This window comes from Mustela erminea, chromosome X (assembly GCF_009829155.1).
Source record: "Mustela erminea isolate mMusErm1 chromosome X, mMusErm1.Pri, whole genome shotgun sequence".
In the NCBI taxonomy this organism is placed as follows: Eukaryota; Metazoa; Chordata; class Mammalia; order Carnivora; family Mustelidae; genus Mustela; species Mustela erminea.
The window spans coordinates 33,807,151-33,951,329 of record NC_045635.1 but is presented as its reverse complement, the minus strand read 5'-3'; the positions used below and the strand labels follow the sequence as shown (position 1 = coordinate 33,951,329).

General features: G+C 39.0%; 2 protein-coding genes across 2 annotated transcripts; one reads left to right on the top strand and one right to left on the bottom strand.

Annotated features, from left to right (window-relative positions):
* The first annotated feature begins 8,872 nt into the window (after positions 1-8,872).
* On the top strand, positions 8,873-10,565 carry LOC116583674 (ferritin light chain-like). Its single transcript, XM_032331779.1, has one exon. It carries the CDS (start codon positions 9,051-9,053, stop codon positions 9,603-9,605), a length of 555 nt encoding a protein of 184 aa, XP_032187670.1. The 5' UTR covers positions 8,873-9,050; the 3' UTR covers positions 9,606-10,565.
* Positions 10,566-79,388: 68,823 nt separating this feature from the next.
* On the bottom strand, positions 79,389-143,652 carry OTC (ornithine carbamoyltransferase). The gene is made up of 10 exons (XM_032331441.1): positions 143,416-143,652; positions 130,590-130,728; positions 129,193-129,274; positions 119,723-119,810; positions 101,560-101,713; positions 99,523-99,645; positions 92,952-93,005; positions 92,722-92,871; positions 90,096-90,233; positions 79,389-79,752 (listed from the first exon to the last, which is right to left on the bottom strand). Exons 1-10 carry the CDS (start codon positions 143,490-143,492, stop codon positions 79,693-79,695), a joined length of 1,065 nt encoding a protein of 354 aa, XP_032187332.1. The 5' UTR covers positions 143,493-143,652; the 3' UTR covers positions 79,389-79,692.
* Between the last annotated feature and the right edge of the window lie 527 nt (positions 143,653-144,179).

Below are 144,179 nucleotides of genomic sequence, written 5' to 3'. Positions count from 1 at the left end.
AGGGTGTCCAGAATGAAACACAAGTCAGATGGGGGTGAGACTTGGAAGTTCATGCAGTCTGTTGGGACGCAGGGGGAAAATAATGACAACTATCCTTTATTAAATTAGTATGTGGATCAGGGACCTCGCTGTATACTCTACACACATCATCTCATTTCTGGCTTTTAATTCCTTGTGGCAGGCATTATTATCTCCATTTTCACGGGCAAACAAACCAATTCAGAGAGGAACTTACTCAAAATTATACAGTTGGTAAATGGCAGACATTCTGAAGACAGGCTTTCTGGGCTCAAATTCTGACTGTTACTAGATGTGTGACCTGGGGCAAATCCTTAACCTCTTTATTGCTCAGGCTGTTCCTTTTTAAAAAGGCGATATTAAGAGGCACCTGGCTCAGTCAGCTGAGGATCCAACTCTTGTTTTTGGCTCAGGTCATGATCTCAGGGTCATGAGATCAAGCCCCGTGTCAGGCTTCATTATCAGCTGGAAGTCGGCTTGTGATTCTCTCTGTCCCTCTGCTCCTTGCACCCTTTTATACCTCTCTTTCAAATAAATAAATCTTTTTTAAAAAGGGAATAATAATAATAATACCTACTCCTTATAGCTATTATGAGCATTAAGTGCATTTATACTAAAGTGCCAAGAGTTGGGTGCCTGGGTGGCTCAAAGGTTGGGCATCTGACTTTGGCTCTGCTCATGGTCCCAGGGTCCTGGGTTTGAGCACTGTGTCAGGCTCCCTGCTCAGCGGGGAGTCTGCTTCTCCTTCTGTCTCTGCTCCTGCCCCCACTCATGTTCTCTCTCTCAAATAAATAAATAAATAAAAATCCTAAAATAATAAAGTGCCAAGAGCAATGCCTGACACTGCTTAAGAGCTATGTAATTGTGCATAAACTAAGTGAGTCAGTCAGCCTAACTCCAAAGCCTATGTTCTTGACTATTATGCTGCCCTCGCAGGACTCTGATTCTCAGGATGTGAAGGGTGAGAGCTAGGCAGTATAAATACTAACAAGTAGTTAAGATATTAGGAGAGCAATCATTCATCCATTGATTCATAAATATTTACCAAACAAAAAAAAAAATACAAATATTTACCCTTTCTGTAAGTGCTAGGCATTTTTTCTAGGTAGTAGGGATTTAAAAAAAATGAACCAAACAGCCAAAGTCCCAGCCATCATTCTATTCTAGTGGGGAGACAGGTGATAAGCAAAATAATAAATAAATACCTAAATAATGTCAGGTAGTGGTAAGAGTTATGAAGAAAACAAAAGCATGACAAGGGCACAGGAAGCAATGAAGAAGGCCCTAGAGGGAAGGGGGGAGTGTGCACTACTTCAGGAAATATGGTCAGGAGAAGACTTTCTGATGAAGTGACATTTGAGCAGAGACCTGAATGAAGTGGGAGGAGTCAGGCAACTATCAGGAAGATGGGGGCGCCTGGGAGGCTCAGTCGGTGTAGCATCCAACTTTTGATTTCGGCTCAGGTCATGATCTCGGGGTCCTGGGATGGAGCCCCATGTTGGACTCCCTGGCTCAGTGGGGGTCTGCTTCTCCCTCTCCCTCTGCCCTCCCCCTGCTTGTGCGCGTGCTCTTTCTCTCAAATAAATAAAATCATTAATAAAAATATATATATAATCTGGAAAACAAGCCCGAACAGAGAAAAGAGAGGACAAAGCAGGCTTGTCAGAGTTGTCCTCCATCGGAATACGTGGGCTACCCTCAGAATGAGATGAGATCTTGGGTGAGGCAGTTTTCTTCAACAGAAGCCATCTCCGAAGTGGGCTGACAGCTAAGGACCACCGTCCGGCAGCCCTCCAGGCGACTGGGGGAATGAGTGTTTCATTCCTGAAGGGCCCTCTGGATGGTGGTACATGCCGGCTTCTACCACCTTCATTTGCTTGTTCCGTTTGGCTTAAACATAGGGAAACAGATCCTTGCCACCAAAGAATGGACACTAAACAGCTTGAAAATGTCATTAAACTTCTTTTGCTGAAGGAGAAAGGTTGAAGTGAGACTTTAGGTGTCAGTAGGTAAAAAGACAATATAAATATTGGAACCTTGATTCCTGCATAACATGGGGCGGGGTGGGAGGAAGAGCAGAAGTTGAAATCTGAAAGTTCTTTGGAAGGGAGTACTTGGCAGATGGGGGATTTTAAAATGTGATACCATAGTTTCTTCTGCAACTGGATAACACATCAGCACTGTCCACATGCTCTAGAAACCACGTGAATGAAGAAGGCTGTCATTAGAGCTGGAAATTGCTTTGTGATTTTGGCAGTGGTTTGTGCTTAGGCCAGGCTCAGATGCCCCATTTCTGAATTCTAACCAGTAGTGGCCATTACAGTGTGTTTTGGGAGATGGTTGCTGGAGATTGTGGGGAGAAGATAGAATTCCCTGCCTTCTAAGGCATCTTAATCACGATTTTGGCAACCTAGGAGCCTTCAACTTAGTAAACTGAGCACCCATTTCCATAGCAGAGAAGTAAGCTACTGTTTGACCCAGAGAGGGAGTTTTCAGCTGTTGTTTGTTGACCGAAGCCAAGGAAAACAAGATGACAGATTGGACAACCAGCACACCATGCAATTTATGCCCTTCACGGACTGTCAAACATTAATTTAATTTCATTTTAATCATTACCATCTGGTGCTTATATAGAGAGTCAGGCCCAGATAGATATTTCGTTATCTCGAACTGGTGAGCAGTGCTGTGTTTTGGCCTGCAGCCATGGGCATCCACCCTGAGGAGGGGGCGGGGGGACCACGGGAGAGGAGGCTTGTACTGATGCCAAACATGCAGCCATCACGGGTTCCAGAAGCTGTAAATGGGACCTGTTGTCGGTGTGGCTCCCACCATGGGTCAGAGGCCCCTTCTCCTGTCACACTCACGGAGGCATAAATGCCCAGTCGTGTCTCTGTATTCCTGGAACACTGGCAGAGGGGACTTGCCGGGGATGGTGTCTGAGTGAACAGGGACATCTGACTCTGTGGCTCAAATCTCTTGAGCAACTAAAGTGACCAGTAGCCACATTTCATTTGTTCATCAGGTAATTATTAAACATTGACTATAAGGCTAAGGACTGGGATCAAATGACCTTTGTCATTTCATCATCCCTGAGAATCTGTGATTCTTTCTGTCAGTCGTATTGCCAGGCCCAGCAGGGAATAAGGAAGAAATAAAAGGCAGCATCCCTGCCCTATGTGCGAACTCAGTCCCAGGAGGGATTTTGCTTTCTTCCCAGTCCTCAGGCTGCACCTCGAATTATTGGTGGCAAGTAGGGGGTGGAAGGATTGCTCATGAAGTCCCAAGAAAGTAGTGGAGGGGGCATGGACAGAGAAGCCATTCATTCTCTTGAATTTTAGTTTCTCGCTTGTAAAATACCATGGTGCCCAGCAGGCTGGAGGTTGCTACTCATCAAGCCAGCTCTGGCTTCACAGACAACACTGAGTCCCGTTCATTGCTTTGTGGACCAAGATCATATGATATATACTTGAGACAGGAGAGCAAGTTTTTCCTTTTCTTTGAAGATAGAAATGTCTTTTTTTTTAACGTTTCTGCAGTGATTTTAAGTATATGCTCAGTGCCCCCCAAATCAGATGATATAGAAAATTGCAAAGTAAATTGGTCACCCAAACATACAGACCACTGTTAACATGTTGGTATGTGTCTTTACACACACACGTACACATGCACACATATATTTACAAAAATGAGATCGTGTTATAGGTAATGAAAAGCAAAATCTCTTGCTGGGTGACTCCGTTCTCCAGCCAGATGTCAGCAGGACCAGAAGGAACATTGAGGGGCTTCAAGCAGGGAAAGGGAGGGTAGCATTGCAAAAGTTGCCACTTCAGATTTCAAGGCTGGATGTTCTTTCCAGCTCAAGCTGGGTCTGTCCAACCCACCTCTTGGCAACCACTAAGGGCAGATTTGCCAGCCCTCCTGAAATATGACACCACCTCCATTTGGAATGTGAATCTTGTTTCTTTCTATGAAACATTACAATTTCACTTTTAAAAAGTAACAAAAAGTACTTTTCTTTAGGGAGGGCTAAAGGCCTCCCTAAAGTAAAGGGTAAAATGGAGCATGATAAGTAAAGACAAAATCATTTCCTGCCTCACTTTCCTGACTAGACATATTTTGTTCTTTATGTTAAAAGGAACGCTATTCCATAAAGAACTCATTTTGATCCACATGCATCAAAATTAAAAGGATGTGTTCTTCAAGTATATTTCATTCCAGGTAAGGATGTGGTTGAAGTTGTCTCCTGGGGGAACTCTACTTCCTTTTGGAAAGTGACCAGGGAGTAGAGCCCCATGGAGTCAGGCCATAAGGAGAAGTGGAAGAAGCCAGGCCCATTTTGGTGGAGAAGGGGAGTCTTAGGTTAGTGGAAAGGTGGGATGAACTAATCTTATATTCTTTCGGAAGTTATAACCTGAGTGAAAGGATCAGATTTCTGGTGAGACAGAAAGCTGACATAAAAGATTTGAGAGGATGGAGAGGGAAAAGGAGTAAAGGCAGCTAATGTTTATTTAGCAGCTACCTATGTGTCAGAGGTGGTATTAAATTCCTTATATTCTCTTATGTAATCTTTAGAGTAATCTTAAGAGGTAGATGATATTACTGTTATTTTATAGTTAAAGGGATTAAGACTCAGAGAGGTTAAATAATTTGCCCAAAGTTACACAGCCATTATTAAGTAGAAGAGGCTCCTCCCTCTACTTATGACAATCAAAATGTCTCCAGACATTGTCTTCAGACATTGTCTCCAGACCTTGTTCTCCAGACATGTCTTCCGGGGAACAAAAATCATCCCTCGTTGAGAATCAGTGCTTGTTTGAGGTTCCCATGGGAAGCACAGGGAGGGTAGGTTTTGCACGGTGGACCTGCGGGACTAGGCTGTAGACAAGCTTCTCAGTGTGCTTCAGAGTTTCCTGGGGTTGCAAGTGGAATGAGAAGGAGGGGGTGGGGGTGAGTGTGTGTGTGTGTGTGTGTGTGTGTGTGTGTGTGTGTGTGTTGTGGGAGAGAAAAATGATGAACTCTTTCTGTTTTACTACTGTGCCTCGTGTCAAGCTGTCCCTTGTCTACAGTAGATGAACAGCCCAGAACTAAATTGTACCCCTTACTGGTCCTTTTTTAAAAAAAAATGACAAGCACACAGAGACCATTTTGCTGTTTGTATAACATCAGTTTTCAGGTGAGTTCAGTTTGGATGACAGGTTCTTAAGCAGCCATTTCACAGCCTGTCAGTTTCTGGGTTGTTAGGGACATTTTCACTTGTAAGTACTTCTGTGCAGCTATTAAACAAATCAATATGTGGTTCCAATAGAAGGAGTGCTGTCAGTTACAGCAGAGGATCTGATAAAACATGCAAATACTTTCTTAGCTGGAGCTTTGGGTCTGCTTTGGCCTTGAATATGTGGGCCCTGGAAGGGAAATGAGACCCCTGAAAAGAGTTCCAGATTTTTAGTGATGGCAGAAGAGATTTCAGATGTAGACTCCAAAACCCCTGTATTCCCTATAAATAGAAGTAGCAAAGAGATATACGTATAGGTTAATACCTATGGTCATCTCTTCATTTCATTAGTTGGATTCATCATAAAAATCTATTAATTGGGATTTCTCATTTCCACTGTCCCTTCCAAAGTCAAAGCAATTATCTTTTTTTTTTTTTTTAAGATTTTATTTATTTATTTGACAGGGAGAAATCACAAGTAGATGGAGAGGCAGGCAGAGAGAGAGAGAGAGAGGGAAGCAGGCTCCCTGCCAAGCAGAGAGCCCGATGCGGGACTCGATCCCAGGACCCTGAGATCATGACCTGAGCCGAAGGCAGCGGCTTAACCCACTGAGCCACCCAGGCGCCCCTGTCCCTTCCAAAGTCAAGTAGGGAAGCAGGCTGGTGTGGATACTATACAGACCCTGCCAGAACCCTGTCTGATCGCTTTAACTAGTTTGGTGTGCTCAGCACCCAGTTCCGGTGTTCTTTTCTGCTAATGACTACCACCTGGACAGAGCTTTGACCATTGGCGTTCCCTTGGGCTACTGGAGTTTCCTCACCTGTATAAAGACCATGGGAATTTATATTTCCCTGGGGATACCCATAGCCAATGGACAGGACTATGGAAATCCAGTTCCCTTGAAATAAACACTGGTTGTAATTTACACTCCAAAGCTAAACCTGAAGATTATTAGGAAGCTCAGACTTTTCCTGAAATTGCAGCCTTGCTCCTTGGCTATCCTTTCTTTCTCTGTGCTACTCTCCCCACTCTCTTTTGGTCTCCCCCAGGAGCACTTTCCCAATAAACCACTTGCATAGATATCTTCATTTCAAGGTCTGCTTCTGGGGAATCTGACCCAAGACATAAGCATTCCAAAGTCTACATTTAAGTGGGAGAGGAGATGAATTTATTATTCACATGGGATGTTCCATAATCACCTATAAAGTAGGTGTTCACTAGATGTTTCTTGCTGTAGTGGATGGTAACCCTGGGCTGGAGAAATGAGAAAACAAATAGACCTCTGCTGCCTAGGCACTGCTCCCCTTGCCTCCACAGCCGAGAAAGCCACAGAGGACCTCAGGAGCTGTTGTCTAATCTAAGTCAGGCAAGGGAAAGAAGAAAAGCTTCTTTTCCTCAACTTTTAAATGAATTAAATCGTTGGCACCCAAGGTTATGCCTCGGTGCTTTCATACTTGAAAGGACATTGCCGTTGAGAATAGTAATTCAACCAAACAAGTTGGTGGTGAGGAAACTTGGATCAAAAACCTATTAGGGTATGTTGGCTAATTGATTTTCTTTTAAAAAAAAAAAAAACCTGTTGGGATGAATCTGATACTAGGGTTTGAGACGATTCCCACAATTTTATTGCAAAATTCATTGACGACACGGCACTATTTTTGAATGCTTTCTACTTGTTTGGCAGTGTTTTCTCCTGTGTATCATTTAATCCTTGTGGTATACTTATGAGATAGTAAGAGTCCCATTTTACAGGCAAGAAAGCTGAGGCTCGAAGAGCTTATGCTACCTACCTCAGGTAAGACTCACAGGAAGTGGCAAAGCTGGGATTTGAGCCCACATTGGTCTGATTCTGACAGTTACGTGCTTAACCACACATCAGAGTACATTGACTCTCTTCTCTCTAAAGCGATGAGGGAAGGGTTTGTTAACATTTTCACAAAGCAGAAAACTATCTCATCTGAGAAGGTGTATATAGACATTTTTCACTTCCTAGAAAAATAAATAAATATATAGGAAATTGAAATATATTCAATGAGCCCGACATGCTATAATACAGATAATATGTTATATGGTGAAGTTTTCTCTAAGCTTAGCATTTTCTTATTACAAGGTCAGTATGATGATTAATGGTTTATGCACAAGGTAGAAAATGAACATTCTCTTTGCAATCATTTGGAGGATATTCCATCTTGTATAATTTATTTCCTATGTGAGTAGGTGCGGGGATTGTTCTTGGGTTTGAGTTTTTGTTTTTCCCCCTAATCTTCACTCCCAGCCTCTTTTTTGCCCTAGAACCAAGGCCAGAAAGGCTGCAGAACTACTGCTGTTTTACCCAGTTCCCTCCAGGATTGAAAAATGTGCTATTCCAGAATTCTAACAGTTTTTGCAAACTTCAAATGCAACATGAGAACATTTTTGGACAACAACCCTCCATGAAAAAAATTTACAATGTATCCTGTATGTAGATACAGGATATGTGCTCATATTTTAGCTTAAGCAGTGAACAGGGACTGCAGAACTCTTTTTGAAATTTTAAAATCTTAGTTTCTGGCAACATAGAAAATAAAATTTGAAAGTAACTTCAAAAGAATGAGTTTTTATTTTCATTTAGAAGTGGGTCCAAGATTTAGAGCAAAACTCTCCTCTCTGGGTTCAAATATTGTTTACTCTGAGCAGAATATGCCTTCCTGTTTGATAGAAAACACATGAAAGTGTTCTAATAGTGAAACAGCCTTAGGCAAGTGGTATTTAGGAAAATAAAATGCTAAGCATGAAATCACAAAACTGGAAGAGACCCTATGAGAACATCTAGTTCTGCCTTCATCTTCTGACTGAGAATAGCTAACTCTTTCTATATGGGTTATTTTCTATTCCGGTAGGATTCATAAGTCTACATTTTCACCTTTAGTGCTCTTTCACATGACATGTTTCAGTTAATGGTGGAATATCTGGGTAATCACAAGAAGCCCCAGTACCCAACAAGACACCCAGCACATAAATAGTATTCAGCTGAACTTCTATTCAAAGGAGCAAATGCATCAACACATGAAAAATAATGAGCGCTGAATAGTAGAAAATTTAATGGGATTCTTAGTGTGTGATCAATTAATAGAATAGAAATGAATCATGTCCCAACTCTTGTCTTGCAAGCTCTCTCCATTTCTCATTCTACAGTTGTGGATCTTGAACTTCTTAATAAGTAAGATGACCATGTAATGTGTATTCCAAACAGGGACGCTTTTGAGTGTGAAAGGGGGCACTATTTATTTTTTTATTAGGTAACACTACTAATTCCACAAGGACAAGACTGCTCAGGGCAAACTGGAACTAACAGTCACCCTCTCAATGAGGGATTAGTAACAGGAAACAATATATTCTTTTAGATTCTAAAATAAGAAACAAAGGAGTTTCAAATCACAAATGAAGAAATGAATTTTGGAGGAGCTTCACTATCAATATTTAATGTTCTTACCATGGACCTTCTTACCTCATCTTGGAATTATGGGAAGAACTGGGGCAAAATGAGAGATAAAGACTTGTTTCTCATAATTAGGAAAGAAATAAGAATTCAATTCTTATCAAAAGCTAAACTCAGAGTGCACACAGCGGCCCCCTAGAACTGTGTCTTAGGTTGAACAGACTGGGTGCTCCCGCCCCTTCTCCACCTCCTCGTATCCCTGCCGACTTCTCACCACCCTTAAGCCCCTCCCCTTCCATGAGCAACTTCTGGTGGAATCATCTTGTTGGCTATCCCAGACTTCGATTTCTGGGACCAGCAAACATCAGGTTCTGTGCTTAGCTCCTCACTGCACACCAACCATGAGCGACCGTATCTGCCAGAATTTTTCTGCCAAGGTGGAGGCCGCACTCCAGCACCTCATCAACCTGCATCTGCAGGCCTCCTCCACCTACCTCTATCTGCACTTTTATTTTGAAGGTAACGATGTAGCTCTGAAGGGCATGGGCCGCTTCTTCCAAGAGTTGGCTGAGGAGAAGCAGAAAGGTGCCCGGTGTTTCTTGAAGATGCAAAGCCAGTGGAGCGACTTCCCCGTTCTCCCGGATGAGCAGAAGCTGTCCGAAGATGAGTGGCTTAGCAGCGTGGATGCTATGGAAGCTGCGATGGTCTTGGAGAAGAGCCTGAACCAGGCCCTTCTGGATCTGCATGCCCTGGGTGCTGCCAACGCAGATCCTCATCTTTGTGATTTTCTGGAGAGCCACTTCCTGGAAGAGGAGATGAAGCTCATCAAGAGGATGGGTGACCACCTAACTAACCTCCGCAGGCTGGCCAACCCACAAGGGGGGCTGAGTGAGTATCTCTTCGGAAAGTTCACCCTGAAGTCTGATGAGGAGACTCCTGCGCCCAGCAGTCTTTGAGCAACCCATCCGCCTGCCTTCCCTGGTGTGGAGATTTCTGCTGGAGCCTCTTTCTCCAGCCAGGAGGCAACTTTTTAACCATGATGAAACCCTTGTCCAAGTTGTGAGATCAAATAGAAACAAAAAAGGTTCTTTGTGCTGAGGGGGAAAAAAAGCTAGGCTGCAGGGGGTGGGAGGGATATGCAGAATAGGATGGAGGATTTGTAATATGTTTAATTCTCTAGATTTTCAAAAGAAAATGTACCTAACTTTTGTGAATTTTCTGTATATGTTGAGGATCTATGTTTTCTGTGTCAAGAAAAATGAACTTACCTATTCATAAGATGCATACAATTTTAGAGGTTTTAGAATTTCTCTGAAACCATTCTCGGTATTAGACTAAGCTTCATTGTTTTAAAATTTACCTTTGATTTCTGCCTAGCAGAGGAGATAGCTGAGTACCTTGACCATATCATTGTGCCCTCCCCCCAACCTTCAAACTCATGATAAAATCAATTTTCCTGGTTTTTAAGTTGCTGTGATGCCATCTGGTATATTGAATATAATAAGAAAAAGCCCTGCGAAATTCATCTTTGTGTCTCCAATTAGGTTGCTACTAAGAACACTGATTATTACATCATGCACTGACCTCTTTAGGAAGCCTCTCAGGAGAAATTTCTTTCTGGTCTTAGTATTAGGAATAAGAGTTCTTCGCTTGGGTAATTGGTTTGTTTTTGTTTTATGGACACTGTAAATGATGTAACTAATTAAGTTTCCTTTTCTGACTGCCTGTGAGAAAGCTTAGAGCGAAATTTGTGGTCCACCCAGAATAAAAAAGTAGGATTGTATAAGCATTTTTACACAGGCTTCATTTCTGATTCTGCTGTTACTAATTTTTTGGTGTATGTTATGGATCCTTTTAAGCCATCTTAAGCCCTTTCTAGAACAAGGTTGTGTATAAATAGATAAATAAACTTTAAATATGCTGATTTAAAAATGGCTCTGCAGTTCATTTCAGAGAAAAGAGAAGATAACTTTCAGGAAGCGCTAACAGAGCCCAAGCGATTAGAATGGAGGTGGGTCAGATGGAGGTTAAATTCCAGAAGCCAAGAGAAAGAGAAGCAGTAAAATGTGGCATTCTTTTAAAAACGTTCTTCATTTTTCTGGTGAGTTCTTTTCTGTGAAATGCACACGTTTGTGTCCCACAGATACCAATATAATAATTGTGTATTATTTTCCTTGCACTTTGCAAACCTGGAATTATAGCTTGTTCTCAAACCACAGAAGTGAAAAAAAAAATCAATTCTTTTCCTACAGCACCTTTCCTTCCTGGAGCAGGAAGACCAAAGGCATACTATCATTTCTTTTATCTTAGAAGGGTCAGAGGCATATGAAGAATATTTTACAGAGATTGGGACAATTTTTCTGCTCAGTTAAGGAGAAAACCTTATCTTCCTGTTTTCATGCAAAGTTTTTTGATAATAAAAAAGAATATACTGGAAAAGTTATTCCTGAAGAAAAGAATTTTGCCCATTTGCTTGTAGTTGGCAGTAAGAGATATAAGGAAGCAGTTAACGATTTTCAGATTTGAACTAAAGCTTGGATCTCTGTACTTAAAATATGCACTTAAAATTATTTTCAAATTAGTGATCAAACTAAACACATTAATCAGAATGAAAAAAACCACCTAATATTGTGAAATCAATTGAAAGAGTGTAATCTGAGGTAGATTATTTAGGTAGAAGTATACAAACATTTATTTCCAAATAATCACATCATATTTGTCATTACTTATTAGTGTCCTTCAATGTCAAGAATGAGACCGTTAAGAGGAAGCTTTATGAAGTCTCCCAAATAGGCTGAAATTATCTTTGGTCATCACATAATTCTTGGAAAATAGCAACTTGCAGGGCAGACAATAAATGATTCAAAGACATATGGACAACATATTAGTTTTGCTTTTAAAAATGACAAGGTTCTTGGCAAGTTTATTTGTGGAAAAATGAGGAGTTGATAACATTAAAACTCTAGAGATTAATTTGGAAACAGGTCCCACAGTGATTTCCTTTATGGCTAACCGCACAGTGTGTGTGTGTGTGTGTGTGTGTGTGTGCGCACGCGCGCACGCACGCGTGCAGACTTGCACAGAGTTATAATAAATGATTCCTATAGGCTATGACAAAATTCCTTATATTAGGGAGTTGTGGGTGGCTCAGTTGGTTAAGCGTCTGCCTTTGGCTCAGGTCATGATCTCAGGGGAGAGTTTGCTTCTCCTTCTCCCTCTGCCCCTTCTCCCCCCACCCCACTTATGCCCCCCCTCAAATAAATAAATAAAATCTTTAAGAAGAAGAAGAAGAAGTATGAGGCCTAGGAGATAAAAGTCTTCTGAGAATGGCTGCAGGCACACTCTGCCAGATCTAAAGTGTTCAGTTTCTTGTCTCAGTACTTATAGTTTTCATGTAGCTCCCCTTCCCTGGTAGGCCCTTCATAACCCTCTTCACCAAATCAAACTCAGTCTACCTTTCAGCCTTGTTTAACTTTGCCTTCTGTGAAATCTTTCCTGATGAACCTGATCCACTCCTTTGGCAAGGATTCATCTTCTCTTAGTTGTGTTATGACACCCACTAGATTATAGGCAAGTTGGCGTCTGAAATACAGCATGGTGGTTGACCAGTGGGCTCTGGGCCAGACTGCCGGGGTTCAGATCCTGCCTCTACTCTGACTCATCATAGTCTAGTCTCTTCACCTTTCTTGGTCCCAGCTTCCTCATCTGACAAACTGGACAGGATTATGATAAAGACAGTACTACCCAACTCATAGATTTTAGGGAAGATTAAGAAACAGAGAATAAAAACTCTATGATATGGCCTAGCACATTCTAAATACACAATAATCATTAGCTATCCTTATCCGCTGACTTTGTAAACCAACAAGCTTCATAAAGAGCTATGATAGCAACATCTCAAGTTTGCTTCTCAGTTTTAGAAAGATAGACAACTGTAGATTCTAGAATCTTCCTTAATGTCATTCCTCTCTCTAAGTAGGCCCTATGTGTAGAAGTAAAATGTAGGAACTTTCTCACTTCTTGGATGTGCTGTTCAGTGAGTAGGAAGGGGGAAAAAATGAAGGATGACCATTCTCTCTTCAGCCCGATAAGCGAAGCCACCTTATTGAGGACCTGGGATTCATTGTTTTAATTACCATGCTGCTAAAAACAGGCATGACAGCATTTGAACCTTTCTCTCAGGAAGGACAAGCCACACAAAGGGGTCATTTCAGAGCTGAAGCTAATTAGCTGCTGGCTGCTACACTTTGCATAGTTTCCAATTCTTGGGAGTCTTCTCTGCCCACTCTTCACCCACACATCTTCCTCCTTCCACTTCTTGGTCGCCTTGGATATTCAGCATGAGGGAGCAGAGGCTGAATAGGCACAGTCAAAACCCCAGGCATCGCTGAGGCCTTGAACTTCTTTATTCTAGGGCCTGTTGAAAACTCTAGTTTTGGGCGAAACTGTGCAGTTGACTGTTTCTCTCCACAGAGATGTATACTCTTAAAGGGTTGGGCTAAAAATGCTACTTCTTTTGAAGAGGAATACATGTTTACTACATTCGTGTCATGTCATTTATCTCCCTAAGCCATTTATCCACCTTGATGAATAATTTAATCCTCACAGTAATAATGAAGCAGGCACTAATACATGGGGAATTTGATGGGGGCAGGGGGCAACACATTAGGAAAGAGTTTTGAATTAATAAAAGGTTTCAGCTAAGTGTAAATTCTTTAGAAGCAGACATCTTCCTCAGGATCTTAACAATTCTGATGGTTAAATTAGGGATCATAAGAAGAAACAGAGATAAGTCTACATTTCACCAGGAGACCTCAGAGACTGCCACCTGCACAAGGTGTCCAGTTGAAGTGTGGGAGATGTGGGTAGAGGTGATTATGCTGGGATTTAGAATCAAGCACAGACACCTGCTAAAAATTCATACCTTGAGTCTAATAATGAGAGAACATCAGACAGATCCGAATGGAGGGGTGTTCTACAAAACAACTTATTTGTAATCTCAAAAGCGTGAAGGTCAAGAAAGGCAGAGAAAGACTGAGGAATTGTCCCCAGTTAAAGAACTACAAAGCATTAACAACGAAATGCATGAGCCTGGGTTGGATCTGTGTAGGTGAGAAAAAAAAAAAACAAACCAATGAATAGTATTTTCATTTGATATGGTATTATACCAACATTAAATTTCCCAATTTGAGTAATTGCATGGTAGTTAAGAGGCAGAATGTTTTTCCTTGTAGAAAACACACACTATAAAGTATTTAGGGGTGGCTGGGTCCACTTTATCCATGTTGCATATAGTTAAGAAAGAAATCTCAGACTCTGTATGAAGGGTAAACTGATGTTACAATGTTTCTGTAAGTTTGAAATTGTATCTAATTAAATTGTCCCACAAAAGTCAATCACAGATAAGTTAGTCCTTTAACTACTGCATATGGCATAGTACCTAACTTATACTAAGTGCTCAAAAGTAATTTGTTGAATAAATCTGTAATAGCTTTCAGATGACCCTGGTGAACTTAAATTTCTAGTCACAGGGCTTCATAAACAATTTAACTACCGGAACATTCCATTCATTTTTCTTCCTGAATATAAATTATATACTTACATATTTCTTATCTCTCATCCCCAAAAAGGATGTCAACAACTATTTTTTTTTTTAAAGAGTGGCCAGAACAGAGAGACGAGGAAAAGGAAATCTTATCATTTTATCACTACACGAATGATAGTGCTGCTGGATTGAGTATTTTAATTTTTTCAGACCTTATGGTTTTTTTTTTTTTTTATCTTCCAAGGAGAATCTGGGCTACTTGCTTTTCCAGTGAAAAAAAATTCTTTCTTGCTGCTATTATATGCCTTTAGTACTACGCAGAACTTCAGGATTTAAAACTCCCATCAGTATGAAATGTCATAGAGCAGGATGGAAGATTCAGTTTGATTTTCTTTTTTATTCCCTTCTTTTCAATTCTCATTCCACACTTGTGAATATTAACAACACCTGTATTTAGAACCTTTCTTTTGGGCCTTCCTTTCCACTCATTACAAAGAGCATTCTCTGATGTTCTAAACTTACCGGAGGTTTATAACTAGTCCCCAGTATTATTATAAGCCTGTCAAATGATGTTCATAGCCAGGCCATTTTGTTCTGTGGAACATCAACAATCTCACAGAATACTGAACTCAGATACAATTACTCTGCAATCATGATAAAATGAAACAAAATGAGGAGGTCATTTCATAATTTTGTCTAAGCACAGACAAAATCAGTGACCATACTTTCACAAAATACCTAGTCATAGCATTGCCCATGCTTTCTGACAGCATCTAATCTAGAGAAAATCTCTGCTTCCTTTGTCCCTCCCAAAATCATCTATCAAAAGCCCAAATCTTATCATAGTCTCTTTCAAACATACACTTGTTGAGATACCCCAAAGTCCCTCATGATGTGTGTTCTCTTTCTGCAATGAGTAAAATTCTGCTTTGTTTAATTATGGGTGTGTTTTTTGATTTTTTAACATTTATTTTTAAATTATAGTTGATATACAATGTCGTATTTGATTCAGGTGCACTAGTGATTCAATAATTCTGTAAGTTATGAAGTGCTCACCACAATAGGTATAGTTACCATCCGTCACGATACAACACTGTTATTAAATTATTGACTATATCCCCTATGCTGTACTTTTCACTCCTGTGACTTACTTATTTTATAACTGCAAGTTTGTACCTCTTAATCCCCTTGACCTATTTTGCCCATCCCTCTCCTCCTTCTCCTTTGGCAACCCTCAGTTTCTTCTCTATTTATGGGTCTGTTTCTGTTTTTGTTTTGTTTTTTAAGTTCAACAGTGAAATCCTATGGTATTTGTCTTCTCTGTCTGACTTATTTCACTTAGGATAATGCCCTCTAGGTTCACCTATTGTTCGAAATGGCAAGATCTTGCTCTTTTTATGAATAAGATTTCAGTGTGTGGGGGAAGGTATACACCACATCTTTTTCCATCCATCTGTAGGTGGGCTCTTAGGTTGTTTCCATATCTTGGCAATTGTAAACAGTGCTGCAATGAACCTAACAGTGCATATAGCTTTTCAAACTAGTGTTTCCGTGGTCTTTCTATTCTTAATGTTTTGAGGAACTTCCATACTGTCTTCCCCAATGGTTGTACCAACTTGCATTGTGCATGGGGGTTCACAACAGTCAACAGGGGTTCTTTTCTTTCCACATCCTTGCCAACACTTACATCCTGTCTTTTTGAGTCTCATCATTCTGACAGGTGTAAAGTGATATTTTATTGTATTTCTGATTTATAGTCATTTCCCTGATGACTGTGAGCAACTTTTCATGTGTCTGTTGGCCATCTGGATGTCTTCTCTGGAAAAACGTCCATTCAGGTCTTCTGCACATTTTTAAGCTGGATTATTTTCTTTTTTTGGTGTTGAATTGTTTAAGTTCTTTATATATTTTCAATTTTAACCCATTAGCAGATCTATCATTTGCAGTCACCTTCCCTCATTCAGTAGACTGACTTGTCGTTTTGCTGATAGTTTCCTTTGCTGTGCAAAAGCCTTTTATTTTGGTGTTGTCCCAGTAGTTTATTTTTGCTTTTGTTCTCTCTTGTCTCAGGAGACATATCCACGAATATGTTGCCAAGGCCAACATCAAAGAGACTACTGTTTATATTTTCTTTCGGGAGTTTTAAGTTTCAGGTCTCACATTTAGGTCTTCAGTTCATTTTGAATTTATTTTTGTGTATGGTTTAAAAAAGTGGCCCAGTTTCATTCTTTTACATGTAGCTGTCCAGTTTTCCCAGCACCATTTATTGAAGAGACTGTCTTTTCCCTGTTGCATATTCTTGCCTCCTGTCATAGATTAATTGACCATGTAAGTGTCAGTTTATTTCTGGGTTCTCTGTGCTGTTCCACTGACCTATGTGTCTATTTTTGTGCAAGCACTATAGATATGTTTTTGGTCATCTTTGCCTGAAGGACAATGACACCCTATTCTGGGGGAATATGCTCTACTCAAACTATAAGTATTTGAGCGGTATTATCAGAAGTGTCCAAAGCAGGTATGTCCAACCTCTTGTTTCACATAATCAGGAAGTATTTATTGGTCATGTTCATTTACTCATTCAAAAAATATCTGTTAAGCATTTGCTCTATACCAGGCACTGAACTAAGTGCGGCAGATAAAGAAATGTATGATATGGTTTATTTTCTCAGTGAGCTCACATTCTGGTAGTCAAGACTAACACATAAAAATATAGCTTCAGTACAATGTGATAAATTGTGTAGTAGAGGTGAGAGTCAGGTAGTGGTTTGCAAAAGAGGACAAGATTACTCTACTTGGGTGGAACATGGAACACTTTTATGAAAGAAGAGTTACTTAGCTCATCTTGAAAGATGATAGGTGTTGACAAGGGAATAAAAGATATTCTAGGCACTTGAGGTAAATGGAATAACTGAAGTGCCTGAAATGAAAAAGTGGGCCACAGAGAGAAGTCTGGAGAGAACATCTGGGCAAGGCCTAGGTCATCATGGTGGACTTAGTGGATTTAATCTTGCAGTAGCAAGGAGCTGGCCAGAATTTATGGAGGAAGCAATACAAATACAAGCTTTGTCCCGTGCATTCAGAGTTTCTGTTCCTGTTAGTGAATGAAACTGACACATAAAAAACAATCACAAGCAATATAGAATAAGAGCACCCACGTCCTCTTCATGTACCCTGGAAATTGTTTGTAAATCGTTCCCATACAACCCCTTGCCAAAGGGCACTCTGGCCGTGGGAGTACACTTGGCCTGTATGTGGGAGAGTGGAGAAGTGCCCAGTGTTAACTCTCATCCCTTTCCTCACAGTGACCTTGAACTGATAAGGGATGGAAGTTAGCATATAAATATCTCAGTGTCCTCAGCTCTCAGTAGGACAATTCTGAAGCATGTTTTACAAAGTATCTCAGGAAGTACTCAGTGAGATGGAGACTGGGTTGCCCACAGCAGTAACCCCTTCCTTCCTTCCTTTGCTTTGCTTCCAGAGATCACACTTCTTCTCCCAATAAACTACTTGTACCCAAACCTTTGCTCAGGGTCTGCATTTTCACAACCACAAACTAAGACAAAAATGAAGGAATAACTCATGTGTTATAGTCTCTATTGGCTCTAGGAAGTTCTGGAAAACCCCATTATTTTCTACTTTACCCTCTAACCAGTATGCCTCCCTCTTCTGCCCATCCCCCACCTTGCCCCTAGATAACAGTCTACCCTTATGGTATTGATGGCTCTGGGGGAAAGCTCTGACTCCCATGCAAAACTGCTTCTTTTACTCTGCTCTCAGCCAGGCAAGTGAGTTGGCTGCATTTCAACTTTCAAATAAATTGTCACATTTAGGGTGGCCACTGAGACCATTACCAGCCTCTGTAACTTCTAAATATTCATAAGTACAACAGCTGGGGCTTGGTAAACACATTTTTCCAGATGGTGGTCACTTGGAATTCTCTGAGTAATGACAGCCTTATATTGGAATCAACTACGGATTTATTCATCTAAACATCCAGGTCATGGACACACTGAGACTTGAGAAAAACATTTGCGCCTATTTCTCTGAAGCAAATATTAATGAACCGGATTTCTATTCTTGAGTCAGCTCACATTCTAATTATTATTAGCTGCTTACATCAGTAAACTTGTATTTAGCATGACACCTGTTGCAAAGAGGATCATGTTTCTTTATGCCTGTAAAAACAATTTAAATCTCCATGAGCAGTCAAAATTTGACATTAAATCTGTTCCTATAACAGCATTGACTGGAAAATCTTTTGTGGCATGATGAGATAGAGTGTGAAGTAAAACCAAAAAAACAAATTGGAATATGATGCCTTTTGAAATGACTGGCCAAAAACTAGTAAGAACTTTTAAAGTATTTATTTAAAAAGCAATTTAGTAAAATAGCAGATTATAAAATCATATTAAAAATCAATATTTTGGGGGCACCTGGGTAGCTCAGTGGGTTGAGCCTCTGCCTTTGGCTCGGGTCGTGGTCTCAGAGTCCTGGGATTGAGCCCCACGTCAGGCTCTCTGCTCAGCGGGGAGCCTGCTTCCCCACCCCCCATGCCTGCCTCTCTGCCTACTTGTGCTCTCTCTCTCTCTCTCTCTGTCAAATAAATAAATAAAATCTTTAAAAAAAATCAATATTTTGATTGGTGGTAAATGGATACACACTCTTCTTTAAATGAGTATATATTTTATTAAAACTCATTGAACTATACACTTAAAATCTGTGCATTTTGTTGCATATAAGTTATACCTTAATAAAGTTGATTAAAATTAATAAACTTGAAATATACCAATGATAGTGTGTTAGAAAATATAATGGAAGTGGAGACCCATTTAAAACAGCAAAGAATAACTGGAAGCCTACATCACCTGAAATTAATGTAATGTGTATTAACTACTCAAATAAAAAAAGAGAAATAAATTAAAAGAGCAGAGAATAATCCAAAATAAATAAAATATAATTCCTAGGTGAAAACTTATTTTTAAAAGTCTAAAACCTATATGGGAAAAATTATAAGACACTTCTGAAATACACAAAAACACATATGAAAAAATAAAAAGACATACTATGTTCTGCATTAGGAAAACTTATTGTCACTAAGGTATCAATTCCTCTTAAGTTAACTTCTAAGTTAACTTGACTATACTGACTGAATATTTAATAGTATTCAAAAATTATTGTTAATTTTTAGTGATATTGCAATTATATTAAAAAGAATTCTTACTTTTTAGAGATCCATTTTGAGATATTTATGAATAAAATAATATGATTATCTGAGATTTGCTTAAAAAAAAAAAAACTCTGGGGGCGCCTGGGTGGCTCAGTGGGTTAAAGCCTCTGCCTTCAGCTCAGGTCATGATCTCAGGGTCCTGGGATCGAGCCCCGCATCGTGCTCTCTGCTCAGCAGGGCGCCTGCTTCCTCCTCTCTCTCTGCCTGCCTCTCTGCCTACTTGTGATCTCTGTCAAATAAATAAATAAAATCTTAAAAAAAAAAAAACTCTGGTGGTGGAGAGAGGGGAGAAGTGGTTTAGAATATACGTGAATCACGATGGCCATGTGTTGATAACTGTTGAAACGTTGTAATGGTGTAAGGAAGTTCATTATACTACTGTTCTTACTTTCCTGTATGTTTTTAAATTTTCATATTAAAGAGTTAAATAACATGTAATGTAATCTGTTTTTAAATAAATCAAGTTCAATTTACAGATATTAAAATTTTCCATTTTCTCCTTTTAGAATAATTGATCAAACAAAACCTCAAAATATAAACTAGTGTTTCCCAAGACCAAAATGGAAAGAAAGAGAGAAAGGAAAAAGAAAGGCAGGCAGGGGGAGAAGGAGGGACAGAAGGAGGCAGAGAGAGGTAAGAAAGAACATAGGTATATAACTGTGTGTGTGTGTGTGTGTGTGTGTGTGTGTGTGTGTGTGTGTGTGATTAAATAAAGGTGGAATATAGTGCAGATTTTTTTCTGTTTTTATTTATTGTCATTTTTATTTTCATTGAAGTATAGTTGACACACAGTGTTACATTAGTTTCAGGTGTACAATATAGTGGTTCAACAACTCTGTATGTTACGCTATGCTCTCCGTGAGTGTAGTTACATCTGTCACCATTACTGTCACTATTACTTATGCTGTACCCTTTATCCCCATGACTTTCTTATTCCATAACTGGAAGCCTATTCCCCCCACTCCTCTTTACCTATTTTGTTTATCTCCCTACCCCCGACCCCTCTGGCAACCAGCAGTCTGTTCTCTATATTTAAGAGTCTATTTCTGCTTTTTTGTTTGTTTGTTCATTTGTTTTTTAGATTCCACATATAAGTGAAATCATATGAAATCTTTCTCTAACTTATTTCACTTAGCATAGTACTCTAGCTTCATCTGTGTTGTTGTAAATGGCAAATCTCTTCCTTTTTTATGGCCAAGTAATATTTAATTATATATTAATATATATGTATAATTTATATATATTATATATATAGATATATGTGTGTGTGTGTATATATATATCACATTTTCTGTATTCACTCATCTATCAATGGACATTTGTATTAATTCCATATCTTCTTAATTATGAACAGTACTATAATAAACAGAGGTTCATAAAGCTTTTCAAATTAGTGTTTTTGTTTTCTTTGGATACATGCCCAGTAGTAGAATTACTGGATCACATGGTATTTCTATTTTTAATTTTTAGAAGAACCTCCATACTGTTTTCTATGATGGCTGCGCCAATTTCCATTCCCACCAACAGTGCACGAGGGTTCCCTTTTCTCCACATCCTTGCCAGCACTTGATATTTCTTGTCTTTTTGATTCTAGCAATTCTGACAGGTGTAAGGTGAGATCTCATTATGGTTTTGATTTGCATTTCTCTGATAATGAGTGATGTTGAGCAGTTTTCTTGTGTCTGTTGGCCATCTGTATGTCTTCTTTGGAAAAATGTCTATTCAGGTCCTCTCCCCATTTTTAATCAGATTATTTGTTTTTCTTGGTGTTGAACTATAAGTTCTTTATATATTTTTGATATTAATCTCTTATCATAAATATCATTTTCAAATATCTTCTTCCAGTCAGTAGATTTCCTTTTCATTTTGTTGGTGGTTTCCTCTGCTGCGCAAAAGCTTTTTATTTTGGTATAGTGCCAATAGTCTATTTTTGCTTTTGTTTCCCTTGCCTGAGGAGATGTGGCTAGAAAACTGTTGTGACAGCCGATATTGCACATATTTTCTTACTCTTGTAGATGCACAGTATGCATTAGCCACTGATTCTTAATCAGGCGAACATCAGAACTATCCAGAGAGTGATTTTTTTTTTCTTCTTATTCTCTACGTCTGGATGGGACCGAATCATCTGTGGTTTTTAAAAGTTCCCCAGGTGATTCTAGTGTGTGTGTGTGTGTGTGTGTGTGTGTATAGTGCCTAGAAAACTTCTGCCGTCAAGAAACTTGTTTGATATTGCTTACCTTGATATTTCCTTAAGTTACATGACCAAGGAACCCTTTGATCATATAACACCTGTTTAGATCTACCCAAACCAGTGTTAGTAACAGACTGCCCGATGCAAGTTGAGGCTTCCCTGAAGGCTATCTAAACAGTCGCATTTTTAATTGCACTATTTCTGAAACATCTGACTGTAAAATTTGCCATTTGTAATGCACATGTTTCTAGGGATGAAAAGTGATTACCAACTTAATTAAGTTGTGCCTTTGTATCCATGCAAATGATTCCATCAATTAGTAATATACTGATAATTTAAATGTGTTCTTAGTCCATATTTTTGGCAGTTTTCTCTCTCCCAAACCCACTCCCCTATCTCACCCCCGCCTTTCAGCTCCAATACTTCACCTGAGTGAGATCAGTAAAATCTTTCCATCATCTTTATCACTCTTTAGTGGAAGACATAGATTTTGTGGAACCACCTTAAAAAATAGGCTCTGCCAATAGAATATTTATAGCTTTTACAGAGAAAGTTGAAGAAAATTGCTTTATATTGACCCCCCTCCCAATTAAAAGGCAAATGTCAATGGGAACAGAGCCCTTTGGGAATTAATGGTTGTTGCTAGGGGTGACCAGCCATTCTGGCTTGCCAGTAACTGAGCTGTTTCCTGGGACACAGGACATTCAGTGCTAAAATGAGAACAATCTCAGACAAATCAGGACAGTTGTTGTCAGCCACTTAAAGGATAAAGAAAAAGATGGAAAAGGTGTGTATTTTTCCCCGTGGGTCATTATGCAATTGCCTTTATGTTCTGGACTATTTCTACTGCTACTATCATTGTGGCTGGCTGTGCCTAAATGTTGTCCGTTCCATTGTATTACCTCTTCTTGCTGTGAAGGTTGGAGGGCTGCATTTTTTTTTAAAGATTCTGTTTATTTATTTGACAGAGAAATAGAGATCACAAGTAGGCAGAGAGACAGGCGGGGCGGGGGGAGCAGGCTCCCTGCTGAGCAGAGAGCCCGATGTGGGGCTCTATCCCAGGACCCTGAGATCATGACCTGAGCTGAAAGCAGAGGCTTAACCCACTGAGCCATCCAGGCGCCCCAAGGGCTGCATATTTTTAAATTTTACTTCTATCTTTTCTGCATTTTAATCTGTCATCCCATGGCAACAAGAGGAATAACGAGTTGGAGAAAGCATCCTTGGCTAATATCCATTTCCATGACAGCTGTGCTATATGTGGGTGGAGATGCAGGGGCAGAGACAGGCACATGTTGGGAAACATGATGTTGACTGGGAGACGCCGAACATATCTTTGCTTATCATTGTGCAATAAGCCAGCTGGTGCCTGATTTGCATTGCCCCTTATTGATGGATTAGTTGATCGAAGCAAGCACCAAACCACTTATTCTGGATGCGTTAAAAAATTCTTTACCCAATCCTCAGTCATAATTTATTTGCTGTTCACTTGGTTCTAAGGATACCAAGTACCAATCACCCTGGAAATGTAATGCTTTTCAGGCAGTTTATTGCCACTGCCCTAAGCTTTGCCCCATAGCTAAGTTTATTGGACTATCAAATCACCTGACATGATAGATTATTGGTTAGCATTTCCTTTGGTGAGTTGCTGAGTGGGGAGTTGCAAATGTTACACAGAATAGTAAGACTGACTCCTTTTCTGCTTTCCGGGCATCAGGTTTTTAAAACATTTTTCCCAGTTTCTGGGAGTCACAAATCCAGGCACAGCTTAGCTGAGTCCTCTAGCTCAGGATCTCTCATGAACTGCAATCAAGATGTAGACTGCCGGGGCACCTGGGTGGCTCAGTCCTTAAGTGTCTGCCTTTGGCTCAGGTCATGATCCCAGGGTCCTGGGATCGAGTCCTGCATCAGGCTCCCTGCTTGGCAGGAAGCCTGCTTCTCCCTCTCCCACTCCCTCTGCTTGTGTTCCCTCTCTCGCTGTGTCTCTCTCTATCAAATAAATAAAATCTTAAAAAAAAAAAAAAAGATGTAGACTGTCGCTGTAGTCTCACTGGAAAACGATTCACTTCCAAGCTCACTCTTGTGCTTGTCAGCAAGATGCAGTTTCTTACAGGGGTTTGGACAGAAGGCCTCAGTTCTTGCTGGCTCTTGATGGAGGCCATCCTGAATTCCTTGCCACACGGGCCTCCCCAGCATGAAAGCATGCTTCATCAAAGCCAGGAAGAAGTTCTGTTAGCAAATGGGAAGTCATAGTCTAAAATAACTAATCATGGAAGTATCATCTCATCACTTATGCCATATTGTATTTATTAGAGGTAAATCACTAGGTCCTGTGCACACTGAAGGAGAAGGGATTGATATGTGTGTGAATACTAGGAGGGAGGAATCATGGGGATCCACTTTAGATATGTACCTTCTATTTAGCAGTTTTGGAAGGAGCATAGCAAAATGATTGACTGAGCTGCTTCTGAATCCTTATTTGTATTTCTGATACTGTCACGGGCTAGCCATATAGCCTTGAAAAAGTAACTTCTTGAACTTTAGTTTCCTCACCTGTTAATTCAGAAGAATAATAGTACTTAAATCTCGGAGTGGTTGTGAGGGTTAAATTGAAATGAAATTATTTACAGGCACATTTAGCATGGTTCCTGGCATGTGGTAGGTACTCGAAAATGTGCTTCCTGGCAGCACCCTAAAAGATGGGCCAATGGGTTAGGGAGCAGGGAAGGAAAAGAAGGCAAACAAGATAGGATCTCAGCAAAGATCACACAAGGACCACCTTCAGCCTGATGCTGCAGGGGATTCTTAGTGTGAGCTAGCTTTCTAAGTTGTATCATTTTGAGGTCTGGCAGCTGTAATTTCATGATCCTAGAATCTATATCCACTGGTTAACAACTACCCACCTCAGGGTAGAGGGGGAGGATGGCGACTCCCAGCACTAGCTGTCTGACCTGGTGGGCAAAGCAGCTCTAATAGCCAGAAGGCAACTCTCTGACAAAGAGAGTTGGAATTGCCAGGTGCTGGCCTGATGTTGGTGGAAGAAGGGTACATAATAGTAAAAAGGCCAAAAATGTTATCTGTGGAGCATAAATATATTGTCCAATATATTACCCAAGTAAAAAATGGAGGTTCCAAAAAAAATGGAGGTTCCAGTCTGAGTAGGGGGATAAAACAAGTTCATAGAAAACTGTAATTAGATACAAGATATAACAATGGACATAATTGAATTTTCAGATTGGGTCTTGGAAAAAGTTTCAAACCAAGTCTTTATAAGAGAAGCTAGAAGAGAAGGCATCCTAAATGATATTGAATATTGGTTAGGATTTTTTTCCCTTTTTTTTTAAATTTAATTTTTTATTTTTTATAAACATATAAATATTGGTTAGGATTTTACAAGTAGAGGTGAGGGAAGTGGTATGAGCAAAGGCATAGAGAATCTAAGGACAAGTATAGGGAGCAACAAGTATTTCAGTTTTCTTGTTTATAGTAGGAGTAGAGGGGGGGAAAGCCAAGCATAGATAGGTTGGGAATGTATCACAAAGATGCTTGAATGTAGGGATAATAAATTTGCATTTAATTGAGAAGGAACTAGGGAGCTATTGGAGGCTTCTGAACAAGCAAATGACCATTGCTCTAGTTTTGGAAATTAACTTGACCTTGCTGAATATGATGGATTAGAATAAGAAAAGAAGGATAGGGGAAGAGAAATTAAAAGCATATTACAAAAGACAACATGAGTGATTGTGAGGATTGGGAGTAAGGACAGTAGAGTATAGGGTGTTAGAAAGTAGTCCAATTTCATTCTTTTATATATAACTGTCCAGTTTTCCTACCACCACTTACTGAAAAGGCTGTCTTTTCCCCATTGTACATACTTTGTCCAGGTTAATTGACCTTATAAGTGTAAGTTTATTTTTGGGCTCTCTGTTCTCTTCTGTTGATCTATGTGAGGTTTTTTGTTTTGTTTTGTTTTGTTTTTGTGCCTGGATTATACTGTTTTGAATACTACAGCTTTGGAACCTAAAAAAAAAAAAAATAAAGGAAAAGCAGGATCAGAATCAGACCTATAAATACAGAGAACACACTGATGTTGCCAGAGGGGAGTGGGTGGGGAGTTGGGTGGAGGGGAGTGGGAGATACAGGCCTCCAGTTATGGAATGAATAAGTCATGGGAAAAAAGGCACAGCATGAGGAATACAGTCAATGATGTTGTAATAGCGATATAATGGGACAGATGGTAGCTACACTTGTGAGCATAGCCATAATATATAAACTTGTCAAATTACTAATATGTACACATGAAATTAATGTAACATTGTGTGTCAGCTATACTCAAATTTTTAAAAAAGCAAATGGAGAAGAAGTAAAAAATAAATGGAATATTAGGGATGGATGCAAATGTGGCAAAAGCAGAAAGCCACAGATTTCCTGATTGATTGGATATGGTGAGGAACAAAGAACAGGCTTCCAGCCTTTGGGAAAGTAGATAATTCACGAGAGAACATAATGAATTTACCTTTGGATCTGTTGAGTTTGAGATGTTGTTGAATTATCCCAGGAGTGAGGTCCATCCGGAAGTTGTGAACAGAGGAATAGAGCTTCAGGAAATAAATGAATTGAGGCTTAGGCTTGGTAAGATGAAACCACAGACATTGATGAACTGATCAAGGTGCAGGAGTGAGAATGACAAGTCTTAGAAAGTCTTTAAGAGCAAAAAGAGGAATAAAATCAGTGCAGAAGACAGAGAAGGAGGATCCAGAAGTGGAACAAAGAGGCTCTGTATCATAAAAGTCAGGGGAAGAGAGAGACCGAAAGAAAACAAGATGAAAAGATAGAGAGAGAAGCAGAAGCATGGGGAAAGGAGACAGCAGTGAGATTGACAATTAGCAAATCGTCTGTGACTTTGGTGAGCAGTTTGTGTGGGGCTGCAAAATGGGAATCCACATGTGAAGGGGATAAACAATGAGCAGGTTATAAGAATAGTTTTTTTCAAGAAGTTTGATTGTAATGATTTTGGCAGCTTATGGGAGGTAGGATATAAATATTTTTAATACCGGGTAGAACTAAAAATGTAAGCAAAGGGAAGGAAGAGTAAAACGGAAGTAATTAAAAACTTAAACTGATGGGGCTAGTTCTAAAGTGTCACCGGAAGAGATTGAGGTCAAGAGAACGTAAGTATTCTTCCTGTCTCCGCAGGCACTGATCAGGTAAATAAACTCATTCATTACAGCTTTCTGTGGTTGATGTAGAGATCATCCTCCCCCACTCTCTTTAAGCTTAGAATCTTTCAGTTTGTTACTTAAATAATGTCTCTAGTAAAGTGTCTAATTGCAGATGAAGCTTGCCAGTTGGAAGAGCAATTTGCAAAAGATGACTATATCAGGGTGAGGAATAGCGGTGCCTGACTAGCAGTGAGAGCTCACAGGTCCACCCACCACACTCATCATTCCGCAGGAGAGCAATCATCCTAAAACAAAATGCAATTTCCACATCTAATTTTTGGTTTCTGTGCTAACTAAAGGTTATACTCCACACAGATAAAATATCTTTCAACGAACTTTACGTGCTAGTCACTCCAGAAACTTTTTTTTTAAAAAAAGATTTTATTTATTTGACAGAGATCACAAGCAGGTAGAGAGAGAGAGGAAGGGAAGCAGATTCCCCGCAGAGCAGAGAGCCCGATGCGGGGCTCGATCCCAGGACCCCAGGACCATGACCTGAGCCAAAGGCAGAGGCCTTAACCCACTGAGCCACCCAGGCGCCCCGCTCCAGAAATTTTTAAAGGTAAGGATTTGGAGAAAATTTTTTAGTCAAAAGCTGTAAATAGAACAAGAAAGGAAAGACTCTTAAAACTAGTCACTATATGATTTTTTACCTTTACTATATTTTGCGTTTTATTGTTTGGATTTCTTTTCTCAGACCCCAGGAAAAGGGATTCGTGGTTCTAAAATGGGCTGGGAATGAGGAAAGTAAGACTATGTCTGTGACATTATGAGAATTTTCCCAGAGTGTCATCCTGGATTACAAACAAGAAATTCAGCTTCTTCGAAGCAGCAAGGCCCTATGCTGTGCAGATAGGGACAATGGCACCTGTGTTTCCCTGTTAAGGGCTTAGCATTTGTGGTGACGGTGGTGGTGACCTCAAAAGGTGTGCAAAGCCATGGTGCACTGTGTAGCCACTTTCCATATCCTGCTAGATTTACACATGCTATGCATAACAAACTGGGAATTAATTTAGCCATACAGTATGTGCATGACGTGGTTTCTTTGCGCCAATCTGTAGCCCACAAGAAGAAAACCTAAGGAACAAATAGTGGAATGGGAAAAAAAGATCACAAATACAAATTAAGAAAACGTTGCTGAAACAAAAGGAGCTTTGTATATACAGAGGGGAATGGCATATTGTATCCCGGGAAAATTGACATGTAATGAGCATGCCGGTTATTAGTCCCTCCTCTCCAAACATTCCCTTCTCTATTCCACTTCGGTGATGCTGGGCCCGAGACTCTGCAAATTACATTTTTCATTTGCCAGCTTGTTCCTTCTTAGACTCTGTCAATAGGGGGCAGGACTAGGGAACATCTTTCCTTTTGTTTGCCAGATAAAGACCCAACAAATGTACTTTGCTGGTTCGTGTTTCCAGATTCTTTTGGCATTCCCATAACTGACGGATCTAGCTCCTTCAAGATAACAGCAGCAGTCAGAAGTGCATAATCTTCAGAGGTCTGAGTTTCAGCTCTGCCTGATCTCTTCAAACTCCTTAAGTGACAGAACCAGCCAGACAGCTGCCTTTCCTTGGGGATTGGAGTCCCCTTCTCTAAGGTTCTAGGTTCAGATCATCACTTCCCTTTGTTTTCCTAGTCTTCCAAAGGATAGCTATTTCCTGCAGATATTATCTCTGGGTCCCCCCTCCCCGTGGTTCTCCATTTGCTCTTTCAGTTCACTCACATCTGTGAAGATTTATTTCCCTCTATTAAATTCCCTCTTTTGAAATACTTAGCATGAAGTCTCTTTTTTTTTTTAAGATTTTATTTATTTATTTGACAGAGAGAAATCACAAGTAGATGGAGAGGCAGGCAGAGAGAGAGAGAGGGAAGCAGGCTCCCTGCTGAGCAGAGAGCCCAATGCGGGACTCGATCCCAGGACCCTGAGATCATGACCTGAGCCGAAGGCAGCGGCTTAACCCACTGAGCCACCCAGGCGCCCAGCAAGAAGTCTCTTTTAATGACTGGACCTTAGCTGATAGAGTGAGCAAGAACAAAATCTATCTCAGCAAATATTTTTAGACCTCAAAAATAAAGAAGGTGTCCTTTTGGCCTTAAAACAGTCGGTTGGGCCTCTGACTCTTGATTTCAGCTCAGGTCATGATCTTAGGGTCATGGGATCAAGTCCCACATTGTGCTCTGTGCTCTGCAGGGAGTCTGCTTGAGATTCTTTCTCTCTCTCTGCCCCTTCCCCTGCTCCCCTGTGTTACCTCTCTCTGTCCTAAATAAATCTTAAAAAAAAAAAGATAAACCCATCTACAAGGGGAAAATTCGGGTTGACTTCTGATTCTTACACAATAATATTCAACCCTAGAAAACAGTAAGTACAGTAATGCTTATAAACTTCTAAGGAAAAAAGAATCCTAAGACTATTACAAACATCTAAAATGTTGTTCAAGTATAGAACCAACAGATTAATATTTTCAGATACACACAAGAATTCAGGACATACATTCCTTTAAAATCTTCCTGATGAAACTAAAATCTGTTTTCTCAAAAGTGAATGGAGACTCCATGGCAAGTGAACGGGAAGTAGGCAGTAACTTCACACTAAAGTAAACGGTAGACTGCAAATCTAAAATATGGAAATGAAGCAATAAAATTACTAATAAAACGCAAGCAGAGGAGATAGGTTTTCTAACAGATTGCTGATTGTTTGTAAAAGTGCAATAGACTCTTATACTTTTTTTTTTAAATTCAGGAAACCTGCTAAACTCTTCTTAACTCTAATAAGTTATAAATTCTGTTAGATTTTCTATACAGATAATCACATCAGCTACCATAATAACAGCTTTTCCTTCTTTTTACTTCTTATACATTAAATTTTTTTCTTGTTTTTCTTGCACTGACTACAATGTCCCATACAATGTTGACTAGAAGTGGTAATAGAAGTCTTCCTTATCTTTTTTTCTGATCTTAATGGTAATCCTTTCATTTTGTCACCATTAAGTATAATGATTGTTATCAATATTCATAGATGTCCTTTATCAGGTTCGAGAAAGTCCCTTTTATCTTTAGTTTTCTGTTACGATCATGATCATGACTGTATGTTGACTACATCTGTGGCACCAAACGAACTCCTCTTTCTCAGTTTCCTTATGTGCTTAAGTATTAAATATTATTATCTGTATATAATAATATACACTTGTTATATTATTTCATATACTTAATTGGATTTTATTCATTATCTTTCCTTCTTGCATTTTAGATCTTACATTTGAGATTATTTTTTGCTCGAATGACAATCTTTTTTTTTTTTTTTTTAAAGATTTTATTTATTTATTTGACAGAGAGAGAAATCACAAGTAGGCGGAGAGTCAGGCAGAGAGAGAGAGAGAGAAGCAGGCTCCTGCTGAGCAAAGAGCCCGATGCGGGGCTCGATCCCAGGACCCTGAGATCATGACCTGAGCCGAAGGCAGCGGCTTAATCCACTGAGCCACCCAGGCGCCCCGCTTGAATGACAATCTTTTAGAATTTACTTTAATAAGGATTTATTGATAAAGATCTTGTAATTTTTTCCTAAAAAAAGTTTTCTACTTTATTTTCAACCTTGAAATATAGTTTCTGTGGGCACAAAATTCTAAGTTGACAGTTATGTAATCTCAGAATATTAAATATATTGTTCTACCATCTTCTGGCTTCAATTGTGGCTAATGATCTAATAGCCATTTTTTATTAGTTATTATTAGTCTTTTCTCTTTTCAATAGTCTGATTTTGATATTTTCTCTTTGTTAATCCATAGTTTCATTAAGATATATGAAGATGTGAATTTTTTCTTGTTTATCCTGTTTGGAATTTATTAAGATTTCATAATGAGATTTAGTGTCTGTCAACAATTTTGGAAAAATCTCGTCTATGGGGTGACTGAGGGGCTCAATGGGTTAAAGCCTCTGCCTTTGGCTCAGGTCATGATCTCAGGGTCCTGGGATTGAGCCCCACATCAGGCTCTCTGCTTAGCAGGGAGCCCGCTTTCCTCTCTCTCTCTGCCTGCCTCTCTGCCTACTTGTGATCTGTCTGTCAAATAAATAAATAAAATCTTAAAAAAAAATCTCATCCATGATCTCTTTAAATGGTTATTTTCCCCCTTGTCTTTTAATCTTTCTTTTATAGATTTTATCTCTTGTCTCTGGGCTACATTCTAGATTCTTCTTAGATCTTCAAGTTGGTACTGCCACAACACATTCTTCTGATGGCTAAGCCTCTCTCCTCCCATGCTGTAGTTGTAGAGCAGGATTAGAATTCCCAGTTGCATCTTCTTTCCATCCATGAGGAATGCATCTTTTATACCTCTCAGGAAACAAGAACATAAATGGGGTTTTCTCCTTCTTGATAGTCTCTATTTGGTAGTCCTCCCCCTTGCCATCTCCCGATTCTTGTTTCCCTCCCCCCATAGTACAGGGACAGTTTAACAAGTCTTCTGACTAGAGAGACATCCAAGGAGAGTGTGAAAACATCCATAACTTTATGAGTCTCTTAAAGCCTCCATCTTTGAAAAACGAATGCAGGAAGCATGCTCCCCCAACCCAGAGAAAGGGTGTATGGTAATGGTGAAGGGTCAAAACAGCTTACTTTACTAAAAGCCCATGGGCTCTTCCTCCAGTTTTCTTTTTATATTGCCTAGGAAAGGTATGAGGTAGAGTGGGTAATGTAGTGTCTGGTTTTTTTTTTAATCTCTGGTTTATATTTCTTGCAGGGGTGTGGCTAGCCCCAACCACAGATGGCTTAATGAACTTAGACTGAGGGTACTAAATAGTCTTCTGTCATCAAACTTGGGCCTTAGCTGTAATGCAAGTGTAGCAGGAAAATCCCACTCAACATCTGGTTACACATCAAAGCATTATTTTTGAGAAGGGTTGATCAAGCATTGGGTTACTCAACTATTACTTTCAATTGTATTCCCAACTGTTCTCAGTGTACTGGGCTTAACTCAAATAACTAAACAAACATGTGTTTAGAAGAATCACAAAATATTTTCAATATCTTAGTTCTGATGTAGCAATTTATCTTTTAATTTCTAAAATTACACATGCTTTGAAAAATACTTTGTTAAACACTTTAGGATCTATAAAATTTACACAACTCAATATACCCTAGCCTCATACTGGGTAGTCCCCAACACAAGAGCAAACAAAGAAAAACATCAACTTCTGGTTAGCTTTCCAAATTAGAGTGAGTACAAGCACGATCTATTGATTGTCTGGGATGAACACACACTGGCATCATCCATTAACAACTCTAATTAGGGGACCCATCAATTAAAGTAAAGCAGGCCTTGGGCTGAGAATAAACATGACAGAAAACAGTCACGATCTGCTAATTATCTAATCACTAATGGACGTTAGTAAGTTAAGGGACATTACAACTCTCATAAAAATAGTGAAATTTTAGAATAAGAGGAAATATGGTTATTATAAAACAAGTTGAACAAGACAGAACATAAAAATCTCCACAGTTCCTTCCACCTCAACATAAATGCTATTCATATTTTGGTAAACATCCTTGTAGACATATAGGTAATGTTCTTTCAAAAGAATCACCTTTACCTACTTTTCCAATATCTGTAATATACATTACTATTCTAAATGTTTCTCAATATTCTCCATATTCCCTTCATATTATTTCATTTTATAGAAAATAAATAATTAGCTAGTGCCCGTTTATAGATGAGGGGTGGTGATAACAGCAATCTTCAGAAAACTGGAAAGTGAAGGAGTTATGAAGAATATTGAGAAGCATCCAGAAAACTCAAGAGTTGTCATAATTTTAGGGAAACTCTCCAACTTTGATAAGGAAGATTATATTTGAAGGCACGATGTTAGCAAATTTGTTGTGCCCTCTTGATCCCATGCTGGTGTTACATCATAACTTCTTTTGAGTTTTCTTCTGTGTGGAGCATTGTAATTGTCTTAATGGCGTCTCCTTTAATTGCCTAAGCAGGACTGCCACCTAGCTTCAGTCGCTAAACTTTCAGAATGTCAGAGCTTCCATCAAATAATGAGTGGCCAACTTGAAGGTCCCTTCAAATGATTTTGTCACTTATTATTTCAAGAGGCTTTATCTCAGGGCAAAACAGCTCTTCACTTGGGCTTATACAATTCAAGCTTTGTTGTACTGCCACTATGGGCATTGAAAATTTCAGAGGAAAAAGTGGAATGATTTATTCTTGTATTCACAGAGAATAACAAGAATGAGCAGGACCTTTGGCCGCCCAGAGTACGGAGCCAAGGGGAGTAAGCTATGGTCCTTGGTTAAGGGTGGTAGGCAGGGTTATCCTTCTTCCCCAAGGAGTCAGTAAGTTTCAAACATCACTCAGATTACGAGGTGCCTTATTGTATAACAATACAAATAATTGCTTGATATCTGTTAGAATTAGTGGTTCTCAACCCTGGTTGCACATTAGAATTATCGGGGAAGCTTTGAGATGGTATCAGTGACTAGGCCCAACCTCTAGCAACACTGATTTAGTTGTATTGAGATGTTTCTAAGGCATCAGTATTTTGAATAATTCTAACAAGCCCACAGGGCTGCAAATCAATGGCGGAAATGAATAAGAGGAGAGGAAGTCTCATTGTATCTGTAATTTAGGTCATGCAAGATGTTAGTTTGAGCATCTTTTGGGGAAGGAGAAATAGAAAACATGTAGGAAATGCCCCCACTTTTGGTCATTTGTGCTTAGCACCATTTTTTTCATGGATAGGATAACTATAGAATTTATTATCCAAATCAGGACACTTGTGAAAGTGAAAGAGGGTGCTAGAAACAGTTATGCCAGGGCAATGGTTGATGGTTGTTAACTGTAACTATCCAGTCAAAGTGGAACCAATTGTTAGTCTGCTCTCCTATGGCCTGCCTCTTCTCTTGGTCACAGTAATGGCCCAAAGTTAAGCCATGCTCTTGTGGATCTTTTCATATTTGCCCGTTGAAAGACTTTAAAGTCACTTTTTAGTATATGTGCTGCCGAAGCGAGCACTAAAGTCACTTTTAAAAAAAAAAATGTCTTTATCATGTCAAATTTTGGCAATTGGTTTTTGGAATGTCATTTTTGAGGGTTTAAAAATTTCTGCTTTCCCAAGATTCTTATTTCATTTCTCCACCATCACACTCCTGTGGGAGAGACAGGAAATGAAACCCACACACATTGCCCTTTTTTTTTTTTTTTTTTGAGGAGGGGATGGATACTGTGGATACTTTTTAGGACTTCCAGGCAAAGTTTAATGAGAAAGAAGTTAGAAACTACTTGTTCTAATTAAGTTTTTAGTTTGTGTGTGGATTTTGCATGCACATACAGGGTTCATTTCTTATTAACAAGGATAATTAAATGTTAACTGGACTTAACACATTTGTGAATGTGTACTCTTAATTGATTGCCTTTATTGATTAACTTTGTTCTTCTAGCCAAATGCAATGTGTGTGAGAAGTCTTTAAAGAAGTAGAAGTATCACATAAGTGGAAGGCATTATTATATTACTGAAAGTTTGTATTTTAAAATAGAATCCTCATTTTCTTAGGATGATTTGGTTTCAGTGGGTTTTCATTTTTTTTTTTTAACCTGAGAATCATTTTAGCAAATGAAATCTTACATGGAAATTCAATAGATAAAACAAGTTAAAGGCCAGCTTGAAGTTAGAAGAGGTGGTTGGGTGGAGGATGAGGGGAAGGGAGCCATGCCTTACCTTTTCAGTCTGCTCCTCCATCCTTTTCAGGATAATGTACCAGGTGAAATAAAATGGAGTCACTTACGTCAACAGTGTTTTAAAAAAAAGCCAGGAGGCCATTAAGGTGGTGGGCCTTCTGCTCATTCTCAGTAGGTGGAACCATGAACTTCAGCACTGGGTCAAACTGCAGCTATTCCAAGGACTCTGCATAAACATCAGCAACTTGCTATAGTAACAGATATTTGCTTAGTGATAGCCTTAGCAACCAATTATGTTTAGCTGAGATTAGTTTAGTGCCACCAACACCATTCACAATTCTTTGTAAGCAGCATATACAAGCATTTCCTTTTGTCTTTAAAAACTGACTTTGGGGGCTCCTGGGTGGCTCAGTCAGTCAAGTATCTGCCTTCGGCTCAGGTCATGATCCCGGGGTCCTGGGATTGAGCCTCGTATCGGGCTTCCTGCTTGGTGGGAAGCCTGCTTCACCCTCTCCCACTCCCCCTGCCTGTGTTTCTTCTCTTGCTGTCTCTCTCTCTCTCTGTGTCAAATAAGCAAATAAAATCTTTAAAAACAACTGATTTTGTTCCCTAGTGGGACACAATTTAGGGTGCCATGCAAATCTGTGCTCCTGATTATAATTATGAGAACCCAAATAAATGTTTTTGTTTCATTTCCATTCTGCCTCTTTTCTCAGCTGACATTTCAGGTGTGGGAAGAGAGTAGTAGAGTAATTTGGGGCTTGGGAACTTGGTATTTTGTTCCTGGTTTTGATCCCAAGTTTCTGCCACAGTCCCAAATACTTACTTCCAGAAGGCTCCTTTTCAATAGAGGGAGGATCATAGATTCTGCCATCTGCCTGCCATTCAGGGATGGTATGTGAGCCAAAGTTGATCAATATGGCATGCTTTGATTTCTACCAATGACAATTTACATAAGTCTAAAGTATTTTAGGTTTGTACAATAACATTATTACTAATTATTAGAAAAGCAACCGGCCCAGAGAAAGAAAAGGAGGCAGAAGTTTAGCTGTTGAGTTAAAGAATATTTTAGCAAGAATCCTACTTTCTTTGTATCTTCTGTTATTCATAAAGCCAAAGTGACAGGTCTATGGTCTTGTTTTGCTTGTTTATTTCATATTAGTCCATTAGTCCATCAACCAGTGAATTATTAAACAAATTGTATATCCACACAACAGAACATTACTCAGTAATAAAAAGAAATAGACTTTTGATAACACACAAGTCTGGCTGAATCTCAGTAATACTATGCTGAAGGAAAGAAGCCCAACATAAAAGAACATATATTCTATGATTTAGTTCATATGACATTTTAGAAAAGAAAAATCTAATCCATACTAACAGAAAGCAGATTAATAGTTGCCCAGGGCTGGAGGTGGGGAGGCTCTCTAGAAAGGGGTACATGGGAACATTGTTTAGGGGTTTTAGAAATGTTTGCATATTACTCGTGGTAGTATTTATACCAGTTTGTAAATTTGTCAAATCTCATCAAAATATACACTTAAAATAGGTACATTTTAGTGTATGTAAACAACATGTCAATTTAGTTGATTGAAAGTTTCATTTTCTTAGGACAAACAGTTTGTTCTTGGCACTGATGCCAGTAGCAAAAGATGAAATATTACATGGAACTAGTCTCATGCAAGATATAGATCAGTTGGCTTGCTTTTATCTCTTGGACACTATTGTATCCGATTTTAGAAACTTAAACTCTAGATGTGAATATTAGTATGGTATCTACTTCTGCATTTATTCCCAGTTTCACTTTATCCTCTGATTTTTTTTTCACCTCATTTTTAAGGCCTGCTATTTTTTTATGTTGAGATGTGTGAAATAATTTCTAGTACAAGGTAGAGTATTAAAATTTTTCAAATTAAAAGTAAATTAAGTTAATTTATTTGGACTTTTTAAAATTATAGACAAGGTTAATACATACTTTTCACTTTACTATACTTACACACATATTAGTTCATATGCACACAAAATTACTAACCATTAATAGATTTAGAAGTCCAATAAAGTTGGTGGATTTGAGAGGATAACTTTTAGCTGTGATAAGACTAATAAATGAAATGTTTGCTGTTTTCTATGTATCCTCTTCTAAAATAGAAACTTTACCAAATGTGACTAATGTGGATAAATGTGGATACCCTGTAATTGAGAAAGCTGGCAAAAAATAATGCTAGACGGGGCGCCTGGGTGGCTTGGTGGGTTAAAGCCTCTGCCTTCGGCTCAGGTCATGATCCCAGGGTCCTGGGATTGAGCCCTGCATCGGGCTCTCTGCTCAGCAGGGAGCCTGCTTCCTCCTCTCTCTCTGCCTGCCTCTCTGCCAACTTGTGATCTCTGTCTGTCAAATAAATAAATAAAATCTTTAAAAAAATAATGCTAGACAACTCATTGGAGAAGTATGGTGTGGGTTTTGATATTGTTTATCATGTTAATGACAGCAATGGAGTTTAATAACAAGAAACCCTGCTGCTATGGTATTTAGGAATTCTCAAATTCAGCTTTTATTTCCTGGAATCAAAGCTGTTTCATGGCATTGATGAAGTGTATTGTACAAAGCTGATTTGCCATTGGGAAGTGTACCCAAAGAAAAGTAAATCAATCAAGTTTTTTAGGTAGGAATTTGAAGAAATAAGTCTAGGAGTAATCCTTATTAAACACTTTCCTGTCTTATATGTGAAATATATAAGATTTATAAAGAAATATGTCCCTGTAAAGTAAGAATAAGGAAATAAGTTTAAAAACACACAACTCCAGTAGAAGGTACATATACTGCCTGAATGTGGTTGTGATGGGGATGGGCAATACAGAATTGTTAATGAAATTAAAATTATCTAAAAATACCATGTTCAAAATTTTTTCAAAATCCAAAAAAAGAACTAAATAGAAGGTGACTAGTGTAATACAAAAAGTAGAGTAACAACCATCATCTATAATTTTCTTATCAATTAAAATTTGCTTAGTTATAAGTTGAATACCCTTCCTTTAAACTGTTTTTCATAAACCCACTGTACTATGGGCAAGTAAATTAATTTCTTTCTCTTTACTACAAATACTCATAAAGAAATAATATTATCACATGAAGACTTTTCTTTCATTTAGTTAAAAGCAGAGATGAACTAATATTAAATTTCAAATGTTGGAGATTTGTAGCAAGACCTTAGCATCAGTATTATGCTTGCCCTTGACCCTAGCCTCAGTGTGGTCCATGGGTAGACCAGTAGCATCAGCATCACCTGGGAACTAGAAATGCAGCCTTATAAACCCCACCCCAGACATCTTGAATCAGAATCAGTGTGTTAACAAGATCCAGAGAATTTGGATGCACTTTAGTTTGAGAAGCCCAGTCCTACACCATTAATGTAACCAAAATTATTCAAGAAATTGCTAGGATAACCAAGTATCCCAGTCTGCCCTGTACTAAGGGATTACTCTGGATTTAGGACTTTCAGTGCTAGAACAAGACAGTCCAGGAAAATTGAGACAAATTGGCTCACCCTAAAATTTGCTTATGTTCAACTTTAGAGCTGAGGAGGAAAAAATGTGAATATGGGGAAATTACGCTCTGGGTCAATGTCTATGTTTCCACTCACTAATTTTAAGCTTTAAGAAAATAGTTGAAATTAGGAACTGCTCTCTGCTCTCCAGCTCTTTAGATCCTCTTGTGAATCAAAACATGGAGTCCAGGGTCAAAGGCCTAATAGGTAAAATCGGTTGCTTTTCCAGTAAAATTCTTGCCACAGGTTAATACACTAGATAGTGTCAAGCAAGGCATTTTGTTTTATTCCTTTCCTGGTTGCTCATTCAGGATTGTTGAACTGTACCTCTGGCCTGCATGTGATTATCTTACAGTTGCAAAACCTCTAAGGAAGGCCACCTGGGATAGAGCTGTTTGTTCTCATTAGCTGGGAAAACAAGGTTCTGTTTATTTCTCATGCTAGTGTCAGGGGGACCCTGTTTTAATTCCAACATACGTCTAAGTGTTGATTTCACACAAAGGGATTAGCTTAGGTGTCTGTGGAAGTTCTAAGGCAGCCTCACAGGAGCCATCTGACTCAACATTGTGTGACTTGGGAAAACTGGATGTACAAAATACACCATATTTTTCTTTTAACACATGTTATTAGCAAACATTATGGAATCAAATCAAGTACATAAAATGCCAATGGTGCTTTCTCATTTATCATAGACAGCAGTGTTGATTTTGAAATCATGTCTGATAAATGTCTTTTTTTTAATTTTTTATTTTTTATAAACATATATTTTTATCCCCAGGGGTACAGGTCTGTGAATCGCCAGGTTTACACACTTCACAGCACTCACCAAAGCACATACCCTCCCCAATGTCCATAACCCCATACCCCTTCTCCCAACCCCCCTCCCCCCAGCAACCCTCAGTTTGTTTTGTGAGATTAAGAGTCACTTATGGTTTGTCTCCCTCCCAATCCCATCTTGTTTCATTGATTCTTCCTACCCACTTAAGGCCCCATGTTGCATCACCACTTCCTCATATCAGGGAGATCATATGATAGTTGTCTTTCTCTGCTTGACTTATTTCGCTAAGCATGATACACTCTAGTTCCATCCATGTTGTCGCAAATGGCAAGATTTCATTTCTTTTGATGGCTGCATAGTATTCCATTGTGTATATATACCACGTCTTCTTGATCCATTCATCTGTTGATGGACATCTAGGTTCTTTCCATAGTTTGGCTATTGTGGACATTGCTGCTATAAACATTCGGGTGCACGTGCCCCTTTGGATCACTACGTTTGTATCTTTAGGGTAAATACCCAGTAGTGCAATTGCTGGGTCATAGGGCAGTTCTATTTTCAACATTTTGAGGAACCTCCATGCTGTTTTCCAGAGTGGTTGCACCAGCTTGCATTCCCACCAACAGTGTAGGAGGGTTCCCCTTTCTCCGCATCCTCGCCAGCATCTGTCATTTCCTGACTTGTTGATTTTAGCCATTCTGACTGGTGTGAGGTGATATCTCATTGTGGTTTTGATTTGTATTTCCCTGATGCCGAGTGATATGGAGCACTTTTTCATGTGTCTGTTGGCCATCTGGAGTCTTCTTTGCAGAAATGTCTGTTCATGTCCTCTGCCCATTTCTTGATTGGATTATTTGTTCTTTGGGTGTTGAGTTTGCTAAGTTCTTTATAGATTTTGGACACTAGTCCTTTATCTGATATGTCGTTTGCAAATATCTTCTCCCATTCTGTCAGTTGTCTTTTGATTTTGTTAACTCTTTCCTTTGCTGTGCAAAAGTTTTGATCTTGATGAAATCCCAATAGTTCATTTTTGCCCTTGCTTCCCTTGCCTTTGGCGATGTTCCTAGAAAGATGTTGCTGCGGCTGAGGTCGAAGACGTTGCTGCCTGTGTTCTCTTCAAGGATTTTGATGGATTCCTTTCTCACATTGAGGTCCTTCATCCATTTTGAGTCTATTTTTGTGTGTGGTGTAAGGAAATGGTCCAATTTCATTTTTCTGCATGTGGCTGTCCAGTTTTCCCAACACCATTTATTGAAGAGGCTGTCTTTTTTCCATTGGACATTCTTTCCTGCTTTTTCAAAGATTAGTTGACCATAGAGTTGAAGGTCTATTTCTGGGCTCTCTATTCTGTTCCATTGATCTATGTGTCTGTTTTGTGCCAGTACCATGCTGTCTTGATGATGACAGCTTTCTAATAGAGCTTGAAGTCCGGAATTGTGATGCCACCAACTTTGGCTTTCTTTTTCAATATCCCTTTGGCTATTCGAGGTCTTTTCTGGTTCCATATAAATTTTAGAATTATTTGTTCCATTTCTTTGAAAAAGATGGATGGCACTTTGATAGGAGTTGCATTAAATGTGTAGATTGCTTTAGGTAGCATAGACATTTTCACAATATTTATTCTTCCAATCCAGGAGCATGGAACATTTTTCCATTTCTTTGTGTCTTCCTCAATTTCTTTCATGAGTACTATATAGTTTTCTGAGTATAGATTCTGTGCCTCTTTGGTTAGGTTTATTTCTAGGTATCTTATGGTTTGGGGTACAATTGTAAATGGGATGGACTCCTTAATTTCTCTTTCTTCTGTCTTGCTGTTGGTGTAGAGAAATGCAACTGATTTCTGTGTATTGATTTTATATCCTGACACTTTACTGAATTCCTGTACAAGTTCTAGCAGTTTTGGAGTGGAGTCTTTTGGGTTTTCCACATATAGTATCATATCATCTGCAAAGAGTGATAATTTGACTTCTTCTTTGCCGATTTGGATGCCTTTAATTTCCTTTTGTTGTCTGATTGCTGAGGCTAGGACTTCTAGTACTATGTTGAATATCAGTGGTGATAATGGACATCCCTGCTGTGTTCCGGACCTTACCGGAAAAGCTTTCAGTTTTTCTCCATTGAGAATGATATTTGCGGTGGGTTTTTCATAGATGGCTTTGATGATATTGAGGTATGTGCCCTCTATCCCTACACTTTGAAGAGTTTTTATCAGGAAGGGATGCTGTACTTTGTCAAATGCTTTTTCAGCATCTATTGAGAGTATCATATGGTTCTTGTTCTTTCTTTTATTGATGTGTTGTATCACATTGACTGATTTGCGGATGTTGAACCAACCTTGCAGCCCTGGAATAAATCCCACTTGGTCGTGGTGAATAATCCTTTTAATGTACTGTTGAATCCTATTGGCTAGTATTTTGGTGAGAATTTTCGCATCTGTGTTCATCAAGGATATTGGTCTATAGCTCTCTTTTTTGATGGGATCCTTGTCTGGTTTTGGGATCAAGGTGATGCTGGCCTCATAAAATGAGTTTGGAAGTTTTCCTTCCATTTCTATTTTTTGGAACAGTTTCAGGAGAATAGGAATTAGTTCTTCTTTAAATGTTTGGTAGAATTCCCCTGGGAAGCCGTCTGGCCCTGGGCTTTTGTTTGTTTGGAGATTTTTAATGACTGTTTCAATCTCCTTACTGGTTATGGGTCTGTTCAGGCTTTCTATTTCTTCCTGGTTCAGTTGCGGTAGTTTATATGTTTCTAGGAATGCATCCATTTCTTCCAGATTCTCAAATTTGTTGGCGTAGGGTTGCTCATAGTATGTTCTTATAATAGTTTGTATTTCTTTGGTGTTAGTTGTGATCTCTCCTCTTTCATTCATGATTTTATTTATTTGGGTCCTTTCTCTTTTCTTTTTGATAAGTCTGGCCAGGGGCTTATCAATTTTATTAATTCTTTCAAAGAACCAGCTCCTAGTTTCGTTGATTTGCTCTATTGTTTTTTTGGTTTCTATTTCATTGATTTCTGCTCTGATCTTTATGATTTCTCTTCTCCTTCTGGGCTTAGGGTTTCTTTCTTGTTCTTTCTCCAGCTCCTTTAGGTGTAGGGTTAGGTTGTGTACCTGAGACCTTTCTTGTTTCTTGAGAAAGGCTTGTACCGCTATATATTTTCCTCTCAGGACTGCCTTTGTTGTGTCCCACAGATTTTGAACTGTTGTATTTTCATTATCATTTGTTTCCATGATTTTTTTCAATTCTTCTTTAATTTCCCGGTTGACCCATTCATTCTTTAGAAGGATGCTGTTTAGTCTCCATGTATTTGGGTTCTTTCCAAACTTCCTCTTGTGGTTGAGTTCTAGCTTCAGAGCATTGTGGTCTGAACATATGCAGGGAATGATCCCAATCTTTTGATACCGGTTGAGTCCTGATTTAGGACCGAGGATGTGATCTATTCTGAAGAATGTTCCATGTGCACTAGAGAAGAATGTGTATTCTGTTGCTTTGGGATGAAATGTTCTGAATATATCTGTGATGTCCATCTGGTCCAGTGTGTCATTTAAGGTTTTTATTTCCTTGCTGATCTTTTGCTTGGATGATCTGTCCATTTCAGTGAGGGAAGTGTTAAAGTCCCCTACTATTATTGCATTATTTTTGATGTGTTTCTTTGATTTTGTTATTGATTGGTTTAGATAGTTGGCTGCTCCCATGTTAGGGGCATAGATATTTAAAATTGTTAGATCTTCTTGTTGGACAGACCCTTTGAGTATGATATAGTGTCCTTCCTCATCTCTTATTATAGTCTTTGGCTTAAAATCTAATTGGTCTGATATAAGGATTGCCACTCCTGCTTTCTTCTGATGTCCATTAGCATGGTAAATTCTTTTCCACCCCCTCACTTTAAATCTGGAGGTGTCTTCGGGCTTAAAATGAGTTTCTTGGAGGCAACATATAGATGGGTTTTGTTTTTTTATCCATTCTGATACCCTGTATCTTTTGATTGGGGCATTTAGCCCATTAACATTCAGGGTAACTATTGAGAGATATGAATTTAGTGCCATTGTATTGCCTGTAAGGTGACTGTTACTGTATATTGTCTCTGTTCCTTACTGATCTACCACTTGTAGGCTCTCTTTTTGCTTAGAGGACCCCTTTCAATATTTCCTGTAGAGCTGGTTTGGTGTTTGCAAATTCTTTCAGTTTTTGTTTGTCCTGGAAGCTTTTAATCTCTCCTTCTATTTTCAGTGATAACCTAGCTGGATATAGTATTCTTGGCTGCATGTTTTTCTCGTTTAGTGCTCTGAAAATATCATGCCAGCTCTTTCTGGCCTGCCAGGTCTCTGTGGATAAGTCAGCTGCCAATCTAATATTTTTACCATTGTATGTTACAGACTTCTTTTCCCGGGCTGCTTTCAGGATTTTCTCGTTGTCACTGAGACTTGTAAATTTTACTATTAGGTGACGGGGTGTGGGCCTATTCTTATTGATTTTGAGGGACGTTCTCTGAACCTCCTGAATTTTGATGCTCGTTCCCTTTGCCATATTGGGGAAATTCTCCCCAATAATTCTCTCCAGTATACCTTCTGCTCCCTTCTCTCTTTCTTCTTCTTCTGGAATCCCAATTATTCTAATGTTGTTTCGTCTTATGGTGTCACTTATCTCTCGAATCCTCCCCTCGTGGTCCAGTAGCTGTTTGTCCCTCTTTTGCTCAGCTTCTTTATTCTCTGTCATTTGGTCTTCTATGTCACTAATTCTTTCTTCTGCCTCATTTATCCTAGCAGTGAGAGCCTCCATTTTTGATTGTACCTCATTAATAGCTTTTTTGATTTCAACTTGGTTAGATTTTATTTCTTTTATTTCTCCAGAAAGGGCTTTTAGATCTCCCGAGAGGGTTTCTCTAATATCTTCCATGCCTTTTTCGAGCCCGGCTAGAACCTTGAGAATTGTCATTCTGAACTCAAGATCTGACATATTACCAATGTCTGTATTGATTAGGTCCCTAGTCTTCGGTACTGCCTCTTGTTCTTTTTTTTGTGGTGAATTTTTCCGCCTTGTCATTTTGTCCTGATAAGAGTATATGAAGGAGCAAGTAAAATACTAAAAGGGGGGGCGCCTGGGTGGCTCAGTGGGTTAAGCCGCTGCCTTCAGCTCAGGTCATGATCTCAGGGTCCTGGGATCGAGTCCCGCATTGGGCTCTCTGCTCAGCAGGGAGCCTGCTTCCTCCTCTCTCTCTCTCTCTCTGCCTGCCTCTCTGCCTGCTTGTGATCTCTCTCTGTCAAATAAATAAATAAAATCTTTAAAAAAATAAATAAAAAAAATACTAAAAGGGTGGCAACAACCCCAGGAAAATATGCTTTAACCAAATCAGAAGAGATCCCAAATAATGAGGGGGGAGAAAGGGGATAAAAAGAGGTTCAAAAAGAAAGAAGGAAAAAAAAAGAAAAAAGAAAAGAAAAGAATTTTTAAAAAAAGAAAACGAATAAAGAAAAATATAAAAAAGAAAAAAATATATTAGATAAACTAGTTAAAAAACGTTAAAAAAGAAAAGGGTAAAAGTTAAAAAAAATTTTAGCAGAAGAAGAGAAAAAAAAATGAAAATGAAAAAAATTAAATTAACTGCAAGACTAAAAAAATCACAGGGAGAAAGCCATGAGTTCCGTGCTTTGCTTTCTCCTCCTCTGGAATTCTGCTGCTCTCCTTGGTATTGAAACCACACTCCTTGGTAGGTGAACTTGGTCTTGGCTGGGTTTCTTGTTGATCTTCTGGGGGAGGGGCCTGATGTAGTGATTCTCAAGTGTCTTTGCCCCAGGCGGAATTGCACCGCCCTTACCAGGGGCTGAGTAATCCGCTTGGGTTTGCTTTCAGGAGCTTTTGTTCCCTGAGCGCTTTCCGTAGAGTTCTGGAGGACGGGAATACAAATGGTGGCCTTCTGGTCTCTGGCCCGGAGGAGCCAAGAGCCCGGGGCCCCACTCCTCAGTGCGCCCTCAGATAACAGCACCCAGTTACTCTCCTCTGCCTGACCTCCGGCAGCGCTCCGAGCTCACCGAGCCTGCGACCGGTTCAAGGTAACCCCGAGTTGTGAGCTTACTGTCGGCTCTGTCTCTGTAGCTGGCTTTCCCGTTCCAATACCCGCAAGCTTTGCGACACTCAGACACCCCCGATCCTTCTGTGACCCTGCGGGACCTGAGGCCACGCTGACCCCATGTGGGCTTTGCCCTGGTTTAGCCTCTGGAGCGATGTCCCTCAGCAGAACAGACTTTTAAAAGTCCTGATTTAGTGCTCCGTTGCTCCGCCGCTTGCCGGGAGCCGGCACCTCCCCCCGGGGTCTATCTTCCTGTCGCTGTGGATTCACGTCTCCGCCAGTCCTACCTTTCAGAAAGTGGTTGTTTTTTTTGTTTCCAGAATTGCTGTTCTTCTTCTCTTCCATCATCCGATGGATTTGCAGGTGTTTGCAATCTTTAGATAAGCTATCTAGCTGATCTCCTGCTAGCTGAAGTAGTCTCAGCCTGCTACTTCTCCGCCATCTTGACTCCTCCCCTCTGATAAATGTCTCTTGTACAGTGCTCACCTCTCATGATTATGGGATGGGTAGTTATTCATTGAAGCAGATGCTGCCATGCTCTACCCTGACTCCTCCAATCCCTTTATGTTCTCATGCTTTCTTTTTTTTTTTTTTTTTAAAGATTTTATTTATTTATTTTGACAGAGAGAAATCACAAGTAGATGGAGAGGCAGGAGAGAGAGAGAGAGGGAAGCGGGCTCCCTGCCGAGCAGAGAGCCCGATGCGGGACTCGATCCCAGGACCCTGAGATCATGACCTGAGCCACCCAGGCGCCCTGTTCTCATGCTTTCTGTCCTGATTCAGGCTTTCACTCCCAGTAGTCAGCACCTAAATCTCTTAGCTGGCTGACTACCTTCAGGCAACTGAACCTTGATATGCCTGGAGACATGGAAGCCTGGAAGTACCTGGGAATTGATATTCCCTAAGAACAACACCTAAACAGTGATGGACAGTGAAGAGAATTAATATTATAGCTCCCTTTCCCTCTAATGAGGACAATTCTTAGATGTGTTTTACATTGTCTCTGTAACACCCCTATGACACTGACCCAAAGTAAGATTCCTTGAATTTTGCTTGCTATTCCACCCCAGCTTGGCCTCTTTTCCTTCCTTGTCCTATTTCTCCATTTGCCTAATGGAAATACCTCCTAATAATTCACTGACACATGAATCCTTGTCTCAAGGTCTGCTTCTTAGCAACCTAACAGAACACATTCATATTACATAATTTGAAGAGTATCCAAATCTCTCCTCTAGTAAAAAGACAGAGGTACATACAAATAGATATGCAAATGCTCTCAAGTGTATGCAAAGATAAATCAAATTATTAATTATGTTAACTTAATTAGGAGCAAAGAGTTTCACTGTCAGAGAAAAGGGATACAAAAATAAAATCAAATAAGAACACTCTAACTTTAAATTTGACTTGGAAATATCAGTATAAACTCGTGATTTGTTTTTTACTTTCTAAAAATGCATATGTTTCCTAATTCTGATTTTATGATTTTTGAAAAAAAAATGAATTTGTTTGGGAGTTACTAGAGCATCAAGTCACTGTTTTAAAAATTGATTAATAAAGGGGTATCTGGGTGGCTCAGATGATTAAGCATCTGCCTTCAGCTCAGGTCATAATCTCCAGGTCCTGGGATGGAGCCCTGTGTCAGGCTCCCCACTCAGCAGGGAATCTACTTCTCTCTCTGCCTCTCCTGCTGCTCACCATTGTGTGCTCTCTCTCTCAAATGAATAAATAAAAAGTTTTAAATAAAAATTGATTAATAAAGAGAAAGAATCAAATACTTATTCTGTTTCTTGTACAAGCTATATTTTAGACTAACTATATAGTTGAAGAATCCTAGCAGCAATCATCAAAAGTTGTAAAAATCATTAGATGGACATCAGTAGGGAACTTTATAATGAAAGGATCGGGCTGACAGCACTTGAACCCACTGTCATCAGTTGAGTCACAGAAGGAAACATTATGACCCTATTGTCATGCAAGCCAAAAAAGATAATAAGGCAGTTTAGTGAAAAGACTATTTACCAAAGTGTAGGCATGGTTAAGGAAAATCAACACGGAAACATGAAGTACTCCAGAATTCATATGGGAAGGGACCATTAACCCTAGGCTTGGAGGGCTAAAGAGAGCACTCCTGGAATCTAAAAAGAGAGCTGTAGCTGCAAGAGAAGGCCACCCAATGGCAGCCATGTCGTATGGTAAAGAGATGTAACCACTACTCATTTGGGCAACCCAGCAGGGAAGCAATCAGAGGAATGAATACCTTGTCTTTACTCTCTTACCATTCTGTGATTTATGGATGTCTATCATTGGATAACCAGGAGCCAGAGAACAAAGAAGTTTGTTGATACAGTCTATAAAAGCTGGCTCCTAGGGCAGGTAGCAAGATGGAGAAAAATGGAGAATAAAACCAGAGGCATAAATAGGGAATATCTAATGCACAAGTGATAAACACTTTCAGCACAAGTATAATTCTTTAATAGACCTGAACACAAGATCAGACTTCATAAGGATGCTCCCAAAATTCTGGATTTCTCAATTTGTCCCTCATTTTGAAAACCAATAAGAAGCAGACTGGTATTGCAATAAATTCCAATAAAGTCCTCAGGATGAAGGTAGTGACCCTGTTGTTCATCCCATTTGCCAACTAGCAGACTAAAACATCTATAGTAAGAGTCTAGATTTGATTAGAATTCTGATCTCCTGGGGCTCTAGAAAACGATAAAGCCTGTAACAAATCTAATTTGTCTGGCCTCTTGCAATTTCTTTAAGTTGATTTTTAAACAATCTTCTTCAACAACATCTTACCCAGATTCCAAATCTTTTCTCCTCTCCAAATAACACTTCCAGCACTCCTATTCTTTCTATCCATGAAAAGACTTAATTACTTTTGTCACTTCATAATTAGGGTGACCATAATAGATAGTTGATCTTCATGATTCACAAATGGATTCATGATTCTTTATTTATGAATCTGCCTACTAACTAAAATTTATTTGTAACACCCAAATGAATGCTAGTGGTGCTTTTGCTGTCATTCACAGACATGTGCAGAGCAGTGAAAAATTTTGAGTTGCTTCCTCAGTGTGCATGTTCCTAGCCGAGATTGAACATGGCAGTGCTCTGCCTTCTTGCTTCAGATCTCATGCTATAAATAAGTGTCCTTATTGCAGCCTATGTAGTGCCATGTTTCCCCCATTTCCATGCTTCTGCTAGTGATTTTGCTGTTTAAAATGGCAGCCAAGCAAAGTGCTGAAGTTCTGGCCAGTGTTCCTAAGTGCAAGAAGGCTGTGATGTGCTTTATAAGGAAAATATGTGTGTTGGATGTTTCATTCAGACATAATATTTTGGCTACTAGTTCAGTGTTAATGAACTAACAATGTGTACGAAATCAGGTACCATTAAATAGAAACACAGATAAAACAAAGTTTTGTGCTGATCAGTTGATGAAAATGTTGTGACTAAAGACTTTCAGGAACCTAATCCTGTATTTTCCTTAGGAGCACTGGCTCAGTATTTGCTAATTCAATGTTTGCAGTGACTTTGTAGAACATTACTATGAATAACAAGAATAATAAAATATTTGGGGAAGTGAAAGATGGAATGCCTAGACAGTGAGTGAAAACTGGGACTAGGACCACTATACCTAGTGTGTTTTAGCCAGCTCCCACTAGCCTACAGACCTGATCATGTGCCTCTCTTCCCAACTCCACCATTTATTGATTCCACAATGAAATTGGCCATTGTGGCATAGTATTTACACCATGGAAATGGACACACCCTACAAATAAGACAGGCAGGTGTTAAACATTTGCCAGCATACCCCTGACTATAACTCCTCCTTTGCATAATTTTCCCCTCAAATTCCTTTTGTTGAAGTACAGGGAGCACAGCAAAGCCGCCACCAATTATTTCAGCTGCCTGTAGCCCTGGAGAGAACAACTCTCAGGTGGATGACTCTCTCACAACTCTCAGTGTGGCAAAACACTACGCTTACTGCTTGCATCCATTGATCCCCCTGTACCTGCCAGTAGGGAATAATAGCTCCTTCTTCCTTCTGCCAGAGCAAAATCTTACTGGAACCTTGATGACAAAGGAATCTGGAAAATACAGTTTCCAGGCTTTCAGTCCTTGTGGTACAAGGGATAACATGAAAGATGCAAATAATACCCAATATCAGTAAACCCTATATGACATGGAAGGAAAATAACTCGATATGAGTAAACATCAGTGAACTGTTCAATAATTGTTTTCTATGTGCCATCTTTGTGCCAGGCACATGCTACAGGATTTCAAGCAGTGATTTTTTTAAATTATGGATAAAAATCTATGATAGGTTGTAATTTTGATTTATTATGTATGTCCAGTGTTTTTTAAATAAAATAGAGCAAAGCAGAGTAGAATACAAATATGAGTGCATTGAATGTAGAGTGAGTAAATATTGTTTGTAAAACTTTTGTCTCAGACACATAGATATATCTGTGTCTACTTGTTTCTAGAGTAAAATGTACTTCTCACTATGGATTACAGTCAAATATAGTCCAAAAAAATCCACATAGCTTTAGAGCAAGGATCAGTAAAACTTTTCTTTAGAGGATCCTGTAGTAAATATGTTAAGCTTTGAGGGCCATGTGTCTGTGCTACAACTACTCAACTCTGTCTCTGTAGGGTGGAAGCAGCATAGATAATAAGAAAATGAATGGACAAGGCTTGCTCCACTAAAACTTATACAAAACCAGATAGATGACCAGTAGCTTTAGTCTCACAGACTGTAGTTTGACAACTACATTTTTAGAGCAGTGCTTCTCAAACTCTCTATGGTAAAAACAAACAAACAAACAAAAAACCCCAGCTTTTTGTTTTTGTTTATTACTGTCCAGCACAAGTACACAGCTCCTACTACATACAACTCATCTGAGCAAGCTTAACACTCAATCCAGTCTATGCCTTGCTTAGCAAGATGACCACAATGATCATTCACTTAAACAATATGGAAATCTTAAATTTCTAGAAAAGATTGTGAATACATACCCTCAGTTTGTGTACTTGTTGCAGACGGGTAACAAAGAGTTCATAGGCCAGGGACCAGTTCTCAACCATAAACCACATTTTGAGTAGCACTGCTCTCTCTCTCTCTCTCTCTATATATATATATATATATATATATACACACACACACACAATATTGGTATTTTTGATCCATGAACATGGAACATCTTTCCTTTTGTTTGTGTCATCTTCAATTTCTTTCATCAGTGCTTTTTAATTTTCAGAGTACAAGTCCTTCACCTCCTTGATTAAGTTTAATCTTACATATTTTACTCTTTTTGGTAAAATTGTAAATGAAATTGTTTTCCTAAATTCTCTTTCTGCTACTTTATTATTCATGCATAGAAATGAAAGAGATTTCTGTATATTAATTTTGTATCCTGAAATTTTACTGAACTCATTTATCAGTTCTAGTAGTTTTTGGTGAGGTGTTTAAGATTTTCTAAATATAGTATCATGTCATCTGCAAATAGTGAAAATTCTATTTCTTCCTTACCAATTTAGATGCCTTTTATTTCTTTTTTGTTGTCTGACTTCTGTGGCTAGGACTTCCAGTACTATGTTGAATAAAAGGGTGAGAGAGTGGACACACCTGTCTTGTTTCTGATCTTAGAAGAAAAGCTCTTCTTTTTCCATCATTGAGTATGATGTTAGCTGTGGGTTTTTCATATATGGCCTTTATTATGTTGAGGTATGTGTCCTCTGAACCTGACTTGTTCAGAGTTTTTTTGTTTTTTTTTTTTATTATCATGAATGGATGTTTTACTTTGTCAAATGCTTTTTCAGCATCTATTGAAGTGATCATGTGGTTTTTATCCTTTTTCTTGTTGATGTGTTGGATCATGGTGATTGATTTGTAAATACTGAAACTCACTTGTATCCCAGAAATAAATCCCACTTGATCATGGTGAATGATTTTTTTAATGTACTATTTGATTTGGTTTGCTAATATTTTGTTAAGGATTTTTGCATCTATGTTTATCAGGAATATTGGCCTGTAGTTCTCTTTCTAGTGGTGTCTTTATCAGGTTTTGGTATCAGAGTAATCCTGCCCTCACTGAATTTGGAACTTTTCCTTCCTCTCTCTTATTTTTTGAAATATTTTGAGAAGAACATGTATTTACTCTTCTTTAAATGTTTGATAGGATTCACCTGTGACACCATCTGATTTTATTTGAGTCTCTGTCTCTCTCTCTTTCTCTTATAGTCTGGCTAATGAATTATCAATTGTGTTTGTTGAGAGTTTTTTTTTAAAGTACTGATTCAATATCATTGCTTCTAATTGGTCTGTTCAGATTTTCTGTTTCTTCTTGATTCAGTTTTGGAAGGTTGTATGTCTCTAGGAATTTATCCATTTTCTAGGTTGTCCAATTTATTGGCATATAATTTTTTTATAATATTCTCTTTGTAGAGAGATTGCAGATCTCTCTCAGTGATTATAAATAATTATAGATTTTTATTTCACAATAATCCTTTGTATTTCTGTAGTGTTGTTTGTTATTTCTCCTCTTTAATTTCTGGTTTTATTTGAGTCTCTGTCTCTCTTTTTCTTTTCTTATGAGTCTGACTAGTGAATTACCAATTTTATTATTCTTTCAAAGAACCAGCTCTTGGTTTCATTGATCTATTCTATTTTTAAAGTCTCTATTTCATTTATTTCTGCTCTGATTTTTATTCCCTCCTTCTATTGGCTTTGGGCTTTGAGTGTTCTTTTTCAAGCTTCTTTAGGTGTAAGGTTAGGCTGTTACTTTGAGATTCTTCTTCCTTCCTGAGGTAGGTCTGTATTGCTATAATCTTTCCTCCTTTTAGCTTTTGTTGTATCACAAAGATTTAGGACATTTGTGTTTTCATTTTTATTTGTCTCCCTGTATTTTTTTATTTTTCTCTTTGATTTCTTGATTGGCCTATTCATTGTTTATTTAACCTCCATGCATTTATGTTCTTTTCAGATTTTTTTCTTATAATTGACTTCTAGTTTTATCCATTATAGTTGAAAAAGATAAATGATAATGACTTCAGTCTTTTTTAATTTGTTGAGACTTGTTTTATGGCTGAACATGTTATCTGTTCTGGACAATGTTCCATGTGTACTTTGGAAGACTGTGTATTCTACTGTTCTTGGATGTAATGTTCTGAATATACCTATTATATCCATCTAGTCCAATGTATCATTAATTCCACTGGTTTCTTTTTTTTTTGTCAATTTTCTGTCTGGAATATCTATCCATTGATACAAGTGTTGTATTAAAGTCCCATAGTATTATTGAATTACTATCAATTTCTTCCTTTATTTCTGTTAGTAGTTGCTTAATGTATTTGAGTGTGCCCATGTTTGGTGCATATATATTTGTAATTATTACATCTTTTTATTGGATTGTTCCCTTTATCATTTGTGTAACACTGTTCTAGAGAATACAAAGAAAAGGTTCTGCTGTTGTATTTATGAGATTTATGGGCAAATGGAGACACATCTGTTAACAACAATAATACAAGGTAGAATACAATACGTGCTCTAATATAAGAACTAGTTACTAGCACATGAATATATTTTCCCCAAACTTGACCTACCTATCTGAAATGGCCAATTATCTCACACACACACACGCCATATCCAAAGAAATTATTTAATGTATACCATCTATTATTAAAATTTTTTTCTTTGATAATAATCACCTCTCTAGATAGATAGATAGATAGATACAAAATTTCTCTCTCTCTCTCTCTCTCTCTCTCTCTCTCTTTGTTTTCAAAGGGGTTGTGAAATTTAGAAGAAGAAATTCCTTTCCTGGACATCATTATGAACGATTCTTAGTGAATGAAGCCTTGGAAAACATTCAACTCAATTACTAGTGTAGCTGCAGCTGGCCAACTAGAGACAGAGGCTATTGTTATTTCCATGTCAAATGCTCGTTTCTCCCTCCAGTGAGAAGCATTACTCTTTATATGCTAGTAGCAAAAACCATTCAGGAAATATTTTAATATTTTTAAATATGTAATGTGGTAGGTGCAAGCCAGATTATAGTGCAATAGAATAAAAATTCCTGACATTTGAGAGTTTATGGCCATCACCCTCCCAGTGTCTTTTAAAATGAATTCTTTTCTTGTTCACTCCTTTTTCTGCCTTCCAACGAAGGACTTCTAATGACAAATAGGTTTGAGAGTTTCTGTGCTGCAGTAAGAAAGAAATGGTGAAGCAGAGTATATAGATAAGAGTTTTGTGGAATCATGAGTTGCTAGACTTGGACCGTCATCCATGTAGACATTGGTTGCTAATGTCGAAATGTTGGTTGGAAGGAGAGAGATAAGGGAGCACCTGTGATGTGTGATGGGAGTGTATGGGAAAGGAATACAAAAAGGAATTTTAAGACATTGCTGAGAACTATGTGTTTCTCTTCATGGAGTTGCTGAAATATAAGCAAAAATATTTTAAGCCATTTAAAATTTACCTTCAGTTGCATGAAATATGCTCTTTTGAGAACAGCATCATGTGGGGAATAGTTTTATAACACTAACATTGTTGTCTTTAAACTAGTAATAATTAGAAGCACCTGGGTGGCTCCGTCGTTAAATGTCTGCCTTCCGCTCAGGTCATGATCCCAGGGTCCTGGGATCCAGCCTGGTGAGCCCTGCATCTGGCTCACTGCTCAGCGGGAATCCTGCTTCTCCCTCTCCCACTCCCCCTGCTTGTATTCCATCTTCTGCTGTGTCTCTCTCTGTCAAATAAATAAATAAAATATTTAAAAAAAATAAACTAGTAATAACTAAGTAGCAACATCTTATTTTGTCCCTTTCCCTGCTCAAGGTTCTCAAAGAACGTTTCAAGCTACATCTTTTAAGTCTGTCAGAGCTACCAATTATTTTGATTATTTTATAACTGGAAATTTGCACCTCTTAGTCCCCTTTACCTATTTCAGCCATCCCCCTACCCTGTTCCCCTCTGGCAACCACCAGTTTGTTCTCTGTATTTATGAGTCTATTTCTGTTCGTGTTTTGTTTGTTTGTTTTCTTAGATTCCACATATAAGTAAAGTCATATGGTATTTGTCTCTATCTGTCTGACTTAATTCATTTAGCAGAATACCTTCTGGGTCCATTCATGTTGTCACAAATGGCAAGATTTCATTCTCTTTTATGACTGAGTGATGTGTGTGTACACATTTGCTTTATTAATTTATCTATCAGTAGACACTTAGCTTACTTCTGTATCTTGACTATTATAAATAGCGCTGCAGTGAACATAGGGGTACAGATATCTTTTTGAATTAGTGTGAATTAGTGGAATTACTGGATAATATGTCATTTCTATTTCTCAGTTTTGGGCGAACCTCTATACGGTTTTCCTTAGTGGCTGCACCAATTTACATTCCCACCGGCAGTGTACAAGGTTCCCTATTTTCCATATCCTTGCCGACAGTTGTTATTTTTTGTCTTTTGGTACTAGTCATTCTGACAGGTGTGAGGTCGTAGCTCATTGTGGTTCTGATTTGCGTTTCCCTGATGATGAGTGATGCTGAGCATCTTTTCATGTGTCTGTCGACCGTCTGTATGTCTTTGGAAAAATATCTTTTCAGGTCCCCTGCCCATGTTGAAGTTAGATTATTAGGGTTTTTTGGGGTTGAGTTGCATTAGCTCTTTATATATTTTGGATGTTAATGCCTTATCAGATGTATCATTTGCAAATGTCTTCTCCCGTTCAGTAGGTTGCCTCTTTGTTTTGTTGAATGTTTCCTTTGCTGTGCCAAAGCTTTTTACTTTGGTGTAGTCCCAGTAGTTTATTTTTGCTTTTGTTCCCCTTGCTTGAAGAGACATAACAAAAAAACGGTTGCTAAGGCTGATATCAAAAAGACTACTGCCTACATTTTCTTTTAGGAGTCTTATGGTTTCAGGTTTCACGTTTAGATCTTTAATTCATTTTGAGTTTATTTTTGTGTGTGTTGTAAGAGAATGGTCCAGTTTTCTTCTTTTGCAGGTAGCTGCCCAGTTTTCCCAACACTGTTTATTGAGGAGACTGTCTTTCCCCCCATTGTACATTCTAACCTCCTCTGTCACAGATTAATTGACATTATAAGTGTGAGATTGTTTCTGGGTTCTCTATCCTGTTCCATTGATCTATGCACCTATTTTAGTGCCAATATCATACTATTTTGATTACTGTAGCCTTGTAATCTAGTTTTAAATCTGAGATTGTATTACCTCCAGTTTTATTCCTCTTTCTTAAGATTGCTTTTGCTATTTGGGGTCTTTTGTGATTTCGTACAAATTTTAGGAGTATTCTAATTCTGTGACAAAAACTATTGGCATTTTGATGAGGGTACTAAGTTTTCTTTTGGTAAAAACAAAACCAACGTGGTTAACATTGAAAGATTCCTGTGAATCATATTTTGATACTTTATTTTGGTCATTATAACCTGATTAAATTAAAATCAAGGTATCTTTCCCCGTCTTAAGAACCTATGGAGTAAGGAAGAGATAAGTAACATTACCTCAGTTCCACAAATGGAGAAGTTTAGGTGCAAGAAATTAAATGCTCCCACTAGGGTCACTTGGTGAATTGGGTCTCCTGATTAATTAAATTGCAGAGCTGGCATGTACCTCCAGCATTTGTGTGTGTGGGTCCCTAAGAGAATGCCCAGATGGTTTTGGCAACTAGATCAGCTATGGATGTAAAAACGAGGAAAAGATCCAATCATCCAATCAATCTACAGTTTTGTCATATCCTGCTGTTTACACCAGGATGCTCCCCCAGAGACATCACTTTAGAGGAAAGGTCATTTGGGACTTTTTTGTGCTTTGAAAAAGGCTTCACTCGACCTATATCCTGGACCCCAACTTCAGCCTCTCCTCTCCCCTCACATTACCCTAGATGTGTCATACCCTCAGCTACTTTAAGTTGGGCTGACATCTTGAGGAGATTTCAGACACTAAAATTCTTAGAAAAAAAAAAGAAAAGTTTTTATTTTGCTCTTTTGAGGAGGAAAGACCCAGGAAATTTTACCAGAATAAGAGTAGGACAGAAAGCAGACGGAGTACGAATTTTACTTGAGTCCATTTGTTTTGTATTATGCTGTGAAAGAGAAAGCTTAAGATTATACTTGATAACATACCCATGAATAAATGGGTCGAGGAAGAGTACTCTGAATCAGTCTTGTCATTAAGAAGAGGAGGATGTTGCCAGCCTCTGAGACTCTCCCCTGTGGGTAATAGAGCTATTAGGTAGATATTGTCCCTCTCCCTGACAGCAAAACACAATTAATGTCATGGAGAAAGCTCAAGTGTGGTTGGGGAGTGCACATTTTATAAAAAAGCTAACTGTCTAAAACCTAAAATGTATGTATTTAATTTTCTCCAGAAGTGGTTTGCAATCATCTTCCCTTATCACTGCATTTTTCAGGATGAAGAAAGCCATTGGTTTGTGGTATACTTCAAGTTCTTGGAGTGACAGATAGCATTGCAACTTGGATGATTTGGGAAGGATTTTTATTCTCTTTAATATATTATTTTAATAAAAATTTAAAACAGACAATTTCTCTAGCTTAATTGCTTTTGTGACATTCCACTGAATTCCCATAATTTATAAAATAAGGCTGACTCTGTTGGAAGGGTGACCTGTCTGGCCAGAGAGAAGAGAAATCACTGTTGGCCTAAACTTATTCCCAATGTTGACTCATCTTCCCAGATGCATCAGCACAATCTTATTCACCTTGACATAGCAAGAATGAGACCATTGATCTGAGTCAGGGACTCTTCAAATTTCTGTTCCTTGTTCTTCCAAGACAAGAATGCAAACTCAGCATCTGGCATCTGGGTCGTAACCTGTTTTAGGTCACAGAACTTTTGAGTATCTGTGAAAGCTGTGTTGAGTCAAGTCCTCTAAAATGGGATTAGTTGTGCAAGAGATTTGAGAGAAAGGCTTCTGAGGGAATATGAGGGAGGAGGGCAGAACAGGAAAGGCTAGGAGAGCTGTCAGACTGCGGATATCTGATCTGACCCCTGTAGAGGAGAAAGGAAGGGAAGGAAGGTTAGGTGGAAGTGTCTTAGATTTCACTGAAGATTTCAGAGAGTTCAACAAGGTCCTTCAGGAGTCCTTGAGCCAAAGTTGGCCTGGCTTAGGAATCCTTCATCTGCTAGGAACATGCCTGCCTTAGTGTTCCTACTATACTCACTCACTGTCTGGGAGCCAACGGGCTATGTATCACTTCTACTCCCTATAGTCAGAGATTTAAAAAGGGGATTCTTATTCTATTTCTTGTGCTGCACAGAACTACCTCACACAAATTCAGAGAACAGTCCTCCACCATGGGCCTCTTTTCCTGAGGGGGAATCTCAGAAAAGGAGGGCTAGTGAGGCAAATTGTAACCCCTGTTGCTACAGTTGGTCTTAGAGCTACAGTTAGAATTCATCATCTCTTTCCTCTACTATCCATTCTAAAGTTCTCTCACCTTCACGTATCATCTCTGTAGGTCTTACTGGTTTTACCTGATGGTATAACCAAAAATTTCACTCCTGAGATATCTAAGCCTTTGGGAATCATACTCTTCTGAAGCTAGAATTGTTACAGTTGCCCATTCATAGTCATAATTGGGTAAAAGCATGCCAAGAGGTACCCAGTTGTATCACCCAGTTAACACACATATTCCTCCCTACTGTCATTATGTAAAAGCAGCCCTACTTCTTCCTGATAATCGATGTCACTTACTCTTGCCATGACTGTGACTCCTCTTCTTGCCTTCTGCTCTTTGGACACAAGAAGTCCAAGATGTCCTGGGAGTAGCCATAGCTTAGAGTTCAGTGGGACCCTTTCTGTATCCTCTGGCAAGACTGTACCCTTGCTAAAGACCATGACCACCAATCCTGTCATGCCCAGAGTCCATGGGACTGAAAGCAGAGTTCTTCAGTGGTAAGCAGAGCCACTCATACTTCCACCCCTTAGTCCCTGGATCCATGTATTCTTTTTAAAAATTATTAATTTTTTTTTATTTTTAGAGAGTGGGGGAGGGGCAGAGGGAGAATAGAGGAACTCTAAGTAGATTCTGTGCGCTGAGGGTGGAACCTGACACAGGGCTTGATCTCACCATCCTGAGATCACAGACTGAGCCAAAACCAAGTCAGTTGCTTAACCAAATACACAGCTCAAGTGCCATTGGATCCATGTATTCTTCCTACTGGGGACATAGTGCCAGATAGAGGTCTCTGATTTAATGTGCACAATATGATCTGAAGGTCTCCCTTCTTTTAGAGTGTTGCCTCAAAACTGGTACTTTAGTTACTCCTTTCCAAATCCATTTCAGTGTTCTTTGAGGCTGGCTGTTTTTGGATAACATGGTGCATGATATGAGCAGTGGATCCCATGGTCATGGTCTCACTTCAACCCCACCTTCACTGTAAAATGAGTCCCCTGGTCAGATGCTATGTTGCATGCTTGTGGATCAGGCCTTCCAAAATCCCCTGAATAGTGCTAGTGGCTGAGGCTCTATAGGCAGGAATGATGAACCCATACTGACCCTTCCAGGATGGGTTGACTTAACACCAAATGACCAAGAGAAGTGCCATATTTGGGAGTTCAGTATGGGTTTCTGTTGCCAACAGGTTGAACATTCAGAGGCAGCAGTAACTAGATCAACTTTGATAAGTTGGAATCCATGTTACTGGCCTATATCTTGGTCACGATGACCACTTCATGAATATGCCTATCATGCCATTTCTGAAGTGGCTGATGATAGAGGCTAGCTGATGTCAACTAGCTGAGTCATTTTGCCTCCTTGGTTGTTTGGTGTCTCTTTTGTGGTATATGCTTTCTGGTGGACATTTACATGTGATACAGATATCTTCACATTTTGTATCCACTCCTATGTTTCCATCCACATTGCTCTATCCCAGAACTTCTTGTATCTGATCTTTGAGTCTTTCTTCCCAGGCCATTGGTCACTGCCCTTGTATCTAAATATTCTCATCTCAGACCATCATTCCTTCCACACAAAGTGGATGACCAGATGCACCATTTATTTTCCACTCATTGGGAAGATTTTTCCTCTTATTATTCTTCAGGGATACTCCTAAATGTAGTGTAATATAGCCAACATCCCTTTTCAGCTTTCACTCACATGCTGAAACAAACTATAAACCAAGCAAGAGCTTTATTCTCTTCCTTCAGCAGGTCATATGAGAACTCTCCTCCATATAATTATAGGTTCAAGCCTTAGTGGGGCACTAGTACAACTCCTTCGAGTGACATGGGCATCTAGGGTGTCTGCTCATGCAGTCTAGTTGTTTCCTCTCATCTTGCCCAGGTCCCATTCAGGATGCATCATTTCCATATTATTGTGGATGGATACTAGGCCTTTATAATTTGTAAGTTATTTGGTTATAAGTTAGGTCTTTATAATATGTAACTTATTTTCTTATAAAGTCTATCTTTATAATTTGACAGCTCAGAAAAACTCAACTCAATGGGTAGCTCCAGCTGCATGGTCACTCAGTGCCTGTAATCAAACATTTTATCTCTCCTGGGGCCCAGTAGCATATCAGAACTCATTTCTCAAAAGGCATATCATTTTCTGCTGTGGATGTTCCTTTCTTCTGATTCCCAGGGCCTGCATTGCTTTTCTCCTGCTGGAGCTTGCCATAAGTTCCATACCGTATCATTTTCCACTGCTGATATTTGTAATACCATAAAGTCTTTCCACTTGGGATGTACAATCCAGCAGACTATATGGTGTTACAAACCCTGGACCTGTTGCAGAACCTTTTCCTGCTCTGGACCCTACTGAAAGGTGGCAGCTTTCTATGTTGGAGGAATATTCCTAGAAGTGTAATGTGCTACCTCCAGAACCCAAAGAGGCCTCCCAGATGCTGTGCTTTTCTGTGATAGGAGATATAAGATACAGCACTATTTTATACTTTGAGAAAAGTATTCCAGCATGCCTGTGACCACTGGACTCCTCTGCTGGGATAACCACCTGTGAAATCTTTAACAATTAAGTCACAACTTTGTGCCAGGGACAGTCTGTGCCCCACCTACCAAGCAGGACAATGTGATGTTCACCTGCAGGGCAGTGAATGACCATGTTTTAATTGTATATCTTAGTGCCTATATTCTCAGACCCCTGGTACTATTTATGTAGTCCAGGCCTCATGAGAAGAAGATGCCATAATGGAACTAGCCATATGAGACTTATTGGGGTCTGTGACTATGAGAGGAAATAGCAAGCAAACCCATAGGGGCTGGAGCCCTCAAAGTAGATCTGACTCTGGGTGAAAGAGATAGAAGGAGAAAGGAAAGTAGGAAGGTTGGGTCTAAGGCTGTAATGCAGTTCTGAAGGCATTCTGCAAAGCTGTCAGGGATTCCTTGAACTAGAGGTGCCACCAGAGAAGTCCCACATTATTGGCTTGGAGCAGGCTGTGGGAAGCATGGCCTTGGCATCAACACAGTGATGGATTTCGGAGTGCAGCAGGTGGGATCATTAGTCACTTATGGTCCTTGCAGTGGATTTGAAACGTCCATTTTCATGGCTACCACAAAAGCTTTTTTACCTTCATAGAAAAATACAAATATACACATGGAAAAATGTGTGTAATTTCATGGGATTCATGGACCCCTTCAAGTCCATTCATGGGACCATATGGATGGTTAAGAACACCAGTTAACGGAATTTATTGCTGATCTCATTTAACGAGAGACTTCTGTGGGCTTTTATCTGAAAGGTAAGCAACACATCTTCTAAAGACACTAACTTTCTTAAGGATGTATTATAGCCTCTTCATTAAAAAGGGAGGAGCCTATATCCTCTTAATATAAGATACGGTACCAAATACATTATAGATAATACAAATATGTTGGATGGGTAACCAATAAGATCCCAGCCAAAATAGTCCCATTCTGGGGATAGTTTCAGCACTAGGATTGGGAAACAGCAGTGGCTTTTCAATCTTCACGCCCTCTCTTGTTTCATAGTTTGGAAGAGCAGAAAGTTGGTCAATCTACCAATTGCAGAAGGTTCAGACTTTCATTCTAATAAAGAAGATGCCCAGTTTTGATAATCAAATGAAATGTTTTCAAAATGTAATTTCACTTTTGTAAGCAGTATAGTCAAAGCAATGCTGTGGAATACATATCCAAATCCAGACAAAGGATCATCTTGGGCAACTCATTTAACTCCTGTGCTTTGGATCCCCCTACCTTTTTTAATGTTCAACAATATAAATACATTTTTTTATTAATTTATAATTATAATTGAGATAAAGTTTATATGTTTCAAAGGGCACAAATGTTAAAAGAATGGTTCAATGAAATTTTGCATACACCTATGGAACCACCAATCAGATTAAAATATAGATCACTTCAAAAAACCCCAAGACTCCCTCATGCTCCTTTCCAGTCAGTACCCATTCATGTAAAAGTAACCACTCTTCTGACTTCTATAACCATGTATTAACTTTGCCTGTCTTTTAGTTTCATGAGCTCCTTTGTGCCTGGGATGACTCTGCATTATGTTCATGAGTTTCATTTATTTTCATTGCTGTTTAGTATTACATTGCATGAATATACTATCATTTACTGACCCATTTTATTATTGATGTGTATTAGGGTTGTTGCCAGTTTGGGGTTATTATGAAAAAAGCTGCTATGCATTCTTGAACATGTCTTTTGATAGACATGAACACTCATTTCTCTTGAGTGCATATCCAGAAGTGAAATTCCTGGGTCATGGGATGTACATATGTTTGGTTTTGCTAGATATTGTCAAATAGTTCTGTAATGTGGTTGCATCAGTTCACCCTCCCATCAGCAAGAGGTGAGAGTTTCAGCTATTTCTTATTCCTTATGCTATTCTAGCCTTAAGGACAATAGGTATTGTAATTCCTTTAAATTTTAGCCATTCTGGTGGAAATTCTCCACTTTCAAGTAAGACTAAATGGGCTATTATCTGGCAAGAAGAAGCCATGTCCATGCTCTCAGAACTTCTTAGAGAGCTTGGCATGGTTTTGCCATGCTAGATAAACAGGGTTTTGATGTGGGCTTATTTTATTGACTACTTATTAGAGTAGTCTTGATTCTTTGGAAGCAGACCTCTAGAAGTAACAGATTTACAATTCCAAAGGCCCTTAGAAAAGCCACTGAAAAGTATTCCTGGAAACTGAAAGACAAGTCTCTGGCCCAAATTGTAGTGGGATGAAGGGAGAAATGGTCACCTCAGGGGTCAGAGAAGGAGTCATCTTCAGGGAATGGACCCTGTATTTTATTGCTGAGAATAACTGTCCACTTTTACTTAAATATGTATAACTTCTTCTCAATGGCAATTAAAGGATTAATAATTTAATTATGAAAGAGCTTGGACTTTGTTAGATCAGAGAAACAGATGTTTACATCTATGAGGTTCCACTGTTTCAAGCTTTTACTTATGAAAGACAAAGATGGGGAAACAATTAATAATTATAACTAAGTAGTTTCCCTGCTTTATTTTAATCCTAGGCCCATGAGCAGGAAATATGTTTGTTTAATCTATTAATGTGTAAATCAGGATTTGAAGTCAAGAAATATAGATCCAGAACCTCCTTTAATCCTTACCTTGATCTAGTGTCTTTGATTTGAATGTGAGGCTCTATTTCCAAGGTATCAAAATAATTAAAAATTAACAAGTGTTTATTCATTGCTTTCCCTGTGCTTGGTAAAGGGCTAGGGGTCCTTGCATGTATTATCATAGTCATGCTTCACACTGAGTATCTTGTTTATGTTCTTTTCATCCCTGTGTAGCTGAGAGATTATATGTTATTAACACTGCTTTAAAGATAGAATTACAGAGGCAAAGAGGCAAAGTGACCTGCTTTTATATGTTTTGTAATGATTTTAAGTTCAAAGTGTTTATTCTTCTCCTTAACTTTTAGATTCAATTGTCAAATCCCATCCGATTTCTCCTGGATCAAATCTTCTGTTTCCCCCAACCGCTACCCCATTCCAGCAGTAATATAGTAATATATACTATATACTATATATATATATAGTAATATAAAAACCAAAATCCTCTTCTGTTTCCCCCAACTGCTACCCCATTCCAGCAGTAATATAGTAATATATATAGTATATATAGTAATATATATACAGTAATATAGTAATATATACTATATATATAGTATATATAGTAATATATATATAGTAATATAGTAATATATATACAGTAATATAGTAATATATACTATATATATATATATATATAGTAATATAGTAATATAAAAACCAAAATCCTTGTGTTGGCCTCAAAGACCCACATAGGCTAACCCCTGTTGAACTTTCCAGACTTGTCTTGTGCTCCTCTCTCCCTTACTCATGACACTCTAGCTATAACCATCTTCTTCCAGTTCTTTGAAGAAGCCAAGCCCTTTTTCTCCTCAGGGCCGAACCTGTATACTATTCCCTCTAGCTGAAATACTCTTATCCTCCATTTTTCACTTAATTATATGAGAATCAGAAATTAAATACCTTAATTTCTTTTCCTGATTTTAGTTAAAGGAATGTAATTTTTACAATTATATTTAATGAAAAGCCTTGAGGGGAGCTAATCTTATTAGCATAAGCACTTTGAGAATTAATTCAAATTGTCATGATGACTGTACAAGTCTCAGGAAGATAACAAAGAGAAGTCAGAGGACATTTACATTCCAGTGACCATGTAAAAAGGCACTGTTGGAAAGTAGCCAGTAGGGACATAAATTTTTAAAAATAAAGGTATGTGCTATGTCCTTTGTTAATGGGATAAGATCTTCAGAGATATGTTCTATGACAAGGCTTATAAATACAAAATGTCTATGGTAACCACTTATGCTCATAAAACTATGTTATAGAAACTTGTAGTTCACTAAAGAGACAAAATATTTTTGTAATAAGTTACGGAATGGGCTCACTTAAGCAATAAATGAACTTACCAGCCCTAAAGCTTGGCCTACAGCTGTGGAAGAATTAGCATCACCTCTGACAAATATGACCCAAATCCACTGAAAATGCACCATTTCCACCTCCCCAATTATTCTTATCAGTCAGGACTCAGTTTTACAATCATCTTCTCTGAGAGGCTTCCTCTGGGCACTGTATTTAAAGCAGCACTGCTCAAATTTTAGAAAATCACTTGGTAAAACTACAGAGGCCCAGGACCTCCCTACTTCAATAAGTCAGGGCCTCTGTATTTTGTATTAGCTCTACAGGTCATTCTCATATTCACCAAAGCTTGAGAACTACTGATCTGAATGTGTATGCATCCTTTCATACCTTTTTTTTTTCTCTATTAGAGCATCCCATTTGTTTCCTTTAGCTCTCTTGCAATATCTAATTGCACGTGGTTGGTTGTCTGTGTCTCCTGCTAGACTCTAAGCACCATGTGGTCAGGGACCATGGCCTTCTTGTCAGTTACTATATCTCCAGTACCCAAAACAGTACGTGGTACAAAGCTGGCACTCAAAACAATATATGGCTTGCTATGCACAGGATAAATAAAAAAATTTTTCAATGTGGATTTTATCCATAGTTAGTTCAGCCAAGACTTGCTTTATAGAAGTGAGTCATAAACTTTTTATTTTCCACCAGAATCTTTTTAGGGATGCTACTAATTACAGATAAAATCAGAGTACAGGCAGCTGCTGTGATTTAATCAGGAATAAGCGTTCCAGAGTTCTTCCCACATGACTCCCTTGGATCCCTGAGCACAGTATAGGAACTTACTTCACAATGGTTGGTCTCTGGACCAGCAGTATCAATTGATGGTACAAAAGGAATGGTGGGTAAAACTGCTGACAGCTTAGCACAAATCAAAGCAGTAGAACCAAAAGTCATTTTCTTCTTCACTAGCACATTCAGGCAGTATTCTTAAAAGCCAGATTCATTTATGAATATCCTTGATGAAGCAGTAAATATCATTAATATTAAATTTCAACCCTTGAATACACATCTTTAATATTCTGTGTAATGACTGAGACATAAACATTGCAAAATACTATAATTGTCTTGGAGAAAAGCACCTGTGCAATTCCTTGAGCTGTGTGTTGAACTAGCTGCCCTTTTGCATGGTACACCCATTTTAATTGGGGGAAAAAAAACCCAGCAACTGACAAACTATGGTCATTAGGTCTTGGGTATTTGGCAGATATCTTGAAAATGAATGAGGTAAACCTGTCACTTCAAGGAAACAAACTGACAATATTTATTGCCAAAGATAAAATTTGAGTTTCCAAGAGAAAATTAGATTTGTGTGTATATCTTGTGTCTGCTTTGCAATACTTAAACATTTTTCTAATGCGTGAGGGGGTTATCTTAGTCCATTTGGACTGCTGTAACAAACCACTACACACTGGGTAGCTTATAAACAGTAGGAATTTACTTCTAACAATCCTGGAGCTTGGGATGTACAGGATTAAGGTGCTGGCCAATTCAATGTGTGGTGAGGGCCCAATGCCCAATTCATAGATCGCTGACTTCTAGCTGTGCCCTAATGGTAGAAAAGGCGAGGGGGCTCTGTAGGGTCTCTTTATATATATATATAAAAAAAGACACTAATTCCATTCATGAATGGAGAACCCTCATGACTGAAACACCTCCCAAAGTCCCCACCTCCTAATACCATAATCTTTGAGGGTTAGGATTTCAATATATGAAATTTGGGGGGACACATTCAGACCATAGCAGTGGTGATATTAACAAATGTGATATTTAAAATTTTATGTAATGTAATATGCCATCATTTGGGAAGATCTGCATAGTTCAGTGAACTAATATTTTCCAAATGACCAATGCAGAATCATGCATGGATAAAAATCTATTCAAAGTGCAATACAGGCATGAAGCTTAATGTAACAGTGTAGACAAGTTCATTAAAGTGGTTTCAGATTCCAAATTGCAATTAATCTTCATGGAGTTATCACTTGAGGAGTTTCAGTGTAGCATCAAAGAATATCAATGATTATTTGAAAATGCTGTTAAAATAGCCCTCCCTTTTCAACTACTTATCTGTGTGGGGCTGGATGTTCCTCCTATACTTCAAACCAACATAGCACCACTAATGGAATGCAGAAGCAGATATGAGAATTCAGCTGTCTTCTAGTAAGGTGGGCATCAAAAACATGTGCAGAGGTATAATATAGAGTCAGCCAATCTATTCATTAACTTTTTTTGGGAAAACATAGTAATTTTTAAAATAAAAATATATTATTTATGTTAACCTATAATGGGTTTACTATTGTTATTTTTAAATGAATCAATAAATAATTATTTCTAAACTTTCTGTTTTAATTTCTACTGTGTATATGAGATACATATTATCCCACATAAACAAAAGCTCTTTGAGATCTTCATAATTTATGAGAGTGTGAAGAGGTCTGAGACTAAAATGTTCAAGAACTGCTGCCTTAACAATTTGAAAACGTCTTTCTTTGAGGAGTTCTAGCCTCAGAGATAGATAAATCCTGAAGAGTTCTTCCCAATCCCTTTCTCCTTTTATCAACAAGACCCCAAGCCCAACAATTGCCAGAGGCCTTTAGTTTATTTCACACAAACGTACATTCCCATCATGCTTTCCTAAGCAAAGAATTTAGTCACTTTGATTAGATTTTTGAACTTTTTGGCATCAATGATTTGACATGGTAAAGAGCCAGGTCACTCACCAGGGTTAACATATTCACAACCCACCTCCTAGAGAGACATAGCTCAACTGAAACATCATCTGGGTTCTGCCAACTTCAGAAGGCAAGCTCATTCCTTGCATTTTGTTGTTTTGTTTTGTTTTGTTTTGTTTTTGAATACCAGCTATTCTACTCAATATATTTCTGATGGTGGAATATAATTTTGTGATGAAGAGACAAAGACAAATATAAAGCATTAGAAATAATAGACCAAGTAAAAAGGGGTTAATATTTATTTAACACTTGCTCTAAGTCAAATACTCTTATATATGTCACTTCATTTAATCCTCCCAACATACAATGAGATGGGCATCATTATTCTCATTTTACAGATAAGAAGAGCAGGGAGATAGCTGTTACATAGCAGCTGAGATATGAAATCCAGGCTTCAGTAGCTCCAAAGACAGATTAATAGAGTATCTGGGTTGTTTCAAATGCTTTATGGTTCTATGGATAAAAATGGTTATGGTTACTTATGGATGTAGGGATAAAAATAGGGATAAAAATACTTCAACTAAGTCTTTAGAATCGTCTCAGACCAATGACTCTCAAAGTGTGGTCCTTGGACCAGCAGCATCAGCATTTCTGGGAACTCATTAAAAACATGGATTCTCAGGTCCCAATCCAGACCTGCTGAATAAGAAGCCTTGGGGGAAGTCAAGAAGCAAACACAGAGGGCAGGCTAACTAAACTAAGTCTATAAAGATACTAAAATGTTACAGAAATATACCAGAAATATTGTACCAGTTAGCTCTACTCTACTGTGGGGAAAGCAAATTGGTCTCCTATTCCATATGGCTAATAAATTCCTTATTAGGAATTTGTACATGGGGCAGGAAAATATTATTTGCTATGTATAATGTTCTGCTTCCTTCTAAGAAAGCCTGATCCTGGTAACCAGAGAAGTTTTTGCTTGCTAAGCACAAGCTCTTCACCATTTTCTTTCCCTTTTTTTTTTTTTTTTAAGATTTTATTTTTTGACAGACAGAGATCACAAGCAGGCAGAGAGGCAGGCAGAGAGAGAGGGGGAAGCAGGCTCCCCACTGAGCAGGGAGTCCAATGTGGGGCTCAATCCCAGGACCCTGAGACCATGACCTGAGCTGAAGGCAGAGGCTCAACCTACTGAGCCACCCAGGCACCTCTCTTTACCATTTTCTAATGGCTTCTTAACTCCCTGCTCCTCCCTTGATGTTTGAGGGATGATCAGTATAGTATAGACCTCTAAAAAAAATCTTATTTAGGGATTATCTTAGATCAGATTCCCTACAAGCAGAGCCCAAGATGGGGATTCTTTTGCAAGTAATCTATTGACAAAGCATTCTCAGAAGAAAGGACGCAGGTTAAGCAGTAGGGGAACGCTAACCAAGGACTTCTTCTTCTTTTTTTTTAAAGGACATATTCTTTTTTTTTTTTTTTTTTTTTTAAAGATTTTATTTATTTATTTGACAGAGAGAGATCATGAGTAGGCAGAGAGGCAGGCAGAGAGAGAGAGAGGAGGAAGCAGGCTCCTGCTGAGCAGAGAGCCCGATGCGGGACTCGATCCCAGGACCCCGAGATCATGACCTGAGCCGAAGGCAGCGGCTTAACCCACTGAGCCACCCAGGCGCCCTTAAAGGACATATTCTTAAACAGATCCTAACTTCAACCTGATCCTATGCGGAGGTCTGGAGCATGAGTTTTACCACAGTTGATCCTACCTGGAGGGAAGGGAGCCAAGTCTTTATATACCCCTCTTCCAGTCTCTTATTGACTGTGGGCTACTGGTAGTGGGATGAGGGTGAGAGTCTAATCTCTTGGGCCAAGTGGTTCCTGATAGCTGAGGGTAGCACTTCAGGGCAGCTCTGAGCCATTAGCAGACAACCCCGACAGCATATGGGGGATGGGCAAACCTAGATAAAAGGGATCTGGATGGGGCACCAACAGTATCTACTACCTCAATATTTTTTGGATCTCTGTTCATATCATTGGGTATCTATATCCATGCTTGCCTCTGGTATGATTTCTCCTCTCTATCCCTTGGCCTCACAGAACAATAATCTTGGACTAGCCAGCTTTCTGTTCTCCACTCAGTCTATAAGATAAATCAGCTCAAGTGGATACATTTATAGAATCCCAGATAGTTTGCAGAGGGTATTGAACATAGGCATTATCCCTTCTTATAGAATATATTTCTATCCCAGGAACATTTTGTTCTTATTTCCTATTTCCTGTTTCTGCAAAATGAAAGGATAGTCTGGCTTATTTCTAAACTTCATTCCAATTTAAAAATTCATTTGGCTAATGATTTTGCTCCACAAGGCAGTTGTTATGCTTGTATTCTTCGGGAACAAGCTTTACAAAAGCATTGATTAGAAATTAAGTCTGGTGTCATTGATAGACCTCAGGCATTATTGAAACTGAAAAGATTTCAACCATATCAGGAATTCATTTCCATTTGCTCTGATCAAGATTCATTTTTAAATTTTTTTTATTTTTTATTAAGATATAATGTATTATTAGCCCCAGGGGTACAGGTCTGTGAATCGTCAGGTTTATACACTTTATAGCACTCACCATAGCACATACCTGCCCCAGTGTCCTTAACCCCACCACCTTCTCCCTACCCCCCTCCCCCCAGCAACCCTCAGTTTGTTTTGTGAGATTAAGAGTCTCTTATGGTTTGTCTCCCTCCTGATCCCATCTTGTTTCATTTATTCTTTTCCTACCCCCAAGCCCCCTATATTGCCTCTCACTTCCTCAAATCAGGGAGATCATATGATAATTGTCTTTCTCTGGTTGAGTTGTTTTACTAAGCATAATATCCCCTAGTTCCATCCACATCATCACAAATGGCAAGATTTCGTTTCTTTTGATGGCTGCATAGTATTTCATTTTATATATACATATATATATATATATATATATATATATATATATATATATATAAAACATCTTCTTTATCCATTCATCTGTTGATGGACATCAAGATTCTTTTTTTAAAGAAGATTTTATTTACTTGATTTTATTTATTTGAGAGAGAAAGAGAGCATGAGTGGGGCAGGTGTCAGAGGGAAAGGGAGAAGCAGACTCCTTGCTAAGCAGGACCCTGGGATCATGACTTGAGCTGAAGGCAGATGCTTAAACGACTGAGCTACCCAGGTACCCTTCTTTTTTTAAAATTTGAGTTAACATACAGTGCAATATTGGTTCCTGGTGTAGAATTCACTTACATACACTACCCAGTGCTCCTCACAAGCGCCCTCTTTAATACCCATCACCCATCTAGCCCATCCCGTACCCATCAACCCTCAGTTTGCTCTCTACCATTAAGAGTCTCTTATGGTTTGTTTCCCTCTCTCCTTTTTTTCTTTTCCCCCTTCCCATATATTCACCTGTCTTCTTTCTTAAATTCCACAAATGTGTGAGATCATATGGTATTTGTCTTTCCCTGACTGACTTATTTCACCTAGCATAATACACTCTAGTTCCATTGCAAATAACAAGATTTCATTCTTCCTTGATAGCTGAGTAATATGACATTATATATATATACATATTATATACATATTATATATACATATATATGCACACATACTATATCTACACATATTATACACACACAGACACACCCTCATTTTCTTTACCCATTCATCAATCCATGGACATTTGGGCTCTCTCCATGGTTTAGCTATTGTTGATAATGTTGCATTAAACATCAGGATGCATGTATACACTTTGAATCTGTATTTTTGTCTCCTTTGGGTAAATACCTAGCAGTGAAATTGCTGGATCATAGGGTAGTTCTGTTTTTAACTTTTTGAGGAACTTCCAAACTTTTCTCCGAAGTGGCTGCAGCATTTTGCGCTCCTGCCAACAGTGCAAGAGTGTTTCCGTTTCTCTGCATCCTCACCAACACATGTTGTTGCTTGTGAAGTTAATTTTAGCCATTTTGACAGGTGTGAAGTAGTCTCTCATTGTGGCTTTGATTTGTATTTTCCTGATGATGAGTGATGTTGAGCATCTTTTCATCAGTCTGTTGGCCATCAGGATGTCTTCTTTGGAAAGTGTCTATTCATGTCTTTTACCCATTTCTTAACTGGGTTATTTGTTTTTTGGGTGATGTTTGATAAGTTCTTTAGAGATTTTAGATACTTTATCAGATATGTCATTTGCAAATATCTTCTCCCATTCTACAGGCTGACTTTTAGTTTTGTTGATTGTTTCCTTCACTGTGCAGATTTTTATCTTGATGAAGTCCCAATAGTTCATTTTTGCTTTTGTTTCTCTTGTAAGAAGTTGTTATGGCTGAGGTCAAAGAGGTTACTACCTGCATTCTCCTCTAGGATTTTGATGGTTTCCTATCTCATGTGTAGCTCTTTCATCCATTTTGAATTTATTGTTGTGTTTGATGTAAGAAAGGGATCCAGTTTCATTCTTCATGTTGCTGTCCAGTTTTCCCAATATCATTTGTTGAAGAGACTGTCTTTTTTCCATTAGATATTCTTTCCTTCCTTGTCAAAGATTAGTTGACCATATAGTTGTAGGTCCATTTCTGTGTTCTCTATTCTGTTGCATTGATCTATGTGTCTGTTTTTGTGCTAGTACCATGCTGTCTTGATGACTACAGCTTTGTAATATAAACCATAATATAGCTTGAAATCTGGAATCACTGTGCCTCCAGTTTTGTTCTTCTCTTTCAGAATTGCTTTGGCTATTCAGGGTCTTTTGTGGTTCATTTCTAAATTTCTAAATTTCATTTCTAAATTTCATTTCTAAATTTCTAAATTTAGAAATTTTAGGATTGTTTGTTCTAGCTCTGTGAAAAATGCTGGTGGTATTTTCATTGGGATTGCATTAAATGTGTAGATTGTTTTGGGCAGAATAGACATTTCAACCGTGTTTGTTCTTCTAATCTATGGGCATGGAATGCTTTTCTGTTTCTTTGTGTCCTTTTCAATTTCTTTCATAAGTGTTCTATAGTATAGATATTTTACCTCTTTAGTTCATTCCTAGGTTTATTCCTAGATATCTTATTTTTTTTTAAAGATTTTATTTATTTATTTGACAGACAGAGATCACAAGTAGGCAGAGAGGCAGGCTGAAAGAGAGAGAGGAAGAAGCAGGCTCCCCGCTGAGCAGAGAGCCTGATGTGGGACTCGATCCCAGGATCCTGGGATCATGACCTGAGCTGAAGGCAGAGGCTTAACCCACTGAGCCACCCAGGTGCCCCCTTATTGTTTTTGGTGCAATTGCAAATAGGATTGATTCCTTGATTTCTTCTGCTGCTGCTCTGTTATTGGTGTATAGAAATGCAACAGATATCTGCACATTGATTTTATATCCTTCAACTTACCTGAATTTGTGTGAGTTCTAGCAATTTTTTGGTGGAGTCTTTTGGGTCTTCCACATAGGGTATCATGTCATCTGCAAATAGTGGATGTTTGACTTCTTCCTTGCCTATTTGGATGCCTTTTATTTTTTTTTTTTTTGCTGTCTGATTGCTGAGGCTAGGACTTCCAGTACTATGTTAAGTAGTAATGGTGAGAGTAGACATCCTTGTCTTGTTCCTGACAAAGAGGATCCTTGTCATTGTTTATGATGATCCTTGTTCCCTATCCTAGGTGAAAGGATCTGTTTCTCCCCATTGAGGATGATATTAGCTCTGGGTCATTTGTATATGGCCTTTATGATGTTGAGGTATGTTCCATCTATCCCTACTTTGTTGAGGATTTTATCAGGAAAGAACACTGTATTTTCTCAAATGCTTTTTCTGCATCTATTGACATGATCATATGGCTCTTAACCCCCCCTTTTTTTTTAACCAACATGGTGTATCACATTGATTGATTTGTAAATACTGCACCACCCCTGCAGCCCAGGAATAAATTCCACTTGACAGAGGTGAACAATTTTTTTAATGTACTGTTGAATCTGATTTGCTAGTATTTTATTGAGAATTTTTGCATACATGTTCATCAGGGATATTGGCTTGTAACTCTCCTTTTTAGTGGGGTGTTTGTCTGGTTTTGGAATCAAGGTAATGCTGGCTTTATAGAATGAGTTTGCAAGTTTTCCATCCATTGGTATTTTTGGGAACAGTTTTAGAAGAATAGGTATTAATTCTTCTTCAGTATTTGGTAGAATTCCCCTGGGAGAAATACAAATCAAAACCACAATGAGATATCACCTCACACCAGTCAGAATGGCTAAAATCAACAAGTCAGGAAATGACAGATGCTGGCGAGGATGCGGAGAAAGGGGAACCCTCCTACACTGTTGGTGGGAATGCAAGCTGGTGCAGCCACTCTGGAAAACAGCATGGAGGTTCCTCAAAATGTTGAAAATAGAACTGCCCTATGACCCAGCAATTGCACTATTGGGTATTTACCCTAAAGATACAAACGTAGTGATCCAAAGGGGCACGTGCACCCGAATGTTTATAGCAGCAATGTCCACAATAGCCAAACTATGGAAAGAACCTAGATGTCCATCAACAGATGAATGGATCAAGAAGATGTGGTATATATACACAATGGAATACTATGCAGCCATCAAAAGAAATGAAATCTTGCCATTTGCGACAACACGGATGGAACTAGAGCGTATCATGCTTAGCGAAATAAGTCAAGCAGAGAAAGACAACTATCATATGATCTCCCTGATATGAGGAAGTGGTGATGCAACATGGGGGCTTAAGTGGGTAGGAGAAGAATAAATGAAACAAGATGGGATTGGGAGGGAGACAAACCATAAGTGACTCTTAATCTCACAAAACAAACTGAGGGTTGCTGGGGGGAGGGGGTTTGGGAGAAAGGGGTGGGATTATGGACATTGGGGAGGGTATGTGCTTTGGTGAGTGCTGTGAAGTGTGTAAACCTGGTGATTAACAGACCTGTACCCCTGGGGATAAAAATATATGTTTATAAAAAATAAAAAAAAATAAATTAAAAAAAAAAAAAGAATTCCCCTGGGAAGCTACCTGACCCAGGACTCTTGTTTTTTGGGAGATTTTTGATTACTGATTCAATTTCTTTACTGGTTATGGGCATGTTCAAGTTTTCTATTTCTTTCTGTTTTAGTTTTGATGGATTGTAAGTTTCTAAGAATTTGTCCATTTCTTTCTGATTGCCCAGTTTGTTGGCATATAATTTCTTCTTTTTTCCCTTGTTTTATAGTATTTATTTGATTCACTAAATAAACTCTTTTCATTTGATGACGTTATGACTTCTTTCTTATTTATGGAAATTGACTTCTTGATTTTTACCTTTTTTTAACCAACATATAATACATCATTAATTTTAATGATTCATTAGTTGTATATAATTTTTCATAATATTCCTTTATAATTGTATTTCTGTGGTGTTGGTTGTGATCTCTTGTCTTTCATTTGTGATTTTATTTACTTGAGTCCTTTCTCTTTTCTTTTTGGTAAGTCTGGCAAAGGGTTTATCAATTTTATTAATTCTTTCAAAGAACCAGCTCTTAATTTCATTAATCTGTTCTACTGGTTTTGTTGTTGTTGTTGTTTTATAACATTTTTTTCTGCTCTAACCTTCATTATTTCCCTTCTGCTGTCTGTAGGTTTTATTTGCTGTCTGTTTTCTAGCTGCTTCAGGTATAAATTCAGGTTGTGTATTTGAGACTTTTCTTACTTTTTGAGGAAGGCCTGTACTACAATATATATCCCTGTTAGGATTGCCTTTGCTACATCCCAAAGTTTTGGACTGTTGTGTTTTCATTTTCATTTGCTTCCATGGATTTTTAAATTTCTTCTTTAATTTCCTGGTTAATCCATTTATTCTTTAGTAGGATGTTCTTTAACCTCCATGTATTTGAGGTCTTTCCCATTTTTTTTTTTCATGTGGTTGACTTCAAGTTACTTCAAGTTTCATAGCATTGTGGTCTGAAAATAAGCATGGTATAGTCTCAGTCTTTTTGTACTTGTTGAGGGCTGATTTGTGACCCAGTATGTGATCTCTTCTGGAGAGTGTTCCATGTGCACTCGAAAAGAATGTGTATTCTGCTGCTTTAGGATGAAATGTTCTGAATATATCTGTTATGTCTGTCCAGTCCAGTGTGTCATTCAAACCCATTGTTTTCTTGTTGATCTGATTAGAGGATCTGTCCATTGCTCTAAGTGAGGTGTTAGAGTCCCCTACTATTATTATATTATTATCAATGAGTTTCTTTATGTTTATTATTAATTGATTTATGTATTTGGGTGCTCTGAAGTTGGGGTCATAAATATTTACAATTGTTAGATCTTCCCTTTTTTTAAGTGTTTTCTTTTTTAAGATTTTATTTATTTGACAGAGAGATCACAAGTAGGCAGAGAGGCAGGCAGAGAGAGAGGGAAGCAGGTTCCCTGCTGAGCAGAGAGCCTGATGCGAGGCTTGGTCCCAAGACCCTGAGATCATGACCTGAGTGGAAGGGAGAAGCTTACCCACTGAACCACCCAGGTGCCCCCAATTGTTAGATCGTCTTGATGGATAGACCCCTTAATTATGATATAATGCCCTTCTTCATCTCTTGTTACAATTCTTGTTTTAAAATCTAGTTTGGGGGTGCCTAAGTATCTTAGTCGGTTAAGCACGAACTCTTATATTTTGACTCAGTTCATGATCTCAGAGTTGTGGGATCAAGCCCCATGTTGGATTCTGCACTCAGCATGAAGTCTACCGATTACCTCCCTCTCCCTCTGCTCCTCCCCCTACTTACACTCTTTCTTTCTCAAAGAAGATCTTTAAAAATTAAATAAATATATCTAGTTTGTCTAATATAAGTATGGCTACTTTGGCTTTCTTTAGATGTCCATTAGCCTGATAGATGGTTCTCCATCCCCTTTCTTTCAATCTGCATGTTTTGTTGGGTCTAAAATGAGACTCTTATAGGAAGCATATAGATGGATCTTGTTTTTTTACCCATTCTGGTACCCTATGTCTTTTGATTGGAGCATTTGGTCCATTTACATTCAGAAAATGATTTTTGAAAGATATGAATTTAATGTCATTGTGTTACCCATAAAGTTAGTGTTTCTGGTGATGTTCTCTGGCCCTTTCTAATCTTGGTTGCTTTTGGTCTTTTTCTTCCCACTCGAAGAGTCCCCCTTTTAATTTCTTTCAGAGGTGGTTTAGTAGTCACAAACTCCCTTCATTTTTGTTTGTCTGGGAAATTCTTCATTTCTCCTATTCGAATGACAGCCTTGTTGGATACAGAATTCTTGGTTGTGGGAGTGCCTGAGTGGCACAATTGGTTAAGTGTCTGACTCTTGGTTTTGGCTCAGGCTGTAATCTCATGGTTGTGAGATTGAGCCCTGCATCAGGCTCTGTGATCAGCATGCAGTCTGCTTGGGATTCTTTCTCTTTTTGCCCCTCCTGCTTATGCTCTCTCTCTCTCTCTTTCTCTCTCTCTCAAATAAATAAATCAGTCTTAAAAAATTGAATTTTTTTTTTGATATATTATCTTTTTATTGGTGTCAATGCACACATATGCATATTTCAGTGGATGGAGATAAAGTAGATTTCATTCACATTTGGCATATATATAAAATTGTGTATTTTAAACTTTTTTTAAATATTTAATTTAATTTTTTCCCTTATTTACTTATTTATTTATTTTCAGCGTAACAGTATTCATTTTTTTTGGCTGAATATTTTTCCCATGCAGCCCCTTGAATATATCCTGCCACTTTTTTTCTGGCCCTCTGGGTTTCTGTGAATAAATCTGCCATGAACCTGATCCGTCTTCTCTTATAGGTTAAGGGCTTTTTTCCCCTTGTAGCTTCAAGATTCTTTGTCTGTGTATTTTGTGAATTTGACTATGATATGCCTTGGCAATGATCAACCTTTGTTGAATTTAATGTGAGTTCTCTGTGCTCTTTGGATTTTGACATCTGTGTCCTTCCCCAGATCAGGGAAGTTTTTATCTATAATTCGTTTGAATAAAACTTTTGCCCCCTTTTCTCCCTCTTCATCTTCTGGGGCTCCTATGATACAAATGTTACTACATTTTAATAAGCTGCTGAGTTCCCTAAGTCTACCTTTGTGATCCATTACCTTTCTTTCCCTCTTCTTTTCAGCTTCATTATTGACCAAGATTCTTTTACCTTTAATTGATATTAAATTTTCAGGACAAGGGATGAATTTCTTCAAAAGATCAAAGAATGGCAGAGTTGATCTCAAAGTTCTGCTTCAATGATCAGTCATGTATTTGCCATACAAAAATAAACAGACACTTTCACTTCCATTGTGAAGTCTTAATGAAACTGGCAGAAACTGAGGCAAGACACTGAAGTGTCTCTATGTGTCTTATTTCAATCAAGTATAAGACGGTATTGAAAAAAATTCTAAATGTAAATAGTTGATGGTAGGGCCACCCCTGCCAGATACTGGCCCTTTGTGTGACTTAAAATAAAACACCTATTCAGGCTTATGAAATGCTGAAAAATGTGACCCCTGGGTAGGGGTGACTATTAAAAAGTCACTCTTTTCTCCTGGCTGTAAGGCCTGAAGGAAGCACAAGAGTTGCTAACTGAAGTGCAATCCAGGTTTCAGTCCTACTCACACCTTTCACCTGAGACTTTGGCACAGAGCACAAGTTTCACATCAGTAATGTGATGTGGAACACCATCAATAATGTGTTCCCAGTTGTAAGAGTCTGATCATTGTGACTAAACTGGTTTTCCATTTTTTGATATAACCTTTTATATCTGTCAAAAGACATAAAGGCTACAAAATTGCTGAATGGTGCCATGCCTCAAGATGTACTTCAACCACCTCCATAATATAGATGTTGAGGAGAGCTTCCAAAACAGAAAGCCCCCCCCAATATATTCTGTATATACCTTCTCTGTATGTATTCTTTGTTCATTTTTATCACATGAGGAGACTTGCCTTGACACTTTGGCATTGGACTAAGGGGTCCCCGCCATTTTAACTGAGGTTCTAGGGTCACTTGCTTGTGTAGGAGGTCTAACATAGCATTGCCATGCTAATCTGTGCAGATTTGCCTGGGTATTTTACTATAGTTAAGTCACTAATGCAATATCAGTTAGAAATATTTGACAATGAATTACTTTTCTTAAGTTCCTAGAAACTTAAAATTGGGGGGAAAGAAACATGTTGATTCTTCTCCAACACTGAAATCATCGCAGTGTAATTACTTGATGTTTTACTTCCAATATTGTGTGAAGAAATCCTGGAAGAAAGTAAATCTTTGGCAAGTTATATTAAATGGTTAGGATCTATTATGTACACCAGAGACCCAAGGGTCATTGCTGGAGTTTTTGTTAATCTTTGCTGATGCAGTAGATATACAGAAAACGTGATGAGGGAAGAAAACATAAAAAGTAAAAATAGGAGATTAAAAATAGCCTTGGAAAAATTAAGGCTATATCTTCCTTCCTTGTTTTCTTTATTCCTAATGTTATAAATAATGTCTTTGTAAGATGAAAAGTTAAGAAAGCAAATAAATTCCTATAGTTTTACGTTGAGAAAGATATTAAATTGGTGTATACATAAAAAGAAAACTTGGGGGCTTATTGAGATAAAGTGATTACATTATGACAAGAAAATGATTAGAAGTTATTTTTGATTGAGTGAAGAATATACCTTCCATTTGGTTCAGAGAGTAACCCGTAAAGAAAGGTCATTACCATGGGCAACCATTTAGATAGTAGAAGTATACTTAGGATTATGTCCTTTATATATAGGTAATTTGAGGGAGAGCTTCCACAGTGTATATGGCACCTTCTGGTTAAATCATTCTATACTCTCTACTGAAAGAAGATAGTCTGTTAAACTCCATTCTTTCTTTCTTGAGTGGTCCTAAGAAATTACCATAGACAAGAAAGTCAACTTTGATATTTACTAGAAAAAATGGATTTTTCTCTTATAACATTATCTGCCTTTTCCTCCCTAAAAATATATTTTATTGCATGTTCATTGCAAATCTAATTTGTAATTCATCTCTTACTCACTTAAGTCATAGTTATCTGCTAAAGAATATCTGTCAACCAGCCTGGAAACATTCTTCTAATAGTAGAGGCAGAACATAAAGATGGTTATTTTTTTTTCCTCTGTGAAATACATTATTTTCTTAAAGTTCCACTTATGTTATTTAATATTTTGACTAAAAATGTTTAATTTGTATCATAATAATACAACAATACAAATTTTGATCACCCACAAAAGCATGTAGCCTTAATTACAATAATCCAGTGATGCAAATTTTTGTTATCCTGGTTAGAAATTGTAGAGAAGAGAATGGACTAAAATGTGGCAAGCAGTGCATTTATAGACATATCCGGTGTGGGGTGTGAGTAGATGCACAATAAGCACAAACATGAAAAAATTAAATTGCTTCTGCTAGAGAATTTGAACCTACGAAAATATCACTCTGCAACGGATCTTATGTTCCCACCTAGGTTTCCATGGTTTTGCCACTTGTTCACAAAGGCTTCTTTAGGCTTTTGACATTAAATGTTCATTACGGAGAAGAGGTGTGTGCTTTTGAAAAATCCTTCCCACATATAACCAGAAAAAACTCGAATTTGGGCACTGTTATAGCTGTTTTCCGAGAATTTCATCATTTCCTCCATGCATAAGTAAATGTCTGTCCACCTCATTTGCCTGAAAACTACTACATCAGCAAGATGGATCATTTGGCTTCCTTGTTGGTCCTGGGGGATATGAACACAGCCCACAGATCTACCAGCAGCTGACTGCCTGGTAAATGTTTACTTACAAATTAGCACAAGTGATAATTTATTAAGGTAATAAGCATAGATTACATTTAATGGCTTAGACATTATGCATTATGAACACAGTATTTTATGTTTAGTTGAAGCAAGTGTACACGACTATTAATATAATACCCAAATGTAACTCGAAATTGTGCATTAGAGAGTTTAAACCAAGTCAAGCCATGTATTGTAGTGCATCGGCGCTTAAATTAAGGCCTTCAGGAAGGTTTCACAATGGTAAAGCAGTATCACATCATTCACCTATACTGTGTGTCAAGATTTGTTTATTTCTTAGATTCTCTTCTCCTTCCTCCATACGTTGACTTTTTCAGGTACTGAAGAACATTGTTTCTCTCTTGACAAACATCACTGCATCAAAACTTTGGTTTCTGAAGCTGAGGTGAATAATCTGTCAGCAGGGACACCATGACAGCCTGGGATGACACAACAAAGAAAGAGAAAGAAAGAAATGGGCAAATATTAGCAAGACTCTGCTTAGGGATCTAAGGAAGAGGAAATGGATTGCTGCTTTGAAGGCCTGTAGTTAAAATGTGTTTTCCGAAGGAAATGATAAGGGGACAGTTCTAAATTAATATCTATTTTTATTTGGATAGAGGAAGGTCTGGAAGGATCAGACCGACCCAAATAAATGCAGAAACGCCATGCTTACTTAGGCCTCATTCCAGAACTTGTGGATAAGACAGTTGAAATGAGATACCATGGTGGTAGCCATTATTGGATTTTCCAGTCATAAGTGAAACCTAGGTATTGGTTGGTTTTAGAGAAATATAATCCCTCTCATCCAGATGTTTATGCTGTGGTTTGGTCACTTATAACCTAGAGAAGTTTAGAATCAATCCGATGTAGAATAAGAAAAGTAAATTATTTGGGCTAACAAATAATGTCTGCCTGAATCTGGGTCCTCATGAAGGGATATTTATAATTTACCCACAAATGGTAATTTGCACTTTTACTCTTCCCAGCTTCCACAATAATGACAATAGTAATAATATCAGAAACAACCACAACAAATGCTTACTGAGTGCTTACTGTGTACCAGACTAAATGCCTTATCATATGTTGGTCACTTAAGAAATATTTGCCAGGCACTGTGCTAGGTGCTGCTAGGTAGAAATGTCTATCCATTATCTCATTTAATGCAATAAGCTTCTAAGGTAACTTCTGTTACTATCATTTATATATGGGAAGATCCTGGAAAAAGCAGATAGTAAACAACTGGGTTTAGACTCAGGTTTCTCTGACTTCACCCTTAGGAGGTGGAGGAACAGCCTTACATGTTCTTACTGTCTCCTTTTGACCATACTGTACATGTGTCCCTAGCCTATACCAGAAATGCAAGTTTTCTATTTCATAGGTATTCATTGAATGTATTTACTGAACAGTATCCATGTGTTCGGCCCTGTATTGAGTGCTTTATGTGCACCATAACACTTCATATCCTTCCCTACTTGTGTGAAGTGGTAAGAGAGAGGAAGGTGTAGGTATTTCCTGAGTGGTAGTAGTAGGGGATGGATTTACATCTGCCTGTCCCTAAGATCTTAATCACTATGCTTAGATGACTCTTACCTCATTTAATCCTCATAAACTTATGTTATTTCTATTTTTATCTCCATTATCATATGAATAAACTGGACTTGCTCAGGATCACATAGAGAGTCAGAATTTTAACATAATTTCCAAAGTCTATATTCTAGAAGCAATACCCTATATCACCAGTAGGCTACAAAAAATGTTTTGAGCACAAATATAGGGTGTCATGCTCCCTTCCAGGTATAACAAAGAGCATTATAGACAAGATCGATGCTCTTATGAAGGCGTTTTCTTTATAGTAGGGGGACAGGCAACAAACAGAAAAATACCAAGTCGGGATAAATGTCATTAATAAGTAAAATAAAAAATGGAGGGGCACCTGGGTGCCTCAGTGGACCAAGTGTCTGATTTTGGCTCAGGTCATGATCCTGGGGTCCTGGGATCGAGCCCTATGTCTCTCTCAAATAAATAAATTTTTAAAATATTTAAATAAAATAAAATAATGTGATAAAGGAGGATGAAGAACCTCTTTAACAGTGGGTAGCAAAGGAAATAGTTAACAAAACAAAGAGGCAGCCCAGGGAATGGGAGAAGATATTCACAAAATTATACTACAGACAAAGGGCTGATATCCAAGATCTATGAAAAACTCCTCAAACTCAACACCCACAAAACAGGTAATCACATCAAAAAATGGGCAGAAGACATGAACAGACACTTCTCCAAAGAAGACATACAAATGGCTAACAGACACATGAAAAAATTTTCATCATCATTAGTATCAGGGAGATCCAAATCAAAACCATATTGAGATAGCACCTCACACCAGTTAGAATGGTCAAAATCAACAGTACAGGGAACAACAAGTGTTGGAAAGGATGTGGAGAATGGGGAACCCTCTTACACTCTTGGTAGGAATGCAAGTTGTGCAGTCACTTTGGAAAACAGCGTGGAGATTCCTTAATAAATTAAAAATAGAGCTACCCTATAATCCTGCAATTGCACTACTGGATATTTACCCCAAAGATACAGATGTAGTGAACAGAAGGGCCATCTGTACCCCAATATTCATAGCAGCAATGGCCACAGTCACCAAACTGTGGAAAGAGCCAAGATGCCCTTCAACAGATGAATGGATAAAGAAGATATGGTCCACCCAATCCCATCTTGTTTCATTTATTCTTCTCCTACCCCCTTCACCCGCCATGAGAAGTGTGTAAACGTGGTGATTCACAGACCTGTACCCCTGGGGATAAAAATATATTATATGTTTTTAAAAAAATAAAAAAATTAATTAAAAAAGAAGATATGGTCCATATATACAATGGAATATTATACCTGCATCAGAAAGGATGAATACCCAACTTTTGTATAAACATGGATGGGACTGGAGGAGATTAAGCTGAGTGAAATAAGTCAAGCAGAGAGAGTCAATTATCATATAGTTTCATTTACTTGTGGGGTATAAGGAATAACACGGAGGTCGTTGGGGGAAGTTGTAGAGGGAGAAATTGTTGGGGGAAATTGTAGAGGGAGAAAAACCATGAGAGACTGTGGACTTTGAGAAACAAACTGAGGGTTTTGGAGGGGAAAGGGGGTAGGGGTTGGGTGAGCCTGGTGCTGGGGATCAAGGAGGGCATGTATTGCGTGGAGCACTAGGTGTGATTCATAAACAATGAATCTTGGAACACTGAAAAAATAAAATAAAATTTAAGAAAAAAGAGTGGGTGGCCAGTGAAGGCCTTGTTAAAGGAATAACATTTGAGATTTCAATGACAAGAAGAAACTAGGAAGGCCAAACTCTAGGATAAGAACACCTTCAAGGTAAAATATTTTAAGCTTCTTTATGGGTTTTTAGGATCACATTTCAGGTTTTTTTTTTATTGTTAATGGTCATTGCAAGTGTCAAATTTATTTTCAAATGTTAAGTCTTATAAAGTCAACTTGGAGTAGAGTTGCCAGATTTGGTTAAATGAATAAATAAATACAGACAGTTAAATTGGCATTTAAGAAAGCAACAGTTTTTTTTAAACTGTAAGTATGTTCCAAATATTGCATGGGACATACCTATACTAAACAATTATTTGTTGTTTAGCTAAAATTCCAATTTAACTGCGTATCCTGTATTTGATCTGTCACCCCTAATTTGGAGAGAAATAAAGTACGAAAATACTGTGAATTAGCTTTGCAGTGGTGTTGCATATCTAAGGACCATTCTGATAGCAGTGCTTTGAAGTATCAGCTCTACTGCGCAGTCTCTTTAGGTTACTTCAGGTCCACAGTAAAAACTGTAGGCAGAGGAAGAAATGTACCTGACATTTTATGAGTTCTACAGCCTTCCTAATTACTGAAAAATACAAAAGCAAACTTTGTGGGGAGGAGAGGGTATATTTAAAAAACAAAATAAATTGTTGTATGAGTTCTAGTAGTTTGGGGGTGGAGTCTTTTGGGTTTTCCATATAAAGAATCATGTCATCTGTGAAGAGAGAGAGTTTGACTTCTTCATTGCCAATTTGGATACCTTTTATTTCTCTTTGTTGTCTGATTGCTGTTGCTAGGACTTCTAATACTATGTTGAACAAGAGTGGTGAGAGTGGGCATCCTTGTCGTGTTCCTGATCTCAACAGGAAGGCTGCAAGCTTTTTCCCATTGAGGATGATAATTGTTGTGGGTCTTTCATAGATAGATTTTATGAAGTTCAGGAATGTTCCCTCTATCCCTATACTTTGAAGCGTTTTAATCAGGAACGGATGCTGGATTTTGTCAAATGGTTTTTCTGCATCAATTGAGAGGACCATGTGGTTCTTCTCTCTTCTCATATTAATTTGTTGTATCACATTGATTGATTTGCGAATGTTGAACCATCCTTGTAGCCCAGGAATGAATCCCACCATGGTGGATAATCTTTTTAATGTGCTATTGGATCCTGTTTGCTACGATCTTGTTGAGAATCTTAGCATCCATATTCATCAGTGATACTGGTCTGAAATTATTCTTTTTGTTAGGGTCTTTGCCTGGTTTGGGGATCAGAGTAATGCTGGTTTCATAGAAAGAGTCTGGAAATTTTCCATCTGCTTCAATTTTTTGAAATAGCTTCAAGAGAATAGGTGTTATTTCTTCTTTGAAAGTTTGATAAATTCCCCAGGGAATCCATCAGGTCCTGGGCTCTTGTTTTTTGGGAGGGTTTTTTTTTTAATTTTTAATTTTTTATAAACATATATTTTTATCCCCAGGGGTACAGGTCTGTGAATCACCAGGTTTACACACTTCACAGCATTCACCAAATTTTGGGAGGTTTTTGATCACTGCTTCAATCTCGTTACTAGATATTGGTCTATTCAGGTTGTCAGTTTCTTCCTGGTTCAATTTTGGGAGTTTATAGTTTTCCAGGAATGCATCCATTTCATCTAGGTTGCTTAGTTTATTGGCATATAATAACTTCTGATGATTGTTTCTACTTCCTTGGTGTTAGTTGTGATCGTTCCCTTTTCATTCATAATTTTATGAATTTGGGCTTTCTCTCTTTTCTTTTGTATTAGTGTGGTCAATGGTTTATTGATCTTATTGATTCTTTCAAAAAACCAGCTTCTAGTTTCATTGATACGTTCTACTGTATCTCTGGTTTCTACCTGATTGATCTTAGCTCTAATCTTGATAATTTCCCTACTTATATGTGGAGTTGGTTTGATTTGTTGTTGATTCTCTAGTTCTTTAAGGTATGAACAGACACTTCTCCAGTGAAGAGGCTATCAGACACATGAAAAAATGCTCATCATCACTAGCCATCAGGGAGATTCAAATTAAAACCACATTGAGATACCACCTTACACCAGTTAGAATGGCCAAAATTAGCAAGACAGGAAACAACATGTGTTGGAGGGGATGTGGAGAAAGGGGAACCCTCTTACACTGTTGGTGGGAATGCAATTTGGTGCAGCCACTTTGGAGAGCAGTGTGGAGATTCCTAAAAAACTAAAAATAGAGCTTCCCTATGACCCTACAATTGCACTTCTAGGTATTTACCCCAAAGATATAGATGTGGTGAAAAGAAGGGCCATCTGTACTCCACTGTTTATAGCAGCAATGGCCACGGTCGCCAAACTGTGGAAAGAACCAAGATGCCCTTCAACGGACAAATGGATAAGGAAGATGTGGTCCATATACACTATGGAGTATTATGCCTCCATCAGAAAGAATGATTATCCAACTTTTATAGCAACATGGATGGGACTGGAATAGATTATGCTGAGTGAAATAAGTCAAGCAGAGAGCGGCAATTATCATATGGTTTCACTTATTTGTGGAGCATAACAAATAGCATGGAGGACAAGGGGAGATGGAGAGGAGAAGGGAGTTGAGGGAAATTGGAAGGGGAGTGAACCATGAGAGACTATGGACTCTGAAAAACAATCTGAGGGTTTTGAAGGGGCAGGGGGTGGGAGATTGGGGGAACCAGGTGGTGGGTATTAGAGAGGGCACGGATTGCATGGAGAACTGGGTGTGGTGCAAAAACAATGAATACTCTTATGCTGAAAATAAATTTTTAAAAAATGAAAAAAATAAAAAAACAAAATAAAACAAAGGCATCCAAAGGCTTGTCCCTTGTGCACTATGGAGAGAATGATATGATTACTAGAGTGTTCTAAAGAGCACAGCTAGAATTCACCCAACATAGAGGCCTTGAAAAGCTCCTCTAAGTACTGAAAGAATATGCATTTGCTGGGGAAGGCATGTGCTACGGTGAGCCCTGTGAATTGTGTAAGACTGATGAATCATAGACCTGTACCCCTGAAGCAAATAATACATTATATGTTAATAAAAATGTTATATGCTTTTGGAGCAAGCCACACCCTATTTAGTTATGTATTTGACATTAGTCATTATGGACATGTTAGAACTTGAGGCTAGATTGTATTTTTCTTTTCTTCTTCCATCCTGATTTTAAATGAAATTGTGTGTGGAAATCGTTCTCTAGACAGTAGTCCTGTCCAGTAAAACATTCTGCAGTTATCAAAATGTTCTATGTCTGTGCTGTCAGATACAAATAATGTAGCCACCAGCCATGTGTAGCTATTGAGCACTTAATATGTGCTTAGTATGTCTGAGGAATACACTCTTACATTTCATTATATTTTAATTAGTTTAAATTTAAATAGAAATAGCCACAAGTGCCTAGTAGCTATTGCACTGGCTAGGGAATTTCTAGAGGAAAACAAGTATTGTGCCTTTAGAACATCCCAGAGAAATGTGTCTCAGTAGTGTTGAGCCTAAATGCCATTCTAAATAAGTTACTTAAGAATCATTTCTTTCCATGTAAAATAGGAATTTAGACTAGACAATCTCTAGGGTCTCATCTCCCCTGAAAATATCATATTCCTATGAATTGTACAGGCTAACTGGGGACTACATACTATTCTTTTTTTTTTTTTTAATCTCCAAATGCCTGGCAGAGGGACCAGCACCCAGTAGATGCATAGTATACGACTGCAAACATGAACTTCACTCAATGGGACCTCTAGTCTCTAACTCAGAGAATTGAAGAATGTAGTATGTGTGTCACCACCTCTCTTCCAGAATCCATGTCAGGTGTCACTAGTCAGTTATGCCACTTTCTTTCTGAGACCACAGGCAGGCTTAGAACCTTCTGAACATAGATAACTTAAGTAGCCTGTTGCTGAGACTGAGGGCCCTATGATTAAAAATCATTTGCCATCTGTATAGTTTGATCTGTTGATCTTATCTGTGAGGAAACCAGGACCCAGGGAGGTAATACTTATCCAAGGTGGCAGAGTTGACGAGCATTAAAGACTATATAAAATATATAAAGTATATGCTGGCTAACTGAAGATAAAAAAAAAGTATATAAAGTATGCAGTATATAAAGAATGCATCTAGGGTGCAAGTCTTCTCACTCCCAGGCAATATTCTTTCTATTTTAGATGCTCTACCTTCATTTTAACATGGCTATGCCTCTTGTTTGCTTTGAAATATATTTTCCCCTATTAATAGTGGGCACTTCAGGAAGGTAGGGTATGGAGAGATGGTGGTAGGTCTTAGGCGGATGGAAAATAGGTGGACATAAGATTTCCCTTTGTTTATGTATGTGTGTATCTATCTATCTATCTATATCTATCTATATGTATCTATATGTATCTATATTTATCCTTGTAAGCATCTTAATATGAATACATGATGTATTTAATTTTTTTAAGTAAATTCAATTTAAAGATGTTGTTTAATAAGATCTTCAAAAATTCAGAAGTGGAGAACATTTCCATAAATGATATTTTAGCAACATTTCTTTTAATTTTTCCCCACTGAATTTCTGCAAAGGTCATGTTTTAACAGATTTGGGTTGATTTATCTTTGTAACTTCAGTCATCTTCTGAGAAAACTAGAGCTTGAGGAAAATATTTTGCCATGTCTCTTCCTGGTGTATGTAGTTGAAGAACTCACATTTTCTTTTTTGCCATCTAGATCTTTGCTACTCAAAATGTGGTCTCCAGGACAGCAGCATCTGCATTACCTAAATGCTTGTTAGAAATGCTGGATCTTGGGCCCCATCTTGGGGCCTATTGAATCTATCTGCACTTTAACAAGATCCCTAGGTGATTCAAATAGTTAGAATGGCAAAAATTGACCAGATAAGAAACAACAAATGCTGGAGAGGATGAGGAGAAAAGTGAACCCTCTTACACTGTTGGTGGAAATGCAAGTTGGTACAGCCACTTTGGAAAACATTGGGGAGAGTCCTCAAAAAGTTAAGGCTATCCTATGACCCAGCAATTATACTACACTACCCAAAGATACAGATGTAGTGAAAAGAAAGGCTACATGCACCCCAATGTTCATAGTAGCAGTGTACACAATAGCCAAACTGTGGAAGGAGCCAAGATGTCCTTCAACAGACAAATGGATAAAGAAGATGTGGTCCATATATATAATGGAATATTACTCAGCCATCAGAAAGGATGAATACCCCGCATTTGCATCAACATTGCTGGAACTGGAGGAGATTATGTTAAGTGAAATAAGTCAAGCAGAGAAAGACAATTATCATATGGTTTCACTTATTTATGGAACATAAGGAATAGCACGGAGGACATTAGGAGAAGGAAGGAAAAAATGAAGGGGGGTGGAATTAGAGGGGGAGATGAATGATGAGAGACTATAGATGCCAAGAAACAAACTGAGGGTTTTAGAGGGGAGAAGGGTGGGGGGATGGGTGAGCCTGGTGATAGGTATTAAGGAGGGGATGTGTTACATGGAGCACTGGGTGTTATATGCAAACAATAAATCATGTAACAATACATCATCAAAAACTAATGAAGTACTGTATGGTGACTAATGTAACATAATAAAAAAATTTTTTAAAAAAGCTTTGGAAGCACTGGTCTAGATAACATGGCAATTGCCATTTTGGCCAAAACTAGTGTCCTGAGGTGGCCAGCTGGAAGGTACAGTAAAAACAAAACCATACCTCCTATTATATATGACAAATTTAGACCTGACATATAACTTTCCATTGGAAAGGAAACCATGATAGGCTTTCAAGCAGCCATAGTGGAGCTCAAAACCCTCCTGGTCACTGTATTAGATCAACAATGAAGAAGATGTCAGTGATAATAATTATCATAATACTTACAGTGTATTAGATACCATACTAAATGCTCTACATGTATTATTTTAATGCTCACAATAACCCTATCTATTCCCATTTAGATAAAATAACCCTATCTATTCCCATTTAGATAAAATGAATTCCCATTAGATTAAAAAAATTACCAGAGTCTTTTCCAGCTCATTTTTCTGTACTCCAGAATTTGAAAGTTATAAACTACTTTTCCCAAAAGCTACAGTGCAGACATGACACTCAACTGTAGGTACTCAAGTCTTAGAGTCATAAGCGAACAATGTGCATTGAAAGCCATTGTCTGAGAGATTAGATCTTCTGGTCTAAGCAGATGGGGGGTATCTGGTTCAGCTGGGGCAGCAATAATGGAGTATCTGGCATTTAGTTTCAGGGGTCTTAGGTACCAGGCTTTGCATAGCTGTGTCAGTGCTGTTTGGCTACTAAAAAACCACGATGTTGTTGGGCGATTTTCCTGTGTGTGTTGTTTCTGAATATGTGGTATCCAGGAATGACTTGCTGCACCTTCTTTCTCCAGAGATTCTGGGCACTGCTAAATGTCTCTTAATAAATTCTTATATTATCTTTTTATCTTTCCTAGAGGGGCCTCTGTTTGCTAGTAAGACCCCAGCTGGTACAGTAATTGAAATCAGTTAAATCACTAAAAACTAAAAAACAAAAACAAAAATAAAAACAAAAAACCCACAGTGGTACTAAATTATGACACATGATTGTCAGTTTTTCAGAGAAGAAGGTGATGCTTGGACTATTGTAACACACAGATGTAAGGTTAATATTTCCTAGAATAGCAGTGATGAAGATGAAACTTATGTTAAGTGGAGAAGTATTTTGTTAAATTTGTTTTGTTGCAGTTCTGGAAATGTTTAGTACCTAAAGCAGATATATCTATAGAGCCAAAGTCAAGTAGAGAACCAAAACAATGATCTAGGTAAGTCATAAAAGGAAGAAAAGAGAAAGGAAATAAGATTTCTTTAAATATTCATTTTGTGCCAGGCACTGAATTTGGAATCTCTATAATTATTAACAAGGGGACTGTAAAATAAGAATTATAAAATATAATGGTTGGCAGACAATGGTGGCTGGTGTTCAGGCTGATTAAGAGCAGCCTCAATTTTTATTAAAATAGATATATTTGGGGGCACCTGGGTGGCTCATTCGGATGAGCACCCAAATCTTGATTTCAGCTCAGGTCATGATCTCAGGGCCATAAGACTGAGCCCAGCCTAGGGCTCCACACTTGGCATGGGACCTGCTTGGGATTCTCTCATCCTCTCCCTCTGCCCCACCCCCTGACCCACTCTTTCTCACTCTCTCTCTTTCTTAAAAAAAAAAGGCAATAAAATAAAATAGATATATTTGGAAGGACATCAATTTTATACCATTAAAAATATAATATACATGCTAAGAAGCAATAATAATCTATTATGAACTTTCTGGGAAAAAATAGATGCCTTATGAGTAAGTCATATGGGTAGATAATCTCAGTTGCTTATTATTTACCAAAAGGCATGAATGACCAAGTTAGGACCACACAGAGAACCTCTTCTTAGCTTCCATTCCCCATTTCTTGCTCACCATGATTGTCCACTTCCTGTTTTCAGCCTCTGGGAATACTAGTGATCGTGGAGAATAAAACACTTCATCGTCCACTTCTTCTGGCTTTCTGGGCAAGCAGTGTAAAAATGTCCAGTCAGAGGCAGCAACTTTAGCAGTCTAAAGAAGAAATAGGATGCGTCTGTGTTTGGACTAGTATATACGGCTATTACTTTTGTCTTCTTCAATATTAAAACACACATATGGTGTGGAGTCAGAGACCAAATGCAAATTGAGAGATGATGAGGGAGAGCAGTGGTTTAAATTCAAGGCACCAAAAGGAAACATAAATGGTACTTTCAACTTATGGAATTTTATAGTCTTTTTTTTTTAATTTGGGAGAATGTTACTCCAAATTAAACCTCTAATTCAGTTTGCTGGTTCTCTGTCTAGAGGGATTGTGAATATTTCAGTAAAGAGTTCCATGGATGTAATGCGTGGCTGATAGCAAAAGTTACCCATTATGCCCCAATATATTTTAAAAGTTGCTTTTATGAGGTTATGTTACATTTTGAGCTTATCTACAAGTTACGGTTTTTAGCAGTTGAAGCATACCTCGTCACTAATTAAAACACTTTTGAAAGAGAGTGTGCTGAGATAGGAGTGCATTAAACAGGATTATGGGCACTATACACAAGAGGTTTCCCTCTTAATGCAAAAGTCCCTAACAGTTGTGATTTTCTCCAGCCATTAAGTCCTGAAAGCTACATTTTCCCATCCATTTCCATTGTTCGCTTACAGAGTCAAAACTGCAGTACCTCATAATTTCTTACCTCAAAATTACTGCCTTTTACTAAAATTTTTACTTCCCGTACTTGTTCGAGGTTCAGAACCTTCTGAATTTCTAAAATAATGGCAAAGTTACATGGGAAAGGATAACATTCGAGTCAGTCATACATCAGAGTGATGAATGTTCTTCAAGCCTGCAGTCCTAGCAACACAAAAATGCCTCAGGCTGGTCAAGGCAAGGACAAGGTAAGCCACAAGGAATTTAGAATTTCTCCATGAACGTATTTCCACATATATGCCAACAGATTAGCCATAATGTATAAATAACTTCTATAACCAATAACGGCAAAAAAAAAAAAATAGAAAATGGGCAAAGGATACAATAACATTTTAGAAAAAGACACATGGAAATGGCCGGTAAACATGAAACGATGTTTAGCTTCATTAGTAATCAAGGAAATGCAAAATTTAAAAGGCATGAGATACAGATTTTAAAAATTAAAAATGTAAATATCAACTAAGAGTAGAAAGAGTATGGAGAGAGTAGAAATTATCAATTCTTTTTGGATGGCTATTTAGCAGCATTTACCTATTTTAAAAAGTATATACCACTTTACACAGAACTTCTTTTTCCATGGATCTATTCTCCAGTAATACTTGCACAGAGAAATACGTATAAGGATATTCATCACGGCATTTTTTGTAATTGGGATCATTAAAAAAGCCCAATTTATCAACATAAATCATAGTTCCCCCAGACCTTGGAATTTTATGCAACCATTTAAAATAATGAAAAATATCTAAATAAATGGACAAGAAAATCTAATATTTGTTAAGTGGGAAAAGTAAGTCAGAATAATATGTCTGATATGCCATTTATGAGACATTAATAGTTGTGTGTGTGTATATGAAGTCATATATAAATACACAGAAAAGGTCTGCAAAGAGATGCATCAAATTGTCGAACCATGGCTCCCTCTGGGAATAGTCACTGTTGAAAGGATATAGGAAAGACACTTCCACTTATTATTTTCCAAACTTCATTCTATTCACATGGATAAATAAGGAGCTAGTATATACATATTGCTTTATCAATGAAATATCTGTTGTGTTTGCTAAGTCTCTTTCTCCACCAAAACAGACTAGCTGCTCTGCTGACAAAATCCCAACGTATACTTGCCTGGTAGAGTATTCTTCCAGAAGAGCAGTTCTCAAAGTGTGACCCTGGAGCAGCAGCATTGCATCACCTGGGAACTTGGTATAAATGCCAGTTCTTGGGTCCCACCTCTAATCTACTAATTCAGAACCCTGGGGGAGTGGGGTCCTGCCAGCTATGTATTAAGAGCTCCAGGCAATTCAGAGGCATGCTCAGCACTGAGAAGACTTGCTTCAGATCTTAATGAAAGGCATCAGAGTAGATGGGATTCCCCTGGGAATGCCCTGGAAGCCGTAAGCAAAGCTAAACTGGACTCGAGTGTCCTGAACAACTAGAGGCAAGGACTAGCCTGAAGAACCTAATTATGCAGCTTTTCTTAGAGGAGAAATCAGAAGAAACTGCATGCAACAGAAGTAACAGTGTCTCTAGACACACACACAGCAAAGCATTCTGATGCCTCCATGCCTCCATCGCTGTGAGAGGGAAAAGCTTGCTTCTCTCTTCTGCCTGACTGCAAATGCCTGCATCCAGGACAAAAGAGTCTTTCCAAAGAACATCCATAGCTAAGCTTCAGGAGGAGAGAAATCCCTGGAGGATGCAGTCAGCGAGTCCTTTATAGGGAAGGAGAGGACAGTCTACTGTCCCTAAAGCGAATGAGTGATCAGATGGTTCGACCCTTTGTGAATGGAATTAATGAACCTTCAGAGAGGCATCACTTTGTACCTTCATTGTAACCTGGTAACCTTGGAAAGCCTGGAGCCGCTTTTTCTTCTCCTCTTCTTGTCCCATGCTTATCCACGTGTCTGTAATTAACACATTGCCTCCACGAGCCGCTTCCAATGGATCATTTGTCAGTGACAGCTTGGTGCCGTTCTAGCATACACAAGCATGGCCGTTAAACAAGTTCATGGGACAGAGAAAGGCCATTGTAAGTTTACATATAAGGAGCATACCTCCTTGGCATACTGCTCTGCCACCTTGGTCACACTGGGATCTGGCTCATAACCCTGCAGGGGGAAGAAGTCAACTGTTATTTAGGCAATTGTTTTGTATTAGGCTGTCTTATATATGCATTATTTTCCTCTCAATAGCAAGCCCGCTATCCTTCCCTTTGCTGCTTCAAGTAGGATATGGTATTGACATCTAAATTCCAAACCTTCATAGGGCTTTTGGGAATTTAACAAGGTAACCGGCTGCCCCATCTTTCTCTTATTATCCTTGACCTCTTTAATTATCAGATAAACAGGGCGTGGTGCTTTGCAGCTCTCAGTAGGGCCCCTTCTCCTTCCTCTAATAGTGTTAAGAGGATTACATACGTAATTCTACAAGCAGATGCCATTTGTCTCCATCTTTCCGTGAGCTGTGTGGGTTTTTTTTTTTTTGCAATGTTTTGTTTGTGTTTTTGTTTTTGTTTTTGTCTGGGATGCTTTTCTCCGCTTGCTTCATGTGGCTAACGTTTTCAAGTCTCAGCTCAAATGTCTCCTCCGCAGAAGAACCTTCCCCAAGCACCCCAGCTAAATACGCACAGGCCACGTGCCAGTGTTCTGAGTGCAGGACTCGTGCTTTGAAATGCCATTTACACCACAAGCACCCTGCTTTTGCTCAAATATATTTGTTTGGGATCATTTGGTGAGAGCAGGTTCAGGGCTTGGGTGAAGTAAGCGAGGCGCTGGGACAGTTTAAGCAGAACTGTCAGAGTCTTTGTGAGCACAAATGGCACACCAGAGGGGCCTCGCTTGCTTGGCCGAGTCTCAGCTCTGGGTGAGGGGACATTCGGGGGCACTAAAGCCTCCCCCACCCCAAGCTATTCCAGACGCCCCAGGTAGCCCTGCACCTCCCCTCTCCCCCTCCAATCTGTTCTGTCAACAGCAGCAAGGATTGTTTTCTCTGAAGCCTGCAATGTTTACCACTTGTTCCTTAAGTCCAAGCTGATTAAGAGTATCAAGGCTTCCCCCTACCCCCACATTCCCTGTTTCTGTCTCTCTTAATTCTTCTCAACATCTTGCTGTAGGAAAGGCAATCTTCTTGTTATCTCCGTACTCTGTCTTGCCCTTTTCTGCCATCTCAGCCTTTTACCCTTGAACACCTCCTCCTGTCCCCTCCTGGGGGTCTTTGTTGGAACATGTCAGCTCTTCTTTTGTCAGACTTGAGCCCAGCCTCACCTCTGGACCCTCCATATGGAGGTCTTGTCAGTCCAAACAGCGCAGTTCTTCTCACCTTCCTCCATCCTTCTCATTTTCCCGAATTCTTAGCATTTATTATAAGTTGGGTTTTAGAAATTCTCAGTGGAGCATTGTGATACACACTGTGATATGCCACTCACATCCCCCCTTCATGAATAAAGAACTTATTCCCCCAGCTGCTGGGCGTGCTGCCAGAAGATGGCTTTCAGCCGCCAGCCCTCTTTGGGCACTGCCTCAGCTGCAGAGAGCTGACTCATCCAAGGTCACATCCCCTTCTGGGGCGACCTACATTCAATGACTGATTGACAGAAGGGGTTGGAAACTTGACTCCCTCCTCCCAACTTGGAACAGCTCTAAATGGCCATCTCGGATCTAGAAGTCTCTGTAAGGTCAGACGAGGCTGTTGTTCGACCTGCAGTGCAGCTCGGCTTCTTCCTCTGCCCACTCCTGCTTTCCTCCCTTCCCTTCCACAGGTGTTGGTCTCAAGGGCGTGCATCCTGCACACCAAACTCTGTCTCAGAGTCTACTCCTAGGAACCTCAGCCTGTCACAGACATGTTCAGGTTCATTCCTTTGAAACTGTCTATTTGCACATGAGTGTCTACCGTAGTTCCTTCTCATAACAAAATTCTTGAAAGAAACTACACATGACGCTGATGATGGTGACACAGACATTTTAGACCGCCCTCAAATAGCCGTAAGTTCTAGAGCTCTTTTATCGGGATGTGGAGAAGGTAATTAATAAAGCTTTGCTAATTTAGTAACTAATGTGACCATTCATACCAGTAAACATAAATGAAGAGGCTTGGCCATTACCCCATGTGCCTCCTGCCCTGAAAATTTAGCCTTCCCTCTAGAGAGCAGGTTTTATACTCCCTACATATAATCATTCTTACAGAAGGAATCAATAAGTACTTAGAGAACCAACAGAGAGGTTTGGAAATTAGAAAATCACCCAACCTTGCATGCACTGGGCCATGACTGAGAATACAAAGAGGAATTCTTTACTCACAGCTCAGCTTTTAATACTAAATCACTCATTGGCTTTTACATAAATCTTAAAACCAGAGGAAGAAGGTGATTAACAAACCCAGTTCAGTCTAAATATTCACTTAGAACAATGTTAAAATCATTACCATCAATAGTTTATGGAGCAATTTTACAATCAAGGACAAAATTATGTTTTCTTGAACATGTAAGTTATTCCCAGTTGAAGAATGGGGAAATAGATTAATTATGGCCTTGGAGAGTTCAGGGCTTCTTAAATTTACAATAAATCTCCTAGCTTTATCTTGAAAGGAAATAGGCCTACTTATAAATTAACTGAACAACTTCTGCACTATCACGCTTTCCCAAAGACTTTTTAAAACTCTCACTCCCACCAAGATTTGACAAAGTTTTAACGCTGTCTGTCATTTAAATGAGTTTTTGCCTAAGAACAATATTGAAATTACTTTGTAAGATTCAAATTTTTCCCTTTGGTGGTAATAAAACATCTCTGATACACCATAAAATGTTTAAATCCTATATTTTTCCAGCAGAATAAAGCCTCTCTAGGAGCATCTTCTATCAGGGAACAGTTACTGTCAATAAATGTTGTCACTGTAAAAACTAAATGCAATCACAGTTTACATTAATACAGAGCTTTTCTTCCAACTAGATTTGGGTGACGGTGTGTTAACTCTTCCCATAAAGTGAAGGACAACCACCTTAAGCACAAGTCGGATCTGACCCTTCATTTCCATTTATGCTAAAAGAAAGAGAATTATCTGCTGTAAGAATTCTCTCTCTGAGGGGCACCTGGGTGGCTCAGTGGATTAAAGCCTCTGCCTTTGGCTCAGGTCATGATCCTAGGATCCAGGGATTGAGCCCCGCATCAGACTCTCTGCTCAGCGGGGAGCCTGCTTCCCCCTCTTTCTCTCTCTGCCTGCCTCTCTGCCTACCTGTGACCTCTTTCTCTCTGTCAAATAAATAAATAAAATCTTAAAAAAAAATAAGAATTCTCTCTCTGAGTCCCCACAGTTTACTATAATAGGGTGGCTTCTAATACATGCTGTTGTCTGTGTCTGCCATTTCTTCTATGGCAAGTGTATTAGGTAGAAGAGTATCCTCCCAAAATTCATTTTCAGCCAGAACCCCAGAATGTAACCTTATCTAGGAGGGTCTTGACAGGTGTAAGGAGTTAAGATGAGGTCATACTGGATTAATGTGGGCCTACTTTTTTTTTTTTAAGATTTTATTTATTTATTTGACTGACAGAGATCACAAGTAGGCAGAGAGGCAGGCAGAGAGAGAGAGAGAGGGGGAAGCAGGCTCCCTGCTGAGCAGAGAGTCCGATGTGGGGCTTGATCCCAGGACCCTGAGATCATGACCTGAGCCAAAGGCAGAGGCTTTAAACCACTGAGCCACCCAAGCGCCCCAGTGCGGGCCTACTTTTAACATGACTGATGTTCTCCTACAGAGAAACAGAGACATAAAGGCAAGAATATGGAGGACGAGACTGGAAGGTTGCAGCCACAAGCCCAGGAAGCTTGGGGCTGTGGAGAGAGATGAGGATTCTTTCCTAGAGATTTCAGAGAGAGCATGGCCCCGCTGCCATCTTGATTTTGGACTTCTAGTCTCCAGAACTGTAAATAATAAATTTCTATCATTTGAAGCCACCCAGTGTGTGGTACTTTGTTATAACAGATGGCACATTGACTCAAACTGGTTCAGCAAGAGCACTAGCGGAAAAGCATTTTGTTTTCTTTTTCTTTGGCAGGAGGCAGTGGACAATGCCGGTGCTCTACGCAGATGCCATCGTAGGATTTCTTTTCACAGCTTTTGCTCCCTCTCCCCATTTCAATGGGCTTTTAACAGCACTTACAGCTCTTCCTGGGAAGACAGCCCTCTGGCTACCCAGCTGTTTTTCCTGCCAAAAGTGCCAGGGGATTTACTACCCCACCTCCCCTTGCTGCCTTTGACCAATGACTGTTCAAAGGATGAAAGCCCACCTACTGGGGTGTGTGGCTGACACAGTTGATTAAGCATCCGACTTTAGATTTTGGCCCAGTTCATGATCTCAGAGTCCTGGGACAGAGCCCCGCATTGGCTCCCAGTGTGGAGTCCTCTTGGGATTCTCTCTCTGCCCCTCCCCTCACTTGTGCGCTTTCTCTCTCTCTCTCTCTCTTTAAAATAAATAAAATCTTAAAAAAAGAGGAAGCAAGCCCACCTTCCTTGCCTCAGCTTGAGACAACTCTGGGGCATAAGTTACGCTTCTGAGCTCACCTGTGGAATCAGGCTGTAGCTTCCTTCTGTAGGATGATGCCTGACATGGCACTAGAGTGACCAAATCATGCCCTTTGCCTGGGAGTGTCCCACTTTTAGCACCAATAGTCCGATGTCCCTGGAAATCCCTCCGTCTGAGGCAAACCGGGATGGTTAGTGACTCTAAATGGCCCTCTTGCTTAGGTTCTTCCCTCTCTCTGTCCTTCTCCTACTCTCCTACAGGTCTTCCTTAGGAGTACTCCTTTAATACCTGTACACAAATCCTCACTAAATCCCTTGTGGGGAACTCAGCCCGAGACACTGGTGCAGGAAGGATGAAGAGCGCATGAAAGCCGGGGGTACTGGGGAATTTCCTATTAGAGAAATTCAGTCATTAACCCATATTGTGTAATTCATGTTCCTGGTGATTGGCAAATAAACATCTCAAACTCAAGAAGCAGAAGCAGGGAGTAATTTTAGGCCTTAGTAATTTTAAGATGCCTCTGGACGTCTTAGTTTGTTAGAGGGAACCCTCGCACTCACTACTGAAATAGCAGCAAACAGATGCCTGGTCAGAAACACACTAGTCCACAGTAATTGTGAAGAGTTGCTCTAATGACAGGGACGATTTTATCTTTCACTTTGTTTCTGAAACAGTCTCTGTTTAGGGGAGTTTTCCCTTTAAAAATTCCTGATTGGAGGGGCGCCTGGGTGGCTCAGTGGGTTAAGCCTCTGCCTTCGGCTCAGGTCATGATCTCAGGGTCCTGGGATTGAGCCCTGCATCAGGCTCTCTGCTCAGCAGGGAGCCTGCTTCCCCCTCTCTCTGCCTGCCTCTCTGCCTACTTGTGATCTCTCTCTCTGTCAAATAAATAAATAAATAAATCTTTTAAAAAATCGATTAAAAAAAAGAGACTCCTGATTGGATATCATTAGCCAATCAGAAACATAATGGGGAAATTATTCAGTAGTGATGGGATCTTTTAAAAGATTTTATTTATTTGACAGACCGAGATCACAAGTAGGCAGAGAGGAAGGCAGAGAGTGAGGGGGAAGCAGGCTCCCTGCTGAGCAGAGACCCCCCCCCATGTGGGGCTTGATCCCAGGACCTTGAGATCATGACCTGAGCCAAAGGCAGAGGCTTAACCCACTGAGCCATCCAGGTGCCCCAGTGATGGAATATTTAAAAGGTTCTGTGGGGATTCTTCAGTACTGGTTCGTGTATGAGTCTCTTGTACATTAATTTTTGTCCTGTAAAAGGCCTATTTATTTTGTATGAGGCAGGGAGTGTCTTAACATAGGGCTTTTCTTGGAGGCATCTACACTTTTTTATTTGGGTGTGTTTATCTATGGATTTATGTCATTATGTAGGTAAAACATTAACATGTTGAGAAATTCAAACCACATAAAAGGATATACCATGAAAATAAAGTGTCCCTCCTATCTCTGTCCTTGAACCTCCAGTTCCCCTTCTCAGAGGCAGCAACTATTACCAACTTCTTACATACTAAAAGTGTTACTTTTGAAAATAACCTATGAAAGAAGTCATGCCTCCTGTACATTCTGTGTGAGATTAGCAGCAGAGTAGGAAGTAAATTGGGGACATTTTCACAGCCGCGTGGGACTCAGATTCGAAAAGCTGCAGGGCCCCTGGAGTTGAGTTTGAAATATTAAGCTGGTATAGAAGCCATCACTGTGACCTTCACGCTAGATTGGCATTTTTTCTACTAAACTGCAGTATTAGAAAAGCGATGACATTCTCTCTATGCCTTGGGAATTCTACACTGACTGGATTTCATTGCTTTCTTCAGCCTCTGTTGTACCGGTGCCCAAGGATGCCAGTCATCGTAATGGCTGGCTTCAGGGCCATCAAAGGGATAATTCAGAGAGGCTTTTAAGAAAGACGCACAGAAGAGAGGCTTCATGGGAAATGGGCACTCAAGAGGCCACATAAATGTAATAGTAATGCTAGTTACATAGCCTTAAGTTTGTGGCCTCACCTGTACCTTCCTTGAATGGAAGACTGGTTTGTTTTCACTGGTAGTTGTATCTGGGATGATTTAAGAGGGGCTTAGTCTCAAGGCAGAAAGTTCCCCTACCTTTGGAGTAGCTGCTTGAAGGTGCATCCCGAATTTTGCAGCACTCATCATGATGGAATGCAGAATGTTGTTCCCATCCCCAATCCAGCTGAGGGTAAGGCCTTTCAGAGAGCCATAGTGTTCCTAAAAGCCAAGGGAGGAGGAGATTACATCCAGGAGGAAAGCCACTTGTGTGAAACAATTATTAGAGCTAAAATTAAGGAAAGAGTCAGCCTTCACCTCATTTTTTATAGCTTTGTTGGAATGAATAAACTACTAGTTTTTTGTTTTTGCATTATATAGAGCAATTCAATAATATGAATGTACAATCACAATAAATAGCAAAATGACTTGATGTCTTAAACCATGACATCATATGAACTCATACAGAGACTCATAGTTTCATACATTTAAAATCTGAATCTTTGTTGGATTCATTCATTCGTTCGTTCATTCATTCATTCACTCAACAAATTGAGTGCCATCAATGTCCAGAGGCTTTCCTTGGTCCTGGAGATAGAACAACGAAGAAAGGAGAGAAAAAAATAATCACTACCTTTATGGAGCTTACATTCATTGGTATTACAATGGGGAAACACAATGCATCTGGAACAGTGGAACATGGTGTCTATGTTTGCATTTATATAAAATTCAAAAACATGCTCATTAATATTTTGGTTGTTTACAGATATAGATGTGTAGTCAAAATATAAACACATGCCTGGGAATTATAAATACAAACATCAGGAAAATAATTTCTTTGTGGGGTGAAAGGAAATGGGATCAGGGAGAGTTACCCAGTAGGCTTCAACTCTTTCTATTTTTTAAAAACAAAAAATTTCTAAAGTAAGATTTGACGAAACTATGTAATAGGCTTCAGGGCGTTTGTTTTATTTTTCTTGAAGTGTCTGTAGGCTTCACAGATTTTATATATTCATAAAGATAATATTTTAAAAATAGAAAAGCTAAACAACTTTGAGATGGCAGAACTACTACATGGTGAATCTAGGATTTAAATCCAAGTCCATCTGATTTAAATGCCATGTTTTTAATAAGCTGCGATTTATTCACTCAACTCCTGCTTTGAGTATCTTCTATATGAAGGCATTGCACCAGGCCATGCAGGGGACAATATGATGAATAGGAAATTTTATTGTCCTTCAATAAATCTGTAATCTAGTAATGATGAAGCCCCAGGGGGAGCATTAAATTATCTGGCATATATGTAAAGCCACACCTGCCAGCAGCCACTTGGTATCTAACATTGTTGTATCATCTTCTCTGCATGAATCCTATCCTCATCACCAAAGAGTTCTATTTCATTTTGAGTTTAACTTCACATTCATATGTGTGTGGCTTATTCAAATAAGGAGGAATATGGACCCATCAGTTCTCCCTGTCTTCCAGAACAGTCCATCCGCAGAGAAACCATGATTGTCAGGATTCCCGATGGCAAGACCATGTAGATTGGCTGTGGCAAGCCAAATGAGATGAATCTTTTCAAAGTTATTCAAGTTTCTAATTTAAGGGGACATGGCTAATTTTGCCTCGGTTCTATAAATTCTACGTGTTCTTAACTCCAGTCTCAAGCAATCAGTTTATTAAAATGATAGAAAATGGCCTCCCTCTCAGAAAGTGATTTGGTAGTGGACCATTTTGAATATTCAAAGCATACTCAACCAGTCTTCATTCCCAAGCCACAGAGCCGGATGTATGTAGGATTACATAAAACATTTCCATTCTGTATGCTCCAACATTCTCTGTTCATCCACTCTGTTAAATATGTCCCCAGAAAACAGTGATTGAAAGAAGAGGGGATGGGGGGGTGGGAATAAAAGAGGTTGTGAATTGAGTTGAGAATAGAAGGATCTGATGATCTGTTTTTAACAATGCCCTGTCTCCTTTGGAGATCTAGCATTCACACATATGCTATAGTTCTTTGCCAAAGTAATATTTGAAAACAAAACACCAATACCATGATTTAAATGGTTCCATTTAGAGCTAGTTGGGAACAATTTATTTATTTTGCTTTTATGTAAGGCAAAGAAATAAGCCAACCTGGAGCGTGAGGTAATCAGCCAGGATCTGGATAGGATGGTACAAATCTGACAGCCCATTGATGATTGGGATGGATGCTTCTTTAGCCAGAATATCTAGATCTGATTGTTTGTACACTCGAGCCAGCACTGCATCTGTCATGCTAGACAACACACTGCAGGAGACCAAGAAAAGATAATCTAAGTTAATTATGCTTAATAATTCCTTCTTTAGACATGATCTTAAACAGGAATAAGAAATGCTAATAAATTAGAATTGTTACAAAGTTACAGCTACGTAACATGACAGATTTTAAAGCTAATATTATGGCACCTGGGGGGCTCAGTCAGTTAAGCATCTGCCTTTGGCTAAGGTCATGATCCCAGGGTCCTGAGATCCAGCCCCACCTCAGGCTCCCCGCTCACTGGGGAGTCTGCTTGTCCCTGTCCCTCTGCCCCTCCCACTGCTCATGTTCTCTCTCTCAAATAAATAAATAAAATCTAAAAAAATAAAAGCTAACATTAAACATGTAGTCATTATAGGAGCCAGATGTTGTTCCACTGATCTCATCCAGTGACCACTGATTTTACTGTTTTTTTATAGGGGTAAGAAATCAGTTGTGGGCCTAGCAAGTTATGACAATGAATTATAACTGATAAGGGGCAGTTGGTAAAGTTAAAAGGAACAAGACCAAAACAAGGTATACAGAGTGACATTAAATGGTCTGGCATGTGGCTCATTTTCTTTAATGTCATCCCACAGACATATATCCATTTTCAATGTAAAATTGAAAGTACGTGTGTGGCAGCCATGGTTGCACACCCAGGTTGCCGCACAAGAAAGAACCTTCTGGGAGGAGTCTCATTAGCCGACAACCCCCAGCTGCTGCACTTTTGGGATACACTGTAGTGTTTCCACTAAGGCCACACTCCCCCCGTACTATATTCCCAGCCAATGGCTGAGCAGAGTGGGGGCACGAGAGCTGAGTTAGTCTGCCTGACATGGGACTGCTCCAATGGGCAGTCTTTGCTCTGAGGTTCCCCATTGTCCTGGCCAAGACTTTCTCAGACCTCTGCTGCAGTCTCAGGTTCTTTTTACCCTATTCCTTCCTCCCTCTTCTTCCTTCAATATGGTAGGACCTGCACTGTGGTCTGAAGGCTTTCCCTGCCTACTTCTGCTTCCTCCTTCCTTCATCCTTCACAGTTGTTTCCCCCATCAATCTCTTGCAAGTCTAATTTCATTATGGAGTCTGCTTCTGCATGAACTTGAATGACACAATCCACAATAAACTTCTGTAGGGGCTGAGCCCGAGAAGGCATTCAGCCCTTGTCCCTGTACCCTACATAGCTATCAGCATCTCTGAAAAAAGACAGAAAGTGTTCGACATCATAAACACAAAAATCCACCAAAAAGGCAAGGCAAACCAAATCATGGCCATGAATTCGAATAGCACAGAGAAAGGTGAATGTTATTATTTTCATTTCATAGCTGAAGGACCTAAGACACAAAGAGGTTAAGTAACTTGCCCCAGACCAGCTGAGTAAGCTGGAGGAGCTCATATTCAAACCGAAGTCAATTTAAGTCAAAACTCCATGTTCACTATGGAGTATTATGCCTCCATCAGAAAGGACGAATACCCAACTTTTGTAGCAACATGGACGGGACTGGAAGAGATTGTGCTGAGTGAAATAAATCAAACAGAGTCAATTATCATATGGTTTCACTTATTTGCAGAGCTTAACAAATAACATGGAGGACGTGGAGAGATGGAGAGAAGGGAACTGAGGGAAATTGGAAGAGGAAGTGAACCACGAGAGACTATGGACTCTGAAAAACAACCTAAGGGTTTAAGGGTTTTGCAGGGGCGGGGTGGGGTGGGAGGTTAGGGGAGCCAGGTGGTGGGCATTAAGGAGGGTACATATTGCATGGAGCACTGGGTGTGGTGCAAAAACAATGAATACTGTTACGCTGAAAAGAAAAAAACAAAAAACAAAACTCCATGTTCTTGGGGCCCCTAGGTGGCTCAGTTGATTGATTGATTCTTGCTTTCCCCTCAGGTCATGATTTCAGGGTCAAGAGATTGAGCCCTGTGTTAGGTATTCTGCTCCACAGGGAGTCTGCTTGAAGATTTTCTCCCTCTGACTCTTCCCCACTTGTTTCTCTCCCTTTCTCTCTCTCTAATAAATAAATCAATCTACCAAGAGTATAAGAGTGTTCCCCTTTCTCCACATCCTCGCCAACATTTGTTGTTCCTAGGGAGGCAAAGCTGAATGGGAAGAAATCAGAGAGGGAGACAACCATGAAAGACTCTGAACTCAGGGAAACAAACAGTATTGCAGAAAGGAGGTGGGTGGGGGAATGGAGTAACCAGGTGATGGGTATTAAGGAGGGCTAGTGATGTGATGAACACTGGGTGTTATACCCAACTGATGAATCATTGAACACTATATCAAAAACTAATGATGTACTATATGTTGGCTAATTAAACTTGATAAAAATAAAAATAATTTTTTAAAAAATAAATAAATCTTTTAAAAAGTCCATGTTCTTACTGTTAAAACACATTTCCTCAACTTTGCACGTGTAAATATCTGGAAAGAAAGTCTGGGATCCATATTTTAATTTTTTTCCATGAATCAGAGTGATGGTGTTTCCTCAGCTAAAGCTTCAGCCTTACAAAACTAGCAAGGATGGCCTTTGGTTTAAAATCTCATTTTCTTGGGACGCCTGGGTGGCTCAGTTGGTTGGACGACTGCCTTCGGCTCAGGTCATGATCCTGGAGTCCTGGGATCGAGTCCCGCATCGGGCTCCCAGCTCCATGGGGAGTCTGCTTCTCCCTCTGACCTTCTCCTCGTTCATGCTCTCTCTCACTGTCTCTCTCTCAAGTAAATAAATAAAATCTTTAAAAAAAAAAAATCTCATTTTCTTATTATTTAAAGGGAAACCTCTACAATAGAGGCTTCTACCATTTTGGTTTTAAAGAATCTTTTTTTTTAATGACAAAAGAATTTGGAAAGCCACTCATAGTAGTAGTTAGAGTAAATATAATTGTGATTATAAAGTACCCATTGGGGTTCTTGTTCTGGTTCTGTAACTTACGAGCTGTGTGACCTTGGAAATGTTATATGATTTCTCTGTGAATTAGTTTCTTCATCTCTAAAACAACAACAGTAATATCTATCCTATTGAGTTGTGAGGATTACATGAGATTACCTATTTAAAGGGAATAGTATGATGTCTTATTCATAGTAAGAGATCAGTAAGTAGTAGATATTATTACCATGTCAAAAGAAATTGCAACTCAACAGCAACAACAACAAAAACAAAAAACAAAGAATCCAATTAAAAAATGGGCAAAGGACCCGAATAGACATTTTTCTAAAGACATACAGATGGCCAAAAGACACATAAAAAGATGCTCAGCATCGCTCATCATTAGGGAAATGCAAAAAATTAAAACCACAATGAGGTATCAATTTACGCCCATTCAAATGGCTAAAATCAAAACCAAACACACCAACTCAAGAAAGAGAAAGAGAGAGAGAGAAAGAAAGAAAGAGAAAAGGAAAAAAGAAAGGGAAAGAGAGGAAGGATGGATGAATTTCCGAATCACAGGCCCTACTCAAATTTACCGAATCAGAAGCTGCATTTTAATAAGGTTTCCAGGTTATTAATTTGCATATTAAAGTTTGAGATCACTAATAGAGACATAATTGAGGCCATTAAATTTTTAAAAGTGCCATCCATTCATTTCTTAGAACCCTAACCTGGCAAAATAGGATTTTGTCCATAATCTCTGGCAGAGAGTGCTTTCTAGTTCAATTGAAGGAAAAAGCCATCTCAAATCCTAAGAAATGAATAATCCACTCCATTAAGGCCTCCCTTGTCAGAATAACCAGGTGCCCTGGGCCATCCGATGACCTATGGCAATGGTTCCCAAACTTTGGTGTGTATCAGAACTAAATAAAGAACTAATAAACTACGGAGCCCCAAGCTCCTGAAATAGGGGAGAAATCTGGGTCTTTGTACTATTACCAGGTTTCCCAGGTAACTCAGATAACCTTACAAATGTTGAGAACCACTGTCCTAAGGCATAAGCTTTATGTTAAAAGAATTTTAAATCTTCTTCCTTTCTTCAAGATCTTAATAAAAATTCCCTCCCCAGTACAGATATACTGATGCTTCATGGTATGGAATGCAGGTTTTTAACTCTATCATGATGAAGTCATTTAGATGGAGGTAGATATCCCACTAAGGTTTGTAACTGTAACCACTTATCAGTTCCCTATTTCAGAAGAATTGGTTAATTTTATGATACCTAAAGTCCTGAGAGAGAGAGGTGGAGGAGTGTTTGACTGGAAAGGACTTCTTGAAATATGCATCACTTCCTAAACTGTGTACAAATAGGATAAAAAAAACAATCTGGATTAACCATTGCATTTGACCTTATTTTACTTGTAGCTTCTCAAATAATTTTAGTGAGCTAGAACCATAGGTCTCCAGCCTCTTAAGGGTTTTTTTTTTTTTAGCTCTTATTTATTTTTTTGACAGAGATCACAAGTAGACAGAGAAGCAGGCAGATAGAGGGGGAAGCAGGCTTCCTGCTGAGCAGAGAGCCCAAAGGGATTGTGACCTGAGCTGAAGGCAGAGGCTTTAATCCACTGAGCCACCAAGGCACCCTTCCAACCTCTTAAGGTTTCAATAATTTTACAATGTATTGTTGAGTTTTGCTAGATTTAGTGTGTGTTATATATAAATGTTATCTTAACCTCATAGATGAGGAAACCAAGGCCTTGCAAACCTTGAAGTAATTAGAGCAAGGTTAGAAAGAATGAAGAATGATGAAGCTGAAAGAGGGAGACATGAGGGGAGCAGCTGGAGAAGTCAGTGCCCTATGGACATGAAGATTTCAAGATGATTGAAAAAGGGCAGTTGTGGTTCCCTCCCTTGAACAATTCCAAGAGCTCTCGAAGCAAAACAGCCAAAAGACAAACATGCATTTACTTGACCTTTTTATAATGTGAAGTTGATGCCTCAGGAACCTATATGGTAGAATCTTACGAGAGAGTACCTGGCCTGCTTTACTGAGATTGCGCGACACCTCCTAGGACAGAGGTTCTTGACCTTGGCTGCCCATTAGGATCACCTATGGAGCTGTAAAAATCCTGATGCCATATTCTGCCCTTTGGAAAATGAAAGCAGAGATATGGTGGAAGATTCACATCGATATTTTTAAAGCTTACCAAGTTATTCCAATATGAAGACAACAAGACTGAGAACAGTTGTTCTCAAAAATAGAAAGAGGATGTGGGAAGAGAGTGGGATCTTCTGCTGTGGGATGGAACAATGGAGAGGCAGAAAGTCTCAGTAGTCTCAGAATCCTATAGTATAAGAAAAATAAGAGCTAAAAACATGATGTGCTATACTGGAAAGAACCAGATCTTATAGACTTATAAAAGAGGCATTTTGGGGGTGCATGGGTGGCTCAGTTGGTTGAGTGGCTGACTCTTTATTTTGGGTCAGGTCGTGATCTCGGGGTTGTGAGATCAAGCCCTGCCTCAGGCTCCACACATAGTGTGGAATCTGCTTGAGATTCTCTCTTTCTATCCCCCCCCCAACTTGCTCTCTTTCTCTCTAAACAAATAAATGGATAAAACCTTAAAAAAAAAAGAAGACATATTTATTTTCCTTTCAGCTCAGTCACTACCAGGAACAGTTCAATGGCAGCTGCAATAACTAATCTTTTCCCTTTCAGCACTTATAAGTATCCCTAGTGCCCAGAATTTGGTCTTAATATTGTTATATTAAAAAGAAGAAGAAGAAAAAGAGTGGTGCCTGGGTGGCTCAGTCCTTAAGTGTCTGCCTTCAGCTCAGGTCATTATCCCAGGGTCCTGGGATCCAGCACCTAATCAGGCTCCTCGCTCAGCAGGAAACCTGCTTCTCCCTCTCCAACTCCCCCTGCTTCTGTTCCCTCTCTCACTGTATCTCTGTGTCAAATAAATACATGAACTCTTCTTTTAAAAAGAAGGGGGAAAGAGAAACTATTACAGGATTGTTGATTCCATGTCCTTGGGCTGGACTAAATCAGTACAGGTCTATAACACCCTGTGGTTTCCAGGAAGCAAAAGCGATTTTAAAATGGCAGAGGCAGTGCTAAAAGGAAAAAGAAAATCAACTTGAAGAGCTCCCATTTGTCAAGTTGTGGTCACTTATAGTACCAAAAATCATCAAATAAAATAATTTGTGCCTCTAAAAGTCCATCATGCTAATAAAGAAAGAGTTAATGCAAAGAAAATGTATAAAAACATAATTGTAGCATCAGTGAAGAATGGCTATTACCATGTACATTTGAATTTATTTACTAAGTAAGAAAGTATTTATATATATCTACATTTACAGATAGATCTTTTGTGGGTTTTTGTTAAGTATATTTCTCTTTTTTATTATGATCAGTTAGCCACTGTATAGTACATCATGAGTTTTTTATATAGTGTTCAATGATTCATTAGTATATTTCTGTTTATAAAGCATAGATACATACCATTTATAATGTGTGTAAATCACAAAGTATTACATTAACTTAGAAGCCAAATTCCTAGAAATGGTAGAAACCGTAACACAAATGGGCAGATGCCGTCAGCATTTGTGGTTTTATAGAAAGTGAAGTAGAAAAGGAGTGTAGCAGTTAACTAGCACCAGTTGCCATATACAATTTCCAATTAGAAAGATGACATGACCATTTATTCCAAAATAACTTAGTTAATGGTCCTGAAGAAGAATCTAAATTTTCAGCCTCACCTTCCTGCCTCCCTGGGAATAAAACTTCTTAATGACCTGACTAATTATAAAACAATGTCATTAAGAAAGGCATATATTTTGAAATATCCAAACCAGGCCAGGTTAATATATCATGAAGACATTACAGTGGGTCTGCCAGAGATGAAAAACAAAGAAAATAAAACTTAAAAGATACCTTATCTTTTAATTTCTGTAAAAAGTCAGAATCTATATGAAAAAACTAAAATTAGGGTCCTATGGTACATACAGTAATGCCCCCCGCCCAAACATGCCCATGTCCCAGTACCCAGAACCTGTGATTAAGTTACCTTAGATAGCAAAAGGAATTTTGTAGATAGGATTAATTAAGGATGCTGAGACAGAGAGATTATCCTGGGATGGGCCCAATGTAATAACAAGGGTCCTCATAAGAGAGGCAAGAGGTCAGGAAAGAGAGAAGAGGCTAGCTTCTTGAAAAGGGAGGAAGGTTGGAAAGGGTGAGGACTTGGATTCTTTCTCCCCTGGAGCCTCCAAAAGGAACACAACTGTGGACTCATTTTAGACATTTGACCTCTGGAAGTGTAAGATAATAAATTTGTGTTGTTTGAAATCACAGTGTATGGTAATTTGTTAAGGCACCAATAGGAAACCAATATAGATCCATGATAAAAAGTGAAAGTGATGTTCTAAAAATATATTCAGCCTAGTGGCCAGCCATGTGAGTTTAGTTCATCTTGACCTTAGCAACCAGTTCCCACAACCCAACCAAAACTGAGTGTTCAGCAATCCACTTAACCTGCATTACTAGCCTCTTGAGGTTCTCTCCCCCCCCCCCCACCCCGCTTTCCGATTTGGTAGAATTGCAAAGGTAAGTTCTGAAAAGGTATCAAAGTAGTCTTTTGTAGAATTCCTGACAAACCAGCAATGTAGAGAAGTTTCAATTCCAGGGCCATAAAAGATAAGAATAAAAGTAGGGATAAAGATGTAGAGCAACATCTATGATATTAATAGCATGGTGCCCAGTTCTGTTGTTAAAATATTAATCAGCTCTGTAAATCAATGGGCTATTTTTTGTGTATCTTTTCCTTTTTCAAAATGTTTAGAGCATCCAAGGAAATCCAAAACACTAGGCTTGTGATTAAGCTAAATGTTTAAGAGCATTTGAATTAAGTTTGCAATCAGTGTTTAAATGGTTGAGGAGACTTGTTTTGTTCAGTTAATATGTATTTGACTTATTTGTTAAGTAGTATGTGACTGTTTAAAGCAGTTGTTCTGAAATTTGAACACACATCAGAATCACCAGGTGGGCTTGTTGAAATACAGTCAGTTGGGTTTCTGATTTAGTAAGTGTGGGTTGGGTCCCCAAAGAACTTGCATTTCCAACAAACTCCCAGGTACAGCTTATTCTGCTGGCTTGGAGACCACACTTTGAGAACCACCAAGGAATGTTAGCTATTTTATGTTTAAAGGAATGCTAAGTGCTTGATAAATTCATAAGATTAATATTTTGGGATGTCAACAAAGTACAAAAAGTAGGGTTTATGGCTTTAGGCTCAGAAAGCCCCTTGGAGATTAAAGCATCTATGTGCAAAAGGGAGTATGATGAAGCTTGATAGAAAATGCCACTTTGATCCTTCTACCACAGAAGCTGAAGATGAAGTAGAATTAATGATAGAAGGGGGAAAGGAACAGTCTCCAGGTTGTTTTCACACTGGAATCACTTATGGAAACAAAGATATTAAAGACCTTTAGTTACTTATCTGTTTTTTTGTCAATAATGCTGCGTTCTACTTAATGTTTTAAAGTTGCCATAAGTCATAAAGAAATTACCACTCTTATTTTTCTTCTTCCAGGTTACTAAAGATCTTTAAAGAACAAAACAAAACAAAATAACCTTTTCACTGGAAACAATGGCAAAGCTGTAACTGGAGCTGGACTTACAGAGCCATTAACAGTAATTTGAGCTTTCTATGCCTCTCTATCAATTTTTACCCAGCTTTAAGTATTGTAAGAGCCGAGTTATATGTGCTACAAATGAAAGACTGACAAGTTAAAATACTCTCTCTAGCTCTATAATGACTTGATTCTTGTCAGTTTTCATTTCCATTGAATATATAGAATTCTGTTTGCCATCTGGTGGATTTCTGCAGCTTTGTAGACAATCTTGGGCCTCTGTCACTGATGGTAACAAAACAACTTTTACAAAATCCAAATTACCCAAATTTAAAGTTTCTCACATGCATCAGTTTCTTCTGGATGTTTGATGGCCAATATTAAGGTTTAGAAAAAATAATCCATAAGTTATAACATTTATTCAACTTGATTTTACTTGAATGTTTAAAATGTGGTCTATTCCCCCTATAATTACCCCCATCACTTCTTCCCCTAGGAAAAGAGACATAGGTCTTTAAGTGGAGAGATGGTTCAGAAAATAAAATATTGACATTGATTATTTTAGGATGATGGCAGTATTGGTGGTTCTGTCTATATTTTTATAACTCTTTTAGTATTTTCTACAAAAAAAGATGATTACTGTAATAACCAGGAAAAAACACCTCATACCATTCAAAAAAAGAAATTTCTTCCAAACATGATTTTGAAAGTAATTGAGAATAAATTAAGGCTTCTTAGAGCAATGGCTAATTTGTGGCCTTGGTAAGTAAAGAAATGTACAGGATGAGCCTGGAACATTTTGCCATATCAAAAAGCAAGGGAGTTATCAAAGCCTGAGAGAGTTAGGTCAAAACGACCCAGTAGCCAGCTGGAGGACAGATCACACTGTCCAAATATGGGTAATCTGAACAACAATAAGAATAATAACTGCAATGAATTGAAGCCTTTAAATATGTTAAAATACATGAGTTTATAGAGAGATGAAAGAACAGAAGAACATTGACAAGAGTCATAACAAGACCAATTTCAAGTTAATGTAGAAGGGAACTCTCAGGCAGTTTGTATAAACTCTCATCAGAACAGTCAGACTGCATAAAAATGAAACAAGATTGCACGGTATGTAGCATGCCCTGATAGTGGATAATTTCATGCAAACTTCAGGCCAATTCTGAAGAAATGGTGTGGAGGAGGCATGAAAAGGATGGATGATCTAAAGAACCCATAAAGACCTTTTTAACCTTGAATTTTTATGATTCGTTGATATTTTATCCTTTGGTATAAGGTCAAAACTTTTTTTTTTAGGAATTAATTAAAACCCTCAGAAGACCAAAACAAAACAAAACAAAACAAAAAAATACCATAAGCAAAGTTCCCCATGGTCTCAGGAAAGCCCCTGCAGAGTCTTTGTGCTTGGGTGAACAGACGCTAAAACAAAACAAAACAAAACAACCAACAAAACAGAAAAGAAAACACCAGGAGTGTCCTGGGCCAGATCTTATGAGCAAGCATGGATATTGGTGAGATGGACAATCATACAATAATCCTGATGCTGTTAGAAGTTGAGTTGTTCCTAAACTTACTGGAGCGTGGTGAATGTGTTGCAAAAGTCAAAGGCAAACAGAACTTGTATTCTCATGGGGTCCTGCCCCCACATTCTTCCTTTTGTCCTTATCCTGCCTTGAATCAGACTGTGTGCCCCCTAAATTCCAGTTTGTTATCAGTGACAGCCAGATTTTTTTAGTTATATCAATATAAGAATAATGAGGACACAAAATAATACCTTTAACAAAGCCAGATGGGCTCCTCTCAAATGGGCTGGTGTTGGAAGAAATCCAGGGATGCTGAATAATTGCTACATGCGATTTATTCATGAAAGCTTTTATAATGGCCAGATTACTTTGACTTAGGTATTAGTGCCTAGTTTTGAGGACCTCGGGGGTAAATGGGTAGGGCATAATGGCATTGAGAATGACCTCCTCAAAATGTGTCATAGGAATTTCAGCCTTGGGTCACTGTAAGCTGACTAGGAGACCACAGTGATGTCTCAAATTAAATCAGAACTTTCCTGAGATTGAATCAGGCCATAACTTGGTTCAATCAATATTACTTGAATTTATTCTGTGTGCCTGTCCTTTATAAGCATTATCTCATTCATCCTCATGTAATTCATTGAGATAAGTATTTGTATCTCCACTCTACAGCTGAGGAACCTGACTCAGAAGCAACTAGTCCAGTGTGGTATGAGTTGTGACTTCAAATGAACCCCAACCCTGTTTCATAGCCCCTGCAATTTCCACTGTGGCAAACTGCCTCTATACTATGAAGAGTCATAGTTCATGGTGTGAAGGACTGAATTTTGTCACAGTTTACCCAAGGACATACAACAGCCATGACTGCTAGCTTTTTGGTGACCTCTGTAAAGATTCATGGAAATATCATATTTTCAATTTATAGATACATCAATTTATTAGTACCTAATTTGGTGTAATATTTTAGAACATTTTAGTAAGAAACCTAAGAAAGATTGCCTTTTTCGGTCTTAATATCACTCATATAAATACCTTCAATATGAGTTTTCCAGCTTTTTAAAAACATTCCTTTCAACATGGTAGTGGTTCACTCCATTATTTGAGGACTGTGTCCCATCCACAAATCCCTCTGTAACTTCCATTATTTGAGCTGTCAGAATGACAAGGATTTGAAACCTTTCCATGCTGTTGCAGGGGCATGTGGATGTGTGTGTAGTGGGTTGAATGGTGTCCCCTAAATTCATATCCACTTGGAAACTCAAAATGGTTCCTTTTTTGGAAATAGGGTCTTCATAGAAGTAATGAGTTAAGATGAGGTCACACTGGAATAGGGTGAGCCTTACATCCAACAACCAATGTCCTCATAAGAAGGGGAGGGATTACACAGACATACAGAGAAGATGCCCAGTTGAACATGGAGGCAGAATTTGGAGGGATGTAGCTACAAGCCAAGGAACACCAAGGATAGCCAAAAGCCTTCAGAAGTTAGGCAAGGCAAGGAAGGATTCTACCCAGAGCCTTCAGACACAGCATGTCTTTGCTGACACCTTGATTTTGGACTTCTAGCCTCCAGAACTGTGAGCAAATAAAATAATCTCTATTGTTTTAAGCCACCAAGTTTGTGGTCATTTGTATGGCAGCTCTAAGAAACGAATATAGTGGTTTCTGCTGATTTTCTTTTCTACTAGTTTTACATTGGTGGAACACATTTTAGTAATCTCCACCATAAGTAAATTGCACCTATAGGGAAAGTAGTTAGAGTAGAACAAGGTTACACTGGTTTTCTGGGGAGCCTTTCATACACATCGTTCCTGAAGCTGCATCACTAGGTGCTGTATGAAAGCGAAAATGAGGGTAAAGCTATTATGCCCCTTTCAACTGTGGACTCAGAGTTTAGGCACCAACAAGTCGTCATGATGGAAGACACAGAAAGCCTTGAACCTGGAGAGATAATGTCCTACTCTCGTGGTGAAGTTCCATCCAATTTTAAACTTCCAAGGAATCCATGATCTCAGTCATGCTAAGGTGTCACTTCTGGTGTTATATCTAAAAGGATAAGGCCAGAGTGAAGGCAAAAATAGACTTCCCAACTCTTAACCCCAGTAGAGTACCAGAGAATTGACAAAATCTGAAAACAAGTCTGAAGCAAGTTTAGATGAAAGAATATGTATTTTGTGTGTCTTGTGATATGTTAGGGGATGGAAAAGAATTACTAAGAGAGATTTTTCAAAAGAGGGAAGTGAGCAATGATTGATTCTATTGGGAGCTTGGCCCTATAGGGATCCACACTGAACTGAGGAAACAGTTTGAATCTTGAGGCTATCCTTCCATGGGTACAATATAGTCTCCCTTACCAGTTAGAGTATATCTAGGTAAAGGACATTTAGCAAAATCCATAAGAGATGAGAGCCCAGTGGCACAAAACATGAGTTAACACAGCAGTCCTGAGATGGCTGTCTTTGAAATGCCCACTTACAGGGTTGGCCCTTGGCAGGCATCTGGGAACTTGGACTTTTGGAGGGTTTCCACCATTCATGGATATAGTAAGGATGGCTCACTGCCTAAATTGTATAAACACTATGGATTATACCGAACACTTCCCTTCCTTCTGGGATTCTAGAATTTGGGTTTATAATAGGCTGAGGGTGCCCAGGTCACCAGCTGTCAATAAAAGTCTTGGGAACTGTGTCTCTAACAAGCTTTCCTGATAGACAACATTTAGCATGTGTTGACACAACTCATTGCTGGGGGGGAATTAAACATGTCCTGTGTGGCTCTACAGGGAGAGGACCCTTGGAAGATTGTGCCTGGTCTACCCTGGACTTGGCCCCAAGTACATTTCCTTTTGCTGGTTTTGTTTTATAGTTTTTTATTTGTTTGTTTTTGTTTTGTTTTGTTTTGTTATGGATCTTAGCCATTCGTATGACCATTTGTTGTGTCTTATGAGTAAGTCCTCCTAATGAATTCTTGAAACTGCGGGTGATTTGGGTGACCCTGACACACCAGCTCTTCCACAATATCAGCCAACAGTTCCATCTCAGTGTGCCCCTATTCCCCATTAGCACCCTCAGATTACACAATACTGAACTCAGACTTAGCTAAGGAGAATTTACCCATGATATTTTGAAGAGTGGACAGGTTTTATTCTTGTAGTCAAGAAAGAGCAACACGTTTTATTTTGGATGTGTATTTGGGTACTTCTTGGTCTGGTTGATCTTTCCTTTGGTGGCTGAAACAGGACTAACTTGTAAGGGTACCTCTTAAATTATTTGAATATCTAAAATATGTTTGTTTGCAAATTTTAAAATACTGCTTGCTGTCCTTCTGTTCCTGAATACATTAAACTTGTTCTTGCCTTAAGCTTTTGTAGCAGCTTTTCCTATCTGTAGTGCTTTTTCCCACAGGTTTGCATACCTGCCTCTGCCTTTTCAGTCTGTTCTCAACTGTCATCTCCCTGGAGAGAGGCCTTTCCTGACCACACTATCTAAAGTCAGCCCCACCCGACCCACAGATCACCTTGCTTTTGCTGCATCATAGGACATATCCCAACCTGCTGTTCTATTCATGCTTTGTTTAGTGAAAGCCTCCTCCCACTGAAATATAATTTCCAACAAGGATTTTGTTTGATTTGATCAGCATTTTATTCTGTGCTAAAACAATTCCTGGAAGAAAAACTAGGCATTCCATAAATATTTTTGAATACACAAATAATTAAATCGTTTGACTAAATAATTAACAATTTGGAAATTGCACTTAACAGCTTTTAGGACACTAGCCCAGTTTTGCCTTTTTTTTTTTTTTCTTGTTGCCATATTCACTGTATTCCCCCTTACATTCTCCTTTCATCAATGGGCAGTCACTGTTTTCATTTCACCGGACCCCCAAAGTAGCCCGACAGGCAGATGGAGAAGCAACACCATCAATCAGTGTCAGGTGTGCACCATCTTCTTGATTTGAAAAGGCCAGCACTGTCATTTAAACATCCTCCAATCTCTTTGCATCTTACAAAGTTGGATTTCCACAAAAAGCAAGGAGGCAATTGCTATGGATTGTACGCTGCGTATTGGCAGGGTAGATGTCATTAAGATTCACTTCCTTGCTTCTCCAATTCAATTGCTTCTGTGAAAGGCGGTGGATTTCTCTTGCCGTCTTCAATTTAGATTTATTGAATTTCTGAATTTCAGCCATATCTTGTTTGTCAGATATTTTGGCAGATTAAGCAGTAATGGGGTACATAGAAGAAAGTCAGATTCCACAGAAGCTACTGTGCCCCTCTTTCTGACGTCTCCATTGCTCATTTCAGCCTCTTCTGTTAGTGCACTATGCTTATTCTCCTGGTACCTTCAGTATTTCCTTCTGCCTTCCCTAACTGCACCTGTCCTTAAGGTTCAGCCTTCTGCAATTCTCCCACAAGGAAATTCTGGAGCTCATTTTCTACCACCGAGTTTATGGTTCTATTTATTCAGCTCTCAGCTTCCTCCAAGGTCTATCTCCAGTGGCTAGTGGACATTTGCATCGGAGGTTCAGCCTTTAATGCAATATGTCTAATACCTAATCTAGCACCTACTCTCCAAAGCAGAAACTCCTTTCAGTTTTCTGCTTCTGCTAATGTACCCACATATATTTTAAGAATAACAAATCTGGGGGTGCCTGGGTGGCTCAGAGGGTTAAAGCCTCTGCCTTTGGCTCAGGTCATGATCTCTGGGTCCTGGGATCAAGCTCTCTGCTCAGTGGGGAGCCTGCTTCCTCCTCTCTCTCTCTCTCTCTCTCTCTCTGCCTGCCTCTCTGCCTACCTGTGATCTCTGTCTGTCAAATAAATAAATAAAATATTTTAAAAAAGAATAACAGACCTGTACCCCTGGGGATAAAAATATATGTTTATAAAAAATAAAAAATTAATAAAAAAAAAGAATAACAAATCTGAAATCATTCTTTCTCCACTATCAATGTACCCTTCACAATCAGTTATCTTGAAACCATATACATATTTTATTAGCTATCCCTTCTTTACCATTCCCTTCACTCACACTCTAGCATAGATTGACAGCACAATACCCCAAGATTACTACAGAGCCTTCTAATTCAGGGTTTCGCAAATTATGGCCTGGCTACCCGGGCAACAGAATCATTTGAAGAGCTTGTTATAGATTCCTGAAAACGATCTGAGCTCTCGCTGCAGAATTAAAATTTCTGAGTGTGGGGCCTAGAGTTCTGCCTTGAGATACACCTCTGTGTAAGGACCACCACTTGATACCTAATCCATTCACATGCAATGGAGAGTATAAATTGCACCTTAAGGATCTCATTTTATAGAAAAGGAAACTAAGATCCAGGGAAGTTTTCACTTATGAGTCACAGTGATAGGTAAGTGGCAAAGCTTGGACTAGATCTCAAGCCTTATAATTTTCAAGCCATGCTTGACTGATAGCCTTTTAAAAGTCTGCATGGGGGTACCTGGGTATCTCAATCGGTTAAGCATACGATTCTTGATTTTGGTTCAGGTTATGATCTCAGGGTTGAGAGATCAATCCCCATGTCAGGCTTAGTGCTCAGGGTGGAGCAGAGCCTGCTTGAGACCCTCTTGATATTCCCACCTTCTCACTCTCTTTCTCTCAAATAAATAAATAAAATAAAATAATTTTTTTTTTTTTTTTAAAGAAAGGCCTGCATATAATGTTGGCCTTTGGATGGCATCTGGGAACTTTGATTTGGAGAGGGTTTCCAGGACTGATAACAGTGGCTTACTGTGTCTAATTTTTTTTTTCTTAAAAAAATATGGTTTAGGGCACCTGGGTGGCTCAGTGGGTTAAGCCGCTGCCTTCAGCTCAGGTCATGATCTCAGGGTCCTGGGATCGAGTCCCGCATCGGGCTCTCTGCTCAGCAGGGAATCTGCTTCTCTCTCTCTCTCTCTCTCTCTCTCTCTCTGCCTGCCTCTCCATCTACTTGTGATCTCTCTCTGTCAAATAAATAAAAAAAAAATCTTTAAAAAAAATATGGTTTAAAGTGAACACCAGCTTTCCTTCTGAGAGTCTGGATTTGGGTACATGTCAAACAGAGGATGCTATGTGAACAGCCCCCAATAAAAACCCTGAGTACTGAGTCTCTAAAGAGCTTCCCTGGTTGGCAACATTTCACAGGCATTGTCACAACTTGCTCCTAAGGGAATTAAAGGTGTCCTGAGTGACTCTACCGGGAAAGGACTCTTGGAATATTGCACCTGGTTTTCCTTGGCCTTTGCTACGTGTGTCTTTTTCCTTCATTGATTGTGCTTGGTATACTTTCACTGTAATAAATCACAGCTGTGAATATTATGACTGTATGCTAAGTCCATGAATCCATGAATCCTCCTAGTGAATCATCAAACATGGGGTGGTCTTGAGGACCTCATGACATGCAAGCCAATGCTTTCCATAATGTATTTCACTGCCACTCTTATGGGCTATCTATAAGAGGTAGTAGGAATAGTCAAAACAGAAACAAACCTTAAAGAAAAAAAAGAGCATGATCTAAATGCTGACTTAGTTGCTAAGCTCCATTACTTTTCTGAGTCATGGTTTTGTTGTCTATAAAACTAGGCCAATAATATGTAACTTTTAAGGTTTTTACAAAGATTTTGACATAATAGTACAAGAAATCCACCTTCTAGGGAAGAGCTATTATTTTTATTCAGACTCTTGGATAAGATGGAATGATCAGAATTAATTCTATGGATCCACATTTATTTATCCATATATCCATGTAGCAGTGGAACTAATTATATAGACTAAAAGGTTCCAATTATGTTGGAACTTGTGAGCAGATTGTTTTTCTTAGGATCTGCATAGAGCTCCTCTAACTAAGGACTTGCAGTGGGAATTGTTGTGTGGAGAGCGAGCACAGAAAGAACACATTTATACTCATTCTCAGCTTTCAACCCATGCTTGGTTATTTGTCTGTTGTTTTTAGGGTCCTGCCCACTCCACTGATTTCTGGGTCCTGACCTCTTTCTCACAGCCAGTCTGCACTCAGTAACCCTTTATTGGATGCTCAGCTATTCCTCTAGCTTTATTCTTTTCCAGCCACTACTTCACACGGGACTTATTCACCATCGTTCTCTTGGTTCTCTGTGGCGAATCCCCACTAAAACTTCTCTCCTGGATGTGCCCTGGGCTTCATCCCTTAACCTGCTTGTAATATTTGCTTTTGAGTAAAGTTTAGTTTACTTTCGTGGAACCAGAATTATTAGGCAAATGTAATCCCAGTCAGTGGCAGCATAGTTGGAAGAAAAACTCATTCATGTTTACTTATTCTTTTAGTTCCATGCATCCAGAAGATGAACACAGCACTTCTTAATACTAACATTGTCCCATCTGAAATAAATTCACTAAAAGGCTTAAAGACGAGTTATTTCAAATCTCTTTAGCAATTCAAATGGGGTAGATAAATTCTTTTGTCTTACCAATCAGGAATATCTACACTATGTTAGCCACCAACATTTCGAGATTTTATATTATAGTAGCTAGTACGTTCCTAATTAAGTTGTTTCACCTCTTTATGTCAATCTATTTGGGCTGTTATAGGATTAAATGAGTTAGAACAATGCCTAACACATATTAAATGCTCAATAAATGTTAGCTATTAATAGTATTACTTGCTCTGATGCTAACTAGTTATGAGTCATTGACCATGTCAGTTTCCCTGGACATCTATTTCTTCAACTGTAAAATATGAGTTACACTTGACACTTTCTAAGTTTCCCTAAGTTTGAAATTTTATAATCAGTAATCTCTTCAAATTGCTAAGAAGAAAATTATCTTAAACCACAGAAAGTGACCAGAGGATGAAGGGAGAAACATTCGGAACATCAGGCAAAGAGAGAAGGGAGGAAACAGAGAACAGTACAAACGATGCTGAGCGGGGGGAAAAGAAGTTATTTAAAGAGAAGTATATTTTCTTTTTGAAATTCACCACTTCTGAAATAAGCTTTGAAGAGAAGATTTACCAACCGGGCTGTGTCCGTGAGACTTTCATTCACACCCAGATGAATGTCTTGTGTGGTAAGAAAACAAGGGTGTCCTCCCAGAAGTGCAAAGCCTGTAATAAAATAAAAAGAAAAAAAATAGTCTTTTGGAAAAAAAAAAAAAAAAAACGAACCAAAGTAGAAAACAAAATTATGAGGAATTGGCACTATCTCAATTGAAAAGTCAAAATCATTAAAGCTCTCTATTGTCTCTGCTAGGGAATTCTGTACCCTCAACTCTCCTTCAGATATGTACCCACTTCTCCCTATTGTTAAGAACCTGACAATAATGGGGCATCATTCTCTTTTGGAGGCCATGCCTGGTTTTGGTTCTTTAAAATATATGATGATATTCATCCCAGAAAATGGGAAAATAAACTATAGTGTGGGATATTGTGGCTTACAGTGAAATACTACTCAGTAATAAAAAGGAATGAGCTACTAATACATACAAGATGGATCAATCTCACAAACATTAGGCTAGATGAAAGAAGCTACATACAAAAGAGTAGATGATGTAAAATTCCATTTATTTTTTTTTAATATTTTATTTATTTGACAGAGAGAGATCACAAGTAAGCAGAGAGGCAAGCAGAGAGAGAGGGGGAATCAGGCTCCCTGCCAAACAGAGAGCCCGATGTGGAGCTCGATCCCAGGACCCTGAGATCATGACCTGAGCCGAAGGCAGAGGCTTTAACCCACTAAGCCACCCAGGCACCCCTATAATTCCATTTATATGAAGTTCTGGAACAGGCAAAACTGCCAGACAGTGACAGAAATTTAAAAATTCAGTTGCTTCTGGAGAGGGTGAGTAGCTGGGAAGGAGCATTGGTGAACTTTCTAGGGTAATGGGACTATTTTATACCTTGATAGAATTTGTAGGTCAAAAAAAAAAAAGAGGAAGTAAGTAGTTCCTTCTGAAATGGAATGAAATAATTATATCCTACCTATCTTATACTGCTTAAGAGTGTTGGCTTAAATATGTCCAAACCAAATGGTTTTTAGCTAGAGGGTACTATGTTCCGACTCTAGCAATGACTATTAACAGAACACTACCATAAGCTGACACTTAATAAACATTCTTCCATTGAAATCTTCACTCTAACAAAAGTACAGAAGATATTCTATATAAGAATTTTAAAGACAAGGATTCTGAGAGTCAAGAGCTTAAAACCTTGTTCAAGATTGTTTTTAAGAACTTGTAGCCCCTAGGGTTTACCACAGGGGAGCCATGCCCTGAGCCGACTTACATTGGAATTTGCAAAGACAGGACAATATAGTGGAACTGGACTCAGTCTTCATTTGGAAAATCAGGCAACTGGCCTAGAGCCCTAAGATCCCTTGCAGATGTGCTGTGCTACATCCCAGGTAGAGTCAGACAACATGAAACACAGTAATGATCCTACTTGCAATGGGTCCTGTAGTAAAGAGTCTGACTCCATTTATGATGTTTAACTACTACGAGTTGTAAAGCCAACCATCACACACTTCCTTCTCTTTCTACCCTGTATCTGGTCAAGCTAGTAAGAAAGTGCACATGCTCCTTCCTTTGGCACTAGCAGGAGGTTCAAACTAAACAAGGCCTGCTCTGAGCATGGGAATCTTTACCCCAACCTTACCTCCTATCCACATCCAGGCCAATATCATTTCTCCACTCTCTAATGCCACTCTAAGGCCAACATGGGACACAGTCCTACCCTACCCAGGAAGCCACATTATGTGAGTAACAAACCTGTTCATACCCTTCTGGTACATGTGTAGCATCCTCACCATCAACAATCAAACCAAATTTTGGTGGAAGGCACATTTTATCTCTATAGCGTGATCATAATAGGCCTTGGCATCACAGCATGGTTCTGAAATTTATTCATTCATTCTAAAAGCATGTGTTTGGTGATACTCTATGCACTGGGGAAAGCATTATAAACAACAGGGTACAAGTCCCTGCTTACATAGAACTTACATTCCAATGGGGAGAGACAATGAGTTAATTAAATATGTTGTATGTTAGATGTTGATAGGTGCTGTAAGAAAAATAGAGTGGGGGGTGGGGATAGGGAATGTAAGGAATATGAGTTGTAATTTGAATGTGGTCAAGGAAGCCGCACTGAAACATACCAGATGGTGGAAAGAGAATGTCCTGAGATCCTTAGAAAGGAGCATGACTGGCGGGTTCAAGGCACAAGAAGATTGGTAGGGAAGGTGCAGAGTATGTGAGGAGGAGAGTAGTAGGAGGTGAGGTTGCAGAAGGTAGGTAGAGAGGAAGCAACAACTTAGACTTTTGTCTGAGTAAGACAGAAAGCCCTTAGAGGGTTGGAGCAGAAGAGTCACATGGTAGACTTATGTTTTAATACAACATCTGTAGTGGGGCAAGGGAAGAAGCAGGGAGACCAGTTCCTAGACCTATTTGCAAAACTTTGTGTGAGAGCTGATAGCTTGGACCAGGATGGTAGCCCCTGAAATGATGACAAAGTTATTGGAGTCTTGATATGTTTTGGAAAGTAGAGCCAGCACTCAGCTGGTGACCTTGCTTCCTGGGGCACTAAAAAAACAGTAGCCATCAGAGAACTTCCAGATTCCACCACCCATTTCCCCACTTGCCAGCATTTGTACCCATCTATTCTGCTTTCCTTCCTATTAAGAATAGATGATCTTTTTATGTCCCATGTGTGTACTATAAACCATGCCTCCTTGCATACTCAAGAACATTGCTCTAGCAATTTTTTCCTTCCTCCCTTACATTACCTTCATCATAAAAATTCTCTTCTCATTTTTTCACTCATTAATAAAAAACAAATGCTAATTTTCTCTTGTCCCTATTTTCCCTGCTAAGTAACCCTTTAACTCTTTGCTCCCTCTGCAGCAAAACCTTGTTTTTTCTTTCTCTCTTGAGTTTTTCTTTTCTCATTTCCCTCAAACCTATCCCCATAAGACTTTGCCCACCCCCAACACTGCACCCAAACTCCTTTCATCAGTTGCCAGTGATACATCTAATGGCCATTTCCGTTCTCAGTTTTCTTGGATTAGCAGCATTTAACAAAGCTGTTCACCATCTTCTCCTTGATAAACTTCCTCACACATTGCCCAGGACAATCTTTATAATTTTGATGTCCCCCAGGCCCAGTCCTTCATCTTCTTCTCTCCATCCATACTCATTCCCTTTCTTTTTTTTTTTTTTTAAAGATTTTATTTATTCATTTGACACAGAGAGATCACAAGTAGGCAGAGAGGCAGGCAGAGAGAGAGAGAGAGGAGGAAGAAGGCTCCCCGCGGAGCAGAGAACCCGATGCGGGACTCGATCCCAGGACCCTGAGATCATGACCTGAGCCGAAGGCAGCGGCTTAACCCACTGAGCCACCCAGGCGCCCCTCTTTCCCTTTCTAATCATATCCAGACTCATGGCCTAAAATGCCATCTATATGGTGATGACTCCCAAATATCTCTACGATCAATCTCACTCCCATACCCCAAACTAATAGCCAACTGCCTTCTCAACATCTTTGCTGGTGTATCTAACAGACTTCTTAAACTCAATACTTCCCGAGCTGAACCCTTGATCTTCCTTTCCACCCTGCTCCACCTGGTCCATCCTGCTTACAGTTGCTCAGGTAGAAACCTTGAAGTCATCCTTAAGGTCTCTTCTCTTACCCAATACATCAGAAATCTTTTGGCTGTCCCTTTAAAACATATCCACAACCCCTCTCACTTCCCCCTCCCACTGCTACCACTCTGCCCTTGCCTCCATGTATTATGCTACCTACTGAAGGATCTCACTGCTTCTATCTTGTCTCCACCCCCAATCCCTGCAGTTTATTTTCAACAGAGCCGTCCTAGAGAGCTTTTTAAAATGAAACTTAGATCATATCCTTCTGCTCAAAACCCTCCAAAGAGGGGTGCCTGAGTGGCTCAGTGGGTTAAGCCTCTGCCTTTGACACAGGTCATGATCTCAGGGTCCTGGGATTGAGCCCTGCATCTAGCTCTCTGTCCCTCTGCATCCCCCGCACCTCTGCCTGCCTCTCTGCCTGCCTCTCTGCCTACCTGTGATTTCTCCCCCTGCTTGTACTCTCCCTCTTGTCAAATACATAAATAAAGTCTTTAAAAAAAAAAAAACCCTCCAAAGATTCTCCATTTCACTCAGAGCAAAAGCCAAGTTCAAATAATGGAGTAAATGTTTTGCCTTCAGTTCCAGGAACATTCTTCTCCTTGTTTCCAATATACTGTATCATCCACTTATTTATTATGTCTATTGTTTATTGTCTGTGTACCCACTAGAACGTAAGCTCAATGAAGGCAGGAAAGTTCCTCTGTTTTGTTCACTGATTTATCACTCTCAAGAACCTAGAATACATACTGTACATAGTAAGGACTCAACAAATCCTTATTGAATGAAAGAGGAGGGATTGACTCTAGGGAGGGGACCCATTCTTTTCACTTGCAAATGTCTCCTAGTGTTATTAGCAGAAAGAACAGAATTTTCTATTATGTGAGAAGTGGACTGATGGGAATTTAGTGATTATAGTCCATAATTACTCTTGAGTATTTAATCTGTTTCTAAAAGGAGAACATCACCTACACAAATGTGAATACTGCACATTTACCAAGAAAGTATTTATTGTGCACCTACTGTATGCCTAGTACAGAACTGAATGTCACTGAGGGTTGGAAACTATGGAGGGAGGTTTGAAACAGTTTAAGATTTCTCGGCAGGTCTGCTCCGAGTCATACTCTTTCTTTGACTAAAAGTTATTTTGCTATAACAATGCAGGATTAGGGTGCTGCCTTTTCACTTTCCTCTTTGAGCTACAAAGACGATTCACATCAAGCCTGGACTTATGAGATAGGAGTAGGGAGAGCAGTTATAGAAAATGTTAAGAAGTGGGAGTCCAAGACTTCAGCAGTTCTCGAAGGAGATAAGATAGGGGGACATTGCCTCTGAGAAGGAATTTCCTCTGCAATTGTGGTCACTGGTCAGAAAGGAGCCTCAGACCCCAGTTTAAAAGCACAGGTCAAGCATTTGCCAGCTTACCGGACCTGGCTGGTAATAAGTGCTTCTGGAGAGCATCAGGGATTTGGAGAAGCCTCCAGGAGCCACCATGGCCGAGGAGAAGGGGGCAGAGGGATGGGGCTCGCCTCTCTCTTCACCCTTCATCCATAGAGGTCTGCTTTTATCTGTCATCTGTTTATGCATTTGTGGGGGATATTTTTGAACAAAGATTTTCTTCTGTTAATATCTTGGTTTCTGCCTGGGAAGATAAGTGTACATCTGATTTTGCTCTTTCCCTCACAGATCTGTGCAAGCTTTGGAAGGAGAGGTATAAATAGAATTCATGCACTAGAAATGTGAGGGCTCTGAGGGCTCTTGGTGGTAGAACTAAGGCAGCCATGAGCCTTCCTGTGCTTCTTTTTCATACCTGCAGAATAGCATCACGATTTTTTATATTGTCACCTTCGTAAAGATGATACATTTGAAATAGCTTGGAAAGCATCAGCTTCCCTGTCTCCTTGAAAGTGAAATGCCAAAGTTAAATAATGAAAAGAACCCTCTCTTAGGATGCCTTGTGCGTTTTTTCTATCAGCTACTGCACTTACCAGGATTAATAAATGTATCCCTCTATCTGCTCAATTAATTTGCAATAAAAGAATATAATCATTGGTAGACACACAGGAGAATTGCACAGTTTGCCTGGCAGGCGTATACACAGAGTTGGGGGAGGAATAAATGATCTACAGCTACACACAGCGATGTCGCCACACCTCACTAACATAGTGCCGAGCAAAAGATACCCCACACAAAAGATCATATGCTGAATGACTCCATCACAGGCAAAAGGAATCTGTGGTGTTAGAAACCAGGATCATGGTTACCCTTTGGTAGGGGGAGTAGCAACTAGAAGGAGATACAAGGGAGGGCTTCTGGGTGCTCTTAATGTCCTGTTTCTCTCTCTCTCTCTGGGTGTTAATTACAAGGATATGTTTACTGTAAGAATTCATGGAACTATATACTTCAGGATTTGTGCACTTTTCGGTAGGCATGTTGCACCTTAATGAAAATATTACATGAGCAATTTGTATGGCTTAAGTTGAGTGGCGAATTTTATTCTGTCCTCTGAGATAAGTAGAAATACGGTTGTATCTCTGCCACTCAGGCTGGGGATGGAATCCTCCAGGACTTTCCTATGAGGAGGCTGGCACAAATCCGAGGCAAGAAAAGACAGTTTTAATTACATCCTACTTCCATTCTGAATACCAACGTAACAGGTTGTGATGAAGAATTGTGCCGAAGGACAACGGATGAGGCACATGCGCTTTATAGAAATGCTCTGCTGTGGTTTTGGTTGAGGTTTACTGTTTCTGTAAACATTTAAAGCAACTCCTTACTCTGACAGATTCTCCTCCTGTTGAGTTTGACTGGGTGCCATGTACAATTAGACTCATGGATATTTATTGAAGATAATGGTGACTACTCTGTGAACCATAACTTTTTATGGTCAGATGTTGCTTTTCTCATGTATTTGTTGTTACAGTTTGCAATTTTGTGCCTGTTTCAGAGAGCTTCAATATAGAAAACCACCGTCTAACAAGATGTTTAATGCCATCTGTGGAAACAATTTTACTGGAATAAAACATGACTATGACCTGTTCAAATTAAATTAGATACTTAAAAAATACATTTAATCATAGCTTCCAGTCCCGGGTCTGCCATTTATTAGCTATGTGTCTGTGGGCCATTTGCTGAACCCGTTTCTGCCTGTTTTCCTCAATGGTCTTGTCCTCATGGAACTGTCATAAGGATTAAGTGAGATAATCCCCATAATTAATGTGGAACACTTGGCACAGGGTCTGCACCCGAAGGCTTATTAAGTCTTCCCTCTTGGTTTTATTAATAGCTTAACTACCACATTATATGTGAGTGGCAAAACTGATCAGTTATTCAGGGATATTTGACATCAAAAATAGCATAGCGTCTGTACAGAGAAAAGTTGTAGAAAACACCAACAACGAAGAAAAATTAATTTTAAAAACCTTAATATTGAGGTATGTACTCATGTCTATGTACTCATCCATCCTTTTGATGACTTCAGAACAACACCACCTCTCTTAAGTACTAATGATAAAAGAAAATTCTGCCCAACTCATAGAAGGTCAGTGTTATAAAGGAGCAGAATTTGCAAAATACTGACTGGTTTATGCAATATTTATTTTTCCTCAAATGTCAACATGATTTCTTAAAGGAGCCATCTTTAAAAAGCAGTATGTAGGGGCACCTGGGTGGCTCAGTGGGTTAAGCCTCTGCCTTCGGCTCAGGCCCTAATCTCAGGATCCTGGGATCGAGCCCTGCATCGGGCTCTCTGCTCAGTAGGAAGCCTGCTTCTCTCTCTCTTTGCCTGCTGCTCTGCCTACTTGAGATCTCTCTCTCTGTGTGTGTCAAATAAATAAATAAAATCTTTTTTTAAAAAGGCAGTATGTTCTCACATGTTTTCTTCCTGGGACTAAAAGACAAGGTGACACATTATGGGTGTTTCCCCTCACCCTCCTTTCTTCTCTCCAGGGTCAAGGGGAGTGCATTAGTAAGAACAGTAAACTTGAGATCTGAATCCTGGTGCTATTTGTATTACCAAGTCACTTAATCCCTCTGAACTCTATTTTGCTATATATTTGATGAACCTCATTACTGATTATTACAAGGCAAGAACTGCATGAAGTAGTTGTTTGCTTCTAAACCCTAGAAAGTTCTTATGAGGCACCTGGGTGGCTCAGTTGGTTAAGCGTCATCTGACTCTTGATTTCAGCTAAGGTCATGATCTCAGAGTTGTGAGATCTAGCCCTGCATTGGGCTTTGCCCTGGATGTGGAGCCTGCTTAAGATTCGCTCTCTGCCCCTCCTCTCTCTCTCTGTCTGTCTCTCTCTCTCTCTCTGAAATTAATTAATTAATTAATTAACCCTAGAAAGCTCTGATTCTTGTAGATAGGATGAGATATTTGAAGAATCAAGTAGTGTGGGTTTTTTTTTTTTTGTGGTGCCTCCTCCCTGATCCTCTCCATTTGTCCATTTGAGCAGTCATGTTATTAATTCCAGGGAGATTTGACAGAGCAGAAATGCAGAGAAAGAAAAGAGGTGATATGTGGCTTATGAGTTTCAAAATGGACTTTTGGAAACATAACAGAGTTAATAGTTTGAGAAAAAAGAAATTCTGAGTTTCTATAGCTTACAATTCCAGGCACAAACAGTAGATTTGAAAGAAATCTTGGATAGTCAGAGACAGTTTTTTCTTCCTGCTTTATCACCTAGCCCCTGATACTGGCACTTGAGAGCAGAAAATGAGGAGCAGGAGAGAAGCAGCAACAGAAACAGAAACTGATGGACCTTTGACACTGTATCCTGTGGTCTGTCCCACAGGCCTGCTACTGAAGTGTGGGAAGCATGATGGAAATTTCAGATGAGTCTGGGGAATCCCAAAGCTGATAACACCCATGTCTCGCTTTTAAGACAGAGTCTAGGAGGCAACACATGTTCTAGAACTCCCTGGCACGCAGCCTGAAGAAAGAAGGAGAGAGAAAGCCTTGCAGTACCTCTGTACCCAATATGACATGGAGAGTTTTCAAGGGGTTGAGAGAGTCAAACCAAGAAACATTTCAGGTCTTGTGATCTGAGTGAAGCAAACTGCAGCCAAGGTCCAATGGGGATATAGAAGTCCCAGCAGAGGGGCGCCTGATGGCTCAGTGGGTTAAAGCCTCTGCCTTCGGCTCAGGTCATGGTCCCAGGGTCCTGGGATTGAGCCCCACATCAGGCTCTCTGCTTCATGGGGAGCCTGCTTCCTCCTCTCTCTCTGCCTGCCTCTCTGCCTACTTGTGATCTCTACCTGTCAAATAAATAAATAAAATCTTAAAAAAAAAAAAAAAGAAGTCCCAGCAGACCCCAGTATGGATATCTGTTGATGATACCCTGATTACCAATGCCCAGGATCTTCTTCACGTACTCTCCAGGGCTTACCCATGACTGTGGGGAAAGAGAGAAGAGAGCCTACATTGATGAAGGAAACCCTGAAATGGTTGAGGATGCCTAACATTGAGGAGATTCAGTTTCCACCATCCTGCAAAATTAGAACAAGCAAGAAAAAACTCTTTACCTGTTAGGAAAAAACACATTTCTTGCCCACATGACTTTGAGGACTGAGATTTTGTGTCCACTCACATTTTGTACTGAACATGAAAAGCTCTTTGGGACTCGTAATCAAGTCTTCATGGAATTCCTACAGATGACGCTCATCTTTCAGCTTACAGCTTCTTTGAGAATTAGAAAGAACACCCAGAGGCTCACACTGCTACTCCCAGTGACAGTGTTTTCCCTTTGTGCTTGCTAACAAGACAGACAAATTCCCCCACTGGGCGACTCCTCCCGGATCCTCACCCTCTGGCCCCCTCCTCAGCACAAGCGCAAGTTTGTCTGTGGACTCACCTGTTTCTGTGGAAAGTCTTGTTCGAGTACTTCTTTTTTCAAAAATCATGCCTAAGGACTTCCCTTGTAATAAGGGCAAGTACTGAAAATTAAGGACAAGAATACAATTAAAATGAAAAATATTTTATATCCAATATCAAAGATTACGTTTCAAAAGCTATTCTTTGCATTATCGGGAGATGTAGAATAATTAATCACTGCCTCCAAATGAACATTCAAAATATTACTTAAAAAGTGAATTTAAAGTGTTCCTCTTTTCATGTTCTTTACAAGTAGAGAAAGGGAACAGGAAAACTCCTACAGCTTATTGACATGTAATTAGAAAATATTAGTTGCTCTGGGTTCAACCTGAATACTTGTTCCAAACTATGCTGATATTTCCGACTGCAACCATCTTTTTACCTAAATTCATGGAAACCCATATCCGTGTTCAAGGACCTTGACAACGCTTGGTTCAGACGTGTTTTCTCAACTAGATGCAATGCTACTCTGTCACAACATGGGGCATTAAGACTCCTAAACATGAAGCCCCAGCTACACTTTCATCATACATCCTCCTGGGAGTGCAAAGGCTTTGTTTCTGGAAGTCATTTGGAAACAATCTGCAGAGTTTGGGTGTGGGGTGGGGCTTTCCTCCTTCCTCTTCTCAGAGATCGAGTCTCAATAGGATGAGTTCTGGAACAAACAGATTCCTGCCAGCTAACTTTCTTTATACACAAAGTATGAAGAATAGGCCTGGGGTCTTGGGGACCTTTTCTCCAATTTCAGGTCTTATATGAGAATATCAACTCACAGCAGTTGGAAACTCTCCTGTTTTCTGAACTTGGAGAGCTAGTGAAATAGATAAGAGAACCAAGGTTGTATAAAACTTCCTCAACCTGAAACCAGCTCTTTAAAGTGCTTTTGAATCAGCTTGGAACACAAATATGCTTTCATAATTAAGCAGCCTAAGCAGAGTCGCGCAGCGGAAGCGTGCTGGGCCCATAATTAAGCAGCCTAAATGAAGCTGCTGCATTAATTAATTGAAATTGGTTGCCAGGAAAAAAAAACAGTATCATCCTTATTTTTAACTTGATAGAAAATGCACAGAGAAGAGAGTGAAGGTAGAAAAATAAAATCTTTCCAGAGAAATGATTCCTTAGGTCCTGATCCAATTAATAATGAATTTCAACATTCCACATGAAAGAAGTACAATGACTTGTCACTGAATAACTGATTTTTATGCTTTTTATATGTCTGTACACTCCGTGATAATCAATTACCTTGACTGTGTGGTTTCATTACTTAGCTACTGTTTAGGAATTTTAATATATTTTCTTTCCCCTCTTTCTTTGGAAAGGCTGTCTTTAAAAAGGCTGGATGGTAGTATCAGAAAGTAAGATGAAAATGCTCCATACCTCTCCTTTCTGTTTTATCCTAAATTTGAGATCTGCTGATAGCCATAACATATACTTAATTTCTTCTCCTGTAAAGTTCTTTAGAGTGAGGAGGTCACGACCCTTCAGCTGTACTTTATTTTGTAGTGGTTGTCCACATCTACAAAAAAAAAAGAAGGAAATAAAAATAAAGAGAAATATATATTTAAGGGAAAAAAACGCATGACCTATGGTGATTCGTTGTTTTATTCTTGAAACAAAACAACACATCGCCTGGAGCCTCATGTATCTCTGCAAAGTATTAAAGCATTAAAATTGATATGGCATTAGTTTACATTTTAGATATCCAATATGTTGGATATTGAGAGAAAAGAATCATTTGAGGAAGGAATTGAATTCTTATTTGCTGGGAGTAGCCATATCAGTGGCTTCGCCACTTACTAACTGGCAACTTCAGGCAAGTTACCTAATCTCTCTCTGCACCTGAATTTCTCGCTCACCTAGAAAATGAGTATAATAATCTTATAGGGCTGTGAGGATGAAATGATTTAATACATGGAGATCATACAGGGTCTGCCATATAATAAGCATTTGATAAATTTTAGCTGTCGTTATTGATTGGTTATATATATGATTGATTATACAAACAGAATTTGCAATGTCCATACAATAGAAAACATTTTCATTTTTTTTCCCCTACGGCCTTTCAAAGCTGTTCTTGGAGATTTGTTCTTTACTTGTCCCTGGTCAAATACAATGCGCCTTGTGGCTTTTCTAGTAACTTTCAGGAAATAAAGTTTAAAAAATCCTCTGTGCTTACTTTATTCCCCCACAACGAGTCTCATTAAAATAATATGTAATAATAATAATGATTTTTTTTAACTTTAAGAAATGTACTGCAAGTTAACACCCTCTTTCCTTCCAGTTCATGCCTAATTCAACCTGGACCACTCTAGAGGGAGGAGGGACCACGAGCTGTCTCTTTATTTCCCCGCCTTTATTCGCTCCAAGTAAAGCCTCGGGAAGGTGAGAAGTTAAGAGTCAGGTAAAGTCTGGTTCTGTTCTAGCAATCTAGCAATGGTATAGGTGCTTGAGGCTGTCTCCTTCTCTTCTAGGGTGCTTTTGAGGCTCCTTTGGAGAATTCTGCCATCACTGGGAATTTCTCACAGTAGTCTTTAGTGGTGGACAATTACATTTCTCATGCCATCCAAGGGAATGCATCTTGACTCCTTTTGCAGAGATCTCCCCATCCTTCAGGAGGTCTCTTGGCCACCATGTGAAACAATACCATGCTAGGTCTCTTTCTCAGTCTGTATTGGTTCATGGGAAGCTCTTCATATTCTGTGCTCTGACGAGAGTCCGTTTCATTCCAGTATAGACTCCTCTATTGTTCTGCCATCAAAACAGCTAGTCAACCCCTCCCTCTTACTCTAGATTTCCCAGGTAGAGGCCTGGATTTGGCCTATGGTGTCCTCAAGCTCTCCTATTAAAAATACCGATGCCATTAGAGTCACTTTCCCTAGGTTTAAGGTGAGGAGAGAGTACCTCTTCCTGTCGTACACAGTGGTAACACTTTAAAAATCCTCTTCTAATCAACAACCCATCTCTTGGTTTCTGTAGTCCATTTTAGAAACTGGAAGTGGTCACCAGTGGGTTGCAAAACTAATTCTTGTGTATCTCCTTTGCTCCTGTTTTAGTGGCATAGCATGTTATGTTGGAATGAGGGAAGAGTCAACAACACCTATTGGGCCTGAGCAGAAACTGAGATGGAAAGAGTCCCATTTTAACATTTGGTTACATTGTGATGACAATAATTATTATTTGGGATAATAAGGATCTAAAAATGAAAACATTTATTCTTTCATTTTCCCAGTGTTACCTCTATTTAACAATAATTATATTGTATACAATTAGAAATTATGAATAACGAAGGGCAAATTGTGGTTCACCACAGGTACTAAACATTAATCTTATTAGAAGTAAAACAACATCACAAAATGGTCATGCTTGATTTCAGCCTAACAAAAGAGCTTGGGCTACCTGAGATGAAGAATAAATCCTTTGGTGGGATTTATGTATGTTTTGCAATGATGACAAGAGGATAGGTGGGAAAATCACAAATTCACTCAATTTGTTGTTTCCACTGCATGATGTCAAATAACTTAGACCAAGGAATATTTTACTAAACATCCAACTTTCTGGCAGAGTTGATTGGTTCATTTAGTCTTTGATAGATGAGTAGATCGTTTTCAGTTGATTTTTTGTGATATTAGGTCCTTCAGAGATTCTAGTTAGTAAGGAAAGGAACTTCCATAAAGATCAAGGGTTTGTGAGTTAGTTGGCTGATGGTTGATTGATTGATTTAATATAAGACTAATGACAGGGGCGCCAGGGTGGCTCAGTCACTTAAGCATTTGTCTTCAGCTCAGGTCATGATCGTGGGGTCCTGGAATCAAGCCCTGTGTCAGGCTTTCTACTCAGTGGGGAGTCTGCTTCTCCCTCTCCCACTGACCCTCCCCTTGCTCACACTCTTGCTTCCCCTCTCTCTCTCAAATAAATAAATAATCTTTTAAAAAAAGATACTAATGACATTTGATTCTTTTTCAAAAGATTTTATTTATTTATTTGACAGAGAGAGATCACAAGTAGGCAGAGAGGCAGGCAGAGAGAGAGGAGGAAGCAGGCTCCCCACCGAGAAGAGAGCCCGATGTGGGGCTTGATCCCAGCACCCTGGGATCATGACCTGAGCTGAAGGCAGAGGCTTTAACCCACTGAGCCACCCAGGCGCCCCATGACATTCAATTCTAATAGATATTAGTGTTTTCAGTTTACATGTAGATCAAAGTTTTGGTTAACATACCTGTTTCAAAGATGTACCATAGCCTTCAACTTTTACTTTATTTATTATTATTTTTTAAATTTTTCTTTAAAATTTTATTTAAATTTTAGGTGACATACAGAGCAATATTGGTTTTAGAAATAGAAGTCAGTGATTTATCACTTATAACTTTAAAAAATATGTCCTTCATCTACTCTCTAAATGGAATTTTCTTTAAAGCAGTGGTCCACAATTTATTTTTTATTACAGACCTCTAACATTAAAAAATTTGGGGGGGCGCCTGGGTGGCTCAGTGGATTATAAGCCTCTGCCTTCGGCTCAGGTCATGATCTTAGGGTCCTGGGATCGAGCCCCGCATCGGGCTCTCTGCTCAGCGGGGAGCCTGCTTCCCCCTCTCTCTCTGCCTGCCTTTCTGCCTACTTGTGATCTCTGTCAAATAAATAAAATCTTTAAAAAAAAATTTTTGGATATGGATCTACAATGTATGCTTACTTATTTATATATGTGTTACTACCCTAATAGACTGTGTATAAAACAAAGCATTAAAAAATGCAGAAGTTTAGACTGAAAAGAATCAAATATTTAAAAAACAAATTTGTAAGTATACAAAAATATACTGGCTAACCAAGTTTCTAGAATAGACCTTCATTTTCTTCCTTCCAATGGAACCCTAGTAAATATCACAAAACTGTGTCCAAGATTTGGATAATACTATTCAGAAATTTGAAAATTTAAAGACATGGCAGTTAGGCAGAAAATGCACTTTTACATATGTATTTTGGTTATGTGTTTGGTTCTGATAATGTTAATTAGTGATAATATTAAGCAACACTTGGAATATACAAGTACTAATACTGTTGAGAAGTAAACCCTTAGACTGATATTGTATTTTTTAGAGTCAGTTGGATTTGGGGATCTGTAAACAGGTTTATCATGTCTGACCTGAAGTGGAGGCATTGCAACTTATACTTTCCCAATTCACAGGGCATGTTTACAAACATTTTTTTTCCTGGAACAAGGTCCAAGTAAGATAAAATCACAGGGGATAAACTCTCTTGACTCTGTATCTCAAATAAAACATTAATATTCCACGGGTTAAGACTTCCTCCAGTATTATCTTTAAAAGGGGAAAAATCTTTGCTGGAAACCCTGCTCCCCAGGATTTAAGAAAATTTTTTATTATGTTCAGTTAGCCAACATATAATATTTGTGAAACATCGCTATGGTTGTTAAACTCCCATTGACAACAGGAGAAACCACTCATATGCTAATTTTGAGGACTTATTTTTTTGCCCAGAGCTCAAGATCATTCTCCTGGTAATTTTGGAGCCCACAAAAGCTGAGTCATCAGGGCACCTTTTAAGGAATTAAGAACCTTCCCACACTCTCAGCCCTTGCAGGATTGTGTTGTATCTACTTCCTTCTAAACACTCACAGGACTACAAGTTTCATTCAAGAGAATAGCATGGGGGCGCCTGGATGGCTCAGTGGGTTAAGCCGCTGCCTTCGGCTCAGGTCATGATCCCAGGGTCCTGGAATCGATCCCCATGTCGGGCTCTCTGCTCAGCAGGGAGCCTGCTTCTCTCTCTCTCTCTCTGCCTGCCTCTCTGCCCACTTGTGATCTCTGTCTGTCAAATAAATAAATAAAATCTTTAAAAAAGAGAGAGAGAATAGCATGTATCTTGCAATTGTGCTGCTGATGGTCTTGGTGTTGAAAAGGAAAGGAAAGGATGCGTGGAACTTAATTTTTCTCCCCCCTTCACGTGAGAGAAAGCAAGAAAATAATGGTGAAAAAGGAGACCCAACACCACCTTCAGCAACTTCACAAAAGCTCCAACTTCCAGCTCTTATAAGCAGGGGACAGAATGGGAGAAGTAAAATGTCTCTGGGTGTTTCTCAGATTTGTTCTTATGCTCCAAGACATTGAGATTAGGGTTAGGTTAATGTCGTGCTATTGGGATTGCCTTGTGAGGCTCTTGCTATTTCTCCATTGACAGATTCAAGTTTAAAGATAAAAGAAGATACAAACATCCTGCTTGAATCTTCCCATTTTGTCCAGACCTTTCATTTTAAAGTTTATGTAGCAACAGAAACCTTATTTCAAAGTATTTTTATTAGACCATAATTAATCAGAAAAATACCTCTTTGTGACTCCAGTCTCCACAGGGCAGTTACTGATAATATCACCTTCCCTTTTGCCCTGGGATCACACCTTCAATGGGTATTAGCAGATAAGCTTTTTCTTTTCTTTTCTTTTTTAAAAAAATACAGTTCGTTCTGGTTTACATGGTAGTGTGGCACTGTAAATGACCATTAAGCCTGCAACCATGCATAGCAACCATAATAATAAGTTGGAAAATTCACAATCTTTCCATGACTTTTAATTTTTTGTCAAGACATTAAACACTCTCATATTGTCAGTTATAAATGTGTAGGGAAGTGAAAAAAATAGTAAAACATATATTTATTACACTGTAATTTAGAACATTAGCAATATTGAGAATTACAGTGTTTTATTTTTTGTAAAAACTGTCAAGAGTAGTTTGAACCATGCATGCTCTCTTATTACATATGTTACAGAGCAAACATCTTGTCTATGCTTTGGTGAATTGCCAGGCTTTCTAAGTTTAAATCAACTTCCAACATTTTATCCTTTGCACTTTCAATATGTAAAATATCTCTGATAATTTCTTGAATGTATAAGTGTTTTGCTGGTGTCAGTTCCTACATCTTTACACCTTGTGTCACAACCACTTTGCTCATTTATGTCGGTAAGTTTGTCTTTGCTCAAGACCTCTGACTGCATAGCTAGAGCCTCTCAAACAGTAGCAGCATCAACAATCCCACCATCAGTTATTTCTTCTATAAATGCATTCCCATTTGATTCAAATGTAACTGCCGATGTTATTTTTTTTATTTCTCTGCTGCATTTTGGTCTCTGTCAGGCAGTCCCTCCTTTCAGTTATTCATTTTTATCAAATGGCACATCAGTTTGTCGCTGGGAGAAAAAGCAGCACAACTCTACACTTCATTGTTCATATGTAAACTGAATAACAGATACACAGTGAGCAATCACCAAAACTTGATGCGATTGGTCACTGACCATGATGTGCAGCTATTATTTACATAGCAATTTATGTACAATAACACCAGCAATGAGGTTTTTACTTTATGCAGCTATTCACAATTAAAATACTATGGCAGCTGTAACTTGAACTGTGTACTTGAAAGACTGGCATTTGACTCAACTGCACTAATTGAAATTACTGCATATTGGGACCTTGCAAAGGTAGGACTGCCTGTGCTCCAAATGCTTTCTCATTGTAGGACTCTCACATACCATTCTTTCTATCCAGAACACTATTATCTCAGTAATCCTGGCTCCTTCTCATCCTTAAGCATAAATACCACCTCTCGGGAGATTCCTTCCCTGACTGTACTAAGTAGTCTCTATTTTGCATTCATTTTGTTCATGATATTTATCAAAATATTTAAATATATATTCATGTGTCTGTTTATATTACTTTTTACCTTCCCATTGAACTATATGATTGATGGCAGGGATCCTGCCTGTTTATTTATTAATATATAGGCAGTACTTATTGCAATGCCTGGGATAGAGTAGGTATTCAATAAATATTTCTCAGGTAAAAGGATGAATGAATGAAATTATGTCTCTGGGTAGAAGTAGAATAATTTGTATAAGGGCGCCTGGGTGGCTCAGTGGGTTAAGCCGCTGCCTTCGGCTCAGGTCATGATCTCAGGGTCCTGGGATCGAGTCCCGCATCGGGCTCTCTGCTTAGCAGGGAGCCTGCTTCCTCCTCTCTCTCTGCCTGCCTCTCTGCCTACTTGTGTTCTCTCTCTGTCAAATAAATAAATAAAATCTTAAAAAAAAAAAGAATGAATTCAGCATATTTCTGAGAATGAAGGTAGAGAAATTTTCCATGATCAATTTTCAATATTCTGATCAAAGTCTGATGACAAAAAATAAAGATACCAAGAGCCCCCAAGACAGAATTAAGGTTGAGCGAAAGCAAGGGCCCAGGTTGAACACAAGGATTGAGTGTCAGGGAGGAAAACTAATTGTGGACTAGTGTTTTGCTAATGCTGAAATTCCCCATGGCTCAACTACTCTCACATAGTATTTACACTCCTGGGAAAAATAGTTGGACACATGCATGTGAAACAAGAGCATTATAACCTTGGGGCTCAGGCACACCAGTCTGAGTCAAGTCCAAAACCCTGGAAAACTGATGAGAGGACAAACTTTTGCCCATAGCACCATGAGAGCCAAATCCAAAGTGCAGTCACAGTGAACTGTACCAATACTTTGGTTCCCTCTCTCCATAAGCCCCTCTTGTACAGAATAAGTCCCTAGGGTTCTTGGGGACAAAACGGGTAGAGAGGTAGATCCTGGAAATTTTTTAAATTGCATCTCAATCAGTGAAGGGGAGTCGTACTGTTCACCACTGGAAAATCATTAAAGTAGTCACCACCTTTCTTGATTCTATTCAAGAGGTGGGGCAGGAAATGTTTGCATAGGAAAAATAGCTGTTTTTCATAGATATCGAGAACTAACCAGGAAAATTTATCACTGGAAGGAAAGCAAACACAATAGTTCAAGTTTAAGTTCCTATCCTGTTTACTGTCTCCTCATAGACCTACTCTTGGCTCTGAAATGGAGCTGCCACACCTCTTTCCTAAGCTATTTAAAAATTCGAGGCAAGTAGAAGAGTTCCACAACTGTACCATGTTGAAATGCCTCTGCCACAGACCCCCTTTTTTTCTGTATCAGACATTTCTTGCTTTCTCGTGATAAATCCATACTTGAATTAGCCAGCTAAAACCACTGGCAAAAATGGCTTCTAAGTTCTTATAGAGACCCTGAGCCTCAGTTGGAGGCAGGCTTCTCTGGTTCTGGAGCACCTGAACCAGGGCCAGAATACTATTTTAGTGTTCCCATAAAATACTTGGTTTTCTTATATTTCAGTGTGTCTCCTTGGTAAACCAGACCTAAACCACATTATCATTCTTCAGCCAACACATAATAAGGAGGATATAATATTAGAGAAAACAATGGGAACCATGTACAGATTTTCTGTCAAACTGTCATTACAGTCTGGTTAAAGCCTGAGCTTTTGAAAAAAGCAGACTAGTTCCTTGCATTAATTTTATCCCTTAAAAAATAATTACAGAGATTTCTCAGCCCCAGATCACTGAATGCTAAGAAGTTAAGCCAAGGTAATAGTAGACCTTTGTGTTAGTTTTACCCAAATATCTTCCTAGCTAGAAAATGGAAGCATATTCTGTATTGGCAGAATAAAACCTTTCATTGCAAGAGTCTGCGTTTTCCAACTCTGGTAAATTGTTTGGAGCACGGGAGGAGATCTGGATGTGTTCCCTTGTATAATTGTATTTTGTTGGAAGAAAAAGTGCTTGATCTGAGTAAAATGTGGTCAGTCAGAAATAGACTTCACCAGAATAGGAAAAAATTCAGTGTTAAATGGTATCTTGATCCCCATGGAAAATTTGAGATGAAGACTTTATCTTCTGGAGGCCTAAGAGGGAGTCAGTGGGCCTTATGGCTGAGATTTTTGTGTTTCTTTAATGTTCCAGATTGGCGCAACCATTAAGGCATATTTTTTCTTATTTTTTTTCTTTACTGAGATATTTTGGCTGTATTTTTAAAAAGGAGATTGTGCAAGGGTAGAATGGCCAATTTGATCAGTTTGGAAGGATCAAAGTAATCAAAGCAGTGGAAGAAAAAGGGCAGTGGTTTTAATTATTCCAATTCTAGTCCTAGTTCAACTATGACCTTGGGAATATCATTTTCCATCCTTGGCCTCAATTCCTGATCTGAAAAATTAAGAAAATCAACTCAAAATCAGTGATCCTTCTTGTCTTTGTCTTCCACAACACTCGTGAAGTTTATAAACACAAGATTTTCCATGGGCTATACTGGAGCTATCTGAATTCTCAGTGACCTGCCTTTAATTTCGTCCCTTTATTGCCATCTCAAGAAGTCACACTGCAGTGCATGCAAGGGACAGTGACTTTATTTTCACAAAACTCTTGAATCTCATCCTACTGATCTGAAAAAAAAGCACCGATTAAAATTTCTTTACTTCTTTAACAATAATAATAATAGTCTCTTACTAAAAATTGACCTGCAGCCTTTCTCACTGTTGCTGCATGTTCATATGTGGTATAAGTCACTGTTGTAACTGGGTGACTAGTGGTTTCTAAGAAACCTGATATTGTCAACCCAAAATGGCGTGACTTCCCATCATCTGAAAATTGAAGAGGGTTAGCTTTGTGCAGATGTTATTAAAAGAGCTAGAACCCCAAAACTGTTGAAAATCTGTATCTGCCTCTACTTATTTTTCTTTCTTTTTTTTTTTTTCTGCTCCAAGGAACATACTTTATTTTTTTATTAATTTATTTATTTTCAGCATAACAGTATTCATTATTTTTTTTTTACCACACCCAGTGCTCCATGCAATCCGTGCCCTCTATAATACCCACCCCCTGGTACCCCAACCTCCCACCCCCCCGCCACTTCAAACCCCTCAGATAGTTTTTCAGACTCTGAAAAACTATCTACTTCTATTTCAGTTAAATCACTAAATTACTAAAAATAACAAACCGGAAATAGACCTAAATTTTACTGTTGGCCTAGGGAAATATCATGACAAGTTTCTCAGAAACTGACTTCAGTTTTCTGAAGTCAGGAAATATGTTTTTAAAAAGGCGTTCATTTTAACTTATGACAGAAGGTGTGAAGAATCAAAAAGGACTGTTTTCTCTCCTCTAGGCAAGAGCATGGATGGCCTATAATTGCTTCATCTGTGTGTCCATGCTTGTAGAGATAATATGAGTGTGGGATGACGGGAGCCTAATGAGTTATGTAAGCCCTTAAGAGAGGTCTGGAATGAAATACCTGAAAACCAGTCACCTCCACCCCAGTCCATAACCTCCACAGAATTGGGTGGCTTAGCTCAATATTCTCTGAAGAAATTTCTATTTGTGAGATGAAATTGAACTGCACTTACAAATTGGTCTTCTCTGATAAAGAAAGAGATTTTTTTAGTGGTTTCTTTAAAAGCTATAAGTGGTTTCCCTAATAGGCAACAAATCATGGGACACTGTCTATTATCCAAACACCGCCAGGCTCTAGAGCCTTGTTTGTGAGATGAAAAGCATATGGATTGGGTGTTTTCGGCAGTCTTGGTGTCTGATCCTATCGATTTTGGAGGAAAAAAGAAATAATAATTGACTAAAAATGATTGATTTGGGAACCTGCATGAATGGCTTCAGCCTCACTTAAGCTGTTATTTTTATCCTGTCCATGGCGATATGGCTGCTCACTTCAAATCTCTGCAGTCCCTATTTTGTGGCATTGCCACACCCTAACCACACATTTCTTATTATTCGATGGTGTTAAGATCACGTGATATGTTCTGTAGCAAGGTCTCTTCACCTTTCCCAAGAGATATGGGGGAAATAAAGAGCTCAAATCTCTGTGGAAGGCTGAAAATCAAAGTAAAAGTACAATACAGGCAGAGTTGATAGGGAGTTTTCTCTGTTGTTGAGAGGTCATCAAAAGCCAGAGGTCTTACTGAAGATCAGCAATTCTGAGTTCATCTCGCTGACAGGTAGCATAGCTAAATAAAAGAACTGGAAAAAAAAATATCCATGCCGCAGGAGAGCAACACCATTTCAACATTATCCCATTTTCACGAAAGGCTTATGCTCTTAAGTCTCTAATGACATGGGTGATTCAAGACTTTCATATTTTCAAATAACAAGTATCGATTTGGGCTAATTTAGACATGTTTTTGCCTCAGCCCCCATTCACTGTGAGAGATGGCTTGCCAAAACTCTGTGAATTACAGTCTGGCTACTGGATTTAGAAGATAGATTATTAGTAAATACCAAAGAAGCCCAATTATTTGGAAGGGGTTTTACTTTAAAAACTTGAACTTGTTATCATTATTTTAAAAATCAGTCATCACTGTAATTTTCAAAGAAGAGTATAAGTTTAAGCTCCAAGCTTTGGTTATTCATTCAGTTGATTATTTTCAGCTCAGTGATGATTCTTTATTAGAAACTATGGAAAAAAATTTCATCATGTTTTTATCTGATATAACTCAGTGGGATGGAATAATAAAATAATAAACACTCATCTGTCACTTTACAGTTTTCACACTCATTATCTCACTGATTATCAGTAGACTGTGACTTCATGTGTCTGGTATGAGAGACTTTCCTTACCTTCTTTGCCACTCTATCCCCAACACCTTACAGATAGTGTGGCACAAAATAGGCGCTCAACAAGTATTTATTGATTTATTGATTCTTATTGTGTTATGTTAGTTACCACACAGTACATCATTAGCTTTTGCTGTAGTATTCCATGATTCATTGTGTATAACACCCAATGCTCCATGCAGTCCATGCCTTCCTTAATACCTACCCATCACCGGGCCAGCCCATTCCCTGCCCCTTCCCCTCTAAAACCCTCAGTTTGTTTCTCGAAGTCCATAGTGTCTCATGGTTCATCTTCCCCTCTGATTACCCCCCCTTCCTTTTTCCTTTCCCTCTCCTAATGTCTTCCATGCTATTCCTTATGTTCCACAAATAAGTGAAACCATATGATAATTGACTATCTCTGCTTGACTTTCAGTATTTATTAAATGAATCATTGAACCACCTTGTGATGTAAGCAGAGCAGATATTACTCTTTTTCCATTTTATAGGTGAAGCAACATTACGGAAACTTTATTGACTTGCTCAAGGTCGATATAACCAGCAAGTGGTGGTACCAGGCCTTGAACCTAGTTTAGACTCCAAAACCTGAGCTTTCCTCCACATTCTTGGGTTGTGTGCTCTAACTCTAGTACTAATCAGTAAACGCCATCATCTGTCTAGGCCTCGTTGACCCTATCTGTAAAATAAGAGAAGGCTAATATTATTCTATGGCTCTGTGGTCCCATCTAGGTCTAATACTACTGGCTTAATTTACAGTATCATCCATAATGTCATCTGGCTTCCGAGAGTCTTCTCTTCACCAAAGAAATGGTGCTTATGGCAGAGTCCAGAAAGCACAGAGCTTCCAGGTGGCCCAGAGGAGGGACTCAAGGCCACTGTCACAGGTCTGCTTCCTAACAGTGGGAGAGAACTTCAAACTAGAAGCTTCTCCCTTTAGGAAGTCAGTGAGGTTGTTTTGAGGTACCTTGTAAAGAGCCTCTGAAAAAATTCTATGGGATTGTTAACATACAATTACTCTAGAAGCCTTCTGGCAATGATGTGCACATTTCATGGCCTTCCTTCCTTGGTTAACCTATTATCCTTGTCCCCTTCCCCACAGACACACACCATGCCTCCTTCCATTGCATGTTCACTAGCTGTAAGCAAGATGTCGCTTTTATAATGAATTCACTGGAAACGGCCTCCTTTCACATGCTACCAAGAATCTCAAGGATGGATTTCAAATGTGAATTTTAGTTAAAAAAATATATTATTATCCTCAGCACACTTAACTTCCCTTTGCAGCAGCTTCGTAAATATTTATCCAGTTGTTATTTGGGGTCTTTTTTTAAAAAAAAAAAAGAACTAATTAATCCCCACTCCCTAGAATGATAGATTATTTTCAAGCAAACCCAAATACAAGCTGAAGGCCCTGTATAAATTAATTCTAATTTTCTTCAGGCAGTAGTCCATTTAAAATGTACACAAACAGAAGATGTCAAGAACATTTAGTCCATTTTACCTGCTGAGGTTAGCACCCCCCCACCCCCGCCACACCAGCCTGCTATGAAATCTGATTACACAGGACTGAGAAATGAAAGCTCAGCTGGAATTAGAGACAGCAGGCTCAAATAAGGGTAGAACCCAGCATTACACCCTGCAGAAAGAGGACTTTTCAGGCTGCACTCCTTTGCAGACTAGAACTTCAGTTATCACCATGGTTCCTAAGTCAGACCCCAACCTCTGGCCATCACTTACCGAAAATTTCGAACCATGAAACTGTGACCATTTCTAAGAGCTGCATTGTTCAACAGGATCCTCAAATTAAGCAGCATCTTCTTTTGATAATGAAAAAGATGAGTCTCTGCTCTTGAAAACGCCTCACCAAGGTAGACAGTGGGGTCCACCTAAAAGCTAAGAATGATTTCAATTGCAGTGAGAGAGCAAAGGTACTATCACCCTTCAACTACCTTATCAAATTCTCCTAGTTAGAGATACGCAGGGCAGGGTACAGGAACACTTGAACTTTAAGCCAAGCTCCACCACTGTGTGTGTGTGTGTGTGTGTGTGTGTGTGTGTGTGTGTGTCTGTGTGTAGCAGGAATCTTGATTCTTTTGGAGTACAGACTCCTCATTTTTCATAATATATTTGCACTGTCACATACTCGTATGAAGTCAATTGACAACTCATTGAGCACATGATATATGCAGGGCATTGCAGTACTGGCTGCTGCAAGCATACATAGAAATAACACTTTCAGAAAATGTGAGTCATCGGTGCGAAACCCCAGAGGTAGACATGACAGCCCTGAGTATTTCCAGGGATATTACTTTTGTAACTAAAAGTCTCATCTTTCCCACAAAAATAAATAGAAAGAAGAGCCCTAGAGCTATTTTTTGGTGGCAAGAAGCTGGAGTGGGGATAGAGGTCTAATAAAAAGATCTCAGTCCTGTACCTCCCATTGTTCCTCGCACATAGTAGGTCTTCAATAAACAAGTAGTTGCCTATTCTAGCAGGAACCC

What these genes read in the sequence shown, in the direction of transcription:
- LOC116583674 (XM_032331779.1), top strand. Translation starts at nt 9,051, where the DNA reads ATGAGCGACCGTATCTGCCAGAATTTTTCTGCCAAGGTGGAGGCCGCA.
- OTC (XM_032331441.1), bottom strand. Translation starts at nt 143,492, where the DNA reads ATGCTGCTTAATTTGAGGATCCTGTTGAACAATGCAGCTCTTAGAAAT. An exon ending in CTGATTACCTCACGCTCCAG is followed by an intron (nt 99,646 to 101,559) that starts GTTGGCTTATTT and finishes CTTGGCTTTTAG; the next exon opens with GAACACTATGGCTCTCTGAA. An exon ending in CAGAGCAGTATGCCAAGGAG is followed by an intron (nt 92,872 to 92,951) that starts GTATGCTCCTTA and finishes TGTGTATGCTAG; the next exon opens with AACGGCACCAAGCTGTCACT.